Genomic DNA, 120,000 nt, shown 5'->3' on the forward strand with positions numbered 1-120,000 from the left:
ACCCTGAACCTGTGGATACAAAGGATTTGACTGTGGTAGGAGTAGCGAGAAGTCAGTGTAGCGTTTTTGCGGCGAAATTTTGTAGAAGATACACAATTTCCTCGTTTATTGCGCCCCCTAATGGCGGAATTTTCCGAAATTTTTATCGAACGTCATTAAGGTTAGCACCAACATGTGTGTAGAATTTGGACTCGATCCGATTTCTAATTTTGGGATTTTTTTGTATTTTTGATTTCCACGTCTAATTAGCTAATATACCAATATTCAAAATGCTATCGTTTCGTCGTCGAAGGTCGGATCAAAAAACTGTATATGATTCCTTTGCGTGTGCGTCTGAAGATGTCGTGTGCAAAGTTTGTGTCGATTGGTCAAGAAATGTGGGAGGAGTAGGGAAAAAACATTTTTGCGGTTTTCGCGATTTAGCGAAAATATTCATAGACGCAAATGGGCGTGGCCTAGGCCAAAAGATGCAGCAGACTCCAGTGCATCTGTGTGTACAAGTTTTGGATCTGGGAGGTTCGTGTGGGAGTTATAGCCCCAAACGCGTATCCTTGGTATAGCGCCACCTAGTGACCGGCGCGTCTGGATTTTGTCGTCTGCTTAGTCCGAACAGATCTGGATCTAGTCATGTGATTCGCGTGTCGGCACCATTTACGGTTTGGGCTGTGGTCCCACTTTTAGGGGGGTAAGAATAAAAATCCTTACAAAAACAATAGGGATCCAACCTGTTGGCTTGGACCCCTAACTAGAACTGCAAGCAGTTATGCAGGGGTCCAAGAAGTGTGCATTTCGCCGGCACAACGCGACAAGAAATGTGCATTTCGCCGGCACAACGCGAAGCATGTGTTGAAAACGCTACCCTGAACCTGTGGATACAAAGGATTTGACTGTGGTAGGAGTAGCGAGAAGTCAGTGTAGCGTTTTCGCGCGAAATTTTGTAGAAGATATACAATTTCCTCGTTTATTGCGCCCCCTAATGGCGGAATTTTCCGAAATTTTTATCGAACGTCATTAAGGTTAGCACCAACATGTGTGTAGAATTGGACTCGATCCGATGTCTAATTTTGGATTTTTTTGGATTTTTAATTTTCCACGTCTAATTTAGCTAATAAACCAATATTCAAAACTCTACCGTTTCGTCGTCGAAGGTCGGATCAAAAAACTGTCTAAGATTTCTATGCGTGTGCGTCTGAAGATGTCGTGTGCAAAGTTTGGTGTCGATTGGTCAAGAAATGTGGGAGGAGTAGGGAAAAAAACAGTTTTGCGGTTTTCGCGATTTAGCGAAAAATATTCATAGACGCAAATGGGCGTGGCCTAGGCCAAAAGATGCAGCAGACTCCAGTGCATCTGTGTGTACAAGTTTTTGGACTGTGGGAGGTTCGGTGTGGGAGTTATAGCCCCAAACGCGTATTCCTTGGTATAGCGCCACCTAGGGACCGGCGTGTCTGGATTTTGTTATCTGAGTAGCGGTGCCAATTCTGGATCTAGTCATGTAATTGGCGCGTGTGCACCATTACGGTTTGGGCTGTAGTTCCACTTTCACCGCGGGAAGAATAAGAAGAATCGCTACAAAAACAATAGGGATCCAACCTGTTGGCTTGGACCCCTAATAATAATAACAAGAAATGTGGGAGGAGTAGCGAAAAGGCAGTTTAGCTGTTTTTGCGATTTTGCATAAAGAAAATACTGACGCAAATGGGCCTGGCCTATGCCAAAGGATGCAGCTGACTCCAGTGAATCTGTGCGTATAACGTTTTTGACTGTGGGAGCTTCGTGTGGGAGTTATAGCCTAAAACGCGTTTTCAGAACATTCCATTGGCCAAATAGGAGATATATTATTTCGTCGTTTTTTGGCGCCGCCTGTTGGCGAAATTTTCCAAAGACAATTTTCCTTGCCAAATAACTCCCACCCACATTAATAATTCTTGGCCATATTTTTTATATAGACTCGGGTTTGCCCCTTGATGGTTCCTTATAGTTTGAAGAACATTCCTTGGGCCATTTAGAAGATATACAATTCCCTCGTTTATTGCGCCCCCTAATGGCGAAATATTCCGATTTTTTAATGAACGCCAGTAGGGGTAGCATCGACATGTGTCAAAAATTTGGACTTCATCCGATGTCTAATTTTGAATCTTTTGGATTTTTGATTTTCCACGTCTAATTTAGCTAATAAACCAATATCTAAAACGCTACCGTTTCGTCGGAAAAAGTCGGATCAAAAAGTGTTCGAATTTATTTTTTTATGTGAGTCCGCCGATGGCGTGTGCAAAGTTTAGTGACGATGGTCAAGAAATGTGGGAGGAGTAGGGAAAAAACCGTTTTGCGGTTTTCGCGAATTTGCGAAATAAAATTATAGACGCAAATGGGCGTGGCCTATGCCAAAAGATGCAGCAGACTCCAGTGAATATGTGCGTACAAGTTTTTGACGGAGGGAGGTTCGGTGTGGGAGTTATAGCCCCAAACGCGTATTCCTTGGTATAGCGCCACCTAGTGACCGACGTGTCTGGATTTGGTTATCTGAGTAGCGGTGCCGGACCTGGATCTAGTCATGCAATTGGCATGTCGGCACCATTTACGGTTTGGGCTGTGGGCCCACTTTCAAGGCGGGAAGTATAATAACTAGAACTGCAAGCAGTTATGCAGGGGTCCAAGAAGTGTGCATTTCGCCGGCACAACGCGAAGCATGTGTTCAAAAATTGAGAAACAGCGTGTGCCAAAAGATGCAGCTGACTCCAGTGAATCTGTGGATATAAAGGTTTTGACTGTGGGAGCTTCGGTGTGGGAGTTATAGCCCAAAACGCGTTTTCAGAACATTCCATTGGCCAGTTAGGAGATATATTATTTCGTCGTTTATTTGCGACCCCTTGTGGCGAAATTTTCCAAAGACAATTTTCCTTTGCCAAATAACTCCCGCCCACATTAATAATTCTTGGCCATATTTTTTATATAGACTCGGGTTTGCCCCTTGATGGTTTCCTTTGAGTTTGAAGAACATTCCTTGGCCAATAAGAGATATACAATTTCCTCGTTTATTGCGCCCCCTAATGGCGAAATATTCCGAAAATTTTATTGAACGACATTAAGGTTAGCACCAACATGTCTGTAAAATTTGGACTCGTTCCGATGTCTACTTTTGGATTTTTCTGGATTTTGATTTTCCACGTCTAATTTAGCTAATATACCAATATTCAAAACGCTACCGTTTCGTCGTCGACGGTCGGATCAAAAAACTGTCCGATAATTTCTTTGCGTGTGCGTCTGAAGATGTCGTGTGCAAAGGTTGGTGTCGATTGGTCAAGAAATGTGGGAGGAGTAGGGAAAAAACAGTTTTGCGGTTTTCGCGATTTAGCGAAAAATATTCATAGACGCAAATGGGCGTGGCCTAGGCCAAAAGATGCAGCAGACTCCAGTGAATATGTGGGTACAAGTTTTGACTGTGGGAGGTTCGGTGTGGGAGTTATAGCCCCAAACGCGTATTCCTTGGTATAGCGCCACCTAGTGACCGGCGCGTCTGGATTTTGTCGTCTGCTTAGTCCGAACAGATCTGGATCTAGTCATGCAATTCGCGTGTCGGCACCATTTACGGTTTGGGCTGTGGTCCCACTTTTAGGGGGGTAAGAATAATAGGAATAATAATCCTTACAAAAACAATAGGGATCCAACCTGTTGGCTTGGACCCTAATATAATAATAATAATAGGAATAATCCTTACAAAAACAATAGGGATCCAACCTGTTGGCTTGGACCCCTAAAAATCCTTACAAAAACAATAGGGATCCAACCTGTTGGCTTGGACCCCTAATAATTCTGCCATAGTATTTATTTAAGGGGGGGGGGGGATACAAGTCTTTTGGCCATTCGTAGTGTTGATCAGCAGAGAAATAATTTGTCCGCAAAGACGGTGACGTCGCTTAGCAACGGAAGACGCTGGGATAGACAAGTCACCGGACTACTACCCATGAACGGAGCGTTCCACGGCATTGAGAAGACCCGTGTAATAAAGGCCTATAATATTTCTGTTTATGGCATAGATTTCTCCTCAGATTAGGCCAATAAACCAATGGTAAAATAAAAATAATAGCGCTCGATCAAAGGCCCGGCCGATTATAGTGGTGGGAAATATCGGCCCGACCCGGCCCGCGTCGGGCTCGGGCTCGGGCAGAGAATCTAAACACTGACTGGAACTACCGTACTTAGCAGGTGTCTGTAGGGCTATATCAGGAGTTAATGCACGCACTGCAGCCAATCAGAATCAGAGTATTCCCCCAGACCGTGGTCTAAACAATATTATTCACGAGTTATAAACAACCCCTACACATCAATATTAATGATAACCCTGTGGAAATTGCCATAAGTGAGAGATACAATTTCGCACGTTGAGCACACAGTTGTGTGACTCGTTTATTTAGTAAGAGAGAAACAGGAAATCAAACGTGCTGAAGGTAAACAAATCCCGCATGGGCTCTGACGTCATGAGACGCTCGTAATCCTTAAAAGGGACAGCGATCCCTGAACCACCAAGATAGTAAACGACATGCCTAACACAATTGAAAGAACAACACATAAAAAAACTGTAGGTGAATTATGTTACACTCACTACAACCCATTAAATACGGTATGATTTCTAGATGTCATGGCAACGTCCGCTCGCGACACTGGACTTGCGATCGAGGCATCGACGCGGACGTTCATTCACATAGCCAAAAACAAGAGAATAGATGGCTAGATCAAATAAACATCAAGACATACAATTCTAAAAAGAAAGCAGATCAGCTACCCTTTTTTCCTTCGCGGTTTGCATACAGAGCAACGCACCTGCATTTAATTTATCCGTGTATTGTCACAATTTCTCAGTATCAAAGGTGAAAGTAGAAACGGGTGGCCAAAAGCTGTCGTATTGTTAGTTATCACAGACAATTTTAAGTAGAAACGGGTGGCCAAAAGCTGTCATTTGTTAGTTATCACAGACAATTTTCAACAATGGATGATCTGTACGGAGCTCCATAAGTGAGAAACTTAGTTTGGAAGTCATGCTTAGTGACACGACAAATAGCCTACTTCCAATTGAAATACAACATTTAGAAAATAGGCCTACGTGTCCCTGATCACGTTTCAATAGATTAAATAACGTGACAGTGGCCCTCATTTATCAAACGAACGTAGAAATGAGTGCAAATCTGAACGCATGATTCATCTTACGATAGGACCCATGTGAGATTTACGAAACCTTCGTATCACACCAATCCCAGCGTACGAAGGATCTTGGTGTTGATAAATACGGCGGCTGAGATCGATCGTAATTAACGTAACACGCCCATATAAAAGCACGTCTTCAGAAGTCTCGCCCCTAACTTTTACGACATGGAGAAACGTCCAACGGTAAAATAGAGGAATTTTTCCGAGACCCAAATGGAGACGCTCGGGTCACTGGTGGATGCGAACCGTCTGGTTTTATTTGTTAGCCTAAAAGCTGGCATTAAAGGCCAGCAAAAGAATGCTAGATGGAAGGAAATAACTGTTGCAGTGAATAGTGTTTCCAATGATCGTCGGGCTACGGAAGAGGTTTGTTAATTAAATTAATTAAATAATAAATTAAATGTACAACTTCTGTTATCCAGCTTAAAACATTTCACATGCTATTGTTTGCATTCCGTTAAAGTTATTTAATTCCGAATAAGGTGAAGAAAAAATGGTCCGACATGAAGTTCAGCACCAAAAAACGTGTTGCGGCTGTGAAGCCAGCCAAGCAAGAAACGGGAGGAGGCCGGTGCAGTGCGACTGCAGCGTAACTCACCGAGATGACTCTGACCATGTAGTGCGCCCTGATGTAGACGATGCCCAACGTTGCTATTTTGGAAAATAAAAGAATCGTGCGTGCCCCCTGGGCCATCGGGCTACCATGTTCAGGAATGATATTCTGGCATCGCAAATAATCTGAACATTAACTGAATGGTAGCTTTTGCGGTTGATGTAGGCCTACGCGTAATCATTAATAGATGGTTCATACGCACATGGGTACAATCAACCGCACCAATCACATTTGGAAACCTAGCAATAGCATAAAAATCCTGTTTGATTCCAGTTTGCTGATCGTTATTATGGGAATTTAATATAACGTTCGGAGAGGGACATTATAGCTGCCAAAACTGCTGGCATGGTTCGGCTAATACTTGGCTGGGAAATAGCAGACCTGTCCCCGATCTCCCGCTGCAAGATCCCGGTGGCCAAAAAACCCAAGGTAGAGCAAACCTGCACTGGCACAGGTATTGCGTTTGATCGCCTAGTTTCTCGCCTTAACTGTGGCTCCAAAGCATTGCATAGCTCCATCAGGAGATGCCTTGGGAGACGAAAACGACTCAAGAGCCATTCATCGCTCTCCATAAAAAAATCGGCGTGGTCTCAAAAAACTCTCTCGTCTTAAGGCGGCTGCATGCTTCAGCGTTGGTGTTACGTTGTTGCGCAAAATTTACCCAAAGCAATTCATGCTCCCTTTTAGGTTGCGCGTGTTGCGCGTGTTGCCAAGCAATTTACCGCCAGAACAGTAGGTGGAGTAATATGTGGAGGAAAGTTTTTCGTTGAAGACGACCTCGAGAATGACGTCTTTGTCTGTGGGATCGTTGGTTTGTTTATGTGCCAGATCGTGTTCTCCCCATAGTGAATGATGGCAACAGACAGAGGAACAGGGTGATGAAGTTTTGATCATTGGGGTTGTATAAATGTGCATATCTCTCTACATTTTAAAACGACATAATGTGTGTGGCAGCAAAGTTAACTTCACTTCAGGTTAATGCTTTTGTATATGAGCCTGCCGGGTGATACTCCAGACAGGAAGTAGTAACCAGACCAGCAAACCAATCACAGCCTTGCAGGCTGGGCGACTCGCGTAAAAGCTTACGTAAAAAATGACGCAAGTCTAGAAAAATCGCCCGACGCACGCAAGACGTGAGAAGTCGCGCAAGGGGGCGCAAGGGCGCGCAAGGGCCTCTTGCGCTTGCGCTTACGCTTACGTAACCGAGCATAAACCAGCCTTTAGACGTGCGTTGAGGTCCTCTAACAGAGCCAGATCTGCCATCGCTGAGACACGACCACCTATTTGGCAAAGCTCCTGTTAATATAGACAGCTGAATAAACATTTCACCTGTCACATTCTAATTATTTTCATAGCAATACTGTTTTTAATTAGGCCTGACTTGATTGTAATTGTTTGAACGGCTGGGCTAATTCCAATTTATTTAGTAATTAATACAGATGTTCAACATGGGCTACTTGTGCTGCACTATTCATCATTGAAATACCCGTGTGTTGCGCCAAAAAAACTTGCGTACACGAGCTCAGACCTGACGTGAGATTTCATCGCAGCCTGCGCTCACGTTCAAATTGATAAATGCCAAGCTCAACGTTGAAATGAGCGTACGTCCATTTTAAGCACGTTTTCTGTCATACACGATCGTTTGATAAATGAGGGCCAGTGTCACGTATTTTCGTGAGACCATACCCGTACTTCCATGAGTATACTTAAAGGAAGTATACTATCCGCACTGTCTACTACGTAAATTTTTCAGATGTGAGTGCTGTTCCAAATCGAGTAGCCTACTCCGTGGTGCACTAACCGGAAATTACGATCACGTTTGCCGCCGTGGCTCCTCCCCCGCAATAAACATCCCGCTTTGAATGGTGAACTCTTTACGCCTAGCAGCTATAAAAAGCTATAAAAACTATAAAAAATACAAAATGACTCTATTAATGCAGACTATGTGGGAAATGCGCCGACTTTGGCTCAGCCTGGCTCCGCCTCTTTCGCTACGTAGCTAAGATGGCTGCCGTTGAGTATGGGGAGTGTCCTTCGATCCACACTTCACGATTAGCCCGTTTTGAGTACGGCATCCGGGTCCTTGAAGTATACTTCTTTTCGCCGGATCTGAATTGGAACGTACTGCATACTCAAATTTTGGCTAGTAAGTACGGACAGTACGGTATTGGAACACGGCACTGTACTTACGTGACACAACCAGCACCGCAAACGTTCTCTCCCGCTTGAGATGACGTCTTTCTTTATAGGTTCATGGGTCTGATTCGCCGATTTCCCATGCTGATATCCCCGGAGATTCTCGGGCATCTTCGACAATTTGGCTATAGATTGTCTCATTACACGCTAAATAATATCATTATAGCCTAATTATATATAGCCTATACATATATATAGGCAATATATAATTAGGCAATATATATATATAGCATTTGTGGTTTTGGCATAAACATAACTAGGGTGCACTGTACTATCTGCGCACACCCTTTCTGAAGCCTCTCTCTCGCTCTCTCTCTCTCTCTCTCTCGTCTCCCCTCTGTCCACCCCCCCGATCCCCTCTCCTCTCTCTTTCTCTCTCTCTCGTACCGTTTTGTGGAGCACGTTCATTGTCTAACAACCTCCCATTCAGAAAGCATTGGTTTACTTTCGTTCTGTGTAGCACGCAAAAAGTCGGACTATCGTACTCTGGAACACGCTTCAATAGATTAACGTTCGTGCGCATGAGCACGCAATCGCGTGATACCGGTTGTAAATTTAGTGCAACGTTTTAATGACATGTCGCTCACCATACTCCCCACAATGACAGTGCGCATTTACCATGCAATCTCGCGGCTATACCGCGACGATGCACCGATCAATCGGCCGCCGATTAAAAACCGGTTTTATATCCAATCCACGTATCGGTGACCGGCCGGTCACTGAAGTAATTTCCGGTTTCGGCCGATCAAACTCACCCGCATGCGGTTGCGTAGCAGCTCAAGGCGCCCAGAGCGGGAAGAAAACATGTCCGCAGATTTGGACATATTTCACTGTGTGCCAGGAGACCCAAAACACGCTGCTTGCAATGCATGCAAGGCAAAAATAAGCCGTGGGGATCAACGCCTAAGAGATTTGGAACAACAAACTTAATACGCCACTTGGAAAAGAAGCCCCCAGGTGTGTTTAGCACATATAAGGACACTGCCGCTAAGAGGAGGGATGCAGCAGAGTCGCAGCGACCACAACAACCCTCCACCATGGCTGCTATGTTCGACATCAACACTGAAAGTCCAACGCCACCACTAAGAAAATAATGGAGTTCATGGCTCGGACGACCAGCCGTTTAGCGTAGTACAGGATAAAGGCTTCGTAAACCTGATTGAAACACCTGAGTCCCACGGTACAATTACCAAGTAGGCGGTACTTTTCTGACACAACGCGCTGCCCGAGTTGTTTGAGAGAGTTTCAAGCCATATACACAAACTGCTGGACGGCACTAAATCCCCGTTCAGTTTCACAACGGACATTTGGACTTCTAACGTGAGCTTAATGTCAATGTTGAGCCTGACTGCTCAGTGGCTGGATGATGAATTTGAGCTACATCAAGTCCTTCTACGCTGTGAGGAATGCCCCGGGTCCCACACCGCCGACATCTAAGAGCCAAATTTGACAAAATGTTGGCGGAGTGGAAAATCGATAAGAAGAGGGTTCATGTCGTGTTGCGTGACAACGCTAGGAATATGACCAAAGCACTGGATGATGGCAACCTCCCCAGTCTTCCGTGTATGGCACATACACTACAGTTAGCGGTGATTGAGGGACTGCAGTCTCAACGCTCTATCACTGACGCTGTGGCAACAGGCAGGAGAATAGTCACGCACTTCAAACACTCATCGCTAGCCTATTCAAAACTCCACGCTATCCAGGAGAGTTGGGTCACCCAAGAAGCGCTTGCAACAGGATGTCCCCACGAGGTGGAACAGCACATTTATATGTTGCAGTCGCTGTTGGAACAGAAATGTGCCCTGGGCTTATACGCAACAGAACACGAGCTCCCGGCCGTACTCACCACAAATCAGTGGGGTTAATTGAGAATTTGTTGAGCATCCTTGAACCTTTTGAGGAACTCACTAAGACAATTAGCTCCTCGTCAGCCACGCCGCAGTTGTCATCCCTGAAATCACCGCACTGAAGCGCCTTTTGGGGAGAGCAGCAGACACAGACCGTGGTGTGGCACTGCCAAAGCCACGCTGTTGAAGCAGTCCAGAGAAGGTTTTAAAGACATCGAGAAGAATCCCTGTACGCTGTGGCCACTGCTATGGTCCCAGGCAAGTTTAACTTACTGCTAAAATGTTAATCAGCCCACTACTATTCTTAAAGGAATAAGCATTTGCTACTAAGCTATAGCTACGTGTTTGCATGGGTATATCAAACATAAAATAATTAAACGAAAAAAGGTATTTTTGTTGGCCTTTTAGTGCCTGCTTGTGTATGTTCAGAGTGCACAACATTTATTGTTTGCCTGGCTAATGTGGCTATATAATAAAATAAATTCCTTTTGTCTGTTGATACAGATACAAAACCTGCTACTTCTCAGCAGAAGTAAAGGATGAGGTGAAAAGGGTGCTTCTGACATGCTGACACAGTGGACACCAGTGCCAGCAAGCCCACACCTGATCGCCTTCTGGGGAACCTGCAGCCAAAAGGGCAAGTCCAACTGCTTTCGGTGCATGCTGAGATACTGAAGGAGAGTGCTAGCATGAGGAAGAGCGACTGCTGGACAGCCCTTCATCTGTGCAGTTACATCGTTCCTCTCCGAGTTGCCCATCAAGAGATCTGAAGATGAACTGTAAATGATGTACTGAAATACTGGCATGAAAACAAAACACACTACCCTCACTTGCCCCGCTTGCCCAAGACTACTCTCTGCTCCCGTACAAGCGTCGATAGCGAGCGCTTGTTTAGCTTGGCTAGTAATGTCATAGACGAGAAAAAAAGGCTTTCTGGTGAGAAGGCAGAGATGCTTCTGTTTGTGAAGAAGACCTGCCATTGATGGTTAAGTGATTGCATTGGGAGTGGGATGGAGTACTTTGATCACAACCTAAAGCTACCTGTTTGTATTGATGGTTTTTTTTTATCCCATATTATGATGCACTTTTTTATTTAGAGGTCAAAAGCCTGAAATGTGCAATTTACTTTGAGAACCAGTTTTATTTCAGTACATATAGTGCCTTTACTTTGTTTGTATTTATTTTAGTTTTATCCTAGTTATTGACCTGTAAATGGACTGAATGTCCGTTCAAAATAAATCTGCTCAGGAGGCACTGTTGAAACTCTCACTCTATTTCTTATTTGTGATGTTTTATTCTTGAAAGGGAGTTATGATAGCATATAGCCTACCACTAGTTGTGGTTTTAATTGCAGTTATATAAGCAAATGTTGTCTGGGAAAGGTACTCAAGCCAACAAAATGGTGTCTATTATATGATTATAATTATTTCTTAGAAAATCGGTATCGGAAACCGTTTTGGCAGGTCACCTCCTTAAAACCGGAAATCGGTATCGGCCAAGAATTTTGCAATCGGGTGCATCTCTACGCGACACGGTATTACATGAAAAAATGTACGGTTGACATCTGTGGCCTTTTCATATCGCGATATACCATTTTCGGTATATCGTTTACATCCCTAGTTAGACTGGTCCTTATTCGTCCTGACCAGTTCTGGCTGGTTAGGACTGGTCCTGACTCCGCCTGGATAGTTTCTGCCTGGCTAGACTGGTCCTGACTCCTCCTGACTAGTTCTGTCTGGTTAAGACTGGTCCTGACTCCTCCTGACTTCTGTCTGCTTCTGACTAGTTCTGTCTGCTTATGACTGTCCCTTTCTTCTCCTGCCTAGTTCTGTCTGGGTTACGGCTGGTCCACTCCACTGTACTCCTCCAGACTAGTTATGTATGGTCAGGACTAGTCCTGACTCTCTACTGACTAGTTCTTTCTAGGTAGGACTGCTTCTGTATGGTTAAGACTGGTTCTGACTCCTCCTGACCAGTTCGGTCTGGTTAAGACTGGTCCTGACTCCTCCTGACCAATTTTGTCTGTTTAAGACTGGTTTGTTGGAGCCATAACCGAAATATGGCAATAATGGAATGGAAATAATAATAATTTATATAACGATGGTTAAATTGAGTTTGTATTCTGTCCGTCACTTCTATTATTGCATTCATTCAGCTAATGAAGGAATTTAAATAAACCTGCGGGAATGTGACACAAACGAGAGTGAGAGGGGGAAGCGGGACAGTTTTTTGACCGCAAATGTTTGTTGAAAAGTATAGTTATCAAGACAAATCATTTTTGTTTGAAGCTTTATTTAATGATGCATTTTTGTTTAAACTTCGAATCAGCTTTACTTTGACTTTGGATTGCGCGTTGTCTACCCCTCCTATAGTGGCTTCTAATCTTGGCAAAAAGCCACTATACTGGTACTGACTCCTCCTTAGGCCCCGTCCACACAAAGCCGATTTCATGGCGAAACCGCAAAGGTCTTGTACGGTTCGGCCTTCCGTCCACACGAAGCCGGCGAATCCGCTGACCGAAACCGTAAACTTCTGAAACCACCCTCGGAGGTGGTTTCATATCTACCCGGTTTCGTTTTGGATTCGTGTGGACGCCTGAAACCGACTGAAACCGTAAACCATGACGTCATCGCCCCATCCCTCGACCCTCTAGCCAATGACTGTTAAGCCCAAGGAGTCTCACCCTTTATGCGCATGCTCGCCTCTTCTTATTTATTTTTTCTTCTGGAGTTCTGTAGCAGAAGCAGCGCCACTTATGGGCCTGGAATGTGTACTACAGCGTTTCTACAGATCTACCCAGTTTCGCTTGACTCCGTCTTTACGGAGATACTCCGAAACCGGATAGATCGAACCGTAACCGTTTCGACTTAGTTTTACCTGGTTATGACTTCTTCTGTCTTTTTAACATTGGTTCTGAATCTTCCTGACTAGTTTTTCCTGGTTAGGACTGTTCCTAACTCCTCCTGACCAGTTCTGTCTGGTCAAGACTGGTCCTGACTCCTCCTGACTAGGACTGTCTGGCTAGGAATGCTTTTGTTTGGTCAAGACTAGTCCTGACTCCTCCTGAGTAGTTTTGCCTGGTTAGGACTGCTTCTGTCTGGTTAAGAGGGGATGTCTATGTTCCCCGGGTCCTTTTTTTTTTTTTTAAAAGGGTCCTATGTTCCCCGGTCTGTTACTTTTTCCACCATTACTGCCAAATTCCGGCCGAGATAACCACCAACATTGCATGTCTTTACCTTTTGTGGAAGAGGGAGAGACGTCGGAGAACCCGCGGCAGTCTATTCATGATATTGTAATGACCACAGAAGAGGCAGTGAATGAACTATTGATTCGACAGAGATTTATTAGATAGGCCTACCTAATAAACCGTTGGAACACACAAGACCGGAAACCATAGCAACGCCGGCAAACAAACCCAGAGAAGCCCAATCCCTAAGAGAGCTCCCCGCGCTACGGCCATCCGGAGGCGCACAGAGCTTTTGGCCGTGACATTATCTATTCAATTATATTATATTATACTATTATATAGAGCTACGGGAGTCGCAAACGGCAACAATCACTTTCTCCTCCATGCTGCAGTTCACCCCGGACTGCACTAGTGTTGGCTCGTTCGTTCGCGCACCGGTTCGAATGAACGAGTCTTTAGGACGAACGAAGCGAACCGGTTTGGGTTAGGAGTCTCGTTCGTTCGTTCGTCTCGTTCACCATTCGATTCACCAGAAACTCGACTGAACGAACGAACAAGTTTCCGGTAGCACCATCTCCACTGAGTCTGACAGTGCATTCCATGATGCGATTTACCGCTACTGGAAACCAGGCTGAACGAACAAACGATTTGCGAACGAGTCCTCCCAGTTCAGTCGAGTTTCCGGTAGCAGTGAGTCTGACTGACTCAGCTGAGAACCGTGCAATGGCGTGCATTCCATGATGCGATTCACCTCTACCGGAAACTAGGCTGATTCGCGAACGACTCCTCCACCGAGTTTCCGGTGAATCGATTCACCGGAAACTCGACTGAACTGGGAGGAGTCGTTCATGAATCGTTTGTTCGTTCAGCCTGGTTTCCGGTAGCGGTAAATCGCATCATGGAATGGACGCCATTGCACGGTTCTCAGCTGAGTCAGTCAGACTCGACGGAACGAATGAACGATTCACGAACGACTCCTCTTGGCAAACTGAGTCACATGAACTGGGTCACATAAACAAATCATTAAATCCACCCAATCAGACTGCACTGCACGAGTTGGCCGGTTGAACGCTGATTGGCTGTTACGTTACACATGTCACTCAGTGGCCACGCTGCTGAACGCTCATTGGCTGTCATCACGCGAATGTCGCGGCAAAGTTTAAATAATTTTAAAGATTGATAGATTGCGGGGAACATACGACCCTTTTCCCAGAAAAGGATCCTATGTTCCCCGCAACAGTGGGGAGCATAAGACCCTTTTTCCCGAAAAAGGGGGAACATAGGACCTTTAAAAAAAAAAAAAAAGGGTCCTATGGGACCATAGGACCAGGGGAACATAGGGATGACCCCGTTAAGAGTGGTTCTGACTCCTCCTGACTAGTTATGTCTGGTTACGACTGGTCCTGACTTCTCCTGAGTAGTTCTGTCTGGTTACGACTGGTCCTGACTCCTCCTGACTGCCACCGCTATGTATTGCCAGATATTGCATCAGCAGGTTTGAAAGCATCACATATTCTATACAACACCGCAGTTCTTTATCATGAGGCCGCCTGTGCTCGCTTTCTGTTGAGAACTTAATCATTAAAAGTACAAAAATAGATTACTGAAAGGACAAAGATTGTTAAAAAAGGGAAAGATTATTTTATGATTTTATTGCAAAAATATATTTTTGTTAAGACACTAAAAAAGACATCAACACAAACAATACACAACAGTCTCAAAACAAACCAATAGAACAACAACAGTAAAGTATTTTTTCTGTGCTTTCAACCAATCACATAAACAGTTGTTTACAACTTCACATGTGAACTTTTGATATCAGGGTAATAGTCACTGTTGCAATAGGGAAACTGTAACTGTCGCCTGTTTCTGAATGCTTTAAAAAGCGTGAGTTAAAGTATCACATTTCCGAGGGTTGAGTGATCATGTACCCTAAGGGTTTGACTTCCTGAGAAGCTGATGGACTCGAGGGGCATTGAAGAATACCAACGCTCTGCTAAACTTCTCTAAGCCATATGCACATCAGTGCAAATGCACCATTTATTCTGTTGAAGTTAACTTGTTTGTAACCTTTTATTTTGTTATAGTTATCTTGTTTTATGTTATGGTTACCTTGTATTCTGTTGAAGTTAACTTTTATGTTGTTAATGTACCTTAAACAAGTAGATATTTTTGTGCTAGTGTGCTTATTCCATTTCAGATATCAGATATTGCTTTAGAATAGTCGCTGGAATTCAATAAAAATGTGCTAAACCGTTCAATGTATCTCATGTGACTGATGACCCCGTTGGTCACAAGAGCTTATAGTACAAATCCTTTTGGGGGGTCATGAGGAAGTTGGGCTCTACTGAAATCAATTCTAAAGAGCAAATAGTGAAGTCAACCAGATATTTTCAGTCATTCGAAGAGAACTTTGTGTGAGGGCTCAGACTTCATGATAGGTTTGAGGTGATGTTCCAGGGTAGCTGTGTAAGTCCTGATTGAGTATAACATCACGTAAACGACTTCACAATTCGTGGCTGTGATGTTGCATGAATCACATCAAGATTAGAACAGCTCTATAGTAAAGGGTCAGAGCAAAAGCATTTTGAATGCGCTGAACGTAATCAGGTTTCCCCATGTTATTTCACACTGGTTTTTCAACTAAACACAATATTGGTGAGAATTTGGAAGAGACAAATCAACCCACTTTCCAAATCAGTTTTTTACTTAACAGTATTTCTGTAGACATCCCTCATCTTACTCTGAAGTGCGGGTCATCTTGTCGAATTCTAATTCCACCCCCTCATAACTTAACAATAACGCAAAATCAGAACAAGAAATATCGTAATATCAAGGTGTTTGTTAACAAGAACCATCGTGATACCAAGACGCATGTGCTACATTTTAGATCATACAATTGTGCTGCCAATCAGTTGTGCCTTTGTATCCGAAGGTTGGGTCAGACCTTTTCGGTCCTAGGTTGCATCGGTTGCTTTGAAGCAGAATCGTCTGTTGTGATATCAATTGGTTGAAAGTGACCAGCCGCAGACACAAATCGATGCAGAAACCATCCGGCTATACGGCAGACATGACAAATAAGGTGCAACGAAAACCAGTTCCAACACAGATACTGTCAGACATTCTTGTTATTACCTGTAGAAAGTGTTGGCAAACAGAAATACACAGAACACAAGGGTGCCATTGTGGCAGAGTGGTTGAGCCTGGGAGGAGTTTGTTGTGCTTAAATGGTCAGAGGCACTTATACAGGTGTACTGCTTCCCTTGTTATCCCGCAAGCTGTTGAAAACTTTAAAGGTTTGTGTCAGGGAAGAACTAAAGAGCAAACTTTGTACTTAGATGAAAGTAAACTACTTGAAAGAGCACACACATCTTTGAAATGGAAGAATACAGTGTGTGTGCGGGATAGCTATCGGTTAGCATTACTGTACATTCCTGATTAAATGGTACACTGCTAATCTGTGTCAATAGCCAAACAATCTTCTGAGCCAAAAATGTAGCTCACTGTAGCAACTTACCCTGCCTGCATGTCAACAGGATAGGTTAATACAAGTAGGAAGACCCCAAATACAAGTATGAAGGCCCTAAATACAAGTATTAAGTTGATGCAAATAGGGCAACATTATCAACATGGATTTGGTTTCAAAATGTTTTTGAGATTCTGAATGATATTTTGCTCATTGGACATCGCCTCTTGTGCAATTTAAATATGCAACCCCAATTTTATGTTCAGTTCAACCAAAACTTTTGTTAACCATCGTTACATTTTACCAATCTTTCTATCTGTGGCGGATTTGCTCTAGTCTACTGTCATCATGATAACAACTAAATATGAACCGAATCCAAAAATCTAATGTGCGTCATATATTGCGGAGACATAGCAACCAGCTGACCGTTATTATGAGAGTTGAACCATCCTTGAAACACCAAGGATGGTTTGGTTGATAGAAACTGGAAGTGAACATCTCATGAATGTGTTTACATTCTTCTTCTGTGGTTTATAGTCCTCCTCATTCACTGTCCTGTCCATCTCTTACAAAACTATCATTGCAATCTCTTCTTCCCGCTTGGGTTGCAGCCGGTAGCAAATGATTGTATAACCAAGAACAATATTAGTATGTAATACGCAAAGAGAATATATATTTTAAAGCTATGGTCTGGTAAACACAGCTGTGAAATGGAGCGATGAAGAACTGGGAAGCAGCACCAGAGAGGAGTTAAGCCAGGACCAGTGACATCATGATATTATCATACAGTTATCACATGACAGAATTATAATATATACTGAACATTGCTCCATCGTAACCCCAAGCAGCAACAATTATAGTGGCTTGATTACACAGCTGTGGAACATTCCAAGTAAGATTTCCTACCGCCAATCAGATTGCAACAATACCCTATATATATTTATGTTGTTGCCATTTAGCACAATTCTGACAAGGTCTTTTATTTTTGATGTCTAGGAATTCCACCTCTACGGTTTGAAATAGAAAATCGTTTTCCAGACTTATAATATCAAAGACGATCCTGGAAGCTCCTTGCAGCCAAACGCAATGACTACATTGTATTGTGTCTCTGGGCCGGTCTGGCAATAAGTAAAATCAAGGGTGCTCCTATATGCTCTTTACTCCTCTGAGATGCAATATCAATTGTTAATAAACAGTAGATGTAAATACACTGCTCCCTGCTTTGAATATAATACATTATATACATAGAAGACATTTAAACTGAGTTGCTGGGCAAGTCATACGGAGTGCAATAGGATCAAGTGGAGGTACTTTTTAATGTTGCTTTTCTTTAAAGTGATATTTTCAAATAAATAAAATCATTATTGTTCAATATCTATATTGCCTGAAATGATCCACCCCAGGGACGGCTGACGGTGACATCCCTTTGCCTCTGAAAAACGTGGCTGTGCAGTGGAGGAAAAGGTGAGGGAGTTGGAAGGTTCAGAAGGTGGTGGGTGGACAACTGAGGATTAAGTACTTGTACCCAGATGTTGGTCTTGTGTCCCAGACCCCAGAACCTTCTGCTAGGTCCAGGGTGGGCTGAAGTTCCATTAGAGTTTGATTGTTTGACGTTCTTTAAGAGTTGAGAACCAGAGCAAAAAGTTCTGTTTCTTGTAAAATTCCCTTCTGGTTTGACTGGGCGTTCTGAAGCTTTGCATGGGGCATGCCTTCGTTTTACAGAACGGTTGAGCTAAACAAGGACAGATAACTTGGAATGAGTATAATTTTTGTGTTTTAAAGTAACAGATGGAGTGGTCCCAACTGTGTACTGGTGACAGTAGAAGGATCCCGCTGCAGAAGGTTCCTTTATGAAAGTCTCTCCATTTGCTCAGTTTCTACATTCCACTGGCAAACCGGCGATGGTTCGCATCTGAGCATTCCAAGTGCAGTAGTGTTGTTCTACCCGATGCCTTGCATCTACTCTTCAAAGCCCTACTCAGTATTCATTGCCATAAAGTCCTACTATACCCGCATTGCTCTTTGTGTGATATTGTTGTATTGTTGTGCTTGCAATAGCGTCTAAATCGGTGTGGTATTGCAGTGCTTACAGTTGGTTGACCAGTGTTTGGGCAAGACCCAAAAACGAGCTAAAGCAGAGGTTCTAATAAGAATAAAAAGTGAACTCCTATTTTCGGATGGAAGTCCACTTGAGGAATAACAACCTGCAGCATCGGATAAGGTACACCCTGCTAGATGCAGACTGTCACCATAGTCTAGTTCCTTTTGTGTAAAACAGTTTCAAACCATCTGAATCTAGTTGTAGAAGGGCGTTCTGCAGTCCAGAGGTCTGAGTGGTGGTCCAGGTGCCGCTCAGGCCAGCTCCAACTCATCGGCGTCATTCTGAGAAGAGTTTTCTCGGTTTGGTAACAAGCAATCAACAAATTCAATGCTGATTCCCCTAGAACCAACCAATCCAGATTCAATAGAACACACAATCCTCTTGTTGGAAAAGATCCTGCTTTTACGTTTATCTACTGAAAGCGCTCAAAGTCAAACTAGGTCTGACTATTCCAAATCAATCCGTTTGTTTCTGTCAATTAGGTCCATAGACGGTGTGTGAGTGTGTATGTATGTGTGTGTGTGTCAGATGGTTACAGTGGTCTTGTTGATGATGTGAACTCTCATCTCCTGGATATTGGTGATGATTTTTTTCTGATGTCCAGCAAGGTTGACACCTACTTGTCTCAAGTCCCTATGGAACACACAAAAACAGCAAATTAAACATTTTATATCGTTCAATTCAATGTTTTATGCATTGAAACTCTAGAATGGGTAGCCCCGCCCATTCTGCCGGCGATTTGAGTTCGCCCTGCACAAGGGTTTGGAGAAAAGCAATACATATCTTTCTGCTTCCGATATGTTTTTGCGAGAGCCAATCACCAAGCTGGCTTTTCCCCTTGGCGCGCTATTGGTTTAACACAATGACAACAGCGAAGCGACGGCAAGCAGCCAATCGCGTACAGAGTCAGTTGAACTATGTCAGTTGATCACGCCTCTTGTGCTGGAGAAAATTACGGCAGCTTCCCCAATCCCCAGACCAACGTGCAATCTACGATTGAGCTTGGTCTGGCAATAGCCAGACTATTGAAACGCACCACTATCAAGACAAACATTTTTCTTTAGCAGGTAGTGGACTTACTCTGAGGTCATTTGTGCAACCGTCTCCAATGAGGAAAACCCCCGTCCATAAAGAGCTCAGTGTAGCGACCCATCTTGATCGAGTCCAGCCAGTCCCCCACACTCTGGCTCAGAGTGGTATGGTCCACCTCCACACTGGCATGTTCCACCAAGAGGTTTGAAACCCTGAGGAAGGAAGGAAGGAAGGAAGGAAGGAAGGAAGGAAGGAAGGAAGGAAGGAAGGATGGCACATTTTTCATTGTTTTGGCGCTTTCGTTTGTCAAAATAGTTAGATTGTAATTGATCTAGGTTTTAAGATTGTAATCTGTCAGCCTTAAATAATAATTATAAAATAGGTTCTTTAATTTGCTATATTTTCAATGCTATAGCAACGTCATAAGGCTCGATAGCTGACAACAAACGTAGCGGCCATTCTAAACAACGAACATGATATGGACCAATATTCATATTCATGAATACGTCGTTCTGGTTCCATTTATCCTCCAGGCTAGACCACAGTAGGTACCTAGAGCCTTCTCCATCAGAGGAAGACACCAGAACACAGAGCAAGCCTGGTGAGGCTTAACTGCACAACAGACGGTAATATAGATGATACTATCTCCTGCCCTCTGAAAGAGTACCACAACAGAGCCTTGAGCATGTCTGTGAGGGGACATCATCCTGTAGGGATCACACCCCCTAACAGACTCTCATCACTACCCGCCTCCACCAGCCGTGCACCAACCCCTCTCTTCGGGGTTGGTGCACGGCGATTGGTGATTGTTGTGAGTGTGGCCTCCTGACCTGTGGGAAGAGTTGACCAGTTTCTTCAGTGAGCTGGGGTTGCGGATCAGCTTGTCCAGCACACCCACAATCTCGTCAAACTTGGGCCGCGTGCTGCGCTCCCGCTGCCAGCAGTCCATCATGAGAAGGTAAAGGGCCTCGGGGCAGTCCATGGGCCCTGGGAGACGGTAGCTCTCATCCACTGCCTTGATCACCTGCAGAGGGGACCAGAGGCGTGAGTGGGGAGCCAGCGGGGTCTGGTGCAGGGAGAGCAGGTAGATCAGTGAGGGGAAGCCAGAGGGTCCAGTGCAGACAGATCAGTGACTGGGGGCCAGGTGGTCTGGTGCAGGGAGAGCAGGTAGATCAGTGACTGGGGGCCAGGGGGTCTGGTGCAGGTAGATCAGTGACTGGGGGGCCAGGGGGTCTGGTGCAGGTAGATCAGTGAGGGGGGGCCAGGGGGTCTGATGCAGAGACCTGCAGGTCGATAAGTGAGGCGGCCGGCTCAACAGGTAGAGCCACGTCAGTCCCCACTTAGACGGGGAGTTCCCTTTCTAATTACAATTGATTTGATGTGACATTTTAACATATATAACAGTATTTAGGAGTATTGAATAGCATTGGAATGGAGAAGAGTTGTGTCTGATGCAAGCGTTCAAATTAAAAAACTGAAGAGGTCCTGAGGGCCGGATCTATGGTGTGGCGCAGAAGAAAATTCTACAAAGATTTGGTAGGAATGGAGATTTCTTTAATATATATTCTCTTTGGCCCCACTTTAGGGCAATATGGTGCCCACAATTCACTCACAGGTTTATTTGATTGGTGTTGGATATAGCTCTAGGCATCTTTTTTGGATGCAGCAAGCAGTAAGTCACCGGAACAGTATGAGTGTGGTTTGATGTAACAATTTTACTTTGAGAAGAGGGAAGGGCTTATGAGACGAGATGTGGGCACCTAGTTCTGAGAACACAAGAACATAATGCAGGGAATTCCACTTTCAAGACACACACACAGACACACATACACACACACATAGACAGAGAGAGAGGGGGGAGGAGGAGGTAGAGAGGTAGAGAGAGGTAGAGAGAGAGAGGTAGAGAGAGAGAGAGGTAGAGAGAGAGAGGTAGAGAGAGAGAGGTAGAGAGAGAGAGAGAGGTAGAGAGAAAGAGGTAGAGAGAGAGAGAGATATTGTGAGTTTGTGGGAATAACAGATGATGGAGAGAGATAGAGGGTGTGAGAAACAGATAGACTCAGGGAGATAGATAGAGTGAGAAACATAGATAGAATCAGAGAGATAGATAGAGTGGGGGAGAGATGATTACAGCTGATGGATAGAGTGAGAAGGAAAGACAAAATCAGCAATACAGACAGACTCAGAGAGCGACAGACGTTCTGGCAGATGGGTTGGGCTAGGGGTGAGAGAGGTTGAGGTTCTGTATCATGTGGTAAATAGAGAGAACAACTCTATTTCAAGAAGATCAGAAAAAATCCTGCATATCGCTTTCAATTAAACATCAAAGACCTAACTATCTCTCCTCACCGCCCTCTCCTCTCCTTTCCCCTCTCCTCTCCTCTCTTCCTCTCTCCTCTCGAGACATCTGCCTGACAGACTAGAAGCTCAGTTAGAAAATGAGCAGCAGGATGAAGAGGTCATGTGTGGGTCGTGTGTATGAGTGGTTGGGAGTGTGTAACTTTATATAAATAACACCTCTGGGGCTGTTTTCAGTATTACACTGGCGTGACACAGTTCATGATTTCATGCTAATGCCTTCTGTGCATATCTCTCCCACTCACTTTAAAGCTTGCTCTACTTCTCTTTCTCTCTCTCCAAACTCAAAGTTCCTACTATAGTTTTACTATAGTAAAACTATATTGAAACTTTTTTCTGTTATTCTCCTCACTTCACACTGGCCTGTGCAGACTCCCTACCTACCTATTCTAGCCTAATCAATCAATCCTTCAATCTATCAATCATCTTTATTATCTATCCATTCATCAACATATCTGGCTGTGGCTGTAGCTGTGACATACTCACATCCTGATTGGACATCTCCCAGTAGGGCCTCTCGCCGTATGACATCACCTCCCACATGACGATGCCGTAGCTCCACACGTCACTGGCCGACGTGAACTTTCTGTAGGCGATGGCTTCCGGAGCCGTCCAGCGAATAGGAATCTTCCCACCCTGTGAAGTCAAGTTCAAGTTCAAAGTTTAAGTTCAAAAGCTTTATTTGTCAAACATGTTGCCATATTAGAAATCGTCTTTGATTGAAGGCAATCTGTTCTCTAATTGTGTGTACATGTGCTGCAAGTAGATTCCACATCAACGTTCCAACAGCAGAAACTGAAGGCGCTTCTATGGGACCACCATTGTAATTTTAGTAAGCCATTTCAAACCATTTCACCATCTGACCTCTTGCGTCAACACCAGAGGCAGGGTTCCACCCCCACGACTGGTGAATAGAACAGCCTAACAGGGGCTACAGACCGCTGGATAGGCACATCTATCTATCATACATCTGGGTGGTGGATGGAATAGAACTGAAGCTTGTCTGGATTATAACTTGTAATAGATTATATAAAATGTCCTCCTGTATTTGATTCCCACCAACAGTAAGAAAGGTGTTATTTCTGCTGTTACTGAAACACACACACACACACAAACCCACGCACACACATAAATAACCACCAACCCCACCCAGAGTCGTACCCGGGTGGTGTACTCGGCCTCAGGTCATCCTCCAGGACTCTGGAAAGGCCGAAGTCGGACACCTTGCAGACCAGGTTGCTGTTCACCAGGATGTTCCGAGCTGCCAGGTCTCTGTGCACATAGCCCATCTCCGACAGGTACCTGTCATACACAGCAGCAGGGTGACTCATCTTCATTTCAAATGCACTATTGTGTGTATGTGCATGCGTGTGTGTGCCTGCACTTGCGTGTGTATGTATATGAGAGAGAGAGAGAGAGAAGAGAGAGAGAGAGAGAGAGAGAGAGAGAGAGAGAGAGATAGAGAGAGAGGAGAGAGAGAGAGAGAGAGAGAGAGAGAGAGAGCGAGCTTCTGTGTACCTCATGCCTGATGCGATGCCTCGCAGCATGCCGACCAACTGTATGACCGTGAACTGTCCGTCGTTCTTCTGCAACGAAGAAGAAAATGACATCAGCCTCAGGGCTTCCCGGTCGATGCTTACCTCACGCTTCAACATACACCTCTGTTCTGACAACCATTATTTTTTATATAACCTTTTTATGATTAACATCAAGTACAGTGAGACAATTGGTTAACTTTGTCCTTCCCTCGGACATAACTGGATTGGCTATTTGACGAATGGATAAGAGATGAAGGGTTGATTGTTACTAAGCCCCAGACAGAACCCAGACAGACCCCCACCTCCTTCACAGTTATGAAGGACCACACTGGAGCGTCCAGCTGAGGCAGAAGCGATTAGCTGCCTCCCGTTGCCATGGTGAGTGTGTTTGCTTTGGTGTGACTGTATGGAGCGAATGTTCATACATTTTCAGCTCTAACCACCGGCAGGCCATTACTACGACCTGTAGCGAACCCTGTCACATGAGGGCTGATCTTACCAGCTTCATATCTAATCCCTTTGAATAATGGGATTCATCTGTCTCATCCCTAACTGGTCCGGTGCTGCTGCCGCTAGGCTCAGAAACCGACATATTAGACCTTACACACTCAGGAATGTACAGTATACCTTACCTTAAGGTCATTCACAAAGCCCTGTTTGTCTAACTTGTTCCTCTATGGTTCCTCTCCTGTTCCTCTATGGTTCCTCTCCTATTCCTCTATGGTTCCTCTCCTGTTCCTCTATGGTTCCTCTCCTGTTCCTATATAGTTCCTCTCTGGTTCCTCTATGGTTCCTCTCTGGTTCCTCTATGGTTCCTCTCCTGTTTCTCTATGGTTCCTCTCCTGTTTCTCTATGGTTCCTCTTTTGTTCCTCTATGGTGTCCTCTCCTCTTCTCTATGGTCCTCTATGGTTCCTCCCATCCTACCTTTGAGGAAGGAGTCCAGAAGAGCCGTTTCTCCATGTTACTCTGTTATTGATATCACCTGGCTTGCCTGGAACAAAATAACACAACTTACTGAGCCAAGAACCCATGATGAATGAAGCAAGTCAGGATTGAAGTCAACTCAATCATTCTGTGTATAAAATTAATCAAAGGGGTTCCACTGAACAATATTATGGTTCCTGGAACAACAAAAGGAACAAAAGAGCCAAATTGAGAAAAAGTAATCAGAAGGTGAAAGGAAGCTTCAACATTGGTTAAGGAATTACGTTCATACAGTGAACAAACATCATTCTTAGATTGATCCTTCCAGCACCATGGGGCTCAGCGGCCGCTCTCGGCTCCATCCTGTTTCTAAAGCTGGGCGACCATCCTGCGTGACTCACTCTTGGTGATCACACCCTCCAGGTGTATGATGTTGGGGTGGTCGAACTGGCCCATGATGGACGCCTCCCACAGGAAGTCCCGCCTCTGTGCTCGCTGTAGCTGCCTTCAGTGTCTTGATGGCCACTGGAACTCCGTTTCCCTGGCAACCGTAGGGGCCCGCTGCACACCTCTCCGAACTCACCTGGACAGAGAGATTAACTGGTTTGTTTTAAACGGGTCCAAATGATTTGGTTTTTTTAAACTGGAATGTTTTTGAAGTTTTGAAACAGTTTATGTTTTTAACAACTGGTCTCACAGGAAATCCGTGAAATGACCACGGATGCTTAACTCGGAAATCCGTGGATCATCACGGAAACACGCCTATTTCCGTGATTTGCGCAGGGAATTCGCCTCCAATGCAATTTAATGACACTGATATTTCCGTAGCACCACACACAGATTCCCGTTTCAATCTGTGTGTGTGCCACAGCCAAGTTGACCACGGCGGGGGCTTAACTCACAATCCGTGGTGGTCTGACGGAATCACATAAATTGTCCGTGATGTGGCCACGGAATTCGGCTCCAATGCAAGAGAGAGAGAGAGAGCGAGAGAGAGAGCTTGAGAGAGAGCGAGGAGATGCCGAGACGGAGAGAGAGAGAGAGATGATCCGGAGTGGAGCAGAGAGAGACGATGAGAGAGAGAGAGAGAGAGAGAGAGGAGAGAGAGGAGGGAGACGAGAGAGAGGGGGATAGAGGAGAGAGAGGGGAGGAGGGGGGGAGGAGGAGAGAGAGAGAGGAGAGGGGAGAAGAGGGGGAGGGAGGGAGGGGAGGGGAGGGGGAGAGGAGAGAGAGAGAGAGAGAGAGAGAGGACCGACCTGGTATCACACCAAAGCGTGAAGCGTTGGTCCACTCGCAAGACGTGTTCAGTGTCACGCTTGCCTGACTAAAGCGTGAGGAGTAGATGCTTTCTTCCGCTCATCTAAATGAATGGAGGAATAGCCAACAGGGGGCGAGACCTTCTCCCAGCATTTGGTGAAATGTTCCGTAGCCTATATTAATCTTTATTATCTGAATGGGAAATGCAATATCTTAGGACAGATATGCCATTAAATGCGTTTCTAATTACATTTCTAGCGATGAATATACTTTTTACTTGCACTTCAGTCAGTGATTGTGTCTGATCTTTAGTTTTATAGTTATTAGGACGATTTCATTGGCTCGCTTGCATGTTTCAACGACGTCAGGTTGCTAGGGACGCTGCTTTCGCTAAACAGCTCACGTGTTTTCTGCGGTTGTGTTATTGAACCGTTACTTTATGTAACTTTTAATGATATCATATTGTTAGAAACACATATCTGAGAGCCAACCCAGTCGCCAAAAGCATACGTTGACAGTGTACGTTTCCTGTGAACACTGGATTACGTCGCATTTCAACATAAAATAGCGCGTCATACCTACAGTATGTATTGTATAATCTTATGAAAACTCAGTCAGAACTATTAAACACCAGAGGATGGGCGGGGTTGGGCCGTGGACACACACACACACACACACACACACACACACACACACACACACACACACACACACACACACACACACACACACACACACACACACACACACACACAACAAAAAAAAGAAAAGAAAAAGTTCCCTCAAATATTATTACTGTCCAAACATTGGCCAAAATGGAATATCTTTTGTTTCAAAATCCACCCAAAATGTCCTAGAAGCAGCCCAAATAAAGATATTCCATTTTGGCCAATGTTTGGAAAGTAATAATATTTGAGGGAACTCTCTCTTCTATTGTTTTTGTTGTTTTAGCAGCGAAATGCATTGTGTGTGTGTGTGTGTGTGTGTGTGTGGTGTGTGTGTGTGTGTGTGTGTGTGTGTGTGTGTGTGTGTGTGTGTGTGTGTGTGTGTGTGTGTGTCCACGGCCCAACCCCGCCCATCCTCTGGTGTTTAATAGTTCTGACTGAGTTTTCATAAAGATTATACAATACATACGTGTAGGTATAACACGCTATTTTATGTTGAAATGCGACGTAATCCAGTGTTCACAGGAAACGTACACTGTCAACGTATGCTTTTGGCCACTGGGTTGGTTCTCAGATATATGTGTTTCTAACAAGATGATATCAATGAAAGTTACATAAAGTAACGGTTCAAAAACAGAACCGCAGAAAAAAACGTGAGCTGTTTAGCGAAAGCAGCGTCCCTAGCAACCTGACGTCGTTGAAACATGCAAGCGAGCCAATAAATCGTCCTAATAACTATCAAACTAAAGATGAGACACAATCACTGACTGAAGATTATGCAAGTAAAAAGTATATTTCTCGCTAGAAATGTCTCATTAAATTGCATTGGAGCAAATTCCGTGGACACATCACGGACAATTTAGGTGTTTCAGTGAGACCACCACGGATTTTGAGTTAAGCGCCCGTGGTCGACTCGCTCGTTGAAACGGGGATCTGTGTGTGTGCCACAGAATATCAGTGTTATTAACTTGCATTGGAGCGAATTCCGTTCGCAAATCACGGAAATCGGCGTGTTTCCTTGATGATCCCACGGATTTCGAGGTAAGCGTCTGTGGTCATTTCACGGATCCCTGTGAGACCAGGTTGGTTTTTAAACTGTTTATGTAGTTATTTTCTGACTACAGGAACGCCTTAAGGCTCCTCTCCTCAGGCACAGCCCTGAGTCCGACACCTTCCCCGGGGATATCTATAGGCCTCGGACCTCGCTGGGTTGGTGAACTGACCCACCTCTTGGTCTCTGTGGAGTTAGAATCCGTTCCCCAGGAGTTCAAGGAGGCCTCTATAATCCATCTCTATGAGAAGAAATCCCTGTGCCAGCGCAGATGTGTAATAGTGGCACGAATCCTTTTGAACGTCTAAAAGCTCAGCTTGTTCGGTAACTCCTGTATTTACTGCCTTGCAGCTACAGGATAATTGCCAAGAACAGAATGCTAATGCATGGCATTAGTCTAAACCAGGGGGGCCCAACCTTTTTCGACCCAAGATCTACTTTTCAAGTAGCCAACCTCCCGAGATCTACCAGCAAACCTACCTTCAAGCGGGGGGGGGGGGGGGGGGGGGTAGGGAACAATTGTTGACGGAGGGGGGGGGGGGGGGGGGGGGGGGGGGGGGGGGGGGGGGGGGTTGTATCGTGAACCTACGGACTTCAGTGGGGGTTTCATTCCGTCTGCGCACGGCACCTTCTCAACGATAATCAATAATCTTCCTCCCACTCAGGGTGAAAATGGTAGGTCTTAGCTTGTTTTCCCTCAGCCATGCCAACGTTTAGGAGTGTGTAACTACTGTTGACGGCTTTCAACTGCTGTTAACAGCACATGCGCTACCGCGCGTATATGTCCCGCACAAATTTAATTTTATTAAAAAAAACAAAACAGAAAAAAACATTTTTTTTTTTTTTTTTTCTTTACCCCTCGCGATCGACTTGGGATCTGTCGGCGATCTACTGGTAGACCGCGATCGACTGGTTGGGCACCCCTGGTCTAAACTAAAGCATTCGAAACAGTCAGCCTTGAAGCCCAATGTACGGTAAGTCAAGGTCAAGTAAGGGTGTCCAGACAAGTTCCACAGCATGATGCGCAAACTCCAAAAGCATGCAGGCCAGAGTCAGCGGCCAGCAAGAAACTCTCTGAACCGCTCACAATCTCGAAGTGGGTGAGCAAGGCCGTGTCCCTGTGCTCTACAGCATGGTGTTCTCTGACCTGCTGCAAGACTCATGCACTGGGATGAGCTTCAACTACAGTTTGGATGGTTCAATCTGTGGAGGCCAAAAACAAACTGGAAGAAGGTGCTGTTAGATAACTTTGGTTGCTGATGACCATGCTCTTGTTGCTAGGTCAAATGAAGAACAACAGGCCAGTATAGAACACTTCTCTGCACTTCTCAATTCCTGCACCAGCCTGCTCCTGGGAAACTCTACACTGTGCCCTTCCTCTTTGTGAATGAGCATAAAAGCTTTCAGCCGTTGACAAGTTTGACAAGTCTCATGCTGTGCACATAGCTGATGAAGATAACATCCGGATTGCCAAGGCCCGGCAGCGTTTGATCGTCTGTGTGACACAGTGTGGGAAAGGACTGCCAGGAAAGGGCTGTAGCCCAGAGCTCTGCCTCCTCCCTGACCTGCGCATTGAGCCAAACAGAGTTTCAGGCTCATCAACATCAAACTAAAGATGTGCCATTGTCATCCTCCATTAGGATGGAGAAACAACAGGAATAGATAACGGGTCGGTTTCCAAACTGGTTGATATGGTTGGCCTTACCGGCTCCAATGATCCTCTCGATGGATATGGACGATACGCCGATCTCCTGGGCAAACTCGTGGACTGCCTGGTTGGGGTCCTCGTAGGTCAGCGGGTCGATGTAGGTACGCAACCCCCGGGAACTTGACTGCAGACAGCATTCAGGGTAAACTTTACTCAAATAACACTTTTCACACACAACAACACACAGAACGGTGTGACAAAATCTCTGCAATAACCACAATGAAAGATATACTGACACTAAAATAATGATAATAACACACAACACTTGCAACACACACGACTCTGGTCGAAATCCCTGCACTAACACATTGAAAGATATACTGACCCAAAAAATAATGATAATAACTGATACTAACCAGTTTATATAGTGAAGAACGGAAAATGATTTTAATTAATTAATTTAATTAATTAACGCAAGTAGAAGAAAAGAGAACAAACCACACATAACCACTACCACGCACGCACGCACGCACGCACGCACGCACGCACGCACGCACGCACGCACGCACGCACGCACGCAGCGCACGCACGCACGCACGCACGCACGCACAGCACGCAAGCATACCACAACCTCACACACACACACACAGAATGGGTTCATTTACTGAGGCCGTTGTGAAAATGCATCTTCTCTTCTTCTGGGTCCTGCTTGGCTTTGCTGTAGCCACACCTCCTGTATGGATGACAGCACCCAGCAAATTACTCCATACAATTGATGTTGTTGTGTAGTTATGCAGAAGTAATAGCTCTGCTTGTGATACCCCCTAACATCTTCTCTTTGTTTTCACCATGTAGTATCTGTGTGCGTGTTTGAAACTATCGGCGAAGCAAAATAAATATCTAATCATCTCAAGTGTGAAATAGAAGCTATTTATGCATGCAGAGGGAGAGAGCATGAGAGAGAGAGCGAGAGGGAGTGCGAAAGAGAGCGACAGAGTGTGGGACAGCGAGAGAGAGAGGGAGAGAGAGTGAGAGGGAGGGAGAGAGAGAGAGAGAGAGAGAGAGAGAGAGAGAGAGAGAGAGAGAGAGAGCGAGAGCGAGACACTGAGAGAACGAGAGAGCGAGAGAGAAAGAGTGGATGAACCCGTTTTACTCCGTCATATTTAGACAGCATCAAGGGGGATAGCTACTGATAACACAGTTTAAATATAAAGCTATTGATTTTAAACCTGATCCTATTGAGAACAGACACACACACACTGGTCTGGTCGGCAGAGCAGGTATGTTTATATAGTGTGTTCCACCTCAGGAACGTCCCCCAGGAACTAATTCCGTGGGTCATTATTGGACCCATTATCGGACCCCCAAAAAAGTCCCTGCTCTTAGGTTGGTACAGGAATCTAGGGGCTGAACATCTCTGAATCAGTTGAGTAAATCCAGCCCTTCAAAGGTCTGCAGCTGTAAACCAACTGCTGACACTAAACCACACACAGTGCTCTGATTGCATCCGTAGTAATGAACTACGTTTATAGACCTATAATCATCACTATCTGTTACATGTTTTGATCTTTCATCTCGTAGCAGTCGGCCCTACAAGCCAATGTTTACTGACAATGCGGCACGTGAAAGGTTCTTTTGATGACATGAGGGTGGTAAAATATTTTGGTTTTGGATACCAACTTCCTCCGAGAGATTTAAAGCCTACTTTTAGTACTAGAACCGGGAAACAGCTTAAAAAACGAATAGTTTCAAAAACATGGAAGAAAGCACTGCCACTTCCTATCCCCCCTCATCCACTGTCTGCCATTCATTTTACTATTTTAAACTTGGTTTAAAGCTCAAACTCCCTAATAATTGAATCCTCTAATTACGTAGGATCAATAGATCAAAGGAAGGGAGCATGGCTCGTATTCACTGTGAGGTTGAAGTCGGAATCCGTCGTTGTCTCTGCCATGATTCTTACCCGCAAATTACTGCATACTCGTGTCGTAGCCGATGTAAACAGTTAACGCATTTTTGTTATTATGATTTTCTCCCCGTGTTTCTTGCTTTTTCATGTCCTTTATTTGTTATGTGCCTAACGCAAAGGACTTTAGCCAGACCCTCATAGGTCTGCACAATGCGGCGGAAACAGAGACAACACGGGGGGTCGAAGTCCTTAAAAAGTAGAGGGAGCAAAGGTTCTTGGTGGAATCACGACTTTGTCTATATGCGTATGCAGGGTGCGAACTACGGGGGGCCAGGGGGGTCTCAGCCACCCTTAATGAGACATGAGCTCCCCTGAAAACATGATTTGTGAAATGTTGGGGGGGTCTCTAAAATATTGGCAAAATGCTGTTTTTTTCCCATGCATTTCCTTTTTGTTTTTTGTACTGCATAATCATGGATCACGGGTCAAATGTGGCTATTTGAATGTATGATTTGCGCATGAGGGTGATTTATAAACTTCATAAAGTTACCCGGCCTGCATGCAATTTTTGTCCTCACCATTGAAGCGTGGGGGCACTATGTCTTAAACGTCACTTAAAATCAGACATCGGAGAGCCGCTGGACCCGCGCAATTTCGTGTCACCATGTTTTGCATTCCTGTCTAAATAAATACAGGGAAACCTACTCGCAAATTTCGGATTTACAAAGAAATCGAAGACAAATGACTCTGAGGAGCAGCAAGAGGCGAGTTCTTCGGCAGATGCTAGCTTGGGGACAACCGACACCACCACCGCTGCACTTGCGGGGACTGCTGCCGGTGAAAGCCCGCCAACAGCCGACAGCTCAGAGGCCGCTGATGACGGTGACTCCATACATTGCCTGGCCCACCACTAGTGACATGTCTCTTCCGCTGAAGTTTCAATTAGAGGCCCTGTAGCTCACGGAGTATGTCTTTCATGCAAGCTGGATCCATTTATATATGTTAATATTTCTATGAAAAATACATGATCACATGACTAAACAGGCTGATTAAGACACACCTCTTTCTATTAGCTTTGAATGGTCCTTATAATAATAAATAACAAATAAGTCATATAAAATAACGCAACCATCAGAATTGCCTTTTAATACTCATTTAATTTGAAAACCGGAAGCTTGTCTTCTCTGTGCAGTTACCGTAAAGGTCGCAAATATGGGCGGACGTAAAATGTAGCGGCTGGCTCAAACCGCATGTGTGTGGAGAGTTTGGATGTGATATGTGCTTATATGTGCTGACATAAGGCAAGTAGGCATACAGGCTTGTAATAATCTGATGTGTTTTGAGTAAGTCCTCGCTCTGAGGCATGCGCAAGCCCCCCCCCCCCCCCAATATAAGTGAGCCCCCCCGAAAGCCGCGGTATAGTTTGCACACTGTGCGTATGTGTGTGTGTGTGCGTGTGCGTGTGGTATGTGTGGTGTGAGTCCTACAGTCCACTCAGCAGGAAGCCCGCCACCAGGGCCAGCAGGACGTAGGGCTAGGGTGACGGCTACGGCACGACTGCGCCTGGCCCGCTCACGGACGCAGCCACTGGCCATCACAAGGGTCAATGTTAAATGACAACCAATAGATCGTAGAAGGATCAGCATGTTAACAACGATATAGTCTTAATATATGGGGATGGTGGTGTCTGTGTTATTGTGTGTGTGCGTGGTCTTTGTGTGTGTGTGCGGTCCCGTTGCCAATTAAGGAGATTTCAGAGCAACTGAGGAACAGGTGGAGAAGCAGGGCTTAAATAGCCGCTTCTCCACTCATTCTTGGTCTCACAGCCACATGGAGCTCCTGCACGGAGAGACAGGATCCCTCGTGGGTGACGGGATTCACCCACGAAGGAGGGGACCGTTGATACCTCCCAGGTTTACTTTATTTGTGTTTTGAGAGACTTTGTTATGTTCTGGATTAAACATGCCTTTTTGGCTGTTCCCCTCAAAGTTGTGTCCTGTTTGGGAGGAGGTGGTTCGCTCACCGTGCCGGGGTTCCCACAGTGTATACTCACAGGAAGGGCTGGTCTGGAACTCAAAGCGCCGGCTGAAGGCTCCGTATGCAGCGACCGTCCTGGCCCGGACCTGACAGACAGAAACAACAGGTTACAGTCCAACGCAGAGATGAACAGGGAATCATGAAGGATCCCGGCTATAGAGGACGACCAGGTAAGATGAGCTCCAGGCCCGGTGAAACCTGCATACCCCAGCTTTAACATGGAGCCCGCGTCGGGACAGATGCTTAATCTAAAGCTACGGGCTCCACCAAATCCCAACAACAACCCCCGCCTGACCCCTGACCTGGAAGATGTAGGCGGAGAGACGGCTTCAGACCCTCCACCACCATCTCCGTCAGCTGGGACTTCATGATCGTGTAGCTTGACTCCTGCTCCTGAGGGGGCAGAGAAGACAGAGAAGCGGGGGAGGGGGGGGTCTGTGTTACTTCTTAATGTAATACTTCACAGTCTAACATATATCACATGATGATAGATTCATGTTATCAGGATAGACCGGGGCAGGGCCACGATAGACTAGGGGACTACCAAATGAAAGGTTGTGGGTTCAATGCCCTAGTCTCTCTGTAGGCATCCTTGTAGGCATCCAGCCCTAATCCTGTGACCACGCATGAGCATGCAGGACTGTGTGTGTATGTGCCTGAGTGCAGGACTTTGTATGTATGTGCCTGTGTGGTAGCCTGGCCATTGCCAGACCAAGGCCCAATAGTAGATTACACGTTGGTCTGGGGAGGCAACGGGCGTAGTTCAAATTACTCTGTACGCAATTGTTTGCCTGCAGTCGCTTCCCTGTCGTCATTGTGTTAAACCAGCCAATAGCAAACCAGGTGGAAAAGCGAGCTTGGTGATTGGCTTCCATAGAAGCAGATCGGAAGTAGGAAGAAATGTATTGCTGTGTGTGTATGCGTGTGTGTGTGTGTGTGTGTGTCTGTGTCAGTGTGTGTGTGTGTGTGTGTGTGTGCAGTACTGTGTGTGTATGCCTGTGTGTGTGTGCGTGTAGTACTGTGTGTGTGTGTGTGCAGTACTGTGTGTGTGTGGGTGGGTGTGTGTGTGTGCAGTACCGTGTGTGTATGCCTGTGTGTGTGTCTATGTGTGCAGTTCTGTGTGTATGTGTGTGTGAGTGTGTTTGCAGTACTGTGTGTATGCCTGTGTGCGTGTACAGTACTGTGTGCGTGTGACGGTGCGTGTGTGTGTGTGTGTGTGTGTGTGGTGCAGTACTGTGTGTGCATGCCTTGTGTTGGAGTGTGTATAGCAGGGATCAGTTTCTCCACAATAACCACACCATATTTAAAACAGGTCTAAGTGGCCTCCATTAGACTACCTCTCCATTTGCCGACCGCATTGACCAGCCTGTTCCTGGACTCTCCGGTCTACCTCTCTCCATATCCTGTACACCTACACCTACCCCCACCTCCTCCAATACCTACTCTCCTTTACCCCCTGTCAACCCCCTGTCTTCCTCCTCCCCTCGGTCTCTCCTCCACCTCCCTCTCCATCCCCTCGTCCTCCTTCCTCTCCTCTCACCTTCTCCTCCAACTCCCTCCATCTCATCTCTCCCTCCACCTCCTATCTACCTTGCCAACCCACCCTCTCTCCTCCCCAATCTCTCCTCCCCTCCACCCCATCCTCTAACTCCTCCCACTCCTCTTTATCCCTCCAATACTCCGCCCTCCTCCTCTCCAGACCTTCCAAGAGCAGTGAGACAGAGAGAGAAGAGAGAGCGAGCGAGAGAGGGAGAGGGAGAGGAGGGGAGAGACAAAAGAGAAAGAGAGAGAGAGCGACAGAGAGGATCACTAAACATTAATTGGAGTGTTGGGTTTCTGAGTCCATCATAGTCCGGCTCCTGAAACAGGATAGCCTCCACCGGTCCACCGCAGGCTTCTAACTTGGGCCGGAGAAGTGCAGTAGGTAACGAATGCGGATGAGTAAGCGAATACAGGAGCATAGCCGCATCAACTGAAGCTTCAGAGCTTAGCTCTTCTTCTTCTCTGATGTGCTCTGGATGTGTTTCCACGCTGTAGTGATGTTTTGTGATAAATAAACCTGGCACACGCTACTACAAGTAAAGATACCACATCATTGGATAGTAGTACTCCTGGTGTGGCAAAGTACCTTTTCAAAGTACTAGTACTAGATATTCATTACTGCAGTGTAGTGGTGTGACACATTACCCTTTCAAAGTACCTGGTACTAGGTATTCAGTACTGCTGTATAGTTGGCTGATGCAGTACCTTTTTCAAAGTACTGTATACTAGGTGATACTGCAGTAATGTGGTGTGCCGCCTTGTACCTTTTCAAAGTACTGTGTATAGGTTGTACTGCAGTAAGGTGGGGGGATGCAGTACACTTTTCAACGTACTGTGTACTAGATTGTACTGCAGTAAGGTGGGGGGATGCAGTACCTTTTTCAAAAGTACTTGGTCCTCGTACTCCAAGATGATGCCGTTGGGCCGGTCGGGCTACCAGCCAGGACACGTGATGCTGCTTCCTCCCGGAGGCCCACCTCCTCACCAAGCTGACCGGGGAAGGGGCTGCTCACACACGCACGCACGACACGCCCACACGCACCACGCACACGCACACACACACACACACGTAGTAAATCCTTAGAAAATAAAACATTAAAACGATAAGGACTCCTTAAGACATATCTCCATGAAGCAGTAAAAACCTCCAATAATAACAAGATGATGCAATTCACAGCAACACTATTCTCAGATCTACTCCCTATTTAATAACACACACTTTTCACTCAACCGTTTCCAAGTTTTTCTTTCATTGCTTTGCAAAAGTAACATCCAACAGTTCATGTTAGAGTAGTGACATAGAACATGGAAGACAACTTGTAGAGTCAATAAAATGTTTCTGTTTATTTATTTATTAATCAAATGATAGGTAAGGACAAAGTCAATCGAGCCATAAAATCAGTATACACGACAGCTTTTGTAATAAGTCAACCATATACTCGAGCATATCACCCTGATATCACCTCAGTCTGTCAGTCTTCTACCAATCACCTAACCCCCGGTGCAGGGAAGGTATTTAATTAATGTGTTTTTATTCATGAATATATTCATCACATATATTCACAGCTGGAGCCTGTCATCGAGGAGACACACCTAGACGACACCACCCACCACAAAAGCCTTCATACTGCTGGGAAGAACGTGGTGTTACAGCCCTGTTCATCACTGTTACACCAGAGCCCTGTAACACCACGGGACTCTCTAAATCGCGCCACTTCGACCTGGGCGGGACTTTACGTCCTACGTCCATCGCTATGGGTGTGCATGGGTGCGCATAGCCGTCACTCGCGATGGGTGTGCATGTGAGAAAGGTTTTGGCTTTAGTGTCTATGGGTTGGTAATAACGGTTTCTGATGATTTTTCTGATGGAAAAGTGGTCTTTATTTCCATAATCTTTGTTCAGTGAACGCATAAACCCGTTTAGCAGTTAAACAAAATGCGATCTCTTTGTTTACAGTTACCAACGACCAAACTGATGATTGGGGGTTCGATTCCCTAGTGATGCAAGGTTTTTCTTCATTTTGGACTGCACACACATCGCTGTGAGACGAGTGACGGATACCCGCACAATGTACAACACATCACTGTCTTTACAATTTCTAGGCAACCTAAGTTTAAAGAATTGTCAAGTGGTTAACTCTTGAATCGCATGTACTTACGACCTGATGGGTTAGTGGTCAGAGAAACAACTCAGTAACGCGGGGATAGGGGTTCGATTCCTTCCTGAAGTAGCTTTTTTCATTCAATTGAACTGGATGTTTGTATGCCATTTTGCCTGTAACTTTGTAGTTTATGATGAAGAAATGTACTGGGGGGGTTAGGTTAGGGTAACGCTAAGGGTAAAGACCACAAAGTGTCCGTTTTAGCAACACCCAATATTTCTTACAATAACAAAGTCCAAAGTTTTGGGGATGACTTCCAGTAGGAAACTTAAGATACCTAGAGAAATGCGTGGCGTGCTTCACAAAACATCAACAAGTCATGCAGTGTGGGACAGGGGATCATGTTCTGATATACAGTACAAAAGCTGAAACTATTAGCCAGGATGTGGGAAGATGCAGAACGCAGACGTGGGAAGCAATAGACGCACCAACACACAGTTGCCTGTTGCAAAATGGTTCAGAGTTTAATAGAAATAGTTAGGGTTAGCTGGTATGGCGTTATCTGGTATGGCTATAGTCTAATGTTAGCTTAGTTCGTGTTGTTTCGTCATGTTAATCGCTAGTAATAGTAAGTCCTTTGTAGAATATAGCCTATCATCACAGACTGTAGGAATGTCACCCACCCTCCATCGCGTACGACACTGGACGCTCGTAATCTGTAGTGCAAGGGAGTTCGTGCACAGATCCCTGATACAAAACGGCTACGCGCACACATGCAAACCCATAGCGAGTGACGGAGGACGTAAAGTCCCGCCCAGGTCGAAGTGGCGTCAATTTAGAGAGTCCCGTAAACACCACAGCCCTGTACACACCCTGTACCACCACAGCCCTGGAACACCTGTAACACCACAGCCCTGCAACACCTGTAACACCACAGCACTGTAACACCTGTAACAACCACAGCACTGTAACAACTGTAAACCCACAGCCCTGTATCAACACCCTGTAACATCACAAACCTGTAACACCACAGCCCTGTAACACCACAGCCCTGTAACATAACATCCCTGTAACCAACACCCTGTAACATCACTGTACACCACATACCTATATCCACAGCCCTGTAACCACACAGCCCTGTAATATCACACAGGCCTAAAGGTTCGGGCCACACCAGACCGCGTATCTCGCGTAATTTTTACGCGAGATACGCGGCGTAAAATGTTGCTTGACCATTTTGTGTCAAAATGGTCAACATACGCGCAATACGCGCCATACGCGCATACGTCACTCGCCTAGATGAGTCCAATGCCATGCAAGTGAACGGAGCGTTCCCTCTTCGTCATAACTATCAAACCAAATGTTATGTTATGTTACTATTTCCACCCAGAATAAAGAAAGTGTCGGCCGTTGGCTGTGTGTGTGTGTGTGTGTGTGTGTGTCTTGCCCCAGGATGAGGCTCCCCACGGTAAAGGCTCCAACATTGGGTGTGGTGGTGGTGTGTGTGGGTGTGTGTGTGTGTGTGTGTGTGTGTGTGTGTGTGTGTGTTGCCCCATGATAAGCTGCGCTGGAGTCCGAGGTAGGAACCCAAACGCCGCCGTGTTTGGGTGATAGAGTTAGATCGGGTTAGATTAAATAATCTCGGATATAAATAACAATAATCGGGTTAAATAACTTCACATGGTGTGTCTGGTGTGTTTCCAGCATTCGTAGTGTTGATCAGCAGATATATAGTCCGCCAAGACGTTGAGGTTGCTTAGTAACCAGAGACTCTGTCCATGCAAGTGAACGGAGCGTTCCCTCTTCGTCATAACTATCAAACCAAACATCCTTCACATTCACCGAGCGAACATTATGAAAGTAAAATGCACATTTCTCGCTAGAAATGTTTCCATAAAAGCATTTAATGGCGTAACTATGTTACTATTTCCACACAGAATAAAGAAAGATGTCGGCCGTATGCTTCTGTCCAAGCTCACTACTCTCTGCCAGTGACGTCGGGTCAAGCTCAACGCTGATTGGGCAACGCGGCTAATCGTCAGACGCGTATCTCGCGTACTTCGCGTAAAAAGTTCAATTTTTTGAACTCTTGAAATGTACGCGATATACGCGATATACACGCGTATTGCGCGTATTGCGCGTAAATATACGCGCCACATACGCGCTATACGCGCGTACAATGTTGCTTATACGCGTATTACGCGTGAAACGCGTAATACGCGTATTAAACCAATGGTACCCTATGGAAAAAATGGCGATTTTAGACGCGAAGTACGCGAGATACGCGTCTGGTGTGGCCGCACCTTAACAGCTCCTGGCTTCAGTATACCTCGATGGGCTCTTTGCGTTTAGTTAAAGGGACCCTTCACCCATTTGCATTAAGCTTCACATTTTTGAATGGTTTTCCCTATTTCCTTGAGTTGGGATTGATCCGTATCTGCCTCTAACACTTCCTGCTTTAAATGACACAAAATTATGATTTTTGCGTCATTTAAAGCAGGAAGTGTAAGAGCGGGGGGGGGGGCTCTAAAAAACTACAAGCACTAGTTCCTACATTTCAAACCCGCCTATAGGGGGTGGGACCCACTGACGCTACAGACCAATAACAGATCAGTGCCAGTGGATGGGACTTAGTGGTCTATGGTATAAACGGTATAGAGAGTACACCGGTGTGAATTTGCGCTACGGTATGGATTTTGACGTTACCGGTGTGACCGGTAGATAACACGAGCGCTAAAGATGCAATGAGGTACCAGAGACGCAGTCGTTAATTATATAGACATCTATACTATAATATATATTATACAACGGGGGGCCTAAATCCAGCGATCTGATTGGTTCCTAACTGTTGTATAATGAGCGTATACATAACTGCTATGACGCCCGATCATTTTGTGAAAGTATCACTCCGCGCCTTGAAGTGGAAATCGTTACAACCGTTCTCTCGGAGGGACGCTAAAGTGTGTTGCAGAGCGACCGTCGTGCATTTTGAAGGCAGCCAGGAGGGACTACTTTTTGGTAGTACTTTAATAAAACGGCTACTTTGACTTTCTTGGTTTCTTTTTAAATGTAGTGTGTCTATGACTTTCGTTTCGCCATAACAGTAACCGTTGTATAAAGCAATAGATCACTTCAGTCAGTGGCATGTGCTTATTATACCACTGTGAAGGGGGTCGCCGGCCCTCCGCTGCGCGTCGGGGCCGGACAACGCCCCTTAAACAGTGGTATAATGAGCACATACCACAGCCTGGCGTGATCTATTGCTTAAATATCACTTTGTGTGCCTCCGGATTATATTATGAATAAACGACTGTGTCGGGTTCTCCAACATCTCTGGTCCTTCCCCATCAATCTGAAGTCGCGGTTCAATCTGGACTACAGAGTCAAAGCCAAAGTTTCTTCCCCCGATTCTTCTTAAAAAATGGCCAAAAATAAATACAAGGGTCTTATTTTGTAAATCCGCACATGCAAATTATTAATCCGCTATAAATTGATACTGACGCCCGACCCGCACCTGAAGGGAAATTGGACACATCAGCTGGAACGCCTGGGAAATACATTATCTGGTGTTGGCGTTGTGCTTTAGATTGCTGTGCAAAGCCCATCATCCACTGTGGACGGTTTTAGGTTGACTCCTCTGCTCCTGAATAACATATCCAGCACCCGGAAGACTCGCTCGCAATCGCAAAAGCAGCGATCGTCCCGCGCTGTGCAGGCGTCTGACCCGACCCGCACTCTTATCTTACACAGTACATTATTTTTCACCGGTTTCATCCAAATTGTCACCCATCGGGTACCCGAGCAGAAATCTGGCCGAGATAACCCCCACTACAAGTCCTTGTTGTTGAGGAAGTACCAGAGACATCCGAGAACCCGACGCAGATTTTGGCCGTGATATTATATATTATATGATATAGATAGCATTATAAATTATATAATATTTAGAGCTGTCAGTTAAACGCGTTATTAACGGCGTTAACGCAAACCAATTTCAACGGCGTTAAAAAATTAATCGCGCGATTAACGCAAATATATATATTTCTTTTTTTTCTTTTTTTTTTTCCTTTGGCTCAAAACAAAGAAGCAGTAGCCTGACTGCTATGTTCAAATGACATTTGTTCAAAGCAGTCGTTTAATTGCACTATAGGCTCTTTTTTTGTATCGTCCTGTTTTGATCAGTATATGCCAATGTTGTTATCAATAAAAAATCATTTGCACAGGCAAGCCGATGCACTTCACCATGTTGATAAGAGAATTAAAATGAGAAGAATTATGGGACAAAAAAATCAAGGGATATTTAGCATAGAAAAATAATTTGCGATTAATCGTGAGTTAACTATGACATTAATGCGATTAATCACGATTAAATATTTTAATCGCTTGACAGCTCTAATAATATTACATAAAAACGGCAACAATCACTTTCTCCTCCTGCTATGATTCACTCTGGACTGCAGGGAGTGAACGCTGATTGGCTGTTATGTTACGTCCCTCAGGGAGTGAACGCTGATTGGCATTGTGGGAATTGTCATCTTTAATCCACAAGCGCCAGAAAGTCACTGTCTGCGTTTTTTGGTCAAGAAGGCACCAAAGTAGAAATGTACTAATTTTCCTTACTATTGAACTACATAGATGACCCACTTTCAATACAGATCATGTCTCAACAGCTGAAAGGCTCCTTTAATTCATCATGCATCTAAATATGTCTGGCCTGCGCGAGCAGATGTGAAATGGTGGTTGAATCCTGGGACCAGCTCAGTAACGCAACATAGCGCTCCAAACCATTCTGTCTAAATCCTTAAGGTTTCCATTTCTTCGGCAGCTTCTTCATTTGGAAGAAGTAGCATTGCTATAAAACAATCTAACATCTGCCTGTAGTTCAATGCCCCAGTGATTGCTTGGGGAGCGGACATCAGGGTTTGATCAATAATCTTTAGGTGATAGTCAAACACCTCAACCTTTAGATAAACCACATCATCAAAATGAGTCTAATCCATTCATTTTCACACTTTACCATAAAACCATGCTTTAACAGGCAGTGGATACAATTATGTTTCAATGTTTTTTTCACAGCATTTGTTTTAAAGTATATCTTCATGGAGTACCAAAGTGAAACTGGAACTGCAGCAACACTGCTTTCAAATTAAGAGCTTTTAAGAGTGCAAAATGCCCCCTGGGGTGCAACCATGATAGTGTGTGTGTGTGCGTGTGTCCTTGTGTGTGTGTATGTGGTGTGTCTGTGTGTGTGTATTTGCATGCATGAGCATGTGTGTTTGTATACATTAGTGCATGAGTGCATGTTGTGTACGAATATGTAAGTGTGTGTGTGTGTGTGTGTGTGTGTGTGTGTGTGTGTGTGTGTGTGTGTGTGTGTGTGTGTGTGTGTGTGTGTGTGTGTGTGTGTGTGTGTTTGAGTGAGTGAGATTGAGTAGATCAGTGGAGCGTTGCAGGTGATCGATGAGGGGTGGAGGGGTGGGGTCGAGGGTAACTGTACCCTAAGTGGTGGCCTGCCAGCCATGTTATCTGCTTGCATCTTAAGAGGCTGCAACCAGAGACACTGGAATACCAAGCGGACCACCAGAGGGACCGTGGTCCACCAGGAGCATTCCGAGGAGAGGGGGGCTAGAGAGCGACGGCATAGGTTAATGATCCAGATATAGGGCTTATGATCAAGAACCACAACCTGAACCATGGGTGTCCACCTAGATGTGTGATGGAAAGCTCAGTTTACCAGCCTACCCAGTGCACCGTAGCAAACGTTGCTCATCTATCCAGCACACATATAGGTGGACACGCCAACTGTGATGTCAGAAGCTGCACATTTTCAAAACGGCTTTTAATGCTAATTACACTCACACCTGGTGATATATGTCCCCTTTAAAACAAGAGCAGTCATGAAAGGTAATTGGTAAAATGTATAGATTAAAAAAGCTAACTCGCAAAAAAGTCTGTCTCTCACTGAAGCTGTCAGATTTCTGTTTTTGTTTACACTTCCTAATGACTCTCACACACACACCTAATGACTCTCTTGAACACACACACACACACACACACACACCACACACACACACACACACACACACACACACACACACACACACACACACACACACACACACACACACTGCGTTATGTGTCTTATACTGGTTCTGCTGTGTAGGAAAAGGTCTTTCCTCCTCTCCCCCCCTCTTCCTGCAGCCATGATGTTCTGCTTCTTCATCAGATGGACCGTGATCATGAGACCTTTCCTGCCTCACACTTTCCCCTCTCTGTCCCCCTCTCTCTCCTCATCTCTACCTCTCTCTGTCCCCCTCTCTCCCCTCATCTCAGCCCTCTCCCTCCTCATCTCTCCTGATCTCTACCCTTCTCCTAATCTCTCCCCCTTTCCCTCCTAATCTCTACCCCTCTCTCTCCTCATCTCCACCCTCTCCTCCTTATCTCCCACCCCTCTCTCCTTATCTCCCACCCTCTCTCTCCTCATCTCCCACCCTCTCACTCCTCATCTCCCACCCTCTCTCTCCTCATCTCTACCCCTCTCTCTCCTCATCTCTTCCCCTCTCTGTTCTCATCTGTAACCCTCTCTGTCTCCCTCTCTCTCTCTCATCTCTTACCCCTCTCTCTCCTCATCTCTACCCCTCTCTCCTCATCTCTTCCCTCTCTCTCCTCATCTCTTCCCCTCTCCGTCTCCTCCCCTCTCTGTTTTCATTTCTAACCCTCTCTGTCTCCCTCTCTCTCCTCATCTCTACCCCTCTCTCTCTCCTCATCTCTACCCCTCTCTCTCCTCATCTCTACCCCTCTCTCATCCTCATCTCTTCCCCTCTCTCTCCTCATCTCTTCCCCTCTCTCTCCGCCCTCTCTGTTTCATTTCTAACCCTCTCTGTCTCCCTCTCTCTCCTCATCTCTACCCCTCTCTCCTATCCTCAAGCTCTACCCTCTCTGCTCCTCATCTCTACCCCTCTCTCTCCTCATCTCTTCCCCTCTCTCTCCTCCCCTCTCTGTTCTCATCTCTAACGCCTCTCTGTCTCCCTCTGTCTCCTCATCTCTACCCTCTCTCTCCTCCCCTCTCTGTTCTCATCTCTAACCCTCTCTCCTCATCTCTACCCCTCTCTGTCTCCCTCTCTTTACTCATCTCCATCCCTCTTTGGCCCTCTCTCTTTCCTCATCTCTACCACTCGCGGCTCACCCCCTTTGCACGCCAACTGCTCCACCACTTCATTTATCTGTCACAAGCAGCAAGCGTGAGCGCACGTTTTACACACACACACACACACACCACACACACACACACACACACACACACACACACACACACACACACACACACACACACACACAACACACACACACACACACACACACACACACAACACACAGCTAATGCATTATTAATTCTGGCTATATTTCTGGAAAGTATGCTATAATTATTCCTGCTGGTTTTTGGCAGGAATCAGACATTGTGCTGCCATATACTTTCAACCATTTAAGTGAAAGGTAATTTAACGGCTGGTAATTTATAGGCCTATATTTCTGTTTTACAGGCTTCATTTTCATTCGCCTTCTCCCCCTTTCCGTTTAAATATTATGAATAATCAATTATATATGATTCAGTATATGGTATGTTTGAAAACAGAATTGGGGCACCTATTGTGTCATTGTATAACTGAATATGAAAGAGATTTAAACATTAGATTTATATCCGATGAAAAAAAACACTTCTTTCAACACGGAGTTACAGAAGTGTGGACACTTTTTGTGTCATTGAAATGCTCAGAGTAAACCAAAGTACAAGGCTAAGTGATGTCTGCATGAAATATTTATAGTCTTAGAGTCAAAACATTTCTCATCTGAATATTAAAACCCATTTATAGATCACAGCGGCTGAAATAAATGTGTTAATTCAGATAGGATTTTTATTGTTTCATGATTTTATGTCACATCTCACAAAAAAATCTACGTTTGGATGTTACTACGTGCCAAATAGGTACATCTATAATCAACTGCCTCACATAACAGCAAAGACATCCTATATCTACAGGATGGGAGTTCACTGACTGATGGGGTAGACACTGAACGCGGTTGGTATAGAGGTGGTCTGGCCCCCCCCCCGTCTAATCTAATGTAATCCTAATCTCTTTTAGGTGCCTAGCAGTCATCTGTGGACGGGAGGTTAATAGAGACACTCGTAGACAGACAGTTAGACACAGGCACGCAGATGCACACAAACACACACTCACACAAACAAGCACAAACTGACACAAACACACGCACACGCACATTCGCAACACGCACACACACACACACACAACACAAACATGCACACGCCCACGCCCGGACACACACACATTTTTGGTGAAGGAGCCATCTGTTCTTCTGACAGAACCCACGTGCTCAAATCCTTTCTTTCTTATCCTTCCTCCTCCTCCCTCCCTCTCCTCTCCTCTCACCTCTCCTCCCTTCCTTCCCTCCTCTCCATCCTCAGACCTCTCTTCCCCTCCTCTCCTCTCTCGTCTTGTGGATCCCTCTCCTCCTCTCATCTCATCCTCTTGCCTCTAGGCAGAAGATGAGGGGAAGACATAATTTGTATTTATTCATTTTTTATTAACATGTCGGCCAATGATTCAAACAATGTTCACACAACACATGAATAAATAAAGGCCTGCATCTTGAAAAGAGATTTCCACAAGATATTTTAAACCTTTCCAACAAGCAACACTTTTTTATGAACATGTTTTAGTAGAAAACACATATGAGCAATTGTTGATAAAAAAATGTTGATAAAATATCCAAGCAATCAATATTTCTCTTCGATGTAAAAACATCTTAAACAAATAGACTACTTAAAATAGGCCAACTCTAAAATAGGCCTATTTTAGAGTAGGCCTACTCTAAAATAGGTATATTTTATAACAGCATTATTGAAAGGTGGCAGGATAGTACAGTGGTGAGGATGGAGTAAGGTTCCTTGTTTGAAATCCAAGAGCCAGACGGCATAACCCCTAGCTTCTCCTTGAAGACCTTTATCTGTACTGTATAACCCCTAGCTGCTCCTTGATGACCTGTACTGTCTAACCCCTAGCTGCTCATTGATGACCTGTACTGTCTAACCCCTAGCTGCTCCTTGATGACCTGTACTGTACTGTCTAACCCCTAGCTGCTCCTTGATGACCTGTACTGTACTGTCTAAACCCCTAGCTGCTCCTTGATGACCTGTACTGTACTGTCTAACCCCTAGCTGCTCCTTAATGACCTGTCTCTGTACTGTCTAACCCCTACCTGCTCCTTAATGACCTGTCTCTGTACTGTCTAAACCCCTAGCTGCTCCTTGATGACCTGTCCTCTGTACTGTATAACCCCTAGCTGTTCCTTGATGCACCTGTACTATACTGTCTAACCCCTAGCTGCTCCTTGATGACCTGTCTCTGTACTGTCTAACCCCTAGCTGCTCCTTGGTGACCTGTCTCTGTACTGTCTAACCCCTAGCTGCTCCTTGATGACCTGTCTCTGTACTGTCTAAACCCCTAGCTGCTCCTTGATGACCTGTACTGTACTGTCTTACCCCTAGCTGCTCATCGATGACCTGTACTGTACTGTCTAACCCCTAGCTGCTCCTTAATGACCTGTCTCTGTACTGTCTAGCCCAGGGGTGCCCAACCAGTCGATCGCGGTCTACCAGTAGATCGCCGACAGATCCCAAGTCGATCGCGAGGGGTGAAGAAAAAAAATAAAAAAAAGATTATTATTATTATTATTATTTTTTAATGAAATTAAATTTGCGCGGGACATATACGCGCGGTAGCGCATGTGCTGTTAACAGCAGTTGAAAGCCGTCAACAGTAGTTACACACTCCTAAACGTTGGCATGGCTGAGGGGAAACAAGCTAGGTTCACGATACAACCCCCCCCCCCCCCCGTCAACAATTGTTCTCTAACCCCCCCCCCCCCCCCCGACTTGAAGGTAGGTTTGCTGGTAGATCTCGGGAGGTTGGCTACTTGAAAAGTAGATCTTGGGTCAAAAAAGGTTGGGCACCCCTGGTCTAACCCCTACCTGCTCCTAAGTGACCTGTCTCTGTACTGTCTAACCCCTACCTGCTCCTTGATGACCTGTCTCTGTACTGTCTAACCCCTAGCTGCTCCTTAATGACCTGTCTCTGTACTGTCTAACCCCTAGCTGCTCCTTGATGACCTGTCTCTGTACTGTCTAAACCCCTAGCTGCTCCTTGATGACCTGTCTCTGTACTGTCTAACCCCTAGCTGCTCCTTGATGACCTGTACTGTACTGTCTAACCCCTAGCTGCTCCTTGATGACCTGTCTCTGTACTGTCTAACCCCTACCTGCTCCTTAATGACCTGTCTCCGTACTGTCTAACCCCTAGCTGCTCCTTGATGACCTGTCTCTGTACTGTCTAACCCCTAGCTGCTCCTTGATGACCTGTACTGTAATGTCTAACCCCTAGCTGCTCCTTGATGACCTGTCTCTGTACTGTCTAACCCCTAGCTGCTCCTTGATGACCTGTACTCTACTGTCTAACCCCTAGCTGCTCCTTGATGACCTGTACTGTACTGTCTAACCCCTAGCTGCTCCTTAATGACCTGTCTCTGTACCATCTAACCCCTACCTGCTCCTTAATGACCTGTCCTCTGTACTGTCTAACCCCTAGCTGCTCCTTGGTGACCTGTCTCTGTACTGTCCAACCCCTAGCTGCTCCTTGATGCCCTTAACTGTACTGTCTAACCCCTAGCTGCTCCTTGATGACCTGTCTCTGTACTGTCTAACCCCTAGCTGCTCCTTGATGACCTGTACTGTACTGTCTAACCCCTAGCTGCTCCTTGATGACCTGTACTGTACTGTCTAACCCCTAGCTGCTCCTCGATGACCTGTACTGTACTGTCTAACCCCTTGCTGCTCCTTGACGAACTGTATCTGTACAGAATAACCCCTAGCTGCTAGAAGTAGATATGAGTCAAACCTACCCGCCTGATTCGTGGTGACGTTGAGTGTCACATACTGCCGGGCAGTGGTCATTGGCCAACAGTGACACGCCGTTGACAGCGTCCAATAGGAAGCTGTAGTTGGTGTGGGACTGCAAGTCCGCCACCATCACCGAGGTGTTGGCCACGCCCACGCGCCGAGGTAGAAAGCGCACGCTTGCGCCACACTCCTCTAAGCCCCGCCCCTCCGGCAGCACCCGGCGGCACAGGATGTTGTAGCGCACGTCCTTCCTGCCGCCAGTCTCCACTGGAACGGACCACTCCAGAAAGACACTGGTCCTCGTTGACGTTGGAGATGGCGTTACGGGGAGCGGAAGGGGGGCCTGAGGGGGGAACCACATACACATACACACACACACACACACACATACACACCGACACACATACACATGCATACACACACACACAAACATGCAAACACGCACGCACGCACGCACGCACACACACAAACTCAACCACACACACATATACACACACATACACACACACCCAACCACACACACACACACACACATACACACACACACATACACAAATAAAGAAAGAAATGCAAGAAAGAGCATCTCTTAGCTGACATTATAGATATATATATATATACTGAGGAGACGAGGAGAAAATAAGAAAAGGGAGGAGAAGAGCGGAGAAAGAGGACAATGAAAGGAGAAGATGGCGGAGAAAGAACAGGATATGTTGCATGATGATAGAAGAACACAAAGAAACAGCAACACAACCCTGCCCCAATGTGCACATGCAACATATCAGAACAAGATCATACATACTGAATATTAAAACATACAACGCCTTAAAGCCTGTTGCTAAAGGCCCTCTCTGGGACTCACGTGTGCACGCCATGTTGGCGGGGTCCGCAGGGTTCTTGTAGTATGCAGGCTCGCAGCTGCAGACCCGGGCCCCGGACTCCCTGGCCCAACTGTGGGGAGGACACTTACTGCAGCCTCCCGCCTGGAGCAGGGAGCGATAGAACCCTGGACCACACTCTGAGGAGAGGAGAGGAGGAGAGGGGTGGAGGAGAGGAGGGGAGGAGTGGAAGGGCGGAGAATAGGGCAGGCAGGGGAGGGGAGGAGGGGAGAGGTGAGGGAAGGAGGGTAGGGGAGAAGAGAAGAGGAGAAGAGAGAGGAGGAGAGGAGAGGTGAGGAGAGAAGGGGAGGGGAGGAGAGGAGAGGGGGGGGAGAGGAGAGAGGAGGGGAGGAGATGGAAGGGGTAAAGGGGAGGGGAGGGGAGAGGAGAGAAAGGAGAGTCAAGGCGAGGATAGGATATGATAGGAGAGCGGAGAAGAGAGGGGAGGAGAAGACGGAGATAAGAGAAAGGGAGAAGAGAGGGGAGGTTTGGTTTTCAAAATCCCTTTATTGCACAACTGCAAGGAGAAAACAGATCACTGTCACATCATCACTTCAGCAATGCAAAAAAAAACAACAAAAACAAAACAGGAAACATCCCTAAAATACAACAAACAGAAAACGTGTTTCCCTAATCAGATGCTTACATTCAGCTCTCCTTCACCCCCACAGAGCATAAAACCCCTCCAACAGCCCATATGTGACTGAAGCCCTGCATATCATCCATCATTTGATAATAGGCATGTTCCACCCTCAGTCGGGCCTTCAGCAGGCCCTTCAGAACCAGCACCGGCTCCACACTACCGATACTCTGAACCCGGTTCCTGCGTGTTAGCCAGATGGCCAACTTGGCAGAACCAGATAAAAAGTTCACCAATGTGTGTACAATCTTCTTCTGAGCACAGTACTTTGGGCCAAAAATAACCAAATCAAAAGAAAAATCCCCTAGACCCCGAAACCACTTTTTTAAAAGCTCAAACCATACTGTCAGCCTGAAAAGTCTCCAGGTGTGGGGTTGTGAGAGACAGCAGCTGACCTCCTCCCTCCTGCCACTCCCCCACAACTGGGGTGATATACAGAGCGGGGAAACTGTACTCTCCCTCTTCGCTCCACTGGTCACACAAAGTGCGTTTTTTTACAAATTCTCTCAGAGGTTGTTGCAGGGCAGCACAGACTTCCTCCACCACTCTGCTGATCAACCTGATGGAGGTGATGTTACTTCTCTCTTTCAAGGCGTCCACAGATGTTGCCGTCATCTTCATCAGATGGCCCAGCTTGGTGCAGCTAGCCTCTCTAAGACAGGCTCGCAGGCTGGCAGATTGCAGTGTTTGAGTCCTTGAGGTCATGATAAAACAAAGGTTCCTCAAACAACCACATGCCCGGAGTCTCATTTGTGGCACGTGCAACCTTAAAAATCTGCCATGCCTGCAATACCGAGCTATAGAAGGTGTCAGTCCAGTTAAGTCCACATCCTCAAGCTGTAGAAGGAAAAGCTGTTTATTGTAGCCCAATCGCCCAGCTCTCTTCAGCAGCAATCGAGCTACGTCAAACCAGCTTGGGCCGCAATTATACAGCAGCCTTGTGCAGTCTGAAGTCTAAAAGAGGCAATTTTTGCCTGGATGTTAATCAGTCCCTGCCCCCCTTCAGCCACAGGCAGGTAGATTGCTGCTGCCCGGACCCAGTGCCGGCCAGACCAGAAAAAGTCCAGGATGACTCGCTGAACGTCCTCCATCAGGCCTCTCGGTGGCGTCAGAGCAATCAGCCTATACCAAAGAGTCGAGGCGACCAGGTTATTGGCCACCAGAACTCTTCCCCTATACGACAGCTGGGGTAGCAACCATTTCCATTTAGACAACCGAGCGCACACTTTCTCCTTAACTCCCTCCCAGTTCTTGTTTTGAAAACCCTCAGTGCCCAAAAATACTCCCAACACTTTCAGGCCTTCCTTCCCCCACTCAAGACCTCCAGGCAGACTGGGCACTGCCTGAACCCTCCACTGTCCCACCAATAAGGCTTCACTCTTTGCCCAGTTCACCCGAGCAGATGAGGCCTTTTCATACAGGGACAGGGTATCCTGCAAACATTGAACATCCCCCTGTCTGGAGACAAAAATATTAACATCGTCTGCATACGCAGAAACAGTAAGTGGACAATCAAGATTATAGGACCCCGGCAGTGAGAGACCACTGAGCCGACCTCTCAACATGCACAGCAAGGGCACAATAGCTAGGCTATATAGTTGACCGGAGATAGGACAACCCTGTCTTATCCCTCGCTGAACAGGGATTGGCCGACTCAGCCCTGCCCCCATCCTTACCATACATTGAGCACCACTATACAATAAACCAATCCAGGCCAGAAAACCATCACCTATACCAAAAGCCTTAAGTGCAGAAAATAAATAAGAGTGATCCACCCTATCAAAAGCATTCTCCTGGTCCAAAGAAACAATACCAAAATCTACATTATGGGATCTACACACATCAATAATATCTCGAATAAGGAAAATGTTGTCCATCATTTTCCTATCAGGTACACAATAACTTTGGTCAGTATGTACAAGTATTCCCAGGATGTCCTTAACCCATTTAGGCCTAAAGCGCCTGGAAAAAATGCCTGTAAAACCTATAGGCGATTTCAGAAAAGCCCCCAAAACCTGAAGTTTTTCTAGAAATTCAGCAATTGTGTCAACGCCTACTAAATTACTGATTTCTCAGCCCCTGTAACAGATAGGAACACAATTCAAAAAGTATTTGAGAGCTGACACCTGTGGCTTTCATGGGAAATTTGAGTTTTTATTTACAAATATTTACAATATTTACATACAGGTAGAAAAGTAAATAAAAAAGTAAAAAAATATGTAAAAGTGCAGGAACAGCACAAAACAGTAAAAAAATAAAGTATAATAAAGTGAAATAAGTATATAAGAAAGTAATAAAGTATATAATAACAAACATGGGAAGGGGAACAGACTGGGACTAAAACTGTAAACAGTCTGCGTTTTAAATTACATGCACTTGTATGTGATGACTACTGAATAAAAGTATTATGCATAATACAAATACAATTGCATTCCATCCTAAGAAGTAGCGTAATTAAAAGATACAGGCTATAATTTGGGAATGTATAGTAGCCTAGGCCTTATTGTTCTGGAGATCGCAGTTAGGTGTGAAATTCCAAAGAAGCTCTATTCTTTGGAAGAGCCTTGAACATCCTGCATACGGGCCCGTCGTTGCCTTGTTACGCCACTGGTGACATTCCAGAGAAGCTTATCAGGTTTTACGGGTGCTTTACGCATCTCCGGGACAGTAATACATCTCTTGCATATAAACTGTCGTAATTTCTTATTACAGCATCATCACAATCAATAAGTATTACTATTGATAAGTATAAGTGACATTCCAGAGAAGCTTATCTGGTTTTACGCACCCGGGTGCTTTACGCATCTCCGGGACAGTAATACATCTCTTACATATAAACTGTAGTAATTACTTATTACAGCATCATCCCAATCAATAAGTATTACTATTGTCCTTTCCTCCAGCTGGCCGCAAATCTGTCCCGGGACATATTTCTGGCTAATTGCGTCCGAAAGAGATTCTTACTCTGTCGCCAGTAATCTCTTCGCACCGGCAACACAAGCAGCCCCATTCCCATAGCCCCATTCCATACTTCTTCTTCCTCGTCGTCATTCACGAACATGTGCCTTCCATAATTCCCGGTCAATCGGTTCGTATTCGTCATCAAAGTACTCGGCCTCATCAACATCTTCGAAGCCGAGAAACTCCTCGAAATCGCTACCGTCAGAAAAGTCTTCAGTCTCAAATTCCGCCATACTTGCTTGAAGAAATTTCTGAACTAAACTCACGAGGAACAAGTTGACACCTATATGTGTCTATTTTGATGCATTTCATTGGCCCAGAGGCCGACACTTTGGGCAAAAACCCCCCTTATACAGAAAAACGACGCAAACGCTTTCCCGTCCTTAAAGGTAGAATGACGCAACAGCGCCCCCGGCTTTAAAGGTAGAACAGCGGCAATGCTTTCCCGGCTTAAATGGGTTAAGTCTGTTGGATAGGGCTCTGAAAAGCACCTTATAGTCCGTGCAAAGGAGAGCAACCGGCCTCCAGCTCTTAAGTAAGGCCAGGTCTCCTTTCTCGGGAAGCAGGGAAAGCACAGCTCGCTGACACGAGACAGGAAGCGATCCTGTTCTGAAACACTCCAATAAAACCCCATGTAAATCAAGTCCAAGGGTATTCCAGAACCGCTTGTAAAAGTCAGTGGAGAGACCATCAATCCCTGGTGCCTGTCCTGATGCCATCTGATTGACAGCGGCTGTCAACTCGTCCAGAGTCAGCTCAGAGTCCAGAGCAGCTTTCTCTCCTGGGATGAGCTGAGGAAGCCCCTCCAGGAGCTCCTCACGGCACTCCATGCTGCACTGTTCTGCCCCAAAGAGGTCAGCGTAGAAGTCCATCGCATGGGTCCTCATCTCACCCGGACTGGTGGTCACTCTGCCTCCAGGAAGTTTAAGGCAGCTCATCTGCTTCCTCTGTGCCACCGATCTCTCCAGATTAAAAAAGAAAGAGCTTGGGGCATCCATATCCTTAGCTGGAGGAAGCGAGACCTGACATGAGCTCCCTTCACTCTCTCCTGCAGGAGGGAGCTCAACTCCAATCTCTTCTCCTGCAGCAGATGACCCGTGGTGGGATCCAAAACCCTATGTCACCCCTCTTCAATGTTCCTAATACTGGCTTCAAGCTCCTGAATTGCTGCCTTTATCCTAGCAGTCGAGTGGGAGGTATACTGCTGGCAAAACACACGAATTTGGGCCTTACCAACTTCCCACCACAGCTTCAAAGAAACAAAATCTGCTTTCCTAGATTTCCACTGCTGCCAAAAACTCTCAAAGCTTTTGCAGAAAGTATGGTCATGCAGAAGTCTACTGTTAAAAGACCAGTAGGACCCAACCCTTTCACCTGGCGAAATGATCAAATCTATGCTGACATAGTGATGGTCAGTAAAGCCAACTGGACTTATGTGACTGTGGACTAATCTAGAGCTGAGACTTTTGGAAATGTAAATCCTATCTAGTCTAGCTGCACTCACCCTGTTATTGTGGACCCTCACCCATGTGTATTGCCTGGATTGCGGATGTTTGACCCTCCATGTATCCAACAGATCCAGGTGTGCGATGACACCACTAAGTGTCTGAGATGACAGTGGGTGGGGTTCTTCACTTGTTCTGTCTATAGTAAAGTCTAGAGTGCAATTAAAGTCCCCGCCAAAGATTAAATGATCGTGCTGGTAATTCCCCACCTCACTTTCTAGCAGGGCGAAAAAACCCACTCTTTCTGTTCATCGATTTGGGGCATATATGTTAGCAAAGCAGAACACAGAGCCCTCTATTTCTGCCCTGACAAACAACAGCCTGCCCTTCACCACTTCAGTAGAAGATAAAACCTTTACATTGGCATCTTTCCTGAACAGAACAGCTACCCCTGCACTAAGATTGGTGCCATGACTAAGGGTACATGAAGCCTCCCACCATAAACCCCAATCTATCTCGTCTGCTGGATTAGTATGCGTCTCCTGCAAAAACAGCACATCAACCCTTTTTTGAGTGGCGATATCAGAGATTAATGCCCTTTTGTGTCTGTCTCTCCCTCCACCATTGATGTTCAAATACCCTATTTTAAGGCTCTGCATAGAGGTCAGAGAAGAGAAACAGATACAATGAACAAAGCAAGGAAGAACAAAAAGAGGAAAAACACCGTGTGGTACATGATCATGTTACTTTTTAGTCTTCTTAGCAGTTTTACCTTTTTTCGCTTTCCTCAGAATTGTAATATGCTTTTTGAGGCGAAAGCGTTTCTTTTCATCCAAGAGGTCAAAACCAGTACATCAACCGATCTGATGAACTTTTCAGTGTCACTGAAGTAGTCATTCAGTCTAACAGACTTTTTAAATGTCACATCCAGAAATTGATTTATTTCCTCCAAAGAATAGAGATCTGTGTTCCTATTGGAAGCTTCACCTATGCTAGATACTGTATCTGACTCAGAGTCATACTCCATGTCCTCCCCTTCACAGGATGCCTGACTATTTAACATACCCTTTCCTTCATTGGTGATCACAGTGGGATCTCTGCCCGTACAACTTGTGGAAGCTGCTTCAGTGCCTGCAGACTGAGAACTGCTCAGGTTCTCCGCAGCCACAGGAGCCTGCTGTTTCTTAGGCTCGCTCTGTTCCTCACTATCCAAGTCAACCTCCTCAAGATGAGGCACCGGTGGCACCGAACCAGTGGCACCGGCTGCCACGTTCACAGCACTGGGATCCGCACCCGCATCCGCACCCGCATCCGCGACCGCGGCGCCAGCACTGGACCCGCCAGCCGTGGACCCAGCACCGGACTCACCAGCTGTAGACACGGCCGCGGAACCAGCACCGGACTCGCCAGCCGCAGACCCGCCGGCCGCAGACTCGCCGGCCGCGGACTCGCCGGCCGCGGACTCGCCGGCCGCGGACTCGCCAGCCGCAGACTCGCCAGCCGCAGACTCAACACAGGACCCGACAACCGCAGACCCAGCACCCGACCCACCAGCCGCGGACCGACCAGAGCCGTCCGCCGCATCAGCGGAGCGAGCCGCCCCCTGCTGTCTATGTGGACACGCAAAGCGTTTATGTCCCACATCTCCACACTCAAAACATGTGATAGGAGGCCGATACAAATCTTGGATGGGTCATCTGAAACGACTGCGATGTGCTCAGCATCTCCAACATTATAGCCTAGATAAAACTACCATTTGAAAATAACGGAGGGCTACGCAAATAGTCTGGAGTGAACTGAGGCCAGGTCCTCGATTGGTAGTGTTGACTATGTAAGGCTAATTAAATATATTAAAGATTTGCGCGAGAATCTATATCTCTCCACTCCAGCAAAAAGTCATCCGATATGCCAAGATGTCGAGCCGTGGTCTTATCAATCGCTCCCGGTGGATTGTATAATTTGCGCTCCGATATCAGCAGTTCTCTCATCAAAAGGCCATTGTGAACACATATAATCTGCGGTGAACGCCGGTTGAAATACCCAAAACCGGGTTATGTTTCAAACTTAACCTGTGCAAAACCTGCTCCGACCAGGGGGGTATACCACGAACCTCGCTGAACATACCCAGGCTTTCTTGGGAAAACCTGGCTCGACGGAGCCGCAACTCGCAATCAGAGTTAAATGGTACCACGAAGCTCACTTTAGATTCAATTAGTTGAACCAGGTTTTCCGCTTTAGGTTCAGTGCGCGTTCACGTGAAAGGGGCGTTTTTTGCGTCATTTTTCTCACCTTTACGATAGATCAAGCAGTCTATATGCGTATAAGTGAAATGATTCTGCATATTGTCTATAAAATAACTATGCCAAATGCAGAATTGTTCGCCATTAATCCAAATAGAATGATGATGATTTAAAAATGCATAAGCAAAGTCCATCCTGCCTTATTCTATCATTTAGGGAATTCACTTTAAATACACCCTATTTAAGAAATGTATCGCATGTTTTCAACCGCTGAGAGGTAGCGGCTGTAGGGTAGTGGATTAGTATAAGACCCGAACGCCAGCGACCGGGGTTCAAATTCGCCGGTCTATCATCATGCATTTTACCCCCATAGATGTGGTGCCAGCACGGCCTTGAAAATATGGGTTCAAGTTTGAAATAAGCACAAAAATATAATTCCATAAGCTTTAGTGAATAAGTATTCCATATGCATGAGAATTGGGACTTTTTAAGCTTCACATAAATTCGCGTCACTTGGGAGTCGAACCACCCGCGCAGAAATTCAAGACTGACGCGCTACCTCCACTCTCGCACTCTGTCACGGAGACACAATGCGCAACAGTAAGTATTGTCTACATAAGTTCCAAAAGGACGATCAAATAACGAACACCCTCTGATGAGAATCTGTATCTCTCATGAAGAACCCCAATTTCGTTGTTTGCACAATGACAATAAAGTCTGAAATCTGAATATCGTCAGACAATGCCAAGGGATCGGTTCTGCTCTCGGTCTCCAGAGAGACGCCTGTACGAGAAGTGCGCCGAGGTCCACGGGAACACCCACAAATGGTGACGCCATTGTCAGAGGAGGGGCTAGGAAGCTGCGCATGGCGATTTAAGTAGCCGATCTCCGGCTAGACTAAGCCGAAAAACTGCTCCCGACCAGGTTTGGTTGCGAGCATAAGTCACCATGGTGATACAGTGACGCTAAAAGAGATCGACTTTCGTGGTACAACTAACCCAGGCTTTGAGCTCAACATACCTCGCTAACCCTCTAAGCGAGCTTCGTGGTACAGGCCCCAGGTTTGATTCAGAGCATATGTTTCTATAGCAACTAACATACCGTGATCCTTTTGGAACGGAAAACCTAGGGTCACCGCAAACCCTGGGTTAACTTACCCGGTTATGTGATAAAACCGGCTTTGTGGAATACCCCTCTGTAGAATCAACGGGGGATTTTTTGGGGGCGGGATATGACATAGAGAGATATTTATTTAGCTTGATATCACAAACACTGGTACAAATGTAGTTGAGTTCTGTGTTTACCTGAGAAAACAGGGAGTTGAAGGACAGGACCCTATAATGTTGAACTAACTGTTGTCAATAATAATAATAATAAAACCTTTTCTATACACACGTGCAGCAGTGAACTCATGCATTGTAATTTATTGTATGATATGTACTTTTAGGGTTATAAGACCTATGTCAAGGTCCCATGACATGAAAATCTCACTTTATGAGGTTTTCTAACATAAATATGAGTTCCCGTAGCCTGCCTATGGTCCCCCAGTGGCTAAAACTTGGTTTTGGTGTAAAACGAGCACCAACTGTTCGCCTTTGAAAAAACGGAGGCTCAAGCGCGCTGATTTGGAATGTCTTTATTTAGGACATCATCAAGCATCTAAGCTCCTCCCCTTACTCTGCCTGGCCCGCCCAGAGACGTTGGCCCGCCAATGAGACTCGACCGTGCGAGCGCCACATGTTTGTCTGTGAATACTAGGGATGTGTCGGTCGCGACTGATTCGTTACAACGAACGAATCCCGAACGTGAACGACAAGAACTGGTTCCCCAAAACAAGAAGAACTGGTTCTTTGATTCTTTTTTTTTAACATAAACCAAACATATGGTCACGTAAATAAAATATACAAACGAACAGAGCTCCGTCTCCCCGCGACTTATATTGATTGAGTCTACAACTTCCTCAAAGATTCAGCCAATGAGAGGTAGCAATGGTGTTGGAATGGCACCTGGGTAAACCAATGACAAGGCGGTACCGTCGAACATGCGCGCTTTCTCTGTCTGACGTATCTTGGGTCATACCATTCGACTCAAATATCCCCCTACATTTTTTCGAAAATAGACTTGACCTCCATCTGTTTATTGGATAAACGCATTTCCCAATCCCAGGAGTCTTTGCTCCATTCTACGTCAATTTAAGAACAAACAAAGAAATTAAACTGCAGTTCGTATTTTTTATTTAGGACCATGCAAGTTCTTTAAAGCCTGAACAATGAAGAATTAAATGTAAAGTAAAATAAAATTATAAATGTAAAACCATGAATGAAATATAGAGATCAAGCAAGTGGAATAAATATTGGTGGAACGATCGATATACTAAATAGCAGGCATCTCCAAACGGCGGACTCCGGTCTTGACGGTCCTATCCGGACCCATGACCAATTAAAAAAAAAATTAAAAAACCTTTTTTTAATTTTTTTTTTTTTAAGATGTAATTGACGTAACGAACGAATCAAAACGACCGAATCAAATAAACGAATCGTTATAGTGAACTGAACTGAAAGAACTAGTTCCCGGAAAAGAATCATTTTGCCCATCCCTAGTGAATACACACACTGTAACGCAAGTGTTTCTTGTCGGTTTTTTGACGTGTCTTGTATTTCTACAACGAGACTGTTGTGGGGGTTATCTGAGCCATGGTTGAGAAGGAATTGGGGGAAAGGAACTTTGGCTTTGACTCGCTGAAGTACATGAATTGCGACATGCCGCCGGTTGCCGCGAGGCACCATCGCCCGGCAGCGGGCAGCCGGCAGCAGGCAGCGCGCGGTTCAGTCGACTTCAGGTTGATGTGAAAGTGGAAGAACCAGAGACGTCGGAGAACCCGACAAAGTCGTTTGTGATTCAAAATATCGTCTGGAGGCGAACACAGCTTTTGGCCGTGATAATATGTATTATATGATATAGATATCTATGTATTATATGATATTGTTTAGATATAGAGCTCCAGGACTGTAACGCAAGTGTTGTACACTTCCTTGTTATTTGGATAACCTTTCTGCTTTTGGTGTTATGGCGCATAACACGTCGGACTCTCGTCTCTGGTATTTCTACAACGAGACTCGTATTGGGGGTTATCTCAGCCAAGGTTGAGAATGAATTGGGGGGAAGGAACTTTGGCTTTGACTCCCTCAAGAACATGAACCACGACATGGAGGAGAAAGGGATTGTTGGCGGCGAATGTCTCCCGCTTGAGCCCCGCTGAGGGACCACTGCCAGAGGCGGAGGTGCCTAAGCGCTGCCCGGCAACAATCCCTTTCTCCTCCTTGTCGCGGTTCAGTCTACTTCACATTGATGTGGATGTTGAAGAACCAGGAACGTCGGAGAACCCAACGTGTTCGTTTGAGATTCATATTATCGGCTCACACAGCTTTTGGCCATGATAATATATATTATATGATATAGATATCTATGTAGGCTATATGATAATATTTAGATATAGAGCTCCAGGACTCCCGTGTGTTCTAGAATATTTACAGAACACGGCTAATGGCTGTGTGCGCCTCGCCATTGCGATACATCCACTGTAAACAGAGCGCATGGTACCGTGGCTGCAAGCTGCTCAGGGCCACACCCCCACCCTCCTCCTTCACCTGCCTCGCTCCTCCTCATTTGCATTATAGCTACAGACACCAAAACAGCGCATTTGGGGGAAGCTCAATGGCTCGGAGTGGCTGTAACTCTGCACCACGGCTGAATTTCAGGAACGTCTTTGAATACTGTGTTAGTTGCCCACTAATACCTATATTAAAGAATACATAAAATAGCATGTCATGGGACCTTTAAGCGTTCACCACAAATGACTTGTAAAAGCAGTGCAACAAAAGGCAAAAGGCGATTATCATTTAGGGGGCCACTCAAGACATGCAAAAAATGCATGGCAACTACTATTGCTATGTTGAAAATAATAATAACAAACATCTGAAAATTGTAACCATTCACAAAAGTGAAATTACTTAGTGAAATAAACTGAGTGTAACAACAGCTAAGGAAATTACATTATGAAGGAGGGGAGGTGAAAATAAGAGGAAACAAGAGAAGAAGAAGAAACGATAGAAAGAAGGAAACAGGAAGGAGAGCCATGAAGGATTAAAGATTCTTAAACACCTTGCCTTTGTTTTTACTAATTAAGCCTGTTTGTGTGTGTGTGTTTGTCTGTGTTTGTGTTTGCGTATGTGGTTGGGCAGTCCTGGTTCTAGTTCACCTTGACAAAACCTTGGTCTGTTGTCATGGAACATTAGGCTTGAAAAATACACCTCTGTCCTGGACACACACACGCACACACACACACACACACACACACACACACACACACACACACACACACACACACACACACACACACACACACACACACACACACACACACACACACACACACACACACACACACACACACACACACAGAATACATCCATCAAACATTTGCAGAGAGGAGAATGAGGAGAGGAGATGGGAGAGTATGAAAGGAGAGGATGGGAGAGGCGGCAAGAGAAACGAAAGATTCCCATTCTGGATCATGTTTACTGGTGGTCATGTGGTCATGTGATGATTGTTTCGAACAGTTTCCAAAACATAGATTTGAAAACCATTCACCCATCATTTAAACCTAAGACACACAGTTTGACTAGGTGGAAAAATACCGCACACCATTGGAAGAACTACCTTCGTTACCATGGTGAATTCTGAATGATGGGTGCATTAATTTCACACAGTTGGTAAGCAGATGACACGCTTGCCAACATCCTGGCGATTAATCAGACGCGTATCTGCGGGGCAGCGCTGTTTCTTTAGAGGCAACATGAATAAAAATGACTTCATGGTTATTACCTCATTCTTCATGCTATCAGCCAACCATGAGAACACTGTTCTCAACCTGTTCTCCAGCTCAACTGGTCCTTCAATACCACCTCTATTTTTGTTCAAATAATAAATCTAACAATAATCTAATCATATAATCTAATATTAGTGCAAATATTATGAAATTACCATGAACACAAATATTATGAAATTACCATGAACACATAAGTCACAGGCGATTTTTTTTTAGCAGAGAATGATTCTGCTTTGCTAACTGAAAGCACAAACAGACACAGACAGACAGAGAAAGACACGCACACACACACACACACACACACACACACACACACACACACACACACACACACACACACACACACACACACACACACACACACACACACACACACACACACACACACACACACACACACACACGATTCCTGTAGTTTATGACAGCTGGGAAATTATTGTTGATACCACATTGGTAGTTAAAAGAACCATGGCATTACAATTTAGTTGATAATCACTCATTTAGCACCGCATCCAACAAAAAGATTACACTATTTCATCTGAACACTGATCCATGCTTTCTAGTTTATTATTCATCAATCATTTTAGGTCTATAGCTCTTTCTCTCTATCACTCTTCTTTCACACATAGGTGTACACACAGGCAGACAGACGCACATACAAAAAGTGCGTGCACACACACACACACACACACACACACACACACACACACACACACACACACACACACACACACACACACACACACACACACACACACACACACACACACACACACACACACACACACACACACACGTTATGTGTGTGCCTGTCATGCACACACATCACGCCAGCTGTCTTGGTGATGCTACATTTTACACAGAGCTCTTATGTGTCTGTTACAAAGGGTAAAAGCTATTTAATATGCAATGCTCCCTAATGTATGCATGTCTGTACGTGCATTTGTGTGAGTAGGTGCGTGTGTGAGTGTGTATGTGGGTGTGTGTGGGTGCCTGTGTGTATGCAAATCTGTGTGCACTGAGGTGTCTTTTGACTGCTAGGGTTAATGCATAATTACAGTAATATCCACACACAGGCATCCCAAGCAATTAAGGATCTGGTAGTGTCCAATGACGGCTCTTAATGAGACACACTCCCTAATTGGACGCATTTCAATGTAAACATGTTGGTTTAGAACACCCACCCTGTTGTTTACATAATAACGTATCCGAATGGTAAAGTTAGAACCTTCTTTATTGATGACCATGGGTCATGCATGGATTGTCTAACAGACATTCCATGCGTAACCATTTCCGGGTAATCGCAACCAAATCATTGGAAGTTAATCCTGCGAGACACACTCATAGTACAGTAACACTGTATACACAGAAAACATACACTTCTGCACTAACAGCAGTTTTATAATAGAAATGTAAATATGATCTGGTTCACTTAAAATTAACTGAGTGCCCCACAACTAAATGCATTGTCAACAGAATAAAACATGCAGAAGTCAAATAACAAAGCATTATTTCTTACACTTTTGATTCAATAAACTTCAGCAGCTAGCTCAGTTCATGTATATGAGGCAAATGGCCAGCCACCTGGGTCCTGGACCATCACACAATGGACCAAACAGTGGGGCCAAGCCAACACCAAGCTACATGGCTACATCGAAACACCGTCCACAAGGCCTGCAGGACACAACCTCAACCGAAAATCCTGGGTACGACTTAACAGATGCCGGACAGGACATGGACGCTTCAGAGCCAACATGCACAGGATGAACCTTTGTGTTGCCCCTGACTGCCCCTGTGGAGCCCCAGAGCAAACGGCTGATCACATCATAAACGACTGCACCAAGTACCAGTGCCCTGGTCTCCAGGCACTGTCTACCCTGAACAGTGAAGTACTGGCATGGCTAGAGGACACAAGCTTAGTCATTTAACAGTATTGAGATGTACTTTGTGAAATATGAATATATATATATATGTATTTTCTATTTGGCCTAGAGGCTCTGCCGGACCTATTGAAACACATGGAATTGGCAACTTGAACTGGGTTTTTGGCCTGCGGAACGTCACGTTGCTCAGATCCCACGCCTTGCTTAGATGCACTGGTGGGAGACTTTTCTGGATTTCGTTGTCTGTGACACTGTTCTGCTGGTGTTTGTTCAGTTCCTTCGGTCCTTTGTATTGTGGCCATGTCGGGGTCAAGTGTGTAACCTGTTGTGTTCAATTCATCAGTGTATGTGGTGCTCTTCGGAGGCTGTGGCTCCATCACTGGCAGGATGTGGCGTCGGTTACGCCTGCATTCTTTCCCTCCAGAATCCACAACATATGAATGCGGCTCATCACACCTCCACCTAACCACTCCTACTTTATCATGTCTCCTTTGTGTTTGGAGTCTCACCACCTGGTCCGGTTCCAGGGGGTGTAGTGTTTTGCTGGTCTTGTCGTAATAGTGATTTTGTGTCCGCCGCTTCTTTGTTAATTGTGCTTTGATGCTGGTCGGGGTTCTTGCAGCTGGTTTTAGCAATTGTTTGCAGATGGCCAGAATGGTTTGAGTGCTACGGGACAACAGCCTTTGTGCAGGTGAGCCCAAGATGTTTTCTCGGGGCATGTTTTGTGTTCAAAGCAGATTCAGGTAGAAGTCTGTCCCGTCTCTGTGGTCTCTAACAGTTTCTTTGCACTCCTTACAGCCCTCTCACTCAGTCGGTTGGACTGAAGATACTGTGGACTGCTTGTCGGATGCTGGAAATCCCAAGATCGGGCGAAGTCATGGAAGGCCTGGCTGGTATGCTGGGTGCCATTATCTGAGTACAGCTTCTGTGGTATGCCGTGGACTGAGAAGTGACGTTTTAGCTTATGGATGACAGTCAATGATGACAATAATAAGGCCGGTCAATTTCAAACCAGCCAGAGTATGAATCAACAAGCACCAGGTAATGGTGAGTCATCCATTCAAACACGTCTGTGGCAACAAGAGACCAGGGCAGGTCTGGGACTGTGTGCAGTTTTAGCGTTTTTTTTCTGGTGAGGCCACAGGCTGTTGACAGACACTGCATGCCATAACGACAGCCTGAATGTCCTCATTTAAAGATGGCCAGAAAACACTTTCCCTTGCCCTTCTCTTAGTGGATTCAACTCCTGGGTGTCCCATCTGCAGCACTTTCAGGTATTCCGAGTGCAGGGCAGTGGGCACGTCCGCCCTGTTTCCTTTTGCACCTCGGTGCACGGGAAAAGGTGGTAGCTAAGTAGAGGTGCTTTCTTTTTTGTAGGTGAGAGTCAGGTCGAATTTTTGCAACTGTAACATCATGCGTTGCAGGCGAGCTGGGATGGGTTGAAATGGCTTGTTGTGAATGGTGACCAAGGGCTGGTGGTCAGTCTCAATCACAACCGGCTTGCCGTAAATGTAGTCATAGAACTTGTAGCAGGCGAAGACCACTGCTAGAAGTTCCTTTTCGATTTGCGCGTGCCTCGTCTCCGTCTGGGTCAGTGTGCGAGACGCGTATGCCACGGGATTCTCCTCTTGGAGGCAAGCAGCCCCTAAACCATATTGTGATGCGTCACCGGTGAGTTGCCTCATATCATATTAATGGAGTACTGCTGATGCAGGTCTTGAGCCTGTCAAAAGCATTTTGTTGATAAGCCGTCCAATTCAACATCACTTCCTTGTGGAGCAGATGAAGTAGTGGTGTGGTTAGTTCACTTGGGTTCGGAATGAACTGGATTGGCCTCTGGGGGTGGTATTTCACGGATTGCTTTTATTTTTTAGGGTCTGCTTTTAGCCCTTTATCTGTGAATGTGTGCCCAACATAGCTCACCTTGTTGAGTCCAAACTTGCATTTACCTTGGATTCACTCACAGTTTCACCTGTCCGGCACGATCCAGTACCTTTTTCAGGTTTCTTTCATGCTCATCAGGGTTTGATGAGCATGAAATCTTTGACTTTGCCACCGATGATGATGTCGTCCACGATTATAGCACATGGATGTCACTTCTGAGGCTGTACAAATTCCGAACGGCATCTTTAAGAACTTGAATCGGCCATACGGAGTTGTAAATGTTGTGCGGAGGGATGAGGCATCATCCAGTCTGACTTGGCAGAAGGAGCTTTTAGCATCAAGGATGGAAAAGATAGCGGCACCTAACATCTGAGCGGCAACCTCCTCCACCGTGCGCATGGGATGGTGAGGGCGCATGAGGGCCTTGTTTAGGTTTCTGGGGTCTATGCAGATGCGCACGTCACCCATCTCTTTCTTGTGTGTGGCCACTGAATTCGAAACCCATTCTGTCTCTCTGGGTCCTCTCTAGATTCTGCTGGAACGAAGACATTATCATCTTCTCCTAGTACTGCGGGCGCATAGGTGAATGATCGCTCCCTCTCTATGGCCTCCGGTCCTGTGAGGTTAAGGAGTATATAAGCTCTCGTTCGGGCAGGTTTATCGCTGTGTGCGGCGGCAATGAAAATATCATGTTCTCGTTCAAACTTGCGCCAGTGCACTGCCACATTCTCATCAAATGAGAGGATCCGGACTTCTGAATCCATCTGCCATTTCCATGGTGTCGCTTACTGCGGTCGAGACTTCAAAGTTAACGTTCCGAGAGATTAAGTTGTCCGAGTGATGTCCTCAGGAAGAATCCCACTTCTGACACCATGTTGTTTTGATTATAACGTATCCGAATGGTAAAGTTAGAATCTTCTTTATTGATGACCACGGTCTAAAAGAGAATCCATGCGTAACGAGTTCCGGGTAATCACAACCAAATCACGTGAAGTAAATCCTGCGAGACAGATACATATATATAGAGCAGAGAAACACCTTCACTTATTCAACACAAAACCTATCATACAATTGATATCATAAAAACTATAAAAATGTATTATTATTATTATTATTATATAAATGGTGTACAAGGGATTCTGAGTACGACTGGATCACAAATGTTCCTTAAAGAGATACACTATGTGTAGTTCGGAGATGGCAACACACAGTCCATTCCTCCTTCATGGTAGGTTGTGTATAGCTCTGCTCACCCTCCCTCTCAGACACAGACTCCTTGGAACCCAATAAGGCGATAGAAACATGCAGGGACCGAAGGCGGGACCAGTCTGTGCTGTCTGTCCCGTACACGGAGCAGGGCACCGCGGTCTCCACCAGAGGAAACCCAGAGGACCAAGGCTGTGGTGTCAGGACAGATAATATTGTTCACTAATAAACCATTTGGAAATTAACAGGAAGTTTGAAAACGCTGTAAACATCCTCTTCCTCTTCCTCTGTCCGGCTCCGATCATCTGGAGTTTAATGTTTAAACACTCGCTGGGTTTGTGTCTGTGTGTGAACACAAACACGCGGTGCAATAATAATTCTGTGGTAAACAGTCCAGTCAATAGTTTCTTCCTGTTGGTCGGGAGAGAACTGCTCATTGTTCTCTCTCAGACAGGAGACCATGAGAGCACCCTGTTAATATTATATTATACATGATCTACTATCTTATACTAGGGTTTCCGCAACCTCTCAACCTCTAGTTGTAATTAAACCCATAGCTATAATGTGGAAACCCCAGTGGATAATGTAACAAATTTCTGAGTGCATAATATAATAACATTTGCTTTTAATGTTACAACGTAGAACATTTTGGTTCAACTATTACCTAATGAAGCAAGCATAATAATTTTCTCCTTATGTTATCAAGCAAGTATAATAATTTTCTACTTATAAGCCGTTTTCACACACGTCCTCCGCATTTTTGCCGCATTTGGATATCAGGAGATTTGACCCTGAGGGCCCTATTTTAACGGTCTGAAACGCAAGTGAGAAGCGCAAAACGGAAGTAGCTTTGAGGGCAGGGCACTGCCGCTGTTGCTATTATACCGGAGGATAAATGACCCTTGCGCCTGACGCAAATCTAAAAAGGGTTACCCTGAAGTAGCCTAATTACCCGTAGGTGTGGCTTCGAGTCATCATGTAAATTGCTGCAAAGAAAACTTAACACACATGATATGCGGTCCTGTGGCCGCAACTGTGGGTCTATTTAATGATACGCTGCAATACATTAACACACATCGTTTCTTACCAGTATTATATACATTATTGTTATCGACTTGTGTTCCTAATATGCATGTGTCCCCCCGTTAATGTATATTGCCATGAACTGTAATATGCTTTACGTGTTTAGTTTGCGTGTGTTTAAACAGAAGGATGCACACACGTGCGGCTGCATTCATTCATTATTTTTAACACTCACTCACGGTAAAACAATGTTTTCTCACGATCAAATACTCATCAATCCTACAAGTTATGTATGAGGGGCCGTCTGGGACAGAACTCATACTTGGTCTTGCACACACTATTATAATCTCGCATATACACCACTATACTCATACACACACACTATTAAACTCCTTTTACATGTAAGTATGAGAGTGTATAGTCATGTATGTGAGAGTATAGTAGTGTATGTAAGAGGGTATAGTAGTATGTGTAAGAGCGTATAGTAGTGTATGTAAGAGAGTATAGTAGTGTATGTAAGAGAGTATAGTAGTGTATGTAAGAGAGTATAGTAGTGTATGTAAGAGAGTATAGTAGTGTATGTAAGAGAGTATAGTAGTGTGTGTAAGAGAGTATAGTAGTGTATGTAAGAGAGTATAGTAGTGTATGTAAGAGAGTATAGTAGTATGTGTAAGAGAGTTTGAATGAAACGGAAGTGAGTTTGAATGAAACGGGAGAGTTTGAATGAAACGGAAGTGAGTTTGAATGAAACGGAAGTGAGTTTGAAATGTTCATAAGAGTCCGCAGAAATCGAATATCAATGTTATTTTAGTGTAATTACATTGTGTATATGCACAAGCCATCTTATACAAAGCAGCCGAAAAATAGAAAACCGAAATGCTACTATGTTTTTTTTTAGAAAACTGCGATTCAGGGTTTGAATTCTGCTATTGTCGTCTGATTCATTCAATCCGCTGTGTTTGCCAGGGTCTCACGGTGACATAGAGCCCTCCCACATGTCTGTAAGACCAATACTTCCTTGTTTACAAGCCTTACAAGCCAATGAGGCGATCACTATCAAAACGGTGCGTGTATACTTTGATTGACAGCTACACCAGCAGACAGCAAGGGTCGGGGACGGGCCTTAGATATCCTAATAGCCAATGAAAATACCTTTCTGACGATATCCAGCATGTCAAACAACGTCTCACGTGTGGTTGAGAAAACAAATGCGCAAGGGGTGTGCGTAAACTAGCAGGCTCTTCCCCAGAGTCGGAAGACCCTGTGACCCTGGCAAACACAGCGGATTCAATGAATCAGACGACAATAGCAGAATTCAAACCCTGAATCGCAGTTTTCTAAAAAAAAACATGGTAGCATTTCGGTTTTCTATTTTTCGGCTGCTTTGTATAAGATGGCTTGTGCATATACACAATGTAATTACATTAAAATAATGCTGATATTCGATTTCTGCGGACTCTTATGAACATTTCAAACTCACTTCAGTTTCATTCAAATTCATTTCCGTTTCATTCAAACTCACTTCCGTTTCATTCAAACTCACTTCCGTTTCATTCAAACTATTAAACTCCTTTTACATGTAAGTATGAGAGTGTATAGTCGTGTATGTGAGAGAGTATAGTAGTGTATGTGAGAGAGAATAGTAGTGTATGTAAGATCGTATAGTAGTGTATGTAAGAGAGTATAGTAGTATGTGTAAGAGAGTTTGAATGAAACGGAAGTGAGTTTGAATGAAACGGAAGTGAGTTTGAATGAAACGGAAGTGAGTTTGAAATGTTCATAAGAGTCCGCAGAAATCGAATATCAATATTATTTTAGTGTAATTACATTGTGTATATGCACAAGCCATCTTATACAAAGCAGCCGAAAAATAGAAAACCGAAATGCTACTATGTTTTTTTTTAGAAAACTGCGATTCAGGGTTTGAATTCTGCTATTGTCGTCTGATTCATTGAATCCGCTGTGTTTGCCAGGGTCTCACGGTGACATAGAGCCCTCCCACATGTCTGTAAGACCAATACTTCCTTGTTTACAAGCCTTACAAGCCAATGAGGCGATCACTATCAAAACGGTGCGTGTATACTTTGATTGACAGCTACACCAGCAGACAGCAAGGGTCGGGGACGGGCCTTAGATATCCTAATAGCCAATGAAAATACCTTTCTGACGATATCCAGCATGTCAAACAACGTCTCACGTGTGGTTTAGAAAACAAATGCACAAGGGGTGTGCGTAAACTAGCAGGCTCTTCCCCAGAGTCGGAAGACCCTGTGACCCTGGCAAACACAGCGGATTCAATTAATCAGACGACAATGGCAGAATTCAAACCCTGAATCGCAGTTTTCTAAAAAAAAACATAGTAGCATTTCGGTTTTCTATTTTTCGGATGCTTTGTATAAGATGGCTTGTGCATATATATACACAATGTAATTACATTAAAATAATATTGATATTCGATTTCTGCAGACTCTTATGAACATTTCAAACTCACTTCCGTTTCATTCAAACTCACTTCCGTTTCATTCAAACTCACTTCCGTTTCATTCAAACTCACTTCCGTTTCATTCAAACTATTAAACTCCTTTTACATGTAAGTATGAGAGTGTATAGTCGTGTATGTGAGAGAGTATAGTAGTGTATGTGAGAGAGAATAGTAGTGTATGTAAGAGAGTATAGTAGTGTATGTAAGAGAGTATAGTAGTGTATGTAAGAGAGTATAGTAGTGTATGTGAGAGAGAGTAGTAGTGTATGTGAGAGAGTATAATAGTGTATGTGAGAGAGTATAATAGTGTATGTGAGAGAGTATAATAGTGTGTGTAAGACCAAGTATGAATTCTGTCCCAGACGGCCCCTCATAGTTATGGGCTTGTACACGATGTCTGTGTCAAGAAAATATGTGTTTGCTGTACGGTGTTTGCAGATGCAATTTAAGGCTGGGATATAGCCTACTTTGCTCGAGTTTATCATTGTTATTATTATTATTATTATTTTAACGCATGGTAGGTTGTGTATATCAGAGAGAGACAGCAAGTGCAGCTCCAAAGCGACCTCCCACACAAGCGCAATGGAATCATTTGATTTTATTATATGCCTCATGTGACGCGGTGTTTGATCGGCCTACTACAGTGTTCATTCATGCAGCCCCTATGGAAAAAAAAATTGCAGTTCCAACCTGCCATGGTACATCAAAATAGCAACACCAACTGCGCTATCCGCTAGTGCACTTAGACCAGGGCCCCGTTTCCTGATAACGATGGATCCACGCTCGTACGATCATTCTCACGATGGATCTTGCGATCCATCGTAAATTTCTTTGGAGCAATTCTCGAAACTCTTAACATGAACGAGCGTTCACTGCACTCACAACGTTCGTAGGATTGTTACTGTCTACTGACACGATGCTGAAACGGGCTATGTAGGAGGGGGAGACGCAGGAATGTCGCAGGAAAATGGGGTTAAAAAAGCGTTAAAATATCTCCCCATCAAGGCCAACAGCAGAGTAGCCTATATGAAAAGAATAGACTGCAATAATAAGAATGCTAAAGATATTAAAACACAATTGATTAGGCCTAGGCCGATATCAATCCTAATCCTGAATAACCTATGCGTACATTTGTTCATGGCATTTTCCCCCCTGAAATTACAAAAATGAAAAATAGCTTGTGTGACAACTACATTTATCTTAATGGGCTGATTTCTGAAACATGCTTTGCGCAGCAAAGAGAGCCGACTTTATCTTATTCCGGTTTCATTGATTGGCGCGCACTCTCTAGTCTAGAATATTTGTAGACATTAAAAATGCAACGTTCCATTCATTCATTATCATTCAAACGCAGAGGCTAGGCATTGGCACACGGCTATTGCTGAACCGATTAGGAGAGCTTGGTCTAGATCCTGCCAATATTGTTGGGCAGGATGATGCAGGCTATAGCCTAGGTCTTTTTACACTGCGAAGCCGGTTCGGTCGCAGCTTGGCACAACTATGGTCAGGGACGTTCGTTACTGTGTAGACACAACCCAATAAATAGTGAACTTCATCAGAGCCTCACTGAAGCACTCACATTGCTTAATGCAAACAATCGCAACAAAAAACGCCTGCAGAAATTCTCCAACACCCAGCAGTATTCATGTCTACAGTAGCCTATGTCTGACCAATATTAGGACATTTACACCACGATGGTTGAATTAAAATCAGAGCGAGACAGCAAGTGCAGCTCCAAAGCGACCTCCCACACAAGCGCAATGGAATCATTTGACTTTATTATATGCCTCATGTGACGCGGTGTTTGAACGGTACATTTCGGCTACGCATGTATTTTTGGATTTTAAATTGCTGCAATAAATTATGTTGTTGTTGTCTTCTAACATGTCTTAATCCATGCTGTTTGAATTTAACATTAGTCTATGAGTAATATAACTATAGTAACCACTGTTTTTGGTTGCGAAATTGCGCCAGCTGGGGATTCCTTGGTATTGGATGTGTTTTAATAAAACACATCCAATACATGGAATGTCCGCTGGTGATGCCACTGAGGCTAACGATGTTCCTAAGATCCTACGAGTACCCCTGGATTCCTCGTTAGCTACGAGCGTTTAAGACGTTTGTTACCAACAATGCTTTCGGGAAACGGTGTGAAAACTGTACGATACTTGTACGACGCACTTCGCGATCCACTAAGGCTAACGATGCTTTCGGGAAACGGGGCCCAGGTATTTGTCAGTCAGTTGCGCAACTGCTATATTGATCTGTAAGATAGCGCTATGTATCATTTGCGCTGGAACACGCCTCTGCTTTTCGCCGACACGCCTCACAGGGCGCAAGTTTAGTGGCGCAGGTTTGCTGCGGGGAAAATTTGCTTTGCGCCGGATACCAGCAAAGATACATGCGTCGGTGTAGAAAGTAAATTGCGCTGGATGCAAGATAGGGCCCTGAGGGTGATTCACACACGATTCTTTATATGCGGACATTGATGTCGTTTTGACATCAGTAGAATCAACGCAGGGTTTAGGGGGCGGGGCTTGCAAGGGACGGTATATGACGTAGGGTCTAAAGGCCAATTTTCACCAGATCCGTCTCAGAAGCTGTACGGCAGCGAAGTGGCTGTGTTCCGTACTGCAATCCACACTAGAAGCAGTCTGTCGTTCTTAATGAGATATGGTCAGCGACGTCAAAGGACAGGACACAATGTTTTTCCACTTCTATGCACACTACGTTTCAATTTCACCCAAGGCTGAATTGAAAGTACATGTTTTTCAAAATGTTGGTCATCAACGAGGTTGTAAAGTAGTAACTTCGGCCACATCTGTCAAAATAAATGTTTTTTTCTTCCGACGTGTTTACGATCTTTCGCGCCGAACTGAAAGGGATGTTCTCTGATATTATGAATCTTAAAGACTGTGACAGGGTTCTCAGACTATCTGGTACTTCCACAACAAGTCTCGTAGTGGGGATTATCTTGGCCATGGTTGAGAATGAATTAGGGGAAAGGAACTTTGGCTTTGACTGATCGAAGTCCAGATTGAACTGCGACATTGAGGAGAAAGGGATTGTTGCCGTATGCAGACTCCCGCTGCCGCTGGCGGAGCAGCTCCTCCGGCGGCGGAGAATATCCCTGTCAGTTCGACGCGAAAGATCGAAAACACGTCGGAAGAAAAAAACATTTATTTTGACAGATGTGCCTGAAGTTACTACTTTAGAACCTCGTTGATGACCAACATTTAGAAAAACATTTTAATTAAGCCTTCGGTGAAATCAAAACATAGGGAGTTACTATTTTCAAATCAGGTAGGCTTTTAGATTAAAATAAGTAATGCTGTCTGTGAGTCTGTAGCAAATCCTACATCGTAATTGTTGTAGTATTCAACTATTAGCAAGGTGCAACTGATTCGCTATTGATACCATAGATAGACTGTATAATATTACCCTGTTAGTGAATTGCATAGCGGCCGATGTGAGCTCATGAATATTCATGAGCAAATCCAAACTGATTGGCTGTAGAAGTGTTCTGAGACACGGCTGCAAATCGGCAGCCTTCAAAAATAGAAGGGGCAAGTATCGTAAACGAAGTGCCGGTTTGGGGACGGTTCTGTGCCATGCCACAACAGTAGCCAGTGGAAAAGACTACATTGGCTTGGAATGGTTTCTAAACTGCTGCAAACGTTGGCCTTAAATTGGCCTTAAAGGGGTAGTTCGGAATTTTGGACATAGGGCCTGATTCCGAAGTGAGCATTGGTATTCTATATCACTGGAGACAGTTTAACACATTTCATTCAGTCCTTCTAGTTGCAGAGTTTGCTCGTGCTAGGCTAGCGCACGGCAACGGGCAATGCTAGCCTGCTATTAAAAACAGTCTAACCCACTCCACAGTACACCCGAGGTAAATCAATTATAACGACAGACTATGTCTGTTTATAGAATGTCTGTTTCTAGAATAATGTTAGAAATAAAACCAACCTTGCATTGCATTGCATTTTGAGGGAATTGCGGGGTCTCAGCAGCAGTGTTTATATTCCAGTACGTAGGCTACGGCAGCGGCGGACTGATACCTAGGTTACCTGCCGCTGTCATTGCTACAAACGCAGAGTACAGTGAACGAAGGAATTCTATAAGCGTATTCAATTAACAAGATATGGCCACGTTTGCAGGAGTTAGCGATGCATCTGCTTTTGAAGACGATTATGAGGAATTTGTTGTATCCAACGAACCGTACATGTACGAGCCGGTGTTTTGTTGTCAAAGCCAGCAGCAACAAGCCACAGTTGAGTCCTTTCTGGATCTCGCACTGGAAATTGGTGGAAACTTTGTGGTGCCCATCTGTACCGTTTATTTCTAAAAGCACACTGAACCATCATGTTGCCTAGTCGTTCAATTGCGCTTCTGTCCCACGCTTCTCTGTTTACGTTCTTCTGTCGTGATTCGGTTACAAACCTAACCAGCGCATAGTAGAATTCCGCTTCTGCTGAGAAAGTAGTCCCTCGATGATTCATAAGATGCAAGGTTAGTTTTATTTCTAACATTATTCAATCAACACAGACATTACGCCATCACGCCTAGACAATGGGCCATCACAGCGATAATCTTAAATGTTGCTAAAATGATGCATCATATATTCAGTTGCATCCACAAAATCCGAAGCATCAATCGATGAAAGATTGGAGCATGAGCTAGAGACAAATACAAGAAACGACGAAGAAGAAAGGCTTCACGAACGACTGCGTTACCGGAGAAAGAGAGCGTATTTTTTTGCTTCATTTCACATTCAACAAACACTGGGACAAATATAGTTGATTTCTGTGTTTACCTGAGAAAACAGGGAGTGGAAGGATGGGCCCCTATAATGTTCAATTAACTGTTGTCAATAATAATAATTTTTTATATATATATACACTGTGATGTCCCGCCCCTTAAACCTCAGCCCGGACGGACCCGAGGTTTGATCCTGGATGGCCAATACTACCGTCACCCACCAGCCGGCGACGGAGAGCACCTGCCGAACCCCAATCAGCGAGATGGGAGACACCTGGCTGGACAGCAAGGAAGAAACTTTGAGGCCACGTTTATACGTAGCAGGGTATTTATAGAAACTAATATTTCCCTCCCTCAAAAAAAAGTTTTCGTTTACATCAAAATGCATAAATACGCCGTTGAGCGCCATTATAACTATTTCAAACATATGGGCGGCAGTGTAGGGAGAAGGATAAAGCCATGCAAGCCAATCAGAATCCTCAGAATCAACAGCAACTAATAACACGAGCGTCTTCCTGTAACAAACAAACTGTAAACATAGAATAGTATAGAATAGAATAGACTTTATTTGTCATTGTGCATTGGATACACAACGAAATTTGTTTGTGCAACCACTAACAAAAGTGCAGTTGTGCTGGGTGGAGGGTAGGAGTGTAGTGTGATTATTAAGTTCTGTGATGGCCCTGGGGATGAAACTGTTCTGCAGTCTGGAGGTGCGGGCTGTAGTGGCCCGGTAGCGCCTGCCAGAGGGTAGCAGGGTGAAGAGATGGTTTGCGGGGTGAGTCTCATCCTTTAAAATGCCACATGCTCGGCGGAGGCAGCGCGTCCTAAAGATGTCATCCAGGGGAGGCAGTGGAAGTCCAACTATTCTCTCAGCAGACCTTATGACCCGACTGAGGGATTTCCTGTCCTTTTCTGTGCAGTTGACGTACCATGCAGTGATACAGTAAGTGATCACACTTTCAATGCAGCAGTGGTAAAAAGTCTTAAGCAGCTCGGGATACAGGTTGTTTTTCCTCAATATTCTCAAGAAGTAGAGCCGCTGTTGTGCTTTCCTTACTGTGGCAGTTGTGTTCATCACCCATTTCAGGTCCTCTGAGAGCATAACCCCCAGGAACTTAAAGCATGTAATGTAACTTAAAGCATAGGGCGCTCATATGACGTTAAGCATTTCCTGGCGCATTATGTGACGCTTCAGAACCTAAAACCCCGTTTCTCCCCGTTGACACGACAACACATAACCAGTGTTTACAGAAATCTCCACTTTGGCCGGAGTTTTTAGAAATGATTGTTTTCTGTGATAAAAACTGTGTTTTCGTGTAAATGAGAGGCCAAACCGTGTGGAAATATCTGCGTTTTTCCTTTGTGTAAACGGGGCCTAAAAGACACTAGGGAGCAGACAAGGGGGAGAGACGAGTGACGACAAGGAAAGACTCGAGCCAGCACTACACTAGAGTTCCTCGGAGATCCTAGGTGTAGTCCAACGTATATGATTGCAAACCCTGCATAATAAATGCCTTTGATCCTGATAGTCTAAGAATATCAGGATTTACAGGTTTGCATGAAAGCAGCTAGTGTGTGAGCATTTGATTACATTACAAAATGAGTCAATTTATGGGTTACAGGGGTAATTTTTCAGTGGAAAGTGTGGTATACTTTGCATGCAAATCAATTATTCAATAGCTTTAACTGTTATTCAGGGCTCAATGTGCATTGACATTTAAAAAATGCATGGCTACTACTATTGGTTAGTTTAAAATAGTAATAACAAACAGCTGAATATTTTGTAAATTTACAGAAGCACCTTAGTGAAATAAACTCAGTGTAAAAACAGCTAAGGCAGCAACATACCTAACTATAGTGAAATAAAGCACGCTCTTGTGTGTGGGCAAGATCGCAGATTGTACATTGGCTTACATTTTTGACCAGAAGAATGCGTCATTGTCACATTTTGTTCACTGAGCTATCGTTCAATCATTGGTTCAATCATTGGACAAAAAGGTCTGGGGCCTGGTCGTACTCCTTCTCCCTCATCCTGGTGCTGAATGTGTTAAATGCATCAGCATTTTTATGTGTGTATTCAAGCATACGTTTTATGTGGGTGTCTGTCCAAATTCCCTGACGGCCCGACAATTTGCTGCTAGTCTTGGAGTTACCGCTAAACAAACAATAATTTCCATAATGTGCGCGGCTGAGCGGGTGCCTGTTACATCCTGTTAAGAGGAATATGCTTTGTAGAACTGGATCGGACCGAGGTGCGCTTTCACATCTCAAGCGAACCGTACCAGGGTTCGTTTGGAAGCGAACCGAGACCAGCTGTTGAGGTCTCGTCGGCTGATTTGGTTCACATCGAAGTGAGGTGGTTGCATTCACGCCAACGCAAACGTACCGAACCAAGGGACCAAACCCGTTTAGTGCGCACTGAATGCTGTTGGTGTGAAAGCACGTCATGTTATCCATTGATTTCTACAATGTAACTGAATTGTAAATGCCAACTATTTAAATTGTAACTGTAACGGAATACAGTTAGCTATCATTTGTATTCTGAATACGTAACGCCGGTACATGTATTCCGTTACTCCCCAACACTGGTGTTATAGGGACGCTGTCTCTTTAAGATCGTGCAACTTGTTTTTTGATATGCCGGTCGGCGCGATGTTGGAATTTTTGTATATGATAAAATAAAATGTATCTCGCGTTACGTTGTCGACGAGAGAAATAATTTTTAGCTCAATTTCTTACGTCTTACCTGGGAGAGTTTGTCAACGGCGGGGCCGTTAAAACAGTCAGAACGGGGGAGGGGGGGATATCAGTATCGCAAGACATTGCGGGATGCGGAAGGTAATATTCTAAAATAGATAAAGCGTAGTCTATAGACATAATGTCTCAGCTTGGTGAGGGTGTCAACAGCGGGGCTGTTATCTTGATATTGCCGTTGTCTTGCAACATCTGCGTCCACGCGTACATGTGTGCGGTGTGTGTGTGTGACTCCTGTGTGTGTGTGTGTGTGTGTGTGTGTGTGTGTGTGTGTGTGTGTGTGTGTGTGTGTGTGTGTGTGTGTGTGTGTGTGTGTGTGTGTGTGTGTGTGTGTGTGTGTGTGTGTGTGTGTTTGAGCTACGGGCTGCTTGGCACATGCCATTTGACCAAGTGTGGAGGAGTAACTTGTCCGACAGGCCTGCTATAATACAGTAGTAAGATATAATAGATTAAGGCTGAATAGTGTAGCAGTTGGTCTTTCCATTTCCCAATTTCTGCAGACTCGCTCCCTTCCACTGAATGATATGTATCTGGCCTCTCTTTGGATGGCCGTGTACTAATTTGGAAGAGTATGTACTAATCTACGGTAATAAATAGTAGTACAATGATTACAAAAACAAGTGACTACAAAGACAAGGTGAAACCAGAATAAACCCCCAAATAAACAACCGTTTGACATGTTCCCACTACATGTGATCACTGATCAGGAGGTTATGGTTGGATCCTGGTTTTAGGAGTGGAACTCCTCCCAGATTGCAAACTGCTCACAGAACACGTCATCTTGGGGGGAGCTCAGGCTGAGTCAAACCATGAATATTTCACTACCTGCAGGACGCCGCGCACGCGTGCGTGTGTGTGTGCGCATGTGTGTGTGTGTGTGTTTACCCAACAAGCACTCAGAAGGCACTTTAGTTGTCATGACAGCCCCTCCGTTTTCAGATGATGGGATGCTCGAGGGAGGGGAGGGGGGGCAGAGAAGAAGTGAGCAAGAGGGATTAAGAGAGAGAGAAAGAACAAGAGCAAAACACAGCATGTGGACAAGAGAGTCTGACAGGCAGTTAAAGGAGAGAGAAAGTGTGGGAGAGAATGAGACAAAGAGAGACACAGAGAAAGAGAGAGAGAGAGAGAGAGACAGACAGAGACAGACAGAGACAGAGACAGAGACAGAGACAGAGACAGAGACAGAGACAGAGAGAGGGAGAGAGAGAAATGAAGATGAAGGTTTTCTTTAATGGAGGATTCCACATCTCTCCCTCCCAGTGAAGTAATGTTTCCAAACTGGTGCGTGAGCCGGTGCGTGGTTAAAAGTAGCTCAATAGAGTGGGGAAAACCCGCCCAGTCTGGCAACACTGCCTGAACGTCCTGCCTGAAAAGTAGCCCAATCTGGCGAGAAAAACCGCCCAATCTGGCAACACTGCTGAACGTCATCACGCTCCAGCTCAAAGTAAATCAATGACACCAACTGATAACTAAGCCGGTTGGAAACTAAAACTGTGATTCCGAAGAAAGTTTAAATGATATCGAAATTTAGATATTATTAAAGATACAAGTGTGTTGATTTGTTAAATGGTTTGAAGGAAGATAAACGGTTAAAAAATCTATTTAGTTATCCTAGAGCACAATGAAAACATTGTGAAAAGGAAATAAGACACCACAGTGACAGGAGTGTTACCATGTGCTCTTTGAATAGTATAATAACCAAAATTAGAAAGTTCACAGCTAACTCAATAGGCATACGTCGCTGAAAGGTTTAATCTATTCCTGGGGAGAGAGGTCTACTAGACAAATCTTCATTCAGATTTTCTGTGTAATCATATTCCTTGTCAATTACAGGAGAACCACGGTTCAAACAGGTGTGCCGCAAGAAGTCCAAACAGTGGATATTGAAAACAATCTTCACGCCACACACCACCCAGTTTGTCGCACATCTACTCAAGAGGGTCATGGACAAATGCAGAATGCCAAATGCAGAATTGTTCGCCATTAATCCAAATAGAATAATGATGATTTAAAAATGCTTAAGCAACGTCCATCCTGCCTTATTCTATCATTTAGGGCAGGGGTGCCCAACCAGTCGATCGCGGTCTACCAGTAGATCGCCGACAGATCCCAAGTCGATCGCGAAGGGGTGAAGAAAAAAAAAAAAATAATAATAATTTTTTTTTTTTTTTTTTTAATGAAATTAAATTTGCGCGGTAGCATATACGCGCGGTAGCGCATGTGCTGTTAACAGCAGTTGAAAGCCGTCAACAGTAGTTACACACTCCTAAACGTTGGCATGGCTGAGGGGAAACAAGCTAAGACCTACCATTTTCACCCTGAGTGGGAGGAAGATTATTGATTATCGTTGAGAAGGTGCTGTGCGCAGACGGAATGAAACCCCCATTGAAGTCCGTAGGTTCACGATACAACCCCCCCCCCGTCAACAATTGTTCTCTACCCCCCCCCCCCCCCCCCCCCCCCCGTCAACAATTGTTCTCTACCCCCCCCCCGTCAACAATTGTTCTCTACCCCCCCCCCCCCCCCCCCCCCCGGCTTGAAGGTAGGTTTGCTGGTAGATCTCGGGAGGTTGGCTACTTGAAAAGTAGATCTTGGGTCAAAAAAGGTTGGGCACCCCTGATTTAGGGAATTCACTTTAAATACACCCTATTTAAGAAATGTATGGCATGTTTTCGACCGCTGAGAGGTAGCGGCTCTAGCGTAATGGATCGGTATAAGACCCGAACGCCAGCGACCGGGGTTCAATTTCGCCGGTCTATCATCATGCATTTTACCCCCATAGATGTGGTGCTAACACTGCCTTGAAAATATGAGTTCAAGTTCGAAATAAGCACAAAAATATAATTCAATAAGCTTTAGTGAATACGTATTCCATATGCATGAGAATTAGGACTTTTTAAGCTTCACATAAATTTGCATCACTTGGGAGTCGAACCCCCCGCGCAGAAATTCAAGACTGACGCGCTACCTCCACTCTAGCACACTGTCACGGAGACACAATGCGCAACAGTAATCATTGTCTACATAAGGTCCAAAAGGACGATCAAATAACGAACACCATCTGATGAGAATCTGTATCTCTCATGAAGAACCCCAATTTCGTTGTTTGCACAATGACAATAAAGTCTGAAATCTGAATATCGTCAGACAATGCCAAGGGATCGGTTCTGTCCCGTAAAACCCTCTGTCTCCGGAGAGACGCTGTCACGTTAAAATTGTACCGGGGGCGAAAATTGTACCGGCCTACGTCATCGTTTGTTTACATCCTGACAACCTGACAACCTGCCCGGCAACAGACGACGCGATGCAGAAAACATGTTTCCAAACGACGAAATAACATAATACAGATAGCGGATCGCTATCTGTATTATGATAGATAGCGATAACACTTGTTTTTACTTTATATTAGTATTGTATTTAATTGTTTAATCGAAACAATAAAAAAATTTGCCCGCGAAACAGGCGATCGCGTCAAATGACGCGTCAAATCAAGTAGGAAGGTTCTTGAACATTCTAGACTATGAAACCTGCTTAAAACACTCAGTTTACTAGCTAAATTCAATTAAACAATTCAATACAATACAAAAAAACAAGTGTTATCTAGCGATCCGTTATCTGTATTATGTTTCAAGAACCCTCCTACGTCATTTGACGCGATCGCCCGTTTCGCGGGCAAAACATGTGTCATTTGACGAGATCGCCCGTTTTGCGGGCAATTTTTTTTATTGTTTTGATTAAACAATTAAATACAATACAAATATAAAGTAAAAACAAGTGTTATCGCTATCTATCATAATACAGATAGCGATCCGCTATCTGTATTATGTTATTTCGTCGTTTGGAAACATGTTTTCTGCATCGCGTCGTCTGTTGCCGGGCAGGTTGTCAGGATGTAAACAACCGATGACGTAGGCCGGTACAATTTTCGCCCCCGGTACAATTTTAACGTGACAACGCCTGTACGAGAAGTGCGCCGGGGTCCACGGGAACACCCACAAATGGTGACGCCATTGTCAGAGGAGGGGCTAGGAAGCTGCGCAAGCCGAAAAACTGCTCCCGACCAGGTTTGGTTGCGAGCATAAGTCACCATGGTGATACAGCGACGCTAAAAGAGATCGACTTTCGTGGTACAACTAACCCAGGCTTGGAGCTCAACATACCTCGCTAACCCTCTAAGCGAGCTTCGTGGTACAGGGCCCAGGTAGCAAAGCTGTGTTTTTGTTTTTGTTTGTTTTTTGTTTGGACATGGCCCTGTCCGTTGTAATGCTGCTGCTATGTGCCCTCAATTGCCCCCTGGGGACAAATAAAGTTTTTTTGAATTTGAATTTGAATATGTGTGCTGTTGATTCTAATTGTTTAATGGTATGCAATAGGCAGAATGGTTCATGATGGTTTGGAAACCATAGTGAAAGGTTATATTGTGTCGGGAGTGCTTGCAGTCTTGCTTTGATTACAAATTTTAGAATGCCTGCGTTAACAGCTGGATTATGGAGCGCCGAATGTGAAACTGCTGGGTCCGCGCACTGTAGGCATGCGAGTTTACCCTGTAGGCGCAGGTTCACCCAGTAATCGCGCTGTTGTGAGTGCAGGTGTTGTAGGATTTCATACCTGTATGTCCGGCTGTCCAGCTTTTTGCTGGAATTGTCATGATGTAGAGTCGCTTCAGCATTAACATTTGAGTCCATGATTAACTCCTCGCTGACGCTTACCTGTTCTCCGCTTGTGTGTATCCAATTTAGCTGTATGTTATTGTTATTACACAAATCATTGAGATCAGGGCCCCGTTTCCCGAAAGCGTCGTTTGCCTAAGTGGATCGTGAAGTGCGTCGAAAGGGCATCGTAGAGTTTTCACCACGTTTCCCGAAAGCATCGTGGGGAACGAACGTCTTGAAAACGCTCGTAGCTAACGAGTACTCCAGTGGTGCTCGTAGGTACTCGTAGGACGCTAAGAGCATCGTCAGCTATAGCCTCAGTGGCGACACCATCGGACATTCCGTCTATTGGATGCGTTTTATTAAAACGCATTGCGCCTTTATGTTCTTAGTTTGGTAATTAATAAAGATTATTAATTAATTTATTAATAAAGATGTTAAAATGGCCAAAATAAAACGGGACAGTCCAGAAAATGTTTGCGCAGGCAGGGCACTCAAAATGTGTGAGAGAAAGTGGGGGGATTTGTGCAGACTGACATAGGCTACTCATAAAACGTAGCATAAAATAATGTAAAAAAAATTAAAAAATAAAGAAATAAAAAAAATTATAGAAAACAAGCAAAGGAGCAGGCAAAAGGCTGGGATGAAGGCTGGGATGAATGTTTAGTGACATGAGGGAGGGTGGAGGGGGTTAAAAAAAAGTCTCAATCACTCTTCAACGCGCAAGAAAACCAGCCGCGTAGTTATGAGGGAGGCCGTCCTAACACCGATCTTCCTCATCGTCATCGTCCTCAACGTCCTCCGGTTCAAGCAATGCCACCCCAGCCTTAGCTGCAATGTTGTGCAACATAGCCGTCACACAAATCACGGCGCATGACTTGGCTGGAGAAAACTGGAGCCCTCCGCCTGACTTGTGAAGGCATCTAAAGCGCAACTTCCACCTCCCGATGGTGCGCTCAACGATGCACCGGGCCAGACGGTGGGCTTCGTTGTATTCCTCATCAATACATACCTTACCCTATTTCCGGAGGGGCTTTTATAGCCAATCAAATTATCAATCAAGGAAACCCTTATGCGGAATCAGATTAAGTCGGCTCTCTTTGCTGCGCAAAGCATGTTTCAGAAATCAGCCCATTAAGATAAATGTACTTGTCACACAAGCTATTTTTAATTTTTTGTCATATGGAATTATTTCAGGGGAAATGCCGTGAAACGCACAGTGCATTCAGGATTAGGACTGATATATGTCGGTTTAAGCCTAATCAATTGTGTTTTAATGTCTTTAGCATTCATATAATTGCAGTCTATTTTTTTCGTAGGCTACTCTGCTGTTGTCCTTGATGGGGATAGATTTTAACCCTTTTTAAAACAATTTTCCTGCGACATTCCTGCGTCTCCCCCTCCTACGGAGCCCATTTCAGCACCGTGTCAGTAGACAGTTACAATCCTACGACGTCGTGAGTGCAGCGAATGCGCGTTCACGTTAAGAGGAGTTTCGGGAAACGCTCCAAAGAAATTATCGATGGATCGCAAGATCCATCGGGAGAATGATCGTACGAGCGAAGATCCATCGTTATCGGGAAACGGGGCCCAGGCCAATCTGAGCGCACTCCAAAACCTTTGGCCCTGGTGTCCAGCTTCCCGCTGGGTTTCTTTCTGAAGCCCAGGAAACTTGGTTCTCCATGAGGGGCAAGGGGGATCTTGCGTTTGCGTAGGTCCAGCAACAGTGAGCCCCGGGCCATTGCTCGGACTGTCGGGTCGTCGTTATTCAGCATGCGCAATAGATGACTTATCCTCGTGGCTGTATAAATCCATTCGATGTTGGGGACCCCAAGCCCCCCCTCAGATTTTTTCATGAAAATAATACTCCTTGTTGTGGTTGTGTTAAGATGTATCAATTTCCTCACCAGCTGCACTGTCTTATTGTTCAGTTCTTTCAACGTTTTTTTGGCAATGTGCACATTGGCAAACAGGTGTTGGAATTTGGAGAGGGCTATGTCCCGAACTGCCTGAAGTTTCATACAGGTCGGCAGGGGGCATTGATCTTTCAAGTCCAATCTAGCAGAATATTCGTCGTAGATGTCTTCTACCTGTTCTTGCCATTCACCTGCAACATTGAACTTATGACCAAGGTAGGTTAAGTTTCATGTCTTTCGTAGACACGAATCTCGCTGCCAGCTATTAAAAATGAGGGAGGGTGGTCATGCTTGGCCCTGTACCATCTGTTGCCACCGCTGCGCCGTTCATAGAGCACTGCGCACTTGCTGTTCTTGACCTCAAGCCCAGACCATTGCAGAAAGCGGTCAGTGTGTGACAGCATGTTTGTAATCACGTTCTCTTCTCTTGATGCGAGAAGGACGTCGTCAGCATAGGCCTGAACGGGGTTCGGAGATGTACTGCCGGGCGGGGCGAGGAGGCATATCCATTTCAGCCAATGGTTTAGAGCCACTATGAAATTAACAGCGCTCCATGGGCATAGCCGCGGGAACGTATTCTCAGCAGGGGGTGCTGGAAAAAACAAACTCAGCCTGCACTAGACTCGCAACTCGCTACATTGATAAAAAAGATATATAGCAGCGCCGCTCAATTACACCAGTGCATGCGCGCACAGTCGAAAATCAATCGTTGTGTTCACACCATGGTTAACATCCAGCTGCTCACAAAACAAGTTTAGCGCACCACCGCTCCCCTCACACTTTTTCATCTAACTTTTTTTCAGCACTAGGTCATATGAGCATTAAATAAATGCTGCGTCTCAAAATGCCTTGGACAGCAGCGAGGATGACTCGCTTTGCCACGGGCCGAAACAGTGCGGAGCGACCACAGCCAGAGCGAACACAGCGGGGCAGAGGAGTGTCAGGAATAGTCTTTGGTGTACACATCAGTACGGCCGATTGGCACTACTGTTTAGTGGCAATGCAGTGTTTTATTCTATGCCTTTTTATTTTCGTGTATTATTTCAATGAATGCAATTTATTTATTTATAAAAACAAGATCTGGTCTTCAAATCTTTTTTCCAAATATAGGTCGTCTTACAATGGGGTTTGTGTTTATATTCGGACCAATTCGGTACAGCGGGCGCTCACATGACGTTAAGCATTTCCTGGTGCATAATGTGACTCTTTAGAACCTAAAATCCCGTTTCTCCCCGTTGACACGACAACACATAACCGGCGTTTTCAGAAATCTCCACTTTGGCCGGAGTTTTTAGAAATGATCGTTTTCTGTGATAAGACAGGGCCTCAGACAGGGGGTGCTGCAGAACCCCCAGCACCCCTACTTCCCGCGGTACTGTCCATGGGCATCCCGTTTTAATTCCAACCTCAAGTTTCACCGGTTTTGTAAGTTGCTGTCCGCATATCACCTGTAGAAATTATTTTTCATATACATCCTTAACAATATGAATGTATTGTTCCGGCAGATTTATTTCCTCTAGGGAATGCAGCATTACGCAGTGGGGTAGGGAACCAAATGCGTCACGAAAGTCAAGGAACACCGCATAAAAACAGGTGGATTCATGTTTAAAATCATCAATGGCAGTTTTCAGACAGAATACGTGCTCATTCATTCCTTGCCTCTCGATGTATGCTTTTTGGTTGGGTGACAGTGTTCCAGATTCCACGAGCCATGGTATGGGATGGGATGTTATTTTTCTTGGGAATCCTATAGATGATGGCTCCTTTCCAAGAGTCAGGAACTTTGCGGTTGACTAAGCAGACATTAAAAATCTGTGTGAGGGCCACTATTGAGAACTGTTTCGTAGCTTTAAGCACTTCATATGTCACGCCGTCTGCACCACATTCCTTGTTGTTCGGGAGGCTAATGAGGACCTTAGCAATCTCCTCTGTGGTGAAGTCCGATGTTATGGGATGACTAATCGGGTTGTCCCGATTAGGGGTGCCTCACCATGGGGGGCTACTGTACTGTGCGACTGTTTTGACTGGCCTTTCGCTTTGTAGTATTCATAAACTTTGTCCACATCACTTATTGTAGGAGGGGGCTCTGGATAGGTGCTTTGATTTAGGATGATTTCTATTGCTTTGCTTCTGCGGTGTTCCCAGAGATAAGCTAGTTATTTTTCGCTTACCACTCTGGGCTTTCTCGCACTGCTGGATTTTGTCGCTCTGCAAAGTGCAGGCTGGACGGTTCCTCGTACGAAGCGCAGCTGTTGGTCTATCCATTCGGTGAGCCTCTCTGGGTCAGGTCTCGGTGGTAGGGCCTTGCAGAGGGGGAATTTCCGTAGGATTCTTGCGGTGTATTTTAACAAGGGTATTCCTAGCGGCTTTCCATCTCTGTGGATATATATATATATATATATATACATACATATAATCTATTTAGTTTTACCCTGTTTATTTTAATTTGTTGTCTACCCATGACACAATTCATTTGTAAATAAAAAATATAATGTAACTCCTACTCTGTCTACAGTGTTCAACAGTATAAACTTGGAAGGAGGTAACTGATATGCGACCAACTTATAATGCAATTTAGACTTATAATACTTTTAAAAAAAAAATTATGTATGACCTATATTCTCTAATTTTCATCTAAAGCAACAGTAGCTTATTAGCTCCACTTGTGAAATGTTGGTCGTCCAATAATATAACTATTTCTCGAATATATGCTTTAAATTACGCAAAAATCGTCATATCATGTCATTTAAAACAGGAAGTGTTAGAGATCGATACGGATCTCTCCGTTCTCAGGGGAAAATAAGGGAATTGTGCACGACCCTTCAAAAATATCAGTGGGTTACCAACAGTACAAAAACAGAAAAGTCTCTGATCAGCTTGATGTACGGCCTGAAAGGCCAGCACATACTATATTAAAATTATATATAATACACTAACTGAATTAAAAGCAACTTGAGCTATGTTTGGCAAATTAACTCTCACTGCCATTATTCCATAAGATCTGGGATTTCCTTATTTCATTTTATTTCTCTATAGGATGTTTTCATGATTTTAGTCTATCTATAGCCATTTTCACACATGTCCTCACATATTCGCCTCATTTGTATGTCAGGATATTCGGCCCTGAGAGTGATTCACACTTGATTCTTTATATGCAGACATTCATGCCGTTCAGACATCAGTAGAATCAATGGAGGGTTTAATAGGGTCTACGTTCGCAAGAGGCGGGATAAGTGCGGCTGCTGTCACTCTAGTTAGTTTTGGTTTGACCACAGACAGCACGGAGGCAGAATCGGCAGAACTCATCGCGATCATCTTAAATATTGCTGCAACGATGCATCATATATTGAGTTGCATTCACAACATCCGAAGCATCGATCGATGAAAGATTGGAGCATGAAAGAGAGCGTTATTTTTTGCCTCATTTCACATTAAACAAACACTGGGACAAATGTAATTGATTTCTGTGTTTAACTGAGATCACAGGGAGTAGAAGGTCCAACTGTTATTTTTTAACCATTCAGCGAACAAAAGGCAACAGGCTGATTATCATTTATGGCGCATTTCCACCTGATGGTGCGGGTCGGTTCAGTCTGCAAAGGTGAGGCACAGGTCGCGTTTCACACGCCAAAAGTGGGCGTGATCCGGAATGAGCCGTATTGAGCCTTTCTCGTCTCGCAGTACTCCTCCTCTGGGACACTGGGACGCCTGAAAGGGTGCCGGCAAGTTTGAGCTACACACGCCGTCCTTTGATTGGTCGACAGAATCTCAAAGATAGTTCTTATCATAACTGTGAAAGCAAACATAATACAATAAATTACAATACATTCAGTATTGTTCACAGCTGCACTTGTATATAGAAAATGTTTTTTTTATTATTATTATTTACAACAGTTAGCTGAACATAATAGGGTCCCGGCCATCTGTTCCCTGTTTTTTCAGTTAACCACAGAAATCAACTACATTGTTAGTGTTTGTTATATGTTAAATGAATAAAAAAAAATCTTTCGCGACATCTTTCTTCTTCATAATTTATACTATTTGTCTCTCATGCTCCAATCTTTCATCAATCGATGCTTTGGATGTTGTGGAGGCCCGTTCTGCCTCCATGCTGTCTTTGGTCAAACCAAAACAAACTAGAGTGACAGCGGCCGCCCATATCCCGCCTCTTGCGAACTCAGACCCTACGTCATATCCCACTCCTTGCAAGTCTCCCCTCCTAAACCCCCCGTTGATTCTACTGATGTCTGAACAACATCGACGACCATATATAAAGCATCAAGTGTTAATCCCCTTCAGGGTTGAATCTCCTGATATACAAATACGAAGAAAATGCGAAGAACATGTGTGAAAACGGCTACTATGATAATATCATGATTTCAGTCTCTCTGTGATGGTGTCAGGATTTCAGTCTCTGTTATGATTCCAGTCTCTGCGTGATGATGTCATGATTCAGGTGTCTGTGATGAGGTCATGATTCCGGTCTCTGTGTGTTCCTGCAGACAGCAGCAGCAGTAGACTAACGCCGCTGTTAGACTGATGGCACTGCGGGGATGTGGGCTTAAACTTCCCGGGTGACAAATTATCTGGTTTTACTTCACATCATTCCTCATCTCCCCCCACACACACTTAAACAGGACTTTAACAAGAAGCATTATGCTGCAAACGCTTCTGGCACCCAACATACAGTACATCTGGCCTAATGAGCCTCGCTCATAAATCTGCAGCCAGCGCTACAGAATCCGTCCAGATGTGTTCTCATATGTGCATTGCGCTGTGTGTGTGGATATGTCCCCTTAGCTGCTTTGTCATTCTTTTTTTATCTATCTACGGTCTCCTTTTGCTCTTCCGCCAGGGGAATACTGATCAGTAAATTCATCTTGATTCTCTTTTGCAGCTTTTTATACCAAGTAGATCCACTAGTTATTGTGCTCCTGTCCTGTACCCCTGTCTGGTACTGTGTGGATGTTGTCCTTGTGCTGTTAATGGGATTTCTATCTGTATTCACGTGCCATCATGTGACCCTGGCTGCAAACCATGTCCAGATAACAAACAAAGGAAAGATAAGGTATCCGTCCATCCGTCGGTCAGTCCTTCTATCAATCTGTTGATCCATCTTTCAGGCGCGGCTATGAGACATGGTCTTGTGGAAACACATCGGGCCAACCTCCCTGGTCAGTACCATGTTACACAACAAACACCATGCAGTGCATGACTCCTCGTCAGAGGGCTGGCGACCCAGCGAGGTAACGTGTGTGTACTTCCAGAGACCAGATAGTCTGCTACACACACAGACCAGACTGTCTACCACACACACAGACCAGACTGTCTACCACACACACAGACCAGACTGTCTCCCACAGACACAGGCCAGACTGTCTCCCACAGACACAGGCCAGACTGTCTCCCACACACACATACGAGACTGTCTACTACAAACACAGACCAGTCTGTCTACTACAAACACAGACCAGTCTGTCTACTACAAACACAGACCAGTCTATCTACCACACACACAAGGAACATCGCCAGAATCGACTCTGGTTCTAGGCAGTAGGACTACACTATTCAATACTTTCTGTTAAATCTTAAATACTTTGCCTTTATTTTACTAAAATGCCTTTTTAACTTTCCCTTTATTTTCTATTTTTACCAGAAATATACATGATCTGATACCAGAGAGAAAGGATAAGGGTTTGAGACCTAAGTTCTGTCTGGGTTAGAGTCCTAGAATCTGGGTTGGAGTCCCAGAGAAAGGACCAAGTTCCTTAGGTCGGGTTGGAGTCCCAGAGAAAGGACCAAGTTCCTTTAGGTCGGGTTGGAGTCCCAGAGAAAGGACCTAGTTCCTTTAGGTCGGGTTGGAGTCCCAGAGAAAGGACCAAGTTCCTTTAGGTCGGGTTGGAGTCCCGACGTGGGTTCCTTTGGTTCGTGGTTAGAGTTATGTTGTTTGGATTCCCGCCGTGGAATCACAGATCCTTTGGTCTGGATTAGAGTCCTAGAATCTGGGTTAGAGTCCTAGAATAGAAAGAATTATGTACACTGTGTTTAACTCTTTTGAGAAGAGGTGTATAAGGATTAGAGTTCTGAGTTTGTATAAGGGTTAGAGTCCTGAGTTTGTGTGTGGATGGAATTCTGAGACCGAGCTCCGTGGGAGACGTTTCCAAGTTCTGTCTGGGTTAGAGTCCTAGAATCTGGATTGGAGTTCCAGAGAAAGTACCAAGTTCCTTTTGGTCAGGGTTGGAGTCCCGACGCGGATACCAGAGAGACTGTTGATCTGATCTTAAATACATTGCACTTTCAATTGTACTTACTAAAAAGCCTTTTTAACTTTCAATTTAATTTTCTATTTTTACCAGAAAGATACATGATCTGATACCAGAGAGAAAGGATAAGGGTTACTAGAATCCGGGTTGGAGTCCCAGAGAAAGTACCAAGTTCCTTTTGGTCGGGTTGGAGTCCCGACGCGGATACCAGAGAGACTGTTGATCTGATCTTAAATACATTGCACTTTCTATTTTACTCATTTCTTTGCATATGTTTTCTTTTACTTATCTATTATTTTATTTTATTGTATGACAATGTTTATATATGAAGCACTTAGAGTCTGCCTTGTGTATGAAAAGTGCTATATAAATAAAGTTGCCTTGCCTTGCCTTGCCTAGGAGAGCCATCTAGAAACAGTACTACACTGACTACCCTATGGAACCAGATACAGAGTCATATACTCCTATAGATGGGGTTCAATCATTGGATCTGAAGGTCCATAAAAGAAGCCCACCGTCGTTGTACTTCTAAACCAGAATTCTAGAATAACCAATTATTCTCTTTATATATAGCGAAAGAGCAACAAGATGTGAAACCCTCCTATACACCACTTTAGAAACCCAAGATAACCTAGAAATATAACTCTAAAGAACTCTATAGAACCGTGAGCAGCCTACAGTGGCCATTTTGTTTCAAAACAATAGCTTGCTGGGGGTTCTGAATGCGGATTTCCCTTTTCAATTCCACCACCCAGCGAGGGTTTGTAAACAAGATGGCCGCTAGGTGAATAAGAACCAACAAAGAACTGCCAACTAAACTGTGTCCATAAGCCCCAAGAATATTCCCGCAGGGGGGGCTGTGGGCGGATAAAGTCTTCCTGGCAACTTGACGCTCACCAGAGCAGGCACACCTCCTATGATGACAGCCCGGCGAAGGCTCTGGATCCAGTTTCTCATGTGGGGCTGTGACAACCGACAGGCAGCCCAACAGGACGGCGGAGTCATGGGAAGAGGAGTCATGGGAAGAGGACTCTCCTGCTCACCATGTGAGCAGGAGAGGAGCTGCAGGGGCAGAAAGATCTGGGTGGTGTATACACAAGGAGCTTCATTAGCTTATATCATTATTTGACATAGACTAATGTATTTCACTGCACAACATAAATACAACTACTGTCAGTGCACTGGAAGTTTACTTTATTCATTCGCTGTAGCGACTTGAGTCATACTTTTTTTTTAAAGGGATATTTTGTTATACTCTCCACTACCACTACCAAACATCCCCTCGGGATGAATGAAGTATCCATTTACACCAGGGATGGGCAACTTTCATGAATAAGAGGACCAAGAATTTTCATCATCACCATCAGAGGGCCAAATGAGGGCCTCACTTCAACTATTCATGGACAGGGGTCTTGGGTTCCTCCCCACGCACCCCCCCCCCCCCCCCCCCCCGAGAGACGGACTACATATCTCTATACAGTAGCTATAATAGAGACAGGCTACATATCTCCATACAGTAGCTAGTAGAGACAGGCTACATATCTCCTTACAGTAACTAGTAGAGACAGGCTACATATCTCCATACAGTAGCTAGTAGAGACAGGATACATATCTCCATGCAGTAGCTAGTAGAGACAGGATACATATCTCTATACATTAGCTAGTAGAGACAGGCTACATATCTATATACAGTAGCTAGTAGAGACAGGCTACATATCTCCATACAGTAGCTATAATAAAGACAGGATACATATCTCCATACAGTAGCTAGTAGAGACAGGCTACATATCTCCTTACAGTAACTAGTAGAGACAGGCTACATATCTCCATACAGTAGCTAGTAGAGACAGGATACATATCTCCATGCAGTAGCTAGTAGAGACAGGATACATATCTCTATACAGTAGCTAGTAGAGACAGGCTACATATCTATATACAGTAGCTAGTAGAGACAGGCTACATATCTCTATACAGTTGCGATTGTGTCTGTCACCATCTCCACCAAAGCCAAATATAGTGCAGCTCTTCCTCAGTTCTTCCTTGTTTTTACAACGTTTGAAGAAACTAACTGATGGTCTCTCAACCAAGTGGAGCTTCAACCTGAAGAAGTCCTGCTTTCAGAGGATGTTATGTTCTCAAAGTGTTCATATTCATGTTATCATTTTAGGGAATTAATTAAATCTATAGAACAGGTTGGAATGCTTTATAACCCTACATAGCTGTACAGAACCCTGCAGACCCGGCCCAGGCCCCTCAGGGTGGACGCAATCCAGTGTGTGCTGTCTCCCTACACAGAGTTGGTGTTTCCTAGCCGAATGTTTTCCATAAATAGAGATTTACTTTTCACAATACGGACACTCAGAGAAGCCCCCGGGGGAAGAGAGCGAGAGAGAGAAGTGTTTATATATATATAAATAAATAAATAAATAAATAAATAAAAGAGAGAGAGAGAGAGAGAGAGAGAGAGAGAGAGAGAGAGAGAGAGAGAGAGAGAGAGAGAGAGAGAGAGAGAGAGAGAGAGAGAGAATACAGGCAAGAAGACAGTTGCGTGTGTTGGGGGAGAAATATTTGCTAGAAACAGAGAACCCCAGGCAGAGAGAGAAAGGCCAAGAGACAGTGACAGACAGAGTGCACAAGAGTGAGAACAAGACAGAGAAAGTACGAGTGAGAGGAAGATAGAAAGGGCGAAAGAGAGGGTGTCAGCGAGAATGATAGACAGTTAGGGAGAGGCTTAGGCGAAGATAGCAGTGGAGAGAGATTAAGAGATGGAGAGGCAAAGTGAGAGAGACGGAGTGCTAGGAGGAGAGAGACAGGGCCAGAGAGAGAAAGGGAGGGATAGAGACAGAGACGCTGGAAGGAAGAGGAGAGGATGACCCAGAGTAGCCCCAAGAATTTTGGTGGCTTGAGTAAAACGTTCAGAAAGGTATTGAAATGACAGCAAAAACCAGCAGCTCGGCCCGAAGCATTTTATATTGTGTATGATTTATTATATATCAGGTAAAATGTATTGTAGGGAATAAATGAACTCTCCTCAAATCTGAGGAGAAGGTGATACTCAAGTTGACTCTGGACCCTTTTGGTGTGCTCATACACAGTTGGCCTTGGCTGTATTTAAACACCATCACAGGATGTAAGTTAATCAGCACTGGGCTTAAAAGAGGCAGAAATGCATCATTGCATGTTGATGCATCTAAGCGGGTCGTCTGCAGGAGTTTAGAATATGGATATCATTCTGTGATTCCACTCATCAACTGAACTAACTTTGAACATCGGAAGAAGAAACCGCATGCTTAAGTACTTGAGTTTGATCGGATTCGCCAGTATATCGATAATCAATACTCTATCCAGTGATCGATATGATTTGTTCTTAATTTGATGATATTAACTGTAGATAGGGAGAGGGCACAGTGGACGTGTGTGTACTGATTTGTTTTGTGAAGAGTAATTACACCAATTTTGGTATGTTTACTAACAATCAGTTCAACACAAAGACACACACAGGAGGACAAACAAAGGAGATATGAAGTCATAATGGAAATGCTGGGAAGAGCATACACACACACACACACAAAGGAGGAGCGGAAGAGGAAGGGAAAAATGTTTAAACACACAACCCACCCTCATTGTCCAACAAAGAGGGAGAGAGAGACCTCGGAAAAGATTAGGGGGTAATCTAAGTGAAAGATCTGGACTGAAAAAGAGGAGTGGGGGAACTAAAAAATTATTATATATATATATATATATATAAAAAAGAGAGAGAGAGAGAGAGAGAGAGAGAGAGAGAGCTGTCATGCCTGTCACTCTGTCGCCCCATCTGCATATGAAACAGTTTCAAACGCACTCTTGTAGCGGCACTAATTGCGAGAAGGGTTTATGCGTGTGTGTGTGTGTGTTAGTGCATGCGTCTCTGCGTATTTGTGTGTGTGCGCGCTTGTGTGCTCTACGCTGCTCTCCCGTGTCACTCGCTTACAAACCGTCCCTTGCACAAATGATATGACTAATTAAAAATCATCATCTCATACACGCTCAACGGAGGGGCCTTTTTGTTTCCAGGATATTTTCCATTGACACACCATCTGCACCGAATAATTACCACAAACATCAACAAACACATGAAACCGTGAAGCCGCTCACTGCTCCCGACCGCGCCTGGGAAAAGGGAATCTGCTGATGTACTATGTTAATATATACTATGTTAATATCTATGATTATGAAGAAATGAAGGCAAACGAGAGAGGGCAACTCTGCTCTTTGGAGTGGCAGGTGATCGGTGGTTGCTGGTTGAATCCCCGGGTGAGCTCTTATAGCAGACTGACTTGTTATCAGCTCCTGACCAGCTCCTACTGACGAGCACACACATGCTAACGCATGCCTTGGTTTGCGTAAGCATGCGTGCACACACTCACACAGACATGCACAATACTGGTCCTTTATATGGCTTTGCATTCCTACCATATTAACACCTACAACGATTCAAACAAGGAACACGTCCAAAGCAGTTGAATGTGTAACACAACTGTGGCCCCGGAACCTGCTTATATCGTGAACGGGTTCTACCCCCATGTGTGCTCACTCTCGCTCTCTCGCTCTTTCGCTCTCTCGCTCTTGCGCTCCTTTCACCTCTCTATGCTACCAAATGATCTATTCAATCAATTAAACATAAGGAATTTCAAAGTTGCACAATTACCTTGACATGTGCCGTTGACCTCCTCAAACCCTGGCTGGCAGACGCATTTCCCGATGGGCACCAGCCACTCCCCTTCCGCGCTGCAATGCATCCTGGGAGCCTCATCAAGCGCCAGGGAGTTGTTGACGCAGCGGCCCACCACCTCCACGAGCTGGGACGCCTCTGAGCCCGGGATGGTGTCGGGGAAGCGGGCCAGGCTGCGCACCAGCAGCGGGCAGCGTTTGTAGAAGACCCTCACGGAAACCAGCGCGATGCAGGCGCCCAGGTCCTGGAAGGCTAGGTAAAAACCTTTCCGGGTCAGAGGCCCCAGGTCCCGGACCTCCGTGTTGAGCTTCATGACGCGGTCGCCCAGGTCCAGCTCAGTGAAGCTCTCGTCAGCCGCGATGGTGTCGATCTTGGCGTAGCGTGCCTCCTTGGTGGCCCGCTCCTCCTCCTCCTCCTGCTCTTCCTCCATGGTGGTCACCCCCGCCATCTGCCTTTCCTCCTCCTTCTCCTCCTCCTCCTCCCCATCACTTTCGTAGTAGTACATGTTGAAGGTCTCCTTGCAGGTGCCCGACCCCCCCGGCAGACTGCTGCAGTCCCTCAGGGTGAACTTGAGCTCGATGAAGACTCGCTGGGCCCCCTGGGTCTGCGTCCAGCCCGTGTGGAGCCAGTTGTTCTGGTTGGGCTCCAGCACTCGGCACACCTGGTAGGTGTGGATGGGAGCGTAGTCCTCATCCACCTCCCCTATCTCCTCCCACTGGGGAGGAAGGGTGAGGGGGGAGAGAGGGGGGGAGGAAGTTTGAGTCGTTTAGCAAAAGCTTTTGTCCAAAGGGGATTACATTCAGAGTGGGTTAGGTTGCGAACATTGGGGATCAAACCCAGAACCTTTACTATCCTCTCGCCCCCAAAGAAAGAGAAAAAATAAAAAATAGACTGTAAGAGAGAAAGAGTAAGGGCTTTATCTTGCATCCAGTGCAATTGACTTTATACACTGACGCATGTGTCGTTGCTAGTTTGCAACAGGCGCATAGCGTTCTTTTCCCTCCACCGCCACGCGTCTGTAAATTAGGGAATGATCTTGCGCCCAAAGGGCCGGTTTGGCAAAAGGTTTTCTGGCGCAAACGTTTCCTGGTGCTTTTTTGCAGTTTCAGAAAACAATGCCTCCACCAGCCAGGAAATACCTGGTTTAAAATCAGTAGCGCGTTGTTCAGATGTTATTTTAAGGGCGCATGCATAATGTTGCTTGTGCACCTCGCGCATACACTCTGCTTCTCTCACCTACCTAGCCACATATTCTTGGGAAATTATTTGGGAAAGAACAGCTGATACAGCGGTAATAAGTTGTACTTTTAAATCAATGCATCTGCCAACACCGTACAGCAAACACATATTTTCTTGACACAAATCGTGTACAAGCCCATAACTTTTAGGATTGATGAGTACTTGATCGTGAGAAAACATTGTTTTACCGCGAGTGAGTGTTAAAAAGAATGAATGAATGCGGGCGCGCGTGTGTGTATGTGTAAATAATGAATGCGTGTGTGCGTCCATCTGTTTAAACACGCACACTAAACACGTAACGCATAATACAGTCCATGGCAATGTATATTAACAGGGGGACACATGCATATTAGGAACACAAGTCGATAACGATAATGCATACAATACTGGTAAGAAACAATGTTTGTTAATGTATTGCGTATATCATTAAATAGAACCACAGTTACCGCACATCATATGTGTTTTAAGTTTTCTTTGCCAACATTTATTTGAGGACTCAGTATTTCTGAAGTTGTGGAAGAAAACAGTATTCCATGTGTGAATTAGGCCATATATTAGTGCCATTTGAAGTTTGAAATTCATGTGGTCATGCAGCTGTCTCATCAGAGACTGCAAATGCGCTGTCAAAATTTCAACTCGTCAGATTAAAATGCGCTCATGGCCCTTAAAGGGGATGGGAGATGGCACTCTCATTGGTTTATTGCACGTTACGCCCAAACCATACCTATGGGTAATTAGGCTACTTCAGACCAACCCTTTTTAGATTTGGGCCGGGCGCAAGAGTCATTTATCCGCCAGTAAAATAGCATCATCGCCATAGAACCGCCCACAAAGCTACTTGCGTTTGGCGCTTCTCACTTGCGTTTCAGACCGTTAAAATAGGGCCCTAAGAGTTAATGAAGAAAAGAGAGAGAGAGCGAGAGAGCGGGAGAGAGATATTACCTTGTTCTGTATTTTGTATTGCTTCTTATGTTTTTATCACTTTTATTTTCAAGAGATTAAAGAGAGAAGGAGGAGGAGGACAGATAAGGTCAGAGTTCAGCAGGGCCTTAACTGATAACAGTACTTAGTGTCAGATTAGTCAGAAAAGATCCGGAACAACTGTCAAGAGTAGTTTTCGGATCTAACTCTTATTGGTTAGATCCGAAACGTTGAAATGTCTGTGCTTGTGTGTGAGTGAGTGTGTGTGACACAAATTAAGCCTCTTATTGGTTAGGTCTCAGACAACAGCTTGCACTATTCTTACAGTATTAAGTACAATGGCATAGTCTCTCTCTCCCTCACTCCCTCCTTCTCAGATCACATACTAGAGCCATAACGTCTTAATGTGCCTGTGTTTGAATGTTTGAATGTGTACTTTGTGTGTAAATACGCAGTATCTATATGTAAATGTAAGGTTTGTGTGTGCTGTGTGTGTGTGTGTGTGTGTGTGTGTGTGTGTGTGTGTGTGTGTGTGTGTGTGTGTGTGTGTGTGTGCGTGCGTACTTGCGTGCTGTGTCTGCATGCGTTGTGGCAACCCGTCTCTGGCACAGCGCCCCTGGAGGCCCAGGGGGCAGGTTGTGGAGGCTCTTACAGATGGCATCAGTAAGAGCATTGGTACCAATCATTGAAATGCGGAGCACCTGAGGAGCAGGGGGGGAATTCCTCACTCAGGGCTCAGCTGGTGCGCGTGTGCGGAGAGACCAGTCTCTGTGGGTGATGTGATTCCACCCGGAGGAACAAGACTGTGGATCCCTCCAAAGCTGGGTTTTGTGTGTTTTAATAGTAATATAATTTATGTTTAAATAAAAGTGCCATTTTGGCTTTAAGTAAGCTCCGGTTCGTGTGCTGATTGGAAGGAGGCGACTCACTCACCAAGCCGGGTTGCCACAGCGTGTGTGTGTGTGTGTGTGTGTGTGTGTGTGTGTGTGTGTGTGTGTGTGTGTGTGTGTGTGTGTGTGTGTGTGTGTGTGTGTGTGTGTGTGTGTGTGTGTGTGTGTGTGTGTGCGTGCTGTCAGTCAGCAGACCCCCTGTGTATGCACTAAGTGCTCTTGATAGCGGGTGTCCAACATCTTATTACAACCTATTAGCACACGTTAGCATGACGGAGCCGGGCAGTAGAGCAGCTCCTTCCTGTTCCCCTCGTGTCCCACCGTGTCACGTCCTCCTCAGCACACAGCCTCACTTGCTCCTCAACACCTCATCTTGTGCTCTCTTAACACACATTCCTCCTCTTCCCGCCCCCCTGCTCTTTGTCACTGCAAATTAACGAGAGTAAATTTAAATCTTGTAGCGTATGTAGACCATATATTTTGAAACTTATTGTGTATCTTTTTAACTCATGTTAATGTCCTGTACATATTGCTGTTAAACACTGTTTAACAAAGTACCTAACCATAGATAAAAAATCATAAAGCATCTTAATAAAGCATCTATTCTCCTACTCCAACCTCCAATCTAAAGTACGGTAAAGAACGTAAATCGAGAGCCCACAGTAAAACAAGAGCTGCATTCTCAGTCACAATTCATAACAATGGATGAATCCTTAAAGGTCCCATGGCATGAAAATCTCACTTTATGAGGTTTTCTAAAATAAATATGAGTTCCCCTAGCCTGCCTATGGTCCCCCAGTGGCTAAAACTTGCGGTGAAAAACGAGAACTAGGGCCGTTTCTCAATTCGCGTACTTGTGCGTGCTCGTGTGCTCGTGGACTCGTGAAACGTCATCAGTCGTTGCCCGAGCACTGTTCCAATTCGAAGCACACATCAAGCGAGTACAGTCGTAAAACCCGGAAGTGTTCTTGATGCGTGCTCGATCTCGCCGTTTCACCAAGCATGCATCGGAGGTGGCTCGTGTGTGCTTGCAATCGCTATAAATCCCAGGATGCATTTCACACTCGCAGCAGTACGATGGCGGACAATATGGAGAAGACGCACAACTGTAGCTTAAGTTACTCTTAACTTATATATATATTTATATAATATAATAATAATAATAATAATAATATAAGATAATATATAAATATATATGAAGTCGTGTGTGTATAGCTTATTCACATGACAGGACACGTATCTTTTCAATTTTTATTCATTCAGAATATTTACATACTATTTGAAAATGAAAGAGGCTGGGATTTTGTTTTATATCATTTGTTTATATTGTTCAGTAGTATACGCCTAAATGAGGCCGTAGCACAGTTAACGGACGAGCAGAGGTGGTGGTCATCGAGTCCGCTGCTGTTCCAATCGCAGGTACGTACTCGCGTGCTCGCAAGTATGTGCTTGAAGTACAGACTTGCCAAGTACGTGCTTGCAAGTTATCGAGTCCGTAGTACGCGTGCTAGGAATTGAGAAACGGCCTAGGTGTTCTGCTCGCCTTTGAAGAAAACGGAGGCTCAAGCACGCTGATTTGGAATGTGGTCCCATATGTCGTCATAAAGGATCTAAGCTCCTCCCCTTTCTCTGCCTTGCCCGCCCAGAGAATTTGGCCAGACAATGAGACACGACCGTGCGAGCGCCACATGTGTGTGTGTGTGTGTGATTACACACACTGTAACACAAGTGTTTGCCGTCGGTTCTTTGATGTCTCTTGTCTTTCCACAATGAGACTGTAGTGGGGGTTATCTCAGCCATGGTTGAGAAGGAATTGGGGTAAAGGAACTTTGGCTTTTACTCCCTGAAGTACTTGAACTGCGACATGCCGCTGGTTGCCGTGAGGCACCACAGCCGCGAAGCACCAGTGCCCGGCAGCGGGCAGCCGGCAGCAGGCAGCGCGCGGTTCAGTCTACTTCAGATTGATGTGGAAGTGGAAGAACCAGAGACGTCGGAGAACCCGACAAAGTCGTTTGTGATTCATAATATCGTGTGGAGGCGCACACAGCTTTTGGGCGTGACAATATGTATTATATGATATAGATATCTATGTATTATATGATATTATTTAGATATAGAGCTGCAGGACTCCCGGGTGTTCTAGAATATTTACAGAACACGGCTAAAGGCTATTGCGCCTCGCCATTGCGATACATCCACTGTAAACAGAGCGCATGGTACCGTGGCTGCAAGCTGCTCAGGGCCACACCCCCACCCTCCTCCTTGACCCGCCTCGCTCCTCCTCATTTGCATTATAGCTACAGACACCAAAACACCGCATTTGGGGGAAGCTCAATGTGCGACTGGCTCGAAGTGGCTGTAACTCTGTGTTAGAGGCCCACTAATACCTATATTAAAGCATCCATAAAATAGCATGTCATGGGACCTTTAACTCTTGATCAGCTGTGGGCGGGTCCTCCTTGGGACATGCATGGCTGACAGAAGTCCAGCCAATCAGTAGCCTGGGAGGCGATGGCCTGTGCTGTGTTCCAATATCCATACTTCCATGAGTACACTTAAATGTAGTACACTATCCGCACTCACTAAGTGCGCTAATTTTCAGATGTCAGTGTTGTTCCATCCAAATAGAATACTCTGTAGTGCACTAACCGGGAATTACGATCACGACTGCCGCTGGGCTCCTCCCCCGCAATAAACATAAGCTATAAAAAGCTATAAAAGCTATACAAACTACAAAATGACTATTAATGCAGGCTATGTGGAAAATGCGCCGACTTTGGCTCAGCCTGTCTCCGCCCTCTTCCGCTAGGTAGCTAAGATGGCTGCCGTTGAGTACGAGAAGTGTACATCGATCCACACTTCGCGATTTGACCGTTTTGAGTACACCATCCGGGTCCTTTCAGTAAACATATTTTCGCTACACTTATCTGAATTGGAACGCCCTACGTACACAAACTAAGGCTAGTAAGTACGGATAGTAAGGATATTGGAACACAGCACTGGTGTACAGTACAACATGGTGGTTGGGGAGGGGACGTCTAACTTTCACAAAACCAAGGTTGTTTCAGTGATAAACATCTAAGAAGCTGCCAAAGTCCAAAGAAGCTCCTGTAGAAATAGTGCAAAGGAAAGCAGAACAGAGGTGAAGGAAGGATGTTGAGAGAGAGAGAGAGCCAGACAGTTAGAGAGAGAGAGAGAGAGAGAGCCAGACAGTTAGAGAGAGAGAGAGAGAGAGAGAGAGAGAGAGAGAGAGAGAGATGAAGGTGAAACCCCAGGAGGGAAGAGGGGATGAAAAAAGCCACAGATCAGAGGGCGGCAGAGATCTGCTGTTTCTCTAACGTCTTTCTTTGCATCCTCCCCTGTGTGTGTGTTATTCCTGTGTATTTGTATGACTATACAGTGTATATATGAGAGAGAGAGAGAGAGAGAGAGAGAGAGAGAGAGAGAGAGAGAGAGAGATCTCTGTGCAAACTCCAGTTTTGGAGTTTGCACTCGCTCGCTAACACAAACCCCAATAAAAAGTCTTAATGGGCAACATGACTTTAGGTCGATATTAAATAAAAGCGCTGAGCTGGGCGTTCCAGCTCAATCTCAGACACAAAGAACAGCGCTTGCTGAGCTTCCTTTCTCTGTGTGCCTAACGCTCTCTCTGATTGAGAGGAGATCATCTCATTGTTCTACCAACACACAGGATTCATGCAAACGCAATTTGATTAGATTGGTGTTTGAAGGTGACGGAGGTGTTGGTGATGGGAGAGGAGATGGTGAGTAAAGTGGTGGGTGGGCAGGATTAAGTGAGCATTTCATTAGAGAATGAATGCAGATGTGTTGTTTGAACACACACGCACACGCACACACACACACACACACACACACACGCTTATTCCCCACCTCCATCATCATTCCCCTCTCCACCACCTCAGCACTACCTCCATCCTCTCCATCATCATTCCCACCTCCACCACCACCTCAGCACTATCTCCATCCTCTTCTTCATCATCCCCGCAACCACCTCCACCTCCGAACTAACTCCAACCCTTCCTTCTTCATCCCCACCTCCACCACCACCTCTGCACTTCATCCATCATCTTCTTCATCATCCCCACCTCCATCACAACCTCTGCACTTCCTTCATCTTCGCCAAGCCCCAGAATGAGTGCCTGTGCAGGGGAACGGAAGAACAACGAGAACGTCCATCAGAAGCTCCAGAAACACCAGCTCAGCACTGCTGGCTGACAGCTGCTTCCGCAGAGCAGCAGCTGTGACTGAGACCTGAGATCAAATGCTCCTGCAACCCACGTCCCAGAGGAACACAAACCAAGCGCTCTCAATCCTTAGTTTGCTCTTTTTCTGCCAAGGACGGTTGGGAGAGAGAGGATGGAGAGGAGAAACGGGGTCTCTCTGGAAAGGTAGCCAAGAGGTGAAAGCCATGAATAAATTAGCTCTCCTAAATTCCACCCCTAGGTTTGAGATGATATATTCCATTGCGGTTTCAATACCTAATTCATGAATTCGATCTGATGCACTAATGAACCGAGAGTGTAGAGGTGAAAATCACCTTTGACCTTGCAGATCTAGAGGCACTGTCACCTGTCAAGGCAAGGAGATCCAAACCACTGGGATAAGTGCTAGGAGGCACATGGGATTCTTCCGGCTGTGATCAAGCTCGAGAGCCAGGAGTGGCTCAGCGGGGGGCCTGGCATTCAGAGGGGTAAAGGTCTGATCTTCCAGAAGTGCTAAAGAGTCCTTGCACAAGACATCATGTCCTGCTGAGCCGGTGGTGTCATTGTGAGGTTGTGGTGTAAAGCAATTTATGGTACAGTCGCAGGGAATTTGGAGGTGAAATAGGAATCCTGTCCTGAAGCACACCACAATCAATCAATGGAAAACTGTCCCATATTGACGCAATGGAGAGGCAAAGCTTTCAATTCCGTGTGGAAAAAGTGTACAAGCCTGAATGGCACTGGGACTCACATTGGGAAGGTGTGTGTGTGTTCAGATTTGGGTCCAGAACATTGGGGCATGTTGATGAAGCACTCACCCCGTTCTTTGGATACGCCACCCAGCCAAGGTCCCCCGTCACAGAGCGAGAGTCCAGGAGGTTCACTGTCAAACACAAAATCAGAGGTGAGGAATATTGTAAGATTCAAATGTTGTACTACCTAGCATGTACTGTACACGTTATGTAGGGTATGATTGGGTCAGGTAGGGCCCTAACAAGGCAAACACCTGGCCTTTTCTATTAACACCTTCCAGCTGTTCCTTGCTCCAGCCCTGAAACAAAAGACGAGTGCATTCATCATGCTAGCTCTGGTCTTTGGAACCGTCTCGTTGAACTTAATGAATCAGAGATGCATGGGTTGATTGTTTTTAGGAGCACCTAAACACTATTTGTTCGGTTTTTATTTTCTGCAATCTTTATAGGCAAGCCATTATACAAAGTTGTATCTGTTTTATATATATAAATATATATATAAAAAAAATGCTATATATTTTTTTTATTATTATTATTTTAACACACACATAATGACACATAAAGTGTAGCCGGCTTGGTCTTACTCCGCCGACTACTGCGTTGTGTTCAGGTGCATAGATATCACAGGACGCTGCAGTTCTTTTAAGACACTTTACTTTTAGTCTCTCAGTGTGTAGATTCCAAACTCTTTTGTTGGCAGGCAAAACATAAACAGATAAAAGAAAAGGACAACTGAAACATATGGGCTACACTACACGACAGAAAAACTAAAACTAGCATAGTAAAAAAGGGAACGCACGAGGTTAGCTATATCTAATCCCAAAACTTACAAAACAGCAAATACATCCCAAAATCCCAAAACAAACTAACCAACTCTACATGCCCTGACCACAAAGCTCAATTGACAGGTTATGGGAGGGGGGTTAACTGTCACATTAGGCCACTATATTGTTCAGAATCATTATATTGCTGTTCTTATGACATTCGTAATAATGAATTTTAAATGAATACCCTATTTAATAATACCATGTATAACTATTTTAAGAGTACAAACATTCATAAAAAAAAAAATAAAAAAAAAAAGTTTCTTTCGTGTGGTGCCCCCCCACTGGCTGGGAATAAGTGGGGCCCCTGGGCACAGTGTCGTGGGCCCTAATGGTAGATCCGGCCCTGCGTAGCGGCTCGTACCCCATGCCCGTACCTTAGCAGCACACCTCTCCCAAGTGGCCAAATTGGCCTGGCCTGGCCAGACTGGCCACACTCACACTGGCAGATTTGAGCACGGTTAGGTGTGAAAACGTCCACGGCCAGATGGCCTAGTGTGAGTGCACCCTTAAACACTCGGAATGTCTGTACTGTGCGCTGCACAGTGTTGGTTTTTGCACTGTATTTTTTTGATCTTTTGTACAGGAGAGATTTATGTTGGGACTGTTACGCTGAAAACAGGAATTTTATATTGTGTTAAACACTCAGGAATGTCTACTGTGCACTGCACAGTGTTTTTTTTGCACTACAACTTTTTAATTTTTTGAACAAGAGTTATGTTGGTACTGTGAAAGAGTAAACGGGCTGGCCTTTCATTTTGTATAACAGTGAAACTATTTTATTTATTTTATTTTGAGTAAAGCAGAAAGTTTTTTGCTATGCAAAACTGTTGTTAAATAAAGTATATTATTAAGAATTTTTTGGTATTTATTTGAGATACATTATGGTTTTTATTAATCGAGCAACAGAAATAGATAATCATCCAATTAGTCATTAGATTAGTCGACTAATCGATGATATAATCGCCCGAATTAATCGTTTAATAAATAATCGTTTACCCCAGCCCTAGGATAAACCGTCTTCATCTCCTTTGATATGTCCTGGTTTCCCCCCAACTAACCAATATGACCTTTATGGCTCTGGTCAGGTTCAACACAAACACACACACACACACACACATACACACACACAGCTTCCTTCATGGTCTTAGCTAGCAGCTGAGCCCTGTGCGCGCGGTAAATGATAGCGATGTCCGTGTACAGTGGCCTGCCGGGCTTAATGACGGCGCGACGTCCATGGCACACAGAGCCAGGATATGGCGGGCTGTAAAACCACACCGTCCATTACCATGGACATCCATGTTCACTGAGAGGAATACACACCCCTTGCCGCCCCCCCCCCCCCCCCCCACACACACACACACACACACACCTCGCAAGGATTTCTCAACTCTGCAGAGAATAATATAATATAACCTCAGGAGGTGATTACAAGTCTAATTAGGCCATAAAGAAGAGATATGTGAAGCGGAACTAGATTCTTCCCTCCCCTCCACGACTCCTTTCAATCACATTCTACTTTAGAAAAACACAACAACAGTGAACACGTCGCTTTTGTGCAAATGTTCTTTCACGCCTGTAACTGAACATGCTTTGAACCAAATGGTTCATCCTCGATGCAATACCGGAATTAAAATCTTCCCAATCGCTCGCAGTCCAGTTAAACAGTTTTGAAAAGCAGAGTGAAGTTTTAGCCAACAAATGGATCAATTCAAATAAAAAGTGACTCTTCGGGCAAGTTGCCATCTTGGCGTCGTGCCTCAGCCGATGAAAACCGTAAACCAAACCTCCCAACGACCACGGACACATTTATCGTCAATCAATAAGCTATAGAAGGTAGCGCGCAATTTAACTAGAACATGTATGAAGATCTATCTGTAATTATTTTGTTAATAATGTCTGACAGCTAAAAATGACAGCGTTTCGACGGCACTCGCCTCTTTATTGACTTTAAATAAGCTTATTAAGGAGAATCCACTTGAGTGATCTACATGCAGTTCCCTGAGAAAGGAAGGGAAGCAGACAACGGAAAAGCACTTGTCAGCTTCTCTAGTGCGTTGAAAAGAAGGGCTCTGTACAGGACAGTGTGCGTTCCTATATCGCCGTGTGTGTGGCCGGCATGTCTAGGGGTCACAACGACAGTGATTGCCCGTTTATTGGGATCTTTCTCTTACCAAACAACACGACATCTAACACATGAGGGGTAAATGATTGATGCCTTGACTTGACGCTATCTATCGCTACAGGAAAGACAATGGAGTAACGAATGTGGTGAGACTGCGGAGTCGGACCATTGATGAATGAAACATCTGAAACATTGTAAAATGTATTTTCGTTGCACGAATAAACCCATTTTCTGATGGTGTGATTGGAGGAAGCACGTAATAAAGAGGTGAGGCGACGCGTTGGTTAATGGACGGTTGGGGACTAGTATTTGGAGACAATCAGACCAGACTGGTTGAGCTGCGATACAATAAAGAGCGCACCGCGCAGCGAACAACCCGCGCGATGAGGAGGCGCACTCCGGGCCCGGGCCGTGTGCTATCAGACCCAGACAAAGGCGCTTATTTCAAGCCGTTTATAGTGTTCAGAGCGCGGAGCACAGAGCGGGAGACTAGGGGAACCCACCAGGGGAACCCTCTTAACCACTCCATCCTCCTAGGCCGGTTCAGCTCCAGCTGCCCGCGGCGGGTTGACAGTCTGGTAGTCCTCGACGTCACAATGGAATATTGACACCTGTTTTTTATTTATTAAGGGCTGCATATTGAGTTGGTCATGTGTTCATCAGGGCTAAGGGCGGGTTAACATGATGTCATGAGTCTGTTGGAGTCTCGGAGTTTGGGTCTGGATCGCAGCCACAGAACGCACAAAGCTGTAACTCGTCATGTGCGCGATACGGCCGAGGGAAGAACCGTCCAAAACACGTTTAATCAGTGGTCATCATCAAGTCATGATCTGAGGAACTAATTCGCATCCGTCACCCTTGTCTTGTCTATCAAACGGAGTCGGTGCTTTTGTCCAAGCCGAGCGATTGTCGTCAGCATCGGGGGTGAAACTCAGGTCCAACCCCAAGGACGTGGGCTCCAGACCCAAAAGGACACTCGTAATTTGGCTGATATGGTGTGTGTGTGTGTGTGTGTGTTACCTTGATTCGCAGGGATGCACCAAGCTCCGAGCACCGCTAGACTCCAAACCCAGGTCCACAGCCCCAACCACACACAACTCCGCGGGGATCGCATGGCTCATCCGCAACGCGAAACGGGCTTAATCCAAAATAAAGAAAAAGGCTACGGTCAGATAAGAGCGGTGATCGGTAAGGAAATCATCTGCCTGGTTATTCCGGTCGGCGTGATCGAATCTCAGTTGTGTCGTGGCTGAGCAGACCTGAGCGCCCAGGGTTTGGAGAGGCGGGCACGGCACGGAGGGGTGCCAATCTGAGCACTGGAGGGCGGAGTGAAGGAGCGTCGCAGTCCAATCAGGCCGGGCAATCCACAGGTGAGCCCTTAGTCAACGCGCAAGGCTCCCGGGCGTCCACGGTGCGGGGACCCGCAATGGGAGGCACGCAAGGAAGACAGTTTTGTATGTAGTTGCGCTGATAACGCTCTGCTGCCTCGTCCGCAGCGACATGCAGAACAGCCTGCAACCTTCACTGATCACTGGTTCTTACAGCATTACTCTCTTTCTCCGTCTGTCTCCATTTTTCTAAATCCTCTTCAGGCACATGCGCACACACACACACACACACACACACACACACACACACACACACACACACACACACACACACACACACACACACACACACGCCAATAACCCCCCCCCCCCCCCCAAACACACACATACACACACTATGCATTGAGTACTACATGGATTCGATCCCTGTCTGCTGTATAACCGAGAGTATCCCCTCCCCCCATACACACACACACACACACACACACACACACACACACACACACACACACACACACACACACACACACACACACACACACACACAAACACATGTATACACACGCATGCACACACACGCGCACACACGCAAACACAGGGCGGTCTGGCTGTGAGGACTGTGTGTTTGGTGCACTCCAGGGGGTCCGGACCAGAGAGGGAGTCCTTCAGCTCTAGTCTCCTGTCCCCCAAGAACGTGACAGTGAGGCAGATGCAAGGTCACCCATTAACCACACACACACACACACACACACACACACACACACACACACACACACACACACACACACACACACACAGGCACATAAACACACACATGCGTTACATTACACACACACATACACTCCAACGCACTCCCCCACCCACCCACACACACACACACACACACACACACACACACACACACACACACACACACACACACACACACACACACACACACACACACACACACACACACACACACCTAGACACAAACATGCAATGAGAATGGCACCCACACAAACATACACACACATGCATGCACAAGAGATGTTTGTGTATTTTCCAATTTACCAAGTCACTCCAGGGGGCAAGAGGCAATAGGCTAATAATGAGGTCACCCCGCCTGCTTAGTGTGGACACCCACACACACACACACACACACACACACACACACACACACACACACACACACACACACACACACACACACACACACACACACACATCTACACACACACATACACATTCCTAAAATAAGCAGCTTTTCTGAGGTAAGGAATTACCCCAAGGGGGAGTAGGGGTGGCGGGTCGGGGGGTTGAGGGGTCAATGTTCTGTGATGTCATCAAAGTGCACCAACCCCATAATCCACTTCAACCTTACAATGTTTCAAGTTCCTCTTTCTCACAGAGGGTAATACACGTCATACTATTCCTTTTTGTATTTAGTTTATGGAAATTTGTTCGCAGTTTTGATGATTATGATCATTATAATGATATAATTGTTTTATTTTGAAATTATAGTTGATCATGATTATTTTCATTATAGTCATGATTCTTTTTTCTTCACGGTTGTCATTCTAATGTTGTCCAGGCTTGTATTGTGGATATGCTTCTTACCTAACATCTAATACACTACAACACACTGTGAAGCACACTACAACAACCCACCCTGAAGTACACTACAACACACAACACACCGTGAAGTACACTACAACACAAAAGACACCCTGAACTAAACTAAAAAACACCCTGACGTACACTACAACACTCAACGTTTGAAGATTGAAGTACACTTCAATCTGAACTCAACACTTTCTGCTGGCCTGCCATTGACCTCTGCAAGTGGAGCTGGATGAGGATTTACTGTGGGATAACGAGCACATGTGCAAACACACTCCCAGGCTCACACAGACACACACACACACACACACACACACACACACACACACACACACACACACACACACACACACACACACACACACACACACAAACACACACACACAGAACCCCTGGGGCATTGTTAAGCTCTGTTTAACAGCTCAGCAATGCTGCCAAGCTGCGCTGATGATATTCAGAATTCACTCCAGCCCTCAACCACCACCTCCAGCACTACTACGTCCAGCAGCAGCTCCGACCCCAGCTCCACCAACACCACCGCCGTTATCAGCCCCACCAACTCTACCACCACCACTGCCACCTCCATCCCCACAACCCATGCCAACACCACTGCCTCCCCCGCTCCAACCAGTATCATACCTGACACCATCATGCTCCTCCACTACATTAAACACTGTCACCATCATCAACACCATCAATGACCCCATTATCATTAAGTCCTCCCCATAACCACCACCACCACCTCCACACCGGCCCTCCCCTCTCCACCCTGCTGTGTCCTTCTGTACTCCCTGTGTTGGCTGCCTGCATGGATAATGCAATCACTGAGGCCCAGCCAGCCGGGACCCAGGAGGAGATGGGGGAACCCCAGAGGACGGCGCATTTTAGCGTGTGGCCTGGAGTGGAGCGGGCCGGTGAACACGCCCTTCACAGCGTGCCCAGGAGTTACCGACATGAAGGGGGATCGGGCCTGGATCATCTGGAAGAGAGGCTGATAGATGGCGGGCAGGCCTGGTTTTCAAAGGAGTCAGCTCACCCTCAGGGCTGCACCTGCATCATATGGTTGTCTTCAGGGAGGTCAGCAGAGCACGCACAGGGCAACAGGGTGACGTCATGTCGGGTTGAAGACACTTAAAACACAAAGAGAAAGGAGGGCACTTCTGGTGCTGCGGCACAGAGAGGATTTTAGGGCTGGTTACATAACACAACCCCCACCCCCACTATATTCTCTCTCTCACACACACACACACACACACACACACACACACACACACACACACACACACACACACACACACACACACACACACACACACACACACACACACACACACACACACACACTCTCTCTCACTCTCTCTCTCTCTCTCTCTCTCTCTCTCTCTCTCTCTCTCTCTCTCTCTCTCTCACACCATCATCATCATCATCATCGTCTGACACTCGAGGACGAGTAAGTCTGTCCTCCTTCTTGGTCCTTATGGGTCTTCAGGTGGGCGAAGTGGCAAATCATGGACCCGCATTTTTTGGGGCAATGTGGGCATGGGTGGGCAGTGGCTATTGTTGGTTTGGGTGGAAGCTTTTTGGCAGAAGCAATCTCCTTTCTGCGTCTGCGTTTGTCTTCTGCAGCACTATGGAGATCGACATTATACTGCGCAGCTCCATCTTGGACAAGTTGTCTCCTGGCCGCCCTGTTTGTGGCTGTGGCCTCCCAGTTCTTAAGGCCTACATGGCACTTCTTGAGGTTTGCTTTGATGTTGTCTTTGAACCTTTTCTTTTGACCTCTCTCTCTCTCTCTCTCTCTCTCTCTCTCTCTCTCTCTCTCTCTCTCTCTCTCTCTCTCTCTCTCAATTCAATTCAATTCTAAAAAGCTTTATTGGCAGGAGAAATCTACATTTGAAAAAGCAGAACAAAAACAAAAACTGAACAAAAAGATAAACAGCATTATCAAATAAAAAGTAAAAAGGTCAGGTGTATAGTATAATTAAGCAATAGATCACGACAGGCTGTGGTATGTGCTCATTATACCACTGTTAAGGGGCGTTGTCCGGCCCCGACGCGCAGCGGAGGGCCGGCGACCCCCTTCACAGTGGTATAATGAGCATATACCACTGACTGAAGTGATCTATTGCTTTTATACAACGGTTACTATTATGGCAAAACGAAAGTCATAGACACACTACATTTGAAATGAAACCAAGAAAGTCAAAGTAGCCGTTTTATTAAAGAATACAAAAAAGTAGTCCCTCCTGGCTGCCTTCAAAATGCACAACGGTCGCTATGCAACACACTTTAGCGTCCCTCCGAGAGAAGGCTCGGCTAGAGCGGTTCGCCGGCAATTTATCCTATGGAGCAGTTCACTCGCCGTGTGCCTTAGCTTTCGTTAGTCTCTCCATCGCCTTGCTCACTCCCGGAGTAACAACATTTCCACCCTCTCCATCGTTCAATATATTTTTTACTTGTTACTTGTTTACTACTGTTTCTACTTCCAGGCGCGGAGTGATATGCAAACTTTCACAAAATGATTGGGCGTCATAGCAGTTATGTACACGCTCATTATACAACAGTTAGGAACAAATCAGATCGCTGGATTTAAGCCACCCGTTGTATAATATATAATATAATAAGTATAAAACGTTAAATACAAAATATATATCCGTATCAAATGTATACTATAAAAGTACAATAAAAAGTAAAATGTGGAATATTATAAAAAATACAAAAATTACAGTATCTTGTATAAACATATAAATTACGCTCTAAATACACAGTATTTATATTATTGAGGATGTGTGCAATAGTGCAATTATTGTGTGAAGAGGGAGGCCAGGGGGATGATTCTATGGGGATTTTGAGGTCCTTCTCTCATCACAACAGGTGACGAATTTTGCTGCTGCGTTCGCACATTGTTTTATTTCTCTCAACAGGTATGGCAGTTTGTGAGCATCTAGAGTGTCTTTGAAGTCCTTGCATGCTTTTGTAATCCGTGGGAAGTTTGTATTCCTGATATCTTCGTATGACTGGCAGGAAGTCAGGAAGTGCAGTTCTGTTTCTAGTTGGTTGTGTGTGCAGTGGGAGCACAGTCTGTCTTCTCTTGGGAGCCAGGTCTGTCTGTAGCGCCCCTTCTCGATGGCCAGGCTGTGTTCGCTGAGTCTGTATCTGGTCATGGATTTCCTCAGCTTTGGGTTGGTCATGGTGGTCAGGTATTCTGCCACAGTGTAGTTTCTGTTAAGGGACAAATAGCAAGCCTATTTACTCTGGTTTTTGGTGGACTCTTTCCAATGTGCCAAATACTTTTCCTTTTGTTTTCTTATCATTTGGTTTTGCCTGATGTGTAGGTTGTTGTGTGTTGGACAGAGTCCCAGGACAAGCTGGCTAAAGGGACACTTTACTGGGTGTAACTCACTGTGGGTAAGAGCCTTGTTGTGGAGTGTGTTGCTGTCGCTTTCCTTAAACAGAGCCCCACTGCATCCCCCAGGACCTGGCTGAACCGACCCCATCAGCTGTGACCTGCGCCAGAAACTGGCAGAACGACATCTGAGATTGCATCGGACTCGAAGAAGTAGAGTCTGTTAATTAATGCTACAAACCCATATTTAGCTCTTTCAACAACATTATGTACACTAGCAACAGCCACACTATCTGTAGCCTATTATCTGTGACAGCCGCGGTCTCCCCACTAGTCCCTGACCCAGTTTCCCTCAAAGAGCAGGGGATGAGAGTGTTCGGCCGGGGTGGGGACCGGCCTTCAACCACCCTGGTGGTTCATCCTGACGCAGAAACACTTGAAAATATAGCTGCATGCAGCAATGTGGGTGTCAAGCATAATGGGACTCTATAAACTAATTCTGCCGAGCGGACGTATTAGGCAAAGTGGCTACATGACGACCGTATCGGTAATCGGACGGATGTAATTGGCTAGGTGCATAATTGGACTCGATAAACCAATTCTGCCGGACGGACGTAATCGGCTAGGTGGCTACATGACGACCGTCTCGGTAATCGGTAATCGTGATAACGACGGCTGGTGGAAAGAACTAGGGCATTATGCGAGTACGCGTCAATGTTTACCAAATGGAAAAATGACCCTACCTAGTGGTAAGGGCGCATTATGGTCTGCCCGACAGAACAAGTGACACAAATACAGAGGGGTATTTGGATTAGGGATTACAATATCCCTAACAGAGACACAATGTAAACAAGCGTCCACTCATAAGACTATGAGCCAAGTTTGGTTTGGATGCATGAAGGCCTTGCAGAGAAATTAGCTCACTTCCTGTTTGACGTCCCCCTGAGATCGAAGGTCACCAAATTGTTTGGATGTCCCCAGAGTGATGTCATGAGTCTATGTATCAAGTTTGGCTATGATATGTTAAAGAGATGCTGAGAACAGGCTTACTTGCTATTTGGCGGCTTTGCCGTCAAATTTGATCGGCTGTCACGGCCAAACGGTTTTGAATTAGAAAAAGTTGTTTGGCACAGTTGTTCAAATTGGTCTGAAGATCATATATGGCAAGTTTCATGATGATTGGACATAATATGTGGCCTGTGGATATGTCATATTTATTGTGACAACTTTGAACATGGCGGCCAATTTCTGAGGTTGCCATGGGAAATATTTTATTAGCTATATGGGGCGGTGTTACAGTATCACCAGACATTAAAAATAAGTGTGAAATATACTCACGTGAAGAGAGAGGAGTTAAAACACGTCTGTTAATTATCGTGCCCCCTAGAGGTCAATGATCACCAAATTCATTGAGTGACCCCATAATGATGTCATGGGTCTATGTACCAAGTATGGTTATGATATGTCAAAGGGCTGCTGAGATATTGGCGTATTTCATGTTTGGCGGCTTCACAGTCGAATTTGATTGGCTGTCGTGGATTTTTCCGTGAGATATCATTTAGTAGCTATAGGGGGAGGTCTGAAACTATCACCAGACATGGAAAATTTGCATGACATATACTCATGTGAAGAGAGAGGAGTCAAAACACATCGACATTAATAACAGCGCCCCCTAGAGGTCAAAGGTCACCAAATGGCCTCAAGATGATTGGACAAAATGTGTGATAGGAGTAGCGTTGAACTCGGCTTGGCCCAAGGAATCCAATGATATCTTGTTTGTGAATATTGGATGAATGGGTCGAAAGTTATAAACATGAATGCATGTCGAACTTTGACCTGTTGGTGGCGCTAGAGCTGTTGGGCTAGCGACCTCAAATTTGCCTCATGGGCTAATGGGACGGTCCTGAGTGCCAAATTTCACAACTTTTCACCAAGGCGTTCTATGGGCTGCCATAGACTCCCATGGCAGGTAAATAAAAATAATAATAGGAATTCATACAAAAACAATAGATTGTCTCGCAACTTCGTTGCTTGACACCCAATAAGGGATGCATAGGAGCCTAATCACAGCATATTGATTACATTAACCATGAGGAGGCAGGAGAGAGGAGGAGGTGGGGCTGGAGGGAGAAACACCCCCGTTGGCGTGAAGGACTGATTTTAATTTCTCCTCCCTTTTCCTTCATCCTCCTCTCTTCTACTATCCTTCCTCTTCTACTTTCATCCTTTCCTCTCCTTCCTCTTCTCTTCCATTTCCCTCTTTTCTCCTCTATCCTCTATCCTCCTTTCCTTTCCCCAATCCTTGTCATCCTTCTCACCCGTCTTTTCTCCCCTCATCTCCTCTCCTCTGTCATTCTCTTCTCTCCTTCATTCTCTCCTTTCCTTCACCATGCACTTATCTCGTCTGTCTCTCTTCTCCTCTATCCTCCCCTAATTTATTTTCTCCTCTTCTCCATCCTCCCCTCCCGAGGGACATTCTCTTCTCCTCTATCCTCCTCTCCATCCTTCTTTCCTTCATCCTCCTCTCCAGGATAATTTTCCTCTCATCTATCCTCCTCTCACATGTATCATCCATCCTCCTCTCATCCTCTTTGGTTACTCCTCTCCTCCAACCTCCTCCAGGGACCTCCAGTCCAAATCACTTCTTTTTCCAACACTTTACCTTCTTTGCTCTTTCCTTTTTTTCCCTAGCGGGGGAATAGAACGCAGACAACATCCAATACCCAAGGTGCCTGATGGGTTCTGACGAGCTAATGTCAGGATTTACTTGCAGGCTTCTTCAAGGCTTGCTGGTTGGCGTTGGCGCGTGAGCCACAACGCAGTGATCAGCGGAGCTGATCGGAGCAGCTGGAGGCGGGGAGCCGAGCTGCTAATCCCTGGGCTGAAGAGAGGAAGCCTGGGCGGGGTGAAGAGCAGGACATGAATCATCAAGTCCTGTGTGAGTAGCAGAGGAGACCGAGACAATGCCACCAACAGTGGAATGGAAAACAGCCTGGTTTCAATGGAACAAGCTTCTGGAACCCCGTACAGCCTTTGTTGCTGTTGTAGAGGATGGAGTTAACTTTATCAGTAGATGCGTTTCCATCCCCCTGATTTTATGTGAATTTTGAAGTATCGAATCAGTAAACGGTGATGGAAACACCATAATTCGCCAAAAAATCCTCTAATTCGCAAAAAAGTTTATCATCCGCTCGCTTGAGGTGGTTTTTGAGAAATGCGAAAGAGAGTAAATGCGCAAAATGGGAGATGGAAAAACACTTTCCGTAACAGCTGTGACGTAGCGAACATTGACCACACAGGACTGACAACGTCCTTCCAATTTCCGCACAACGACCGGCCATAGCAACCCTGCCGACATGGACTTGTAGCGTCAATATATATATTTTTAAGCGTTTGCATACATAGACATCCTATAGCATATATATATATATATGCTATAGGATGTCTATGTTTGCATATCCTTCAATTATACCGCGTCCATTAATCCCTGATACATGGACACCTACTAAGTAATTCCAGTCAAATTGTCTGTTCAGCCTTCAAAACGAAGGCTACATTGTGGAAAATGCATTAAACTGTAATCAGAAAGCGCAGTTATATGCTATAGACCCTGGAGTATCTGTGGTATAAAGGCTGTGACGAATTTCGAATTATAAATATGTACAATGTATCCTTTAAATACGTTCATGAAACAGGTGGCCAATGTGAATAATAGATACATGTGGACCGCTGAAGAGGTAAAACTTTTCCTTGCTCTCATCGAAGAAAAAAACATTGCAGCTATTTTAGATGGAAAACAACTCAATTCCACTCTATATCAGGACTTAAGAGAGGATGTTATCAAATGGATACGACAAGCCCTGGAATGTGTATAGTTTTTCCGCTCCAACCACTTGATGGAAACGCACCTAATTCGAATCGTTCTTTTTGCGAACCTTCCAAAGATTCGCATCACCTTTTAGATGGAAACGTGACTAGTGTTGTGCGCCATCTCCATCAATGCCTCGTGACAGAGGATTGCCCCCTATGGGCCTTATTCATCTGGCTGCGATTTTGGTACCGTAATGGTTCTAAAACCCATTCATGGTTTAGAACAAAGATGGCTGCCAGGTGCATAAGGCCGATAGAATTGAAACAACATCCATTACTCGAATGGACAACAAGGAAAGAAGTAAGATCAAAAGATGTATCTTAATAGTAATGAAGAGGTACATGATCCTTCATTTATCCGTCACTTATGTTAGGTTCGAAAATTAAACCTCTTTATTCATACTTCTTCTAAGACTAAATAATATCAGATTATCCTCAGCAAAACATGGTCGCGCTAGCATCTGAAGTACAAACAAAGGAACAATAAATAAACTAAAATATATCAATGTACACAAGATGAATAGTATAAATTAAATACAAACGTATCGACAATTCTTTTTTTTTTCTGCTGTTGAGGGTAGCAGGGTGATCTGTGTGTGAGGAGCAGATAAAGATATACAGGAGATAGAAAGAGGAGACAGGAACCAGGGTTGGCTGTTATCTCATTTGATATGATGGGTAAAGAGGCCAGTGCTCTGTTCAACCACAGTGTCAACTAACCAAGACTTAAAGAAACCTACACCCACACAGGGAGTGTTTCATTGTGATGAACGCCTGACATGTTTACACTGGGGCCGATTAATTAGTCACTCCATTATATTGAATGTGACGCTAATAGTCAAACTACTACCATACTTCTGCTAATACCATCGTCCCCTCCTGTCCTATTAACTGTATTTATGGCTAAGCCTTTTTTTCTTTTTAATATGACCAAACACAATGGCCAGAGGACCAGCATCCTTTCTTAACTGGCAAACAAAATAATCTTTGAGTTTTACATGTTCTAGAAATGTTCATTAATTGACAGTCCTAGTGTATATTTTCTTGTCTTCTGATACTTAATTACATTATGGAAGGGGTGATTTGGAGGAACCTGGTCAGGGTTTGGTCAACCTACAAATCCCAGGTGTGGAGACTGCAGGGAAAACCGCACAGAGAGGACAATAAAGAGCCATCGCTCATTCATCGAGTGGACTCATTGATTTGCGAATAACCACAAAGATGCTCCCATAGGCAGATTGCTGCATGGCATTCGTCACTTATTCAAATTGTAGAGGTTGAAGCAGTCTGCATTTTGGTCAATTGCCATAGAACTGTTGTGTGTTTTATCAAAATACCATCTGTAGCATTTAAATGAAATTGATGTGGATGGCTCTTTTTTTTGTCCGACTTTTTCAGTGTTCAGTGCCTGATTGTGAGATATGCATTGTTTGAAAGATAAGACTTTGATTTTGTTTAATTTTAATATGCCTTTCATCAACAGTGGTTTGAGGTTTTATAACTACAATTAAAGTGCTTAACTACTGGTGAACGACGTTGCAGAACATATATGGTACAAGTTTGTGTTGATTGCATGGAAAAGGGAATAATCTAGTACAAATTATATGGTAAGAACCTGGTAATCCCATGGAAACAAACAAGGCTTCCTTTTACAGTACAGTTTCAGCTGATTTACTGGGTAAATGGTCATGTTTTACTTAGTGACGTTACAGAACGTATATGGTACAAGTTCCAGTTTACTGCATGAACAATGGAATGTATCTATTACAAATTATATGGTAAGAACCTGGTAATACCAAGGAAACAAACAAGGCTTCCTTTTACAGTACAGTTTCAGCTGATTTACTGGGTAAATTGTCACGTTTTACTCAGTAACGTTGTTTACCATGTTTTACTTAAAACATTGTCATGTTTTACTTAGTAACGTCGCAGAACGTACATGGTACAAGTTCCAGTTTACCACATGGACAATGGAATTTATCTATTACAAATGATATGGTAATAACGTGGTAACACCATTGAAACAAACGGCTTCGTACCCAGTTTTTAAGAAGATGCACCATGACACTAGAGGAAAACTGTTCATGTGGAGGTTGTTTCCGGGTAAGTAATTCCATAGTTTCTACATTTAATCGAATAAACCCTTTCTAAATGGATGTAGCTATGAATAATAACTGTAAGAAAAAGTAATTTATTGGAAAGTACTAATTGTGCTAATTTACTAAGTGCTAATTTCTAGATAGTACATAATTAAACTTGGGCTGTTACCAACAGAAACCTTGGATAACAACAATTGTAACTTGAATTAATAGGTGTTTCTAAGAATTGGTTGCCTAATTTCCTAGGAAGTATACAGTTATTACCAACCTAAAACTGTTACAACTACACGGTACTTAGTTGAGTTGATGGGTAAATAGTGGAGGTTTTACTTAGTACTTCAGCTGTAATTCCTCTGTATTTACCTTCTTATTACCAGTGGTAATCACCCAGTAATACACTATGATTTACCATATATTTACTGGGTAATTCCTCAGTATTTGCCTTCTTATTACCAGTGGTAAATACCCAGTAATACGCTATGATTTACCATTTATTTACCGGGTAAATACCTAGTAATAAGGGGACTGTAAAAGGAAGGGTTAGCATAATATTAGTATAGGCTTTGAGGTGTCCGTTCTCCTGATTGGACCCCTCTGCTTTATGTTTCCATAATGATTTTCCCATACTTATTATGAATAATATGAATAATATGATAATAGTAAGGCCATCAATTCTTTAACCTCTTCGCATATTTTATTTCATACCTTTAACATCATTATTTCACTATCCCTCCTGTGTATTACTATAGCATGTAAATTAACCTCCTGCTTTGTCATTATAATCCCAGTGCACCAACGGTTATTAAAAAGCATCTGAATGAACGATGGGTTTGGTTGAACCTTGAACGAACCCTTGTTGTTTGTATTTAAAACAAATCACAGCAGGTATTACATCATCATCCCCGATCACACTTTTCCACCCCAACGATGCCATCAGCACATAGAGGACGTCTCAATGTCACACATTTATTTCTTTGCAATTACCCGTCATACACCATATGCTCCGGTTGGCATCAAACATGGCCGTGTTAAATACATCTGTTGTGGCGGGCGTCAGGGGCCGAGAGAGGGGGACTATGTTAAGACACTAGATTGCCTTTGCAGATACATCTGCTATATCGATCAATGTTTTCTTTTAATCAAAGGCTGCTTTTCCTTTTTGAACTGTTAGTGTAAGTTTTGCTTGGTTGCGCCCACAAAAATGTGTGTAATGCAATTTATGCAGGCTATAGAGATGTGTGGTGTGTGTGTGTGTGTGTGTGTGTGTGTGTGTGTGTGTGTGTGTGTGTGTGTGTGTGTGTGTGTGTGTGTGTGTGTGTGTGTGTGCGTGTCCCTGCCTCAGAGTTTGTTTTGTCTTTATTCAAGCCAGTGTTTACTCTGAATAATAAAATCATAAACTAAAGAGACAATTAATTACAATTCAAGCGGCACTTTTATCCGTGGCAATGAATACATAAAAAGGCCTTGTGAATGGAACACTCTCGCCACCAGAGTACAGGAAGGGGATCAGCACGGATATTTATACATTGGCCTATATATTGTATGATCAAATCAATCGAACATGTGACAAAATTGTTCTTACTACTGTCATTATGTATTGTTAGGGGTAACAGAGAAGTTCTTAGCATGTTAGCAAGGCAGCAGAGACAACAAAGTCAGCTTACCTCACATTCACACAGCAGGACTTCCCACAATGCACCACAGCTGGATACTGGAGTTTCCGGTACGTTGTGTTTCCAGGGACAGAAGTTCATGAACTCAATACCTTTTGATGATCAGAAAGGGTTCCATGTTCACATATTGACATTACTCACAAAGCCTTTATTTAACCCAAGCCACTTACAAGTGAATCTGACAACAATCCAAGCGGCAGCCCAAATTGGAGCAGCTCTGAATCTACCTTTGCTGCCGGCCAGTGCCTCCGTTCAACCACATACACATGCAGAGCAGCTTGGCTACTAAGAATACCCTTCAACATGAAGTTTAATGACTTTTGTTAGACTTTTATAAAAAAAAAAAGCTTTTATAAGTGTCAAGCTGATCGATGGCACTAAAATGGCACATCATCGTCATATATAAATGTTATCTACGTTTATGTAAGCAAATAAAATAGTAGAGGGATGTTTTGGTATGAGATGATGTATTCATTCACCTGTTTATGTTTAATCCCATGGTAAACCGTCTTTAGGGTACAGACAGTGTTGCTAAGATTGGCAGGGAAAATGCTGCTAATTAGCTCATTAGCTAGCCTTTCAGGAGGCAGAACAGTGCCAAGAACAATGTAACCAAGGAGTATGGAATGGTGTGTGTGTCTGGGAGGGGTGTGTGTGTGTGTGTGTGTGTGTGTGTGTGTGTGTGTGTGTGTGTGTGTGTGTGTGTGCGCGTGTGTGTGTGTGTGTGTGTGTGTGTGTGTGTGTGTGTGTGTGTGTGTGTGTGTGTGTGTGTGTGTGTTTGTCTCTGTGAGTCTGTGAATGTGTTCTGGATAAAGCTATATTTAAAGAGATCTATTCGGAACTGTTTCAATCAGTGTAAAGAAACGCTTTACACTG

The 120,000-nt window shown here is 44.9% G+C and overlaps 1 pseudogene; it reads right to left on the reverse strand.

Moving 5' to 3' along the window:
* Positions 1–17,715: 17,715 nt before the first annotated feature.
* On the reverse strand, positions 17,716–106,438 carry LOC130372761 (ephrin type-A receptor 5-like; annotated as a pseudogene).
* Between the last annotated feature and the right edge of the window lie 13,562 nt (positions 106,439–120,000).

Source organism: Gadus chalcogrammus, chromosome 19 (genome assembly GCF_026213295.1).
Source record: "Gadus chalcogrammus isolate NIFS_2021 chromosome 19, NIFS_Gcha_1.0, whole genome shotgun sequence".
NCBI lineage: Eukaryota > Metazoa > Chordata > Actinopteri > Gadiformes > Gadidae > Gadus > Gadus chalcogrammus.